This window comes from Thamnophis elegans, chromosome 6 (assembly GCF_009769535.1).
Source record: "Thamnophis elegans isolate rThaEle1 chromosome 6, rThaEle1.pri, whole genome shotgun sequence".
NCBI lineage: Eukaryota > Metazoa > Chordata > Lepidosauria > Squamata > Colubridae > Thamnophis > Thamnophis elegans.
The window spans coordinates 34487679-34631857 of record NC_045546.1 but is presented as its reverse complement, the minus strand read 5'-3'; the positions used below and the strand labels follow the sequence as shown (position 1 = coordinate 34631857).

Sequence of the window (144179 nt, the reverse complement as noted above, 5' to 3'; positions counted from 1 at the left end):
GGACTTTTCTGTAAATAGTCTTATTTATAATAAAAATCAGATCAACTCTGGAAGGACAGATCAAATGTCCTATCACCACATATAGTGAACATGGTCTTGAGGGATTATTTTTCACACAATGGTTCAGTCTGGGCAATAAGAAGTAGGGAGTATAAGAATTTGTGCAGTATATTATGCATAGTCGTATATCCAGAATCTTCCCAGGATCTGGAGGTCCAGAGTCTCTCCGGGATCTCACCTCGTCTATTTTTAAAAAGATGCCAGACAAATCTGATATGATTATGATTAAGTTCTTGGTTTCTAATCAAGATTCCAAGGTAACTCTTCAAACAGCCAAATTTTGGTAGTAGTTATTAAACTAAAAATGAAATTAGTGAATTAGTTAGGAATGGAACCTGGAAGCCTTTTTCTGATAACCATATGTACAGTAAACCCTTTAATTTCTCCTTCAACCTACACATTGTAAGTCTTCTGTGGAAGAGACTTTCTAAATCTGTTATAGGAAAAGTAGATTAGAATTAGAATATGACAAATGTCAGACACAATCATTAAAAATAAACAACCCCCTTTCCTACTACAATGAATTTATGTGTAGTTGTGAGTAATCATTCTTTCATTTTAATCCATTTTCTCTAATATTATCTATGATTGATTGTCTTATGGTTTTCCTATATACTTATGGTTAAAAGCCCTTTTTATAGAGACATACTCCTTAATCATTTGTTGATTAACTTCTTCCTCGTCTCTTAATACTACTTAGTCCTTCTATTTGCTTCTCTGAGTTGTTATTGCACTGAATTATTCTCAGTAAAGGAAATTCTCTGCTCCATCCAAAATTGTTTGCTTTTTCTTAATTGCTCAGTCAAGCATCAATAGGATTTTCTAGAGGAGTTTGCAGTGTCTTAATGGTTAGGTTTGGCTGTATTATGTTTTGTGCTATTTTTATAAATATACATTATTTGTAAATATTTGCAAATGAAATAATATATAAATTATATGCCTCTGGAATTTTAACACTTGTTATCTGTTGTAAAATTTTGTGTACAGGTTTGATTTTATCAAAATTAGGTATTCAGAAAAAAATTGCAAGGCTGTTCAGATAAGTATTGTTTTAACCACTCAAAAGAATACTAAAAAAAAACATGTTTAATCCTTATATACTACCTTCCAATCCAATTTCCAGTCATACTATCAACTATCCCTTGTCAAGTTTTAAGAGAGTTTGCCTCAGGGCTCCTATTTTGGGAGCTTAAGTTACAAAAATATTGGCAAGATTTTAGGTGTCTGACAAAAAAAAAGTGTTTTTCATCATGTCTGTGATCAAGGAAATACTGATTTAGTGTTTGTACATATTGCCATGTTACCCTGTTGTCAAAATAGCACAGCAACTATATATGGAGAAGAGAAATTTATGATATTGCCTTCTATTATTTTCCTACTTACCATCATAGATAGATAGGACTGGAAGCAGAGGTGGGTTCCAACTGGTTTGGACTGGTTTGGTTGAACCAGTAATAGTATGCCAGCCTAGGTCGCAGAACAGCAGTGACCCAGGCTGGCCACACACCTGAACTGGTTCCCCAGTTGCCACCGCCGTTGCCACCATCTTTTTTCCATTGAACTGTGCATGTCAGGGACGTACAGTCACTAGAGGCAAGGGAGGCAGGGCCTCACCAGTCTCCTCAGAGAAAGGAAAGGATTTTAAATAATTTTCTTAAAATAATTAAAGCCAGGGTAGTTGCTACCAGATTTCAAGTCACAGTGGCTTGGTGTCTGCTCTCAGTATTAACTAGGAGGAGGCCAGAGAACTAGGGGCCTCTTTTGCATAAGGATTTTTTTGCCTTTTAAGAGTTAAGCAAGGGTTAACAAGCAAAGAATTTCTTATGCAAATGAGGCACGTATTCTCTCGCCTCATGTAGAGGGCATTTTTAGAGGCTTTTTAGAGTTTTCTGGGAGCAACTAGCTCAGTCTGACTTCAGAGCTCTGGCTTTTCAAGAGGGGAGGGCAGGGCAGGGAGAAGCAGAGTTGAAATTGTCTCTGAAACAGCTGGAAAAGGTGCGTGTGTGGGGAGGGGGGAGGAATTCCAAAAGTTTGATCGGAAGGCAGCAGGGAAAGGGGGGGTATGGCAGAGGAGCTGCTTTCAAGCCTTTGGAAAATATATCCAATCCAACTTCTGTGTTTGTGTTTGAGAGTGAGTGAATGAGGGAAGGATCGAAGTTCTCTGTGTGCGTGTGTCTGTTTGAGAGAGGGGGAGGGAGGGAGAGAGGGAGGAGGGAGGGGGAGGGAGAAGAAAAAGAATGGGAAAACTTATTTTGCAAGGGGGAAAATGCTGTCGCTTTAAATCGGAACTGAGCATGCCTGGCTGTGGAATTCTGGGAGTTGAAGTCCACAAGTCTAAAAACAGCTTCACCGGGGCTAAAGCTGACCGCACGTCACTGGTGCATATGCATGCACAAGCGGACCTGTAGTAACTCCGGATAGAATCCACTCCTGACCGGAAGAGATGTTGGGTGTCTTCTAATCTAACCCCCTGCCCAAGGCAGGAGTCTTTATACTATCCTGGACAAATCGTTGTCCAAATGATGCCCATATACATAGAAAAGGGAAAACTGGACTAATAAAGGAATTAGGAAGCAATCTCACCAACTTTTCTTCACACCAGCCCTTTTGTGAATAGTTAATTCCCCCCTCTCACCATGGAATCCCTTTTTGTGAATAAACTCACAACATGCTGTTAAAAAAACTAAGCTCACCAACTCAAATCCAACTTGTTTTCCAATCAATCCTTCCCACTATTCCCACAACTATTATTTTTCTTTTCTATATGACAGTGTCTTCATTCATGATCCTTTTCCAAATTTTTGTTTGCAGCTGCACAAAATGTTTGTAATCCTGTTTCTATTGGTGGCATAGACTTATTTCTGCAACCACAGATATCATGGCTCATTATTATTATTATAACTTCAGGCTCATGGTTTAAATGAAATTTGAGCATTTTAAAACAATGGAGAATCAGCACGGGCAGTTATGGAAAGGAGAAAGGTGACCATAGAAGTTGAAATTGTTAAATGTTATAAAAGACTGAGGAGAACGCCAAAGCTCTAAACTTTGCATGACCTTGCCTGCCTGCCACAAGAGTAGCTATTAGAAGAAATAACATTAATCTCACTATATCTATGGAGATTCTCCATCAACCCAAAGGTACTTCTCAAAGGCAACTGGACTTTGTTTCCATGTTCATTCTCATCGTGGGGATGAATTTCACTAATAAAATTGAATCATCCTAGATCAGTTTTTTTCCCAATCATGACAGTTTGAAGATGTATGACTTTAACTCCAAATTCCCCAGTCAGCTTCCTAGTCATGATTCCTCCATCCAGATAGTTAGGACTACTGGCGTTTATAGACATGGGTTATTGAAATGGATAGATTTGATTCAGTTTTCCAGTGTATCTTGAGAAAGTGACCTCAAGGTTTGTTTTTCTACTCCTCCTTGGAAATATATCTTTCTATGTTACTTAGCCTGGAGGAGCTGTCGGGGACTGCAAGTGCCGCAGGCTGAACTGAACCTGGAGGTGACGCCCTCTCCGGCCAGGTAAGGCAGGCTGCCCTCCCTGCCTCTCCTACCCCCTTCCCTCTCTTCACTCAAACAAACTCTCTGTCAAACAAACAAACAAACACACACACACACACACACAAAGTTGCACCAGGAGGATGAAGTTTGAATTCCTCCCCCTCCCTCCGACCCGCATGTACCTTTTCCAAGTGTTTCAGAGAGGATTTCAACTCTGCTCTTGCCTGTCATCATGAAAAGAAAAAAAACGTAAAAGGAAAAAGGCAAGAGCTGAGGTCAGGCTGAGCTAGTTGCTGCCAGAGTCACCATGGATGACTCTGTTTAACTGTTTAAAAAAGCCTCTAAAACCGCCCTCTACAGGAGGAGGCAGGAGAACGATGTGCCTCACCTATGTCAGGAATGTTTCGGCTTTTAACCTTGCTTAACTCTGCTTGAGTGATCATAAAACACCTAAAGTCAGACTAGATGAGGCACGTCATTCTCCTGCCTCGTCCTGTAGAGGGCGCTTTTTAGAGGCTTTTTTAAACAGTTAAGCAGAGTCATCCACGGTGACTCTGGCAGCAACTAGTTCAGCCTGACCTCAGCTCTTGCCTTTTTCCTTTTACATTTTTTTTCTTTTCATGATGGCAGTGGTGAGGGTCTGCCTCCCCTGCCTCCCCTGACTGCACATCCCTGATGCAAGACTATAGTATCCTTTTGACTGTTATTCAATTACCTCAGTTCAGACAAGATTTTCATAAACTATCACAGAGTCAAATCAACATAAGGTTTGGATAGGAACAGCTTAAACAATAAATGAAGATATTAGAAAATGCATTTATAACTCCATGTTGAACTTACCTTTTACAGATATTTTCAAGATACCTTAAGGTTGTACAGGAAATTATTATTTTACTGAAAAAAGTTAAGTCATATGATTTTCCAATATTAATGCTAACAAGTCTAAGCTACATTGACCATGTTTCTAGATTTTTTAAAACAAATCAAACTCAAAATGTCAGTCAATAAAGTTTATTACATTCACAGTATCATGTCAAAGATTTCTCACACTGCTTTGAATAGTAAAAGATCTACAAGCTACAGTATATAACCTTTTGTGAAATCAATAAAAATACAATAATATACAGTTGTAAAAAGGAAGATGATTACCTTTTATTTGCTTGTGCTTTGTTCATTTCTTTGTGCAGCACTGGCAAGCTGCAAACCAAATCTTGTTCATTTTACAAAATTCGAATACACACACAAAATAATGTATCAGATCAATATTTATTTATTTACAATCAGAATTAAAAAGGGAATCAAATAAATGCAGGAGTAATATAGCTAATAGAAGTTTATTTTAAAAAAATCTAATCAAGATAAGATATCAACCCTTGTTTGTATAAAGGTTTTCCTGTGAGAAACAAATACAATATGGAAATTTTTAAGAGGATTGTTTGTTCATTAGTCTATATTACAATTTCTCAGTCTTTAAATTCATCTCTCTGCAAATACAAATAAAGGACATTGTTTGGTTTCTATAACCTTTTCTATAATGGGCAAAGTATATCAGCGATTCAGTTGAAAGGCCACAATAGGCTAAACTCCTGATTATATCTTTTTTCTCTGAATAGGGGAAACTATAGAGGAACTGAACAAGAATTACACCCAAAAGACTGTCTTAATCCAACATTTTAAATAGCAAATTCTCATACAAACCCAGCTGTAAAACTGGGCTTCAAAGGAATAAATGCATTAGGCATAGAGTGAGGATACTGAGAAAGTTCTCAAGTTTCTTTAAAATTTTAACAAATTGCTTCAAGTGCAATCAAGTCTTCATAAAAATAATTCTCCCCCACTCATTCTCTCTCTCTCTCCTCTCTCTCTCTCTCTCTCTCTCTCTCTCTCTCTCTACAGCTTGATGCAGCTGATCAAAATTATTGACGCTACTTCTAGCAAAACTAATTATAGCATTTTAAGTCTTCTGGCACAAACTGAGAGGTCACAACTAATATTCCAATATAGTAGAGAACTGAAAGCAAATTCCTAAGTATTTAAATAATGCTCTGTTGTTTTTGCATGCTATTGATGTTCTGCTGACAATGGCAATCAACACAATGATTAATAAACGAACTATTTTTGTTTTGCATGTTTTTATTCTAGACTGGGGGAGGGATGAAGCACAATATATCTGGGATTAGCACCCTTCAGAATGGAAATGGAACCAGAGAGCCTTCCATCAGCAACACATCTAACCTACAAATAGATGTTCCCATGCAGCATCATGATCAACCTTAATAAACACTGATCTATAAATGAGGCTATACAATACAATAGAAGAATTGGAAGGGACCTTGGAGGTCTTCAACCCCCTGCCTAGGCAGGAAACCCTATACCATATCAGACCAATGGCTATCTAACATCTTCTTAAAGACTTCCAGTGTTGGGACACTCACAACCTCTGGAAACTGCCACCTTTCTCTGCAGCATCACTCTAGAGATTGAGTTTAAATAAAAAAAAATAGCATCAAGAATTTCTCTTGGGCGACTAGAATATTTTTCTGTCAAGAGGTGCAATTTGATCAAAGTCCATTGATTAAATGAGATCTGTCTTGCTTGAAAGCCATATTGTTGGTGACTCTGACTTCCTCACTGTCTTTGCTTGCCAGAAGTTTGTAAAAGTGATCACATGACTCTGGGACATTGAACCTGTCATAAATATGAGTCAGTTATCAATCATCTAAAGTTTGATCATGTGACCATGGGGATGCTGCAACAATCGTAAGTGTGTAAAACAGTCATAAGTTACTTTTTAAAGTGCTGTTGTGATTTTGACTGGTCACTAAATGAATTGTTGTAAGTCGAGGACTACCTGTAGTTAGATAACCACTTTGGTCTGAAGAAAATTGCTTTCTATTTGCACTTTTAAATGGAAGCATCCTGTATGAATTGGTGGCAATTGTCCTTTTTCTTTTTGCATTTTACCTGACTAAGCCTATCCACTAAAGGTCACAATAACAGTATAATTTTTTTCTAGATACTGGTATTTATTATTTTTATGTCTTCCTTTGGCAATGACATCTCTGACTTCTTTGACAAAACCCTTGAGATGTTTTTTACCTGTCTTCCTATATTGCTATATTTAGAGCACAGAGATGGTTGATTGAAAGACTGAAGGACAACAATTCAGATTCTGATGAGGGCTAATTATCTGAGATTGCTGTAAAACTAGCTATTTCAAAAGTTAGAACAACACTTTAGGGCTTGGGAAGGACATGCATCTGGTAATTTAAAAGAGGCTTGATTTTTTGTTTTGCTACGTGGTTTTACAATAAATTCAATATTTTACCTTAAAAAAAAGGCTGCTTTCTATCCATGGCAAAAATAAGAAATCAAAATAAGAAATCAAAATAAGAAATCAAAATAAGAAATCAAAATAAGAAATCAAAATAAGAAATCAAAATAAGAAATCAAAATTGTTTATTTAAAATATTTATCACACTTTTCTACTAACAAAAAATAATTTTAAAGACTAAAATAGAATTAACTTCTGCTAAAATCTAGTTTTCAGAGATACAATATATACATTTAAAAAGCAAATTCTGAGATGCAGAATGAGAAATCAGATTAAATGAAAAGAGAAAAAGAAACGGAAAGTCAGATCTATACATCATCCCTAGAACTAGAAAACTAGAAAAAAGGGGGGATTGAATGTCTAAAAAAAAGTGACAGTTCTATATTTCATAATAGGTGGTTGATTATTGCTGCTTTTATGCTGCTTCAGCCAATAAAATAAAGCATGACATATAACATTATCAATAATTATAATAATAAATAGCATCAAAATATATAATCAATAATAAATATTCAATGAGCAGCCTAGTGGTGAAGAAACCCATCTTCCACTTGGAAAGTTGAGAATTCAATCCTAGGCAGTGGCAGATGTCTCTCTCAGGGCACAAAGACAAAATATCCACTATGATAAGTGTCAGCAAGGGTGTCTGGGCAATAAACTGTCAACTCCACTCAGTTGCCCTGACTCTATCCTGAATTAAGAGATTACTGGGTCATAAAAAGAAAAAAAATATTAATAGTACTAATAGGATTTCTACTCCTCAAAATTTAAAACCTATTCAGAATATCTTTACAAGTGTTAACAAGCTTTCTAAACGTAAGTATTAAGGACAAAGTTGCTACTTTGGTGTCTTTTCCACAGAAGAGGAAATCATAAAATCATAGGGATGGAAGGGACCTTGGACGTTTTCTAGATGAACCACCTGTCCAAAGCAGGAAACATTATTGTATCCCAGAAAAATGGTTGTCCAATCTTTTTTTGAAGACCTCCAGCAATAGAGCACTACAATTATGGGAAGCAACTGTTCCATTGATTAATTGTTCTCACTATTAAGAAATTTCTCCTTTGTTCCAGGGTGGATCTCTATTCAATGAGGTTCCACCCATTGTTTCTTCTCCTACCTTTTAGGTGCTTTGGAGAATAAGTTAGTCCCCTCTTCTCTGTGACAGTCCCTCAAGTACCAGAAGACAGCTGTCATGTCACCCTTTTATTAGGTTAGACATACTTCGTTCCCTTAACTGTTCATCACAATTTAACCTCCAAAGCCTTTATCATCTTTCTTGCTCTTCTATGCACTTTTTCTAGGTCTCAGTTTTATATATGTTTGTGAGGGAAAGACGCAGGAGCCATGGAATCAGAGAGTAGATGTTTATTGCGAGATGACAGCGATTCAGAATGTGTTACAACTGTCACAGTATTTATACTCTCAGGTACCAACTGTCATTTAACTGTCATTACAACCACCAATCACAGGCTGTGCTTCGCCCGACCAATTAGAACGCAGCACAGGCTGTTGCTGGGCTATAACACTCCTTCCCCCCAGTTATTTGCATAATAACCATTTATTTGTGTGATATCCATTTACCTTTTTGTGTTGTCAATTTGCATGTTATTTGTTTGCATTTTTTGTATTATCTATTTATTTATTGCATTTACAATTTATTTGCATTTTTGTGTTCCTGTTCAACATTTACATTGCATTTACAATTTATTTGCATTTTTTTTTCTTTTGTTCATGTTCAACATCTACAAATTGTGTTCTCTCCTTCCCCCCAGTTAACCAGACACTCACATTCTCATATTCCTATTTGCATATACATTTGCATATATACACCATTTACATATACACATTTGCATTCCCCCCCACCAGTTCTGCGCATGCGTCGTTTCTGCGCCCCTCAAACTGGTTCAGGACCTTCAATCAAGTCTTTTTGGCTCGCTCCTGAATTTGACAGCGGCCAGCAGCGGCAGGGAGGCAGTATAACTTGTAAGTTTGTGTATGAAGAGGTAGGCAGCTTTGTAAGGCAGGTGGCCTTGCTCGATCGGCATGCTGGCAGGGTTCTGCTGTTGCTGGAAGGTTTGGGATTTCTGCTGACTTTTTCTGCAGAGAATGGTAGGCTTCTGAAACGGCTGTGGAGGCTTCTGTTAGCAGCAGGCAGGCTTCTTAGGCAACAGTAACCATTTATTGCAGGCAGGCTTCTTAGGCAACAGTATCTGTTTATTGCAACAATACCGTTTATAACAGTAGCAAACAGTAGACCAGACAGTCTCTAAAGTTGTGTCTGGTAGATCTTCTCGGCAGAGAGGCAGGCAGACAGGCAGCTTCAGCCACGGTTGAGCCAACGTGATTCGTAGCTCGTCCCTGAGCAGAGGCGACGGCTCCAGCCAAGGTTAAGCATAGGTTGCCCGTCCTTTTGACTGAAGGAGTCCGTGCCTGTGGATCTACTTAGGTTGGCTTGATCGGAGGCGAAACCTGAGGCGGTGGCAACTGCTGCTGCAGCTCTGACAGGTCTTCAAAGTATTTTCTGTTCGTGTTTGCTTGGTTGCGTTGCGACTGGCTTATTGTTTAGTTTTATTCTTATTCCAGGCTCTGCGGAATCGCGATCCCACCCTCGTCGCCAGTTTTATATATGTTTGTGAGGGAAAGAGACGCAGGAGCCATGGAATCAGAGAGTAGATGTTTATTGCGAGATGACAGCGATTCAGAATGTGTTACAACTGTCACAGTATTTATACTCTCAGGTACCAACTGTCATTTAACTGTCATTACAACCACCAATCACAGGCTGTGCTTCGCCCGACCAATTAGAACGCAGCACAGGCTGTTGCTGGGCTATAACACTCAGTATCTTTTTTGTATCATGGTAACCAGAACTAGATGCAATGTTCTAAGTGTGGGCTCACTAATGCACTACAGTGCAGTGCTATTACTTCCTGTGATTTTGATGATATCCATCTGTTGATGCAGCCTAGGATTGCATTTGCTTTTTTGGCAGCTACGAACATTACTGGTTCACACTTAAGTGATGGTTCATTAAGACACCAAGATTCCTCTCACAGATACTAATGTTGAGCCAAGCATTGCCTTTTCTCTACCTGTGCTTTTGATTTTTCTTCCTGCATAGAATTCTTGCCTGCCTTTCCTTCTGCTACTTGTAAGATGATGAGACTCAGTAGAGTCTCTCTGCTGGCACACATTGGGAAGGCAAATTCTATTTACTGCAACAGATTAGTGGGATTCCCCCAAAATATCCAAATAAGCATTATCTGAGTACCTAAGAAAGGAAATTGAAAAAAAAACCAGAGTGCCTCTAAATCAAAGGTGGGTTTTTGCCGGTTCACCCTGGATTGGACAAACTGGTAGTGGTAGCAGTGGGAGGCTCCGCCCACCTGCCTAGACACTTCTGCACATGCACAGAAGCATCGCACAAGTGCACACATGCACAGGTGAACTGATAATAAAATAAATTGAAACCCACCACTGCTCTAAAACCACTTTCCAGAAAAGAAGAAAAAGGCAAAAAAGATGACAAAGAATTTAGATTGATTAAGAGCAAGTTTGTGCAGTGCTTCAAAATCCAAGTCAGAAAGGTGACTTTGGAGCATGTGAAGCTGCAGATATAAAATATCATTAAACCAGCCTCAGAAAAACCAGAACTGTAACCTTTTCGTAAATTAAGCATCATCATGGTTTTTATTGTTGTCTTCTTAACTGCCTTTGATTTGAAAAACCTCTATCCTTTCATGCATAAACTGGGTATAGTATTTGTAAAGCTTTGCAAATATTTACTAATACAATCTACTAAAAATAGCTATAAATAAATGCTCTCCAATTCATTTGTATGTAAACAGAGATTATTATTTGGGGCACTTCAGTAATCAGTTGCCACTTCATTACAAATATGTTCAGTCATCAAAGTATTATTAACAAGAATTCTCATTCTTTGTTTTTCACTTAAATTAAGAGGAAACTGCAGCAGTATAAATTCTTTGTGCAACATATGGGAGTACAGAAATTCATTTTAAGATGGGAAAAAAGCAGAAAGAATGAAAGTATATTTTGCATAGAAACCTAGTGTTGGATAGGCAGCTCAGGTCAACAATTCAACCCTTCTCTCTGAGTAGAAATCCAAATTAAAGAAACCTTGACAGATGGCTGATAAATTGTACCCATCCAGATGGCTTCTGTTAGTTTTGTCCTGTTCCATAGTTGTTGTTATTCCATTTCTGCTGATTTACTAGTTCTGTGATTATATTACAAGTTAATTCCTGGTTAAAAAAAAAGTTATCTGAGCCAATGGAAAATTGTTTTGCAAAGAATGGGATTGTGCATGCTTACTCCAATTGTCACATTTTCAACAAGATATCCAAGAAGAACTGTACTTGTATTTTCAGGAAGATGAACACTGCTTTCCACATTATCAGCAACCCAGCTTATTAGTTTGGGACTCATATAGTTTGCACCAATGAACTCACCCCAATTATTTTAGAAGCTACTTCCAATGGAATGGTTTAACTCACCACAATATATATCAGTTCATTACTGGCACCAAACTAGACATTGGGATACTATAAATTCTTGTTCCACCTTAGAAACAAAGCTAGCTGAATGGCCTTGGACCAGCCACTATTTTACAGCCCTAGGAAAGAGACAATGGTACAGCTCTTCTGAAAAACCTTGCTAAAAAAAACTGCAAAGAATTGACTTTAGGCAATTACTAGGAGTCAAAAACTGACTTGAAGGCAAAGAAAAGAATTATGTCACAGAGCCAGCATTCTGAAGAAAGCAGTATTTTCTTCTCCATAAATTTCAGTACAGTGCAAACAGTTGTTTTACATTAGTTATTCCCCTTTTGACCTGTTTGCAATGCAGATCTGTTTTCAAGATGGGTCACAGTTGTGGCTGGATTGTAAACTTCAGTAACTTTCAGCCTCTCACTGAGCACATATTTAGACTAAATAGACTAAGCATGTGCATGTGTATGCATGCTATTCCAATATTTTCCAATATTTTCAGGTTTCAATTGTTGACGCATTATGTATTCTTTGAAAGATTGTGAAAATCATACATTTGTCATACATTTACAAACATTCTTCACTTTCAGGCTGACCCCAGAATAGTCATACAATTATTACAGTGCACTATTATCATCAAAGTGTGTCTACCTGTTAAATTCTGTTCTACTGGTACAGTATAAATTTAGGAGCAACACCAATAGATATATAGTTAGGTGGAGCTGCCTCTCTACAATATAGATTTTGCTTTTTTGCTATTGCTGTTCTGTACTAATAACCATGTAAAGAATCCTACTCATGTGCAAATAAATCTGAAGAAATTATTGGCAAACTTTCAGGTGCAGATGCACAGAACCACCCTCTTATATACATTTCTTGCTATATTATGTTGCAATCTTAAAACTAATCATTTCCAATATGTTTTATTAGAGGAACCATATGTTCACCTTATGATTCTTTGATGAGTTTTGGAAGAGGTTGTTTATATCACATGTACCGTATATGTTTTGAACATACTGTATACCTATGAATGTTCTGAGAACAGGATTCATGACCATATGTTGAGCCATTGTATGCCCAGAAAAACATGTTGAGGCAGTCTGTTTATAGAGGTAGGTAACAGTATATTTCTTTTCATCTTAACATGCATGTCCAACAGACAAACATACAGCAGTCACATTTAATTTAAAGCATTTTCCATATGGCCTGCCTAGCATCCATGGGACCTCACATCTGGTTCCCATCTAAAACACCTACACAATGAGAAGAATTAAGAATGTAGTCATGTAACCTCATTCTAAGAATGCACATTTTGTGCAGTGATGACTCACTACATTAATCTGTTGTCTGCGTTAATCCCTTTTGTTTGTTTTGACAGCACTGTCTGTCAAATCACTTACTGAAACTTTTAAACTACTTTCTGAACTTACTGAGAAAATTGGTTTGTTTGCAAATGGTGAGAAGTGCTGTCTCTGTGTATTATTGAGTGTTTGTGATATGTTCATTGAATAGTTGTAAATCAGCTTTCAGATGACTACAATTATGTATATACCGATAATCCTTGATTTACAACTGAAATGGAACCTGATATTATAAGAAGTCACGACAGTCATTAAGCGATGCACTCATATGATCAACTTGCTGAATTACCCCAATCCCTGCTCTTCTTATTGTGGTTATTAAGCAACTAGGTGAATTGTTAAGCGGAGCATAGGCTGCCTCAGGAGTAGACAAGGCCCTGGAAGGCCTATCCTAGATCACACTGCAACACCACCCCAGCTCACACAAGGCTATGAGTCTTCCAGGGCCTCTTCCAAGTCTTGAGACACCCTGTGCTCTGTTTCCCACCACACTGGATTCCCACAGGCTTTCAGATATTTCCTACATCACTGGATCCCCACTGGCCTTGGGCCTACTTCCCACCCCTCTGGATCCCATGTGCTCCTGCCCACTTGTTATCACAGCCCAGTCACTTTTCTTTTTAGTAGATCTCTTTGGAACACAGCAATTCCACACAAAGGTACATAGTACTGTCTTGGCAGTAGGTGCTATTCTGGAAACAGCTGCAATGAACTGTGGTAAATGCATTTGTTTGCAATAACAAACAGTAGTAGTAAGAATGAGTCTCCTTGAAAGATTCCTGTCTTGAAATTAACCTCTCCCACTCTATCATTAACCAGGAACTATGTCTTCCATTATGCCATTGATCTTTATACAAAGTTCAGATGTTTCTACTAGCTTCTGTTACTTCTAGGCACTTGATTATCTAATCATGTGGCAGAGAAATATACCTTCTTAAAATCAATCCAAGCTATATTCAAGGTGGTCTTCCATCTCTGGCAATTTTCAAAATCATCTTGTCAATTAGATGATCTTTAGTTTCATTGCTGTTCGGCAGTTTCCTTTCTGGTCAGGTGGACTGAATTTATCTTCAACTAAACCAGAGTTCTCTAACCTTTCTGGCTACGTGGCCCAGCAGATGGTGAGAGAGGATGGTTCTGTGTGAACAGCGGGCAAGCATGCATGTGCAGCTCCATGTACGTGAGCCGTGTGCCTACCTCTTCAATGGCCTGATAGTGATTTTTATCCCAGGTATTCAATTATAACTGTGAAGTTGTGCTGCAGATTAGTTAGTTTGATTCTTTTAGTGAGTTGGTGCTTATAATTAATGTTACAGTATTGGCACCTTTTAATAATAATTGTGATACCTGTTTCTTTTGAATAAACTTCTGTGTAGAGCATCATATTCTATTGTTTTTGTGCTGCTCTAGATATTCAGTTATTTTTTATCCCAATTCTTCTTTTAGTTAATTAATTTTATTTGTTTGTTTGTTTTATTAAATGTGTTTGCCATCCATCTTGCTTTGTAAAATTGGATGGCTTACAACATTAAAAGCAGTAAAACCATAAAATATGAATACTTCTAAAAACAATAAAAATAGAATTACAATCCAAAGCAAAAGTTATAGTCAAAAGAGAGGGAGGGAGAGAGCAGGAGAACGTAGAGCTTTGTTCTTTTTGAAGAGAAGTTAGAAGAGACATTGTCTGGCTTGGGAATTATTATTGTTTATTAACTTTATGTAACTCAATTCTACAAAAATTCTGTATGTAGCTTTATTTTTCAAGTTCTGATTCCTGTGAAAACAATTCAAACATTAAATAAAAATCACTTTGCACATTAGATCAGTATGTAATGAAACTTATCACACTATTAAATTTATATATCATTTGACTCCCAGCAAAGTCTGGGTGGATTTACAAATTATTAAAATATTTAAAAACAAATAACAAGCAGTAGTCAATATTGTTAATATTATATTGCTATAGAAATCCCACTGACAGAAACAATTATTCAGTCCAGCTTCCCAAACTCATGTGTTACTTTAACCCTAGGTTAGATAATATGATCTACCAATCTAAAATTCTTTCACTCCTTCAATGAAAGTCCAATACCCATGATATTTTAATAGGCCAGAACCATTTATTTGGAAAGAGGTAAAGACTTCCAAGCCAAATCTGTTAGGGAGCTGTCAGACCCTTCGACCAATGAGATTAAACCTCTGTTCCCGCCTGAACAGAAGACCTTGGTGGAAACCACTATAGCTGAAGCTAGTATCTTACACAACTCCCCTCTTAGATGGAATAATCCTACTGGTTAAGTAGTCATGCAGGTAGGCAGGCTTTTGGGTAGCTCTGCCTGACCTGCGCAGTTCAGTCGGAGAGTGTTCTTTGGGCAGGTCGGATGGACCTGTTTGCCCCGCAGCTCCACTTGGTGGAAGCTCCTGGAACCTTCCACATGCCTTGTCAGGATCAAATTCCAGGCTATGGGCAGAGTTAGCCTACAATACTGCATTCTAACCACTGAATTCTTCATTACATTACATAACGTTGATAAATCAGCTGGGTGACCTTGGGGCAGTCACTCTCTTTTAGACCAACCTACCTCATAGGGTTGTTGTGGAGAAAATAGGAGGAAGAAGTATTATATATGTTCACTGCCTTAGGTTCCTTATGAAGTAATAAAGATGGGATAAAATTTAATAAATAATATTTACATGAACATTAAGACTGAACATAAGGTTAGACCTTGAATTTTAGCATTATCTTTAATAGATATTATTCCTCATCAGATTTCAAGGGAATATTCAGACTCATAGCTCCAGATTTCCAGTTTCTACCTGTTTTTTTTACACTTTGTTATAGGCCTATTATTTATTCTGTCCTTATCTGACTGTTTAGGGAAACGAGAGAAAGGAATTTAGCTGAGTCACTTAATCCTGATCTTCCTGGATACGTCTTGACAAGCTGTGGCTGAACCAATGTTTCATCTTAAGTGATTCACTAATGGGGTCACTAGATTATGATATCTCTGAAAAAGCATTGAAACAACCCATTTATTTATTCAATTTATGTCAAAATAATAAGTTTCACTTCCAATAATGATCACTGAATACTAAGTCTCTCAACAATCCTACATCCAAATATGTGAGTCTGAATACCTAAGATGATTTTAATACGTAAGAGATATTTTGGCACATTCAACCAAGATTGACCAATTTTTATTTTACTATAGCAGTGTGCGGATACTTCCTCATGTTGTTGAAAAACATTCTGTCTTGCCCAGGTCTGCCAAAGAAGAACAATATGTCCCATACAGAAGAATATATCCTTTCTGTGCCAGTGGTGTCAGTCTTTTTATCTCCTTGTGCCAGACAGTTCTGGGTGGTAAAAAGAACTGTTTCTGGGGGAAAAAAGCTTTGCCACTTTTGATGTAGTATTCTTCAAAAGAAAAAAGAAAAAAATAGAGCAACAGCCAATAATTCCTTCAGTTTCCAGAAACAAAATTCTTACATCTTTTACAATAAATTTAAGAATTTACAAGAATTAAATTTACAATAAGTTTAATAAATTTGGTTTCCAGCTAGAGTGGGAAAGGATTGCTGCAATCTCTGGCAATCAGTTCAATGGGCCATTTAAAGATTTAGCGGTATACGTTTTTAAGATGAGTAGCGCACCATGTATTAAACAACAGATTTAGTCAAGCTTTGCACACCAATACAGGTAGTCATCGATTTACAACAGTTTGTTTAGTGACCCTTCAAAGTTATAATGGCACCGAAAAAAGTGACTTATAACTGTTTTTCACACTTACGACCAATACAGCATTCCCATTGTCACATGATCAAAATTCAAATGCTTAGCATCTGACTGACATTTATGTTCATTGCAGTGTAATTACAGTCATGTAATTACTTTCTGTTACCCTCTGACGAGCAAATTCACTTAACAACCGTGTTACTAACTTAACAACTGCAGTGATTCACTTAACAACTATGGCAAGAAATGTCATAAAATAGGGCAAAACTCAGTTAACAAATGTCTCACTTAATAACAGAAATTTTAGGCTCAATTGTAGTCGTAAATAGAAGGCCACCTGTATGTATGGCTGAAATAAAGAAAAAACCAAGCCATATATAATAGATACACTGGATACAAAGTACAAAACAGACAAAAACAATCAATACAAAAACCCTTGGGCTGAACTTTAGCTTGTGTTTCTAATCGAACCATAGACCAATCCTTTGAGGTGCAACCGTATATCACTATCGCTCTGTATTCCACAATTATGCACATATAAAGTGTTCCAGAAAATAGTAGAAAAGGTAGATGCATTTCTGCTTATTGGCGGAAAGTTTACTAAGAGTGGGGAAATGGATAGAGAAAGTTAGACATGGAAATATTGATAGAAAGTTTACCATGTGGCTTCTTGCATGGAATGAATATTTGTCAAAAGAAAATGGTTGTATGCAAGGATGTGCATCTATCCAGTTTATTCTGAAAGTGAGAGGTGAATACATCAGGAAAATATAACCTGCATGTGGTGAGAATGGGATATTTAAACCCAGCGTGTGGCCTAAGGAAAGACAGCGTCAAGAATAAATAAATCTGCACTGAGTGCAAAAGTGAATGCCCAGTTAAAAGTGCTTTGACTATACAATGAGAACATATGAAGACTGAATTGCAGAAGAAATACATGAAAGAAGAAAGAATGAGTTCAGAAGAAATAGAAGACTAATAAAGTCATTGCTTTCTGTTATAGATAAAATCCTCAAAAAAAAAAAAAGAAGTGGTAAGTTTAAACAACACAATCGATGAAAGTAAGGATGGTTGGTAAGGACAGAAAAGGTTGTGGAGGTACCATGAATAGTATAGTTATAAACTGGATATGTTTAATTTTCTTTTTCATTTCATTTGTATCATGCCTTTAACTTCTTTTACTCATGTCTTTTCTTTTTCATATACTCATACTTACAACAAAAAGGGCTAGGATATGTTAATATCTATATTAGGTGATGGTCTCTAGGGCTTTCATTATGCTATTGCTCTATTTTATTCATGGGATTGAGGGAAAATAATTGTTCGGCCTGGTCAGAGCCTGTTTGGAAAACTGTATGTAGTGGGACATGACCATTCAAAAAGAACAATGGCAAATAGGAACAAGTTAATGGCTGGACTAATGAGAAGATAAAACATCTAAAACCCAAGCCTTATAAGGAATGATTAAAATATTTGAGAAGGTTTAGCCTACAAAAAAGAAAGCTGAGGAAAGGTATATAATAGCTGTTTTAAAATAAAGGAATGATTGGCACCAGTTGTGGGTTTCAAAAATTTTGGGAACCTCTTCTGTAGGTGTGGCTGTTTTCTGGGTCTACTGGTGGAACCTCTTCTAACCAGTTCGGTAGATTTGATGAACCAGTTCTACCGAGTAGGTGCAAACTGGTAGGAACCCACCTCTGATTGGCACACTAAAGATGACATGAATAATTTTCTATTGCCCAAGAGGATTTGCAGAACCACTGAATTAAAATCCAAGGTGGTTCAGGCTAAATATTAGGAGAAACTACCAGACTCTATGAAATATCAGCCATTGGAAAACACTGCTACATGAAATTATGTACTCTTCACCAAAGGTCTTCAAAGAGATGTTTTTAAATAGAATTTGCACATAAGAAGGAGTTGGATGAAATAATCTCCAAGGTCATTCCCAATTCTTTAATTGCATGAATTTAAAGCAAATACATCACAGTTCTCCATTTATAAAATCCCAACCTCATTTCTTCTCTGTTTTCTACCTCTATTAATGAAGGAAATATCTTGCCATAATCATTTTAAAGGGTAATATGATATTTGTGGTCTAATGTTGCGAGCTATTATTATCAATACATACTTGGGTCTCAGAATCCACTTCAGAAATAAAGATGTGAAACAGCAGATACTGTGATTGGCTGAGAGTGTGAAGCATCAGCTTGGTTTTGAATCTTTGCCAAGTCTGCACAATAGGGTAAGTCATTGATGTCAGAGACCCTGGGCTGGAAAGTGATCTTTAGCCTGGTACTTCAGAATATCAATTGACTTTCTCTCTCTGAATAGTCACATATGGTGTGTGTGTGTGTGTGTGTTTGCGTGTGTGTGTGTTGTGTTGTGTTTCTAATGTCTAGAGCAGGAAGCCAGTGGGCATGTATATTTCCTATGAACATTATAACATCATATAGACTGAGGAAAAAATACTGGCAACAATATGGTGAACATGATTTGTACTTTAAGCAGCATAATTTTACACAAGGAGAGTACATTCCTTGATTTCTCACTACATGCAGAGACAAACACACATCCCATGCTTCCCCCACACACAGAGACTCACATACATAGACACACACACTCATTTGTGAGTCATGTCTCTAGCTGAGCCTCTTAGTGCTTGAGGTTCTGCCTTGCCAAAAACTGTGGTTTTTAAAAGCTCTCTAGAGAGCATTAGGCATAAAAGGTTGAGCAACCCATGCCTAGTCATGCTTCTCATTAAATGCATTTTTTAAATGGGTCATTCAAAAACAAAGCAGCTCTGTTTGTTGGGGAAATCACCACTTGGAGGTCATCACAGATACAGGAATTTTTAAATTGCTTCTGTTTGTTTATGGGAATGAAGTGTTTAGGAAGCATAGATAAACATTTAACCAATAATAGTGGATCCACAAAAGCCTGTATACATTGCAAATTATTATTAAAATTTTGTAATAATATTTTTAAAAATATGGATTAAGTTTTGAGATCACAGGCTGTTAAATGGGCTATGGAATCAGCAGCATTATGGTTATTTATTTGAATAGTTCTTCAATGCACTATGGTTTTGGTTGAGATTGTCTTCCATTATATAGATAAAGAAAAATAAATTTTTGAACCACGTTTTGCTTCATCCAGAGATCTATGTCAAAAAAAGGACATGAATTAACAGAGGAGGCAACCTTCTACTCACCTTCTGGTTTCCGTTACAGTTTCCATCAGCATAATCCTGTACATTCAATTACCAGGAATGATGGGAACTGTCAACTCTAAAAATTTAAAGGTGCGAAGTTAACAGAAAAAAATCTTGAAGATCGGTCAGAAACACATTCCAAACTGATTGTATGTTTTTTGAAACCAGCAAGAAATATTTTTCAGTAAGGGACAACAGTTTGAACATGAATTTCATGAAAACTTCGACTGTCTTTTTTGTAGTCTTATAAGGCCCCAAATCAATAATTTAATGAATTTGAAATAATTTAAGAAATAAACAAATTCACAAACAAATATCTTCCTACAAGCTAATAAAAATACATTAATTATCAAATACATTAACTACAGCTTACTACCACTAAACTTGGCCATTTTCTCTTTGCTCATACTATATATTAGACAAACTGTGAGACTTTTTTAGGTATTTCCCATACCGAGAAACAGAAGCACATTTGGAAGAATGACCATGGGCAAGAGGGGGGGGGAACCAGTGGGAGTGACTTCTGACTTCTAGCTTCCCCATTGAGTTTCCTTGTGGGAAACTGGCAGGGACAATCAGAAATCTTCCTTCCTTCCCTTCCCTGGTGACCTACTCCACTTTTCCTCAACAAGAAAACTTTATGGATCAACTCAATGATGTAGAAGATATGGTACCAAGTAGTGAGTCCCCCTGTCTCACACCACACCTCTCTCACTCTGTGTAAAATGTGAGTCTGATCAGGCAGCCACTGTAAGAACAGAATATGGAGACACAAAATGGCTCAGAATTGAAAAAGGCATTTGGCAACCTCTCACCTATGCTATTCAACATGCACACAGAAATATTTATGAGAAATGCACATTTGGAGGAATCTACCTATGGGGTCAACATCTGTGGTAGGAATATGAACAACCTCCAATATGAAGATGCAGTGACGTGCAGTCAGGGGAGGCAGGGGAGGCAGGGCCTCACCAGTGTCATGATGAAAAGAAAAACAAAATTAAAAGGAAAACAGCAGAGGTAGTTGCTACCAGAGTCACAGTGGATGACTCTGGTTAATGCTTAACTGCAGGGGGAGGCGAGAGAATCACGGGCCTCCTTTACTCTAGCTTTATGATTACTTGAGCAGAGTTAAGCAAGGGTTAAAAGGCGAAAAATTCCTTATGCAAAGGAGGCACGTGATTCTCTCGCCTCCTCCTGCAGGGGACACTTTGTTTAGAGGCTTTTTTTAAACAGTTAAGCAGAGTCATCCATGTGGTGACTCTAGCAGCAACTATCCCAGCCTGGCTAGCCTAGAGTAGCTCTTGCCTTTTTCTTTTTACATTTTCATCGTGGCAGACAAGAGGAGAGTTGAAATCCTCTGACACAGCTGGAAAGATATGTGGGTCGGAGGGAGAGGGCAGAGGGGAGGAATTCAAAATTTGTATTAATTTGTTTTATTATAAGTAATTTGTGTGTGTGTTTTACCCGCCTCTGCTGGCGCGCGGGCTGGCACTTTTTTATTTTTTAAAGCCATGCCGCCGCGTAGAGCGGGACACGCCGGCTTCCAGCATTCAGCAGGACCCGCTGTATGGCCGGGGTGGTGGCATGCACTTTAAAGTGCATGCCGCCTCACTCCGCCATAGAGTGAAACATGTCCTGCTTTATGGCTGGGAGGCATGCTGGTACTTTAAAGTGCATGCCGCTGCCCCAGGCCCAGCCATACTCATGAGCATGGCTCGGAACGGCGAGCTCTCCGGTGGTGGTGGTGCTGGCGGTGGCAGCAGCAGCAGTAGCAGCAGCAATGGCAATAGCCCTGCCGCTCAGTCAGATTCACCAAAAGCAGCACCAGCAGCAATGGGACATGTTTGGGGAAGGGAGAGCCAGAGCCGACTGCCCGGATTTGCACTTCAGCCGCCGCCGCCGCCACTTCTGCTGCTCCTGCAGCCACCAGAGACTCCTTCCCCTCCCCTGCCTGCACAGGATGGGAAGTGAGCAAGCGAAAGCAGGAAAAGGAAAGGGCAACAGCTCCAGGACCCAGCGACCCACGGGAGCACCGGAAGAACCAGCCAGAGGTTGGGGTGGAAAGGCTTAAAGGGGCAAGACCCAGTTACCAGGCAGCCAGTGCTGCGGTGGCAACCACGTTTACCACAGGCTTTGTTACATACGCACTTGGGCTCGGCCCGAGAAGCGACGCCTCCAAAGGGCTGTCACCTGAGGCCGCCTCACCTAATTTCCTCTGCCCCACCAGGAAAAATGAGCAGCTCAATTCTTCACTCTCATTTTCCTCAGCCTCCGAGCTATTGGTGTGTGTGTGGGGGGGGGGGTTGCTGGTTTGCTCCAGAATTGATAGGAAATAAAAGGCTGAATTGTTTTTAGCCTACTTACCTCCCCAATATGTAAAAGATCACTTGGAGTTAAGTAAGACGTTTAAATGATATTTGCTTCAAAACGCTTAAGAAACTTGGTTTCCCTACCTTTCAAGGAAGGCTTGGCGTTTAACTAGTTCTAATCCATCTCAGTAACAGATTATATTTCTTCAGGCAACCGGCAAACTATGATTTAGGTTTAAGGATTGGATTGTGAAACGTTTTGCTAAAATGGCATATCTGCCAAATCAAGGAACAAAATCATGCCCCCTCCCCCAAACAATTTTGTCCTGTTTAGTTTTGTTGTGTTCTTGGTTATTTTCTGTGAGTATGTATTTTATCCCTTGAATAAAAAAAATGGAAAAAATATGTGAAGTTACTTAGCCTAATATACTAATGTAACACATCTTGTTTACACATCATGATCAGTTCTAAACTATGGATTTATAGATCACAATTGCTGTGTTCATACAATAGGTTAAGCCAAAAACAAATCATAGATTAGTTGATTGAGCCAAACCAATATGTCCCTTGATTTATACTTTATAACAAAATGAAGCCTCTTTGCCATAATACATGTTCATACATCTTATTCAACCCTAGCCAAATGAAAGATTATTTCACTACTTGATATATGGAAAAGAGGAAGTCGCCATGAAGTTTTAAGACACAGTAACGACGCCTCCAAAGGGCTGTCAGGAATCTTTCCAATATCCCACAAAGAAGACATGGATTTTTGGTTAATTTGTTTAAGCAAATAGTTGAAGTTCCTTCAAATGTTTTGAAATAGATTCTTCTACATATAGCTCACATTTCTTATTCAGCTGATGATACTTCTGTTAACATTAACCCATTGTAAAAATAACAGCAATTGAATGTTTTACCACAATCAACACATTACATGACTGGAGTAAAGTTAGCGGCAGGGTGGCTTTTGCCTGCTTTCAAGAGGCAAAAGCCGTCCTGCTGCCCCAGCGCTATGTCCGACATAGAGGTGGGATGCCTCTATGTTGGACATGGCGTCCTGCCTCTAGGTCGGACATAGTGCTGGGGCAGCAGGGCAGCTTTTGCGCTTGCCTCACCAGCCATAAACCTCACCACATGTCACTGTGAAGATGATACAACTTTGCTCACATAAATTAAGAAGGATCTGGAGTGGCTAATCCAGACAATCAAAGATGAAAGTGAAAAATTTAGACTGCACCTTAACAGCAAGAAAAGAAAGATAATGAAAGTCACAGAGAACACACAGGTCAGAGTGCAGATCTACAATGAGATCATTGAAACAGTAAAAGAATTCATTGTCCTCGGCTTTAAAATCAACCAAAGTAGTGACTGCAGCCCTGAGATTAAAAGAAGTATGTATAGCCCTTGGAAGAACTGCAATGTCTGACATGAATAACATCTGGAAAACTAAAGACATGAGCCTCACAACCAAATGCAGATTAGTAATGCAATATTTTTTCCAATTGCTACTTATGGCTGAGAAACCTGGTCTCTGAAAAAGACAGATAAAAGAAGGTGGATGCCTTTGAAGAATGGTTGCAGGAACTAGGTATGTCTAGTTTAAGAGAAAGAAGGACTAGGGGAGACATGATAGCAGTGTTCCAATATCTCAGGGGTTGCCACAAAGAAGAGGGTGTCAAACTATTCTCCAAGGCACCTGAGGGTAGAACAAGAAGCAATGGGTGGAAATTAATCAAGGAGAGAAGCAGCTTAGAACTGAGGAGAAATTTCCTGACAGTTAGAACAATTAATCAGTGGAACAGCTTGCCTCCAGAAGTTGTGAATGCCCCAACACTTGACTCTTTAAGAAGATGTTGGATAGCCATCTGTCTGAAACAGTATAGGGTTTCCTGCCTAGGCAGGGGGGTGGACTAGAAGATCTCCAAAGTCCTTTCCAACTTTGCTATTGTATTATTGAACTCTGGTATTGGTGGCAACTATTACATATCCATGGGCTGCAAAAATAACAAACAAGTAATTCCTAGACCAAACTTCACCAAAAATATCACTTGAAGCCACATAACCAAACAGAGGGTCTCATATCATGAGAGTTGATTCACTTGAAAAGTCAATCATACCAGGAGTGATTAATGGAGAAAGGAGATAGAGCTGCTCTAATCTCATAGCTGGAAAGTACAAAGGATTACACCAGGATAACCATGGTGGATCTGAAGGAGGTAGTGCAAGATAGAGGGGCATAGAGAATGCTGATACATAGAGTGGTGGAAGATTAGCCATAAATGAATGGTTGATGACTTTCCTCCCTCCTTCATTTCCTGGCATAATTCTAGGAACTACATTCAGTTTACTTGATAATAGTAGGAGGGGTTTGTCCAGTGGTGGGTTTCAAAAATTGTTCGAACCTACTCTGTGAGTGTGGCCTCCTTTGTGGGAGTGGCTTGCTGCCCATGTGACCGGATATGAAGATGCCGACGACACTTGTCAGAACCACCTTAAATTACCTCACACACAGCACTGGCAGACATAAGAATATGATGTAAACTTGTTTTTTAAAAGGCATCTTTGGTTTGTGTTAAAACAACTTCAACACACGCAATGTTCTGATTGCACCACAAACGCAGTAGTCATCCTTACCTTTCACAGAGGCACTGAGTTTTATAAATATGAGCATGATAGTGTAGAATAATCATATCCAAGGACCAGTGGTGGGTTTCAAAAAATTTTTGAACCTCTTCTGTAGGTGTGGCCTGCTTTCCGGGTCCTCTGGTGGAACCTCTTCTAACCGGTTCGGTAGATTTGACGAACCGGTTCTACTGAATAGGTGCGAACTGGTAGGAACCCACCTCTGGGTTTGTCATAGCATCTTTCTGGACTGTTATTCACTTTTTAAATGTAACCTACAGATCTAAAATTCTGTGGTACTTTCCTATCTAGGTACTAATGAGATCCAAGGCTGCTTATTTCTAACCCAGACAATGTGAGACAGGTATGGGTAATACAAAACTTTTATTACTGCTCAAACTTCTGTCCAATTTATTTATTTAACCTCTGTTATCTATGATTGTATCCCTTCTATCAGAGACACAAAATCTTGTCTGCCTCTTGTTCTCCATGCTTCATGAATCAAGTGTTAGAGAGGTGAGTAAGGACATGAAGAAAGAAATGACACAATCATCTATTCATATCCCATTAGCATATGTTGTAATTTATGACACTAATATAATTTAAATAGATCCAGCTCCAAATTGCATGCAAATCGTATCAAGAGGTTATGGGAAAAACAAAATACAAAAAAGAAAAACAGAGTGAAGAAGATTTTATTTATTTATTCATTGAGTCATTTAAAATATTTGTATGGTCACCCATCCTACAACATAACTCTGGATGACTCGCAATGATAAAGCAAATACAAATAATAAAAACTAAAACCAAGAACTAAACAAAAACATTGAAAGGAGATGAAAGAATTTCACTAGGCTTTATTTTTGCTATGGTAAAAACTGCAATTTGAAGCTTATAGAAGGACCAAGGTACAGATTATTGGCAAAAACATGCTTCTAAGCTGTTAATAAAGACTAGTGTCAGCATTCTGCATGCCTGAAACCCAGCTGCTTGTATGACATTCAGTTTCTATACAAGAATGCCTTCAGGAGAATCACGTGGCATATTTGGTATTTAGAAGTCACCTAGTGAACATTATATAAAGGACACATAATTTAACTTGCAGGCTTTCTTTGCTTACTTTTGAAGAGATCCTCGAAGCTGTTCGAGTCCAAGAAATACTGTGATTATTTAATATGCACATTGTGAAAAGCAGAATAAAATCACTACTATCACCATTTTCATTTGTTTATTAACTCAGTTAAAAATCTAACCCCAGCCAAATGGTGGCATTGATTACCAAAATATATTCAGATCTGTTACTAAAATAATAAGTAATTTTAAAAACATATTACATACTAACAATATTAAAACATATACTTAATATTCAGATTAACAGTTGGATTGTATGCAGAAGACAAGTAGAATACATGAATTTTTATTCATTTGTTTATTCAATTTCTATGGCCACCCAACTCAACCAAGTGTCTCTGGGCAGTTTACAATGCCATTCATGCAGTGAATATCATTACCTGCTGTAGACAGTGAATAAATTATAGATTTGGATCAAAGAAACCAGGTCAGGTCCTTGCTCAGCCATGAAGTTTGCTGAATAGTATTCCATTGGATTGAATGACCTCATTTTTTTCCGTTTGATTGTGAATTTGTGATGGTTTTTACTAATATGAAGCTATTTGCCTTGAATTAGGCATCAGCCATGACGGAAAGTTGTAGATCTGACAAGCATAAATCATTTAATAATGATGCAATGAAACCTCAATATTTGGCAAAAAAGTGCTATAATAATATAAATAAATCTATTTAATAAAAACTAATTAGAGAGATATGCTAATGTCAGAATATTTGGAGAAAAAAAAAACATACTTTTTTCACAAGCATCTTAACATGAAAACACAGCTGCTAGGACTTTCACCTGAAATCTCTCAAATTTGATTTTACAAATCAAATGTATCATTTAGGGGTTAAATAAACATGCTAATCTTTTAAATTGAATCACTGGCTTTTTAATACTATCAGAATTAATTCTTCCTCATTGCTTCTGACTGTTGGTACGTGTTGAACTAACAGTTTCCAATCTGTACATTATTGTTCATTCCCTCCTAATTAGTTAATAAAAAGAGGTATTCATTTTAAATACTACTGCATATTGTATCTCAGTTAAAAGGCACTTCATTCTGGCTTCTTCTACAAGCACCCATTGACAGCTGGAAGACGTTTAGATTAACATTTACAAAAGGAAGGAACACCCCCCCCCCAAATATCCTATTATTTATAGGCATGATGCATATCTTTTCAGTATTATCTTTCATTTGTAGAATTTCATCTATGGTTGAGCATTTGTTTGCTAATTTTCAGGAAGTGTCTTCCAGTCCTACTAAATTTTTGGCTGACTTTAATAAAGGTGGATTATTCAGTATGTATGATGAGATTCATTTTTATCTAGTAGCTATCCTGAATATATCATTTGTTTGTATTATTATTGTGCGTGGTTACTATTTTATATTTATATCAATGGGTTATGCTACTTGCCATATTTATTTTTCTGTTGTACAATGTCCAGACTCTGTTTAAATTGGGTCACCATGTAAACCTACAAAATAAGTAAATAAATTTGACTTTATATATTTAGAATTATAAATGTTAATGGTTAGTAATACTGCTGCTTTTTAATTTCATTTTGTTTTAATTTTTGCTTATAGTAAGAAACTTTTAAAAAATAACATTGAAAAGTGACCAAGGTCTTATCAGTAATAAATAAGTATGAATAATCAATCAATATTTAAATACTGTTTTCAGATCAGTTGCATAACTCAGAGGAAATAGAAATACTAAGTTCAGAATCTTGAATTGTCTAACTACTGTGTCTTACATCTTATACCACATGACAGTTGTCAGAGAAGGAAATCATTCTACATTCTAAACCATGCAAGATACATAAATAATTGGCAATTAGTATAAATCTCCTGGCCAACCAATATATATTGAATAAATCGGAAAACTGGTACATATGCACATAAGATTATTATATAGTCTTATTATAAACGTCTATGACATTGACAAGATGGAAGATGCAAGATAAAAAGATGTTGTAGATTTAATAACAAAATGCATAACTTTTACAGTGGTGTACTGCTATTCTACCAATTTATAAAGTCTTATAAATTCCAATTCCTCAAACCACTGCTATCTTTCTGATTCACTGACCTCAGAAAAACATCTCTACCATACTTTTTCCTGAAATAACAAAACTGCATTCTTTGTCATAACCTATGTTTGTCTATTCTCTCCTTAAATTTCAGGATCCTTATGCCAATCTTCTTGCAATGTTCATATTCCTATAAAAATGGTAAGATTTTATTAGGGATAGTGAATTCAAATGATTTTCACCAATAAACTGATCAAGTAATATATTTTAACATTAGGTTCTTTTTTATTAAAACTATTTTTTTAATATTAGTACTTTTAAATCATAAAGTAGTTTATCCAGAATCATGATTAAATTGTTTCAAAAATAATATTGCACAGGAAAAGTTTTTGAACAGCAGGACATGGTTGACATTGGATGGGTACAATCCTATTAAATTTATTGGTTATTACCATATACCCAATATATTTTTCTATCAGTTTTTGTCAGAGTTTGTTGCAGAAATCATATCCAGAAAGCACACACAGATAATTGACTCAGCAGGATTAATTAACTTCTTTATATACATAATGACACGTGAGTAAATGTACAATACCAGTGGTGAATTCTGCAATGTGGTAGTAGTTACAGGCAAAACAAAGGCAGGGGAGAGATTAGTTTCAGTTCATAGTTCAGAGCTTAATACAGACAAGATTAGTTCTCTTGCACAGACTCAGAGCTACATAGGTAAGCCACACCTAGGCTCTGAGCTATCTGGCATGGCCCAGTCACCAAATAGTTCCTATTGGCTGACCTAGTTCCCATGCCTATACATTGGCCGACCTTGTTACCATGTCCTATTCCAGCCAGTCCCCAATGGCTGACCTATTGCTATGTCCTATTCCAGTTCATGAGTATTCTGACAGTTTGTTAGATGTTTTTGTCCAGATATCTATATAAATGATCAAAAAACACAGCACAACTTTTAAAAGCCTCTGTGTCATGCTGATACTCTCTTTAATGATTAATAGTAGCAAAAAATGCCCACTGAGCAAGTGATTTATCTAAGTGCCTTCTTATAATTATACGATTGTGGATATCTGTGGCTTAACTGTAGTTTAATAAATACATATTTTTTTTACCACAATGTGATTTAAATACATTTCAGATATTTTGGGCAAACATGACCTACAATACTTGCATAACACATATGCGACACTGCATATTTGCATAACACATAGTGATATTCCATTGATTGAATTATTTGCCTATTTTGTAAACATTTTAGAAACAATTGTAAAATACATAATTAAATCCCCAGTTAGAAGCTGTAGGCGTCAAATCCCTTATTTTCTATTTTATAAATGTCAGGCCCAGCAGTTACTGTAGTCAGTTTATTGCTGTTATGAGGGAAGGCGAAGGCAAAAAATGAAATTGAAGTGTATGCCTTAAGACATTTTAGTTTTAGATACAAATAGATCTTCAAAGCAAAACAGTTATCATCACATTGACATCCATTACAGCCTTATCAATTTTTTATCCTCTCACAATCCACTGTCTGGATCCACTTCTTATTTTATCGTTTGGTATTTTAATGTGCTACAAGGGCTATTGCTGCACCATGTAAACAAAAAAAAATGGGGGGAAAGTATTCAGAATTTATATAAAATTTTCTGGTTGGGGAACAAGTGAGAAAGACTGTAGAAACCAGTGTTTATCAGATGGGAAAAATCCTTGTGCTTAGGTCATATCCATTGCCTAAATCACAGTACCTTGTAGAAATGGAAAGCTCTTTCGTATTAAAAGAACTCTTACTCAACCCAGTTTCTTGTCCTAAGTGGATTTGTGATATTGTAATATTTGGAATTTTTTACATTAGCTAGCAGATATGACTTATTTATTTGTGAATTAAATCTTGTACTTCCATTTTAATGCTGAACACCAGCCCTACACATTTAGAAAATAGTATTATTATTGCTTACACGCATCCTTTCCCTTTGTACAAAATTCCTGTAACATGTCTGTCTGAACTATGGCACAATGTTACACAACCTTACAGAGTTGTGGGTATTTTTTAAAAAAAAACTACAGATTTTAAATAAAATACTATGATCTATGAAATTGAACAGGTTTCATCCCTTCTTCATAACAGCCTAATATGTCTGCCGATTTTATTCCACTGGATTGAAAAATACATAAGAGATATATGACATTATGGGAAAACAAGAATTCATTCTTCTGAATCTGTAACCAGGATTCAAATTAGATTAGATTAGCATCAAAACAACCCAGATTAGATTAACATGGAACTTTCAATCAGACCTCTTAACCAAACTAGATGGTGGTCTTCACTCACCACTTGTAAAACATTTTAGCCAGTAACTATCTACAACTCAAACAATTATATATTGGTAGAAGAAATAAAGGAAGGGAATGAAAGAAGAGGTAAGATTAAATAGTACAATTCCTCTCCTTCTTTCCACTGTCCCTCTCTTCCAATGTCAGATTTCAAAATCAAAGGTCCATAGGTTCTGCTCCTTTTTAAAGTTTATTCTTACACAGTGATAACATTCTATTATATGTTAAGTGGTTTTGAATCCTCTGGCAATATTTAGCTCTTTTCATCTCTTTCTTTCCTCTCAATTTAAACCAGTCTATTTTCCATAAGTTGTGTGTTCAGAATCATTGGCCCCTGGGAAAAAACATTTCATTCATAGTCTTTTATTGCGTAGAGCAGTGGTGGGTTGCAGGCAGTATTCCCCAGTACGGGCGTATCGGTGACTGCTGGGAGCACCAGGTACCATTCCGGTACAGTGCTCCGGAGGGCCCACCCGCCCGCCTGCTCTCCTTACCGGTATTTGAGCTGTTCGGGGCTTCTGCATAGGCACATGGAGTCTACGGCTCCTGTGCAACACTCCGCCAAGTAGCTGGAGCACCACGGAGGCGTCATGGAACGTCGCGGGCAGTAAGTACGCTTGCACATGCTGCCCATGTTCATGTGGTGGATGCCCAGCCCCATTGCACCGTACCAGTTGCACCAGGATACGGAACCCACCACTGCCGTAGAGGTACATTCCCTATTCATTTCCATTAATAGCTGTGTTGGAATTGTTCTATAGAAATGATTCCATATCAGTTGCCCCTATTAAATATATGAAACAAACAAAACTTGATGCAGTACTTGATCATTTAACTGGACTATTGTAACATTATATAAACTTCTGTTTCTTTATAACGTCTTTATTTTATAGTCTATAGTTAAAAAAATAAGAAATAATTTCGAATCTGTGTTACATTAAAACTAGAAAAATAACATGTATTAACATAACATACAGCATATATAAGAGATGGTTACTTGTACATTCTACTCAATCTGCTAAAAGCATTTAAATATATTTTCCTCTACTATTTAAAAACATGCTTTTCAAAAGTTACACACACTATATGTTCATCTAGATCTGAAAAGTACAATATTATTTCCCTGCCATAATATCATTAGATGCATGAACTAGGCACAGAGCAATTGTTTACTGGTCCAATAGACATCAAATAATGTGTAGCATTTTGTTACTGTTTAAGATATAAACAAATCTTAGATGGCATTTTTCTCCAAGGGTGGGAGAGCAGCTGCAAAGCTGATATATTAGCTTAGTTTACAAATAAAAAAAAACCCTTACTGGCATTCTAGTGGGCCCTTCTAACAGACATTGGACTCTTTCTGCACAATTTGGTAATCATAATTCAGAGATAACCAGCTAAGAGTTTTTAGAGAAGACATGCTTAGGGCACAACTTTTGACTCATCTTCATCTTATTAAGGAGGCAGGCAAAAATTGTCTATAGCCATTCCAATCTTAAAATAGTATTTTTTTTTTTTTGTTCTTCTCCATTTATAGAAAGAATGGAGGATTTTCAATTATCTGTTCATATTTACAGTGGAAAATATATAAATTCTTGTCTCTGCTGAGGAAAAGGTAGCAGTTACAATTAATGTTGAAGAAGACAGAACATGCAGATACACTTCAGAATCACAACAGTTATGGACAATTTTCTAAATATGCATCACTATAATTCTTATGTGGCAAATAAAAAAAGAATCAATGCTTTCATTATTCCTTCTTGTTAGACATGCTAATGTTATTTTGAATGATATTCATAAATTGCAGAATATTTTAGAAATATTTAGGTCCAAGGTAATTATGTTAAGAGACTGGAAAAATACTAATAACCTAGATAGAAAAGATTGGTACAAGAACTCTGCAACTAATCAATTTCGGAAAAGATTATTAATGTAAAAATGTCATAAGTTGTTCCTTTGGCACGGACTTCATAACATTTTACACTTTGGTAAGTGGATTTTTATAGAGTATTGTTTATTTGTTTATTTTATTTTATTTTTATTATGTTTGGAATTACAGTTTGATTAACTAATGGATTTGTTGGACGTTATTTTCTTTTGATTTGTTGTACATTGTTTTATTTTTTTTAATATTTGTTTTTTATTTTTTATTAACAAACATGTAAAATACACACACACAAAACTTAGACGTACACCACATTTACACAATACAATATGAACAGGAGCTTCCTGTTCTTTCTAATAGCAATTATCAATCGATACCACTCACCTTATATTATTTCCCCTTCTATTGTATTTCATTTGGATTTGGATTTTACCATTCTTAACCCTCTTATTTTACTCATAACTATTATTTTTTGAGTTTTGTTATATTCCTTCATTGATTCTTGTTTCTTTCCTCCATCCACCTATACCATTTATCCCATATCTGGTAGAATTCTGATTCTTCTTTTCCCTGGATTTCTTTAGTTAGTTTGTCCATTTCAGCACAATCCATAATCTTTCTTATTATTTCATCTTCACTTGGAATTAATTTGTTTTTCCATTTCTGGGCAAAGGCAATCCTTGCCTTATATGTAGTATTAAATACTGGATTTCTTTTTTGTATTTCACAGACATTATTCCTAATAAAAAAAACCTTCAGGTTTCCATTCTATTTTAACTCCAGTTATTGCCTCCAGCCAATTTTTGATTCTTTTCCAAAAAAAATTAGCCTCCTCACAGGTTCACCATAAATGGTAATATGTTCCGTGTATTGATTCACATTTCCAACATTTTGGGGAGGTATTTGTTAAGATTTTAGCTAACCTTGTTGGTGCCAGGTGCCATCTGTAAAACATTTTGTACTGGTTTTCCTTGTATGCAACTGACAGTGTCATTTTTAACTTTGCTCCCCCAAACTTTTCCCATTTGTCCAATTCAATATTATAGCCAAAGTTCTGCACCCATTTTATCATTTTGTTGTAATTGTTTTCATTGTATTCCTTTTTCATGAATTGCAATTTTTTTAATGCTACAATTTCCTTTCTCAACTTACAAATGAATGTTCACAGATCTATATAATCCTTCATAGTATAATATATCTATGTTTTATTTGTTAAAAAGATAACTTCCACAGTTTACATCATTTTAAAAAACCCATAAAACATATTAAAAACATAACATTAAGTTAAAAATAAATACAAATCTGTAATAATATAGTTGGAATAGTGAAAATTGATTTGAAAATTGATATGAACAGTAATCACCATAAGCCATTAAATCTTTTTCCCTAGAATAAAGTGATTTAGAAAAAAGGCAGCCTAAAGAAAAAGCCCTCAGAAAACTCTTGCCCCATATATCCCTTTTATGGTTTTTTTAAAAAATTGGATGACAAGCCTTGTTTTGCATGAAATTAATTAATTAATTCAACATTTTGGCAGTGCATCTCCATTGGAATCTGTGAGGTGCACAAAGCTAAAATACAACTAAAAATATATCAACAGACAGCCTGGACTAACATGCTCTAGTAACAAAATCCACAAAACAAAACAAGGGCCATTTAACAAATAACAAACATCAAGCCCAGGTCTGGGACTATTGCCAGGTTTTTGAACTTTTCCGGAATGCTAGAAGAGAGGGTGCTGTCTTTACATCTGGGAGGATGCTGTTCCAGAAATGGAAATACAACCATATTTAAAGAGTTTTTGCTTGTCTGTTCCTTTTTAGATGGCAATATTTCTTTAGCTTCCCTTTTTCATTTAATAACAGATGTTTTCCACAAGTATACTTGGCCTTGAAAAGGGCTATGACTGCTTTAACTTCCTTTTGCAAAGGTATTTAAAGCTCTTAGAAGTGATAGTTCTGGAACAGCTTAAGAACAGAATGTTCCCCTGACTGCCTTCACCCCACTTCACTGAATGATTTAACTAGCCCATTAGCACTGTATACTACAGGGATAACATTGGCTGAAATACATGTGAAAAGCTTGGTTTTCCTGAAAATGAAGAGAAATTAAAATAATTACTTCTATTGGTTGTTGGGGTGTATGGGGTGTTCAGAGAGGGGTAGGGGCATGTTGTGCCCTTTTAGGGCAGCTCATTTTAGGGCAGTTTGTCCATAGTTGGTCCCCACCTGTCACTCAGCTCTCATATGTGGCTCCTAGTAGCTGTAGCATGTGCAGCAGCCACACCCCGGGCAACAGCTTTGACAGGCTGGCCAAACCAGGTTGGGTCATTGATCTTCATCTATCTATCCTGAGCATGTGAAGACAGATTCTGGTGGTTTGAGCGGATGAAACCTACTGTAATAGGACAACAGTCATGAAGGTGGTCTCTGCAAGCGATGTGGTATGCTAAGAGCACGGCAAGACACAAAAGACACCCTGGTCAACCACTGTGCCAAGCCCATCTCCAACCGTCTTGACTCTTGTCCTGCTATTGGAGCAAGATGGAATCTGGAAGAGAGAGTGAGGCTATGTGCACCTTTCCCTCACTTTAATCCAATTCACGCATAAGTCTTGACATCCCCCCAATTCCCGTGAAACTTCAAGCCCACAACCTGTTAGATGTCAAGGTCCTCTTCGAACATGATGGATGGACATCATCATCTATTGAATGTAATTTAATTCATATATCCACGGATAAATTAATACAATGCAGGCATTGTTTTATACTTTGGATATGGAGTTGGCGTAGTATTTATAATACAGAATTAAGAAGTCATATGCATAAATGAATAGAAGCTCATTTATAGATTATAGTATTATGACAGTCTCTATGTAATTATTGATTTTCCATCCCTACCTTGAGCATATTTATTAGTGAAAAGAAAATCAGATCTCTTGCAGACAAGTTTATCAGGAGTTAAATCCTGACTGGAGTAGACTAGCAATATGATATGTTTTGTATTCAGGTCTGAAACACGGTGGCTCAGGGGTTAAGAGGCTGAGCTTGTCAATCAGAAAGGTTGGCAGTTCGGTGGTTCGAATCCCTAGCGCTGCGAAATGGAGTGAGTTCCCATTACTTATCCCAGCTTCTGCCAACCTAGCAGTTCGAAAGCATGTAAAAATGCAAGTAGAAAAATAGGGATCACCTTTGGTGGAAAGGTAACAGTATTCCATATGCCTTCAGTGTTTAGTCCTGCTGGCCGCATGGCTCTTTGGCTTTCAACCGGAGATGAGCACTGCCCCCTAGAGTTGGGAATGACTGTATGTGTGAGGGGAACCTTTACCTTTACCTTACTATAACTCTTCAATAAAGGAACAGTATCAAAAAAAAATATGACAGTAGCAACATAGCATTTTTTATGAATTCACATAAATATGGTAAACCAAACTAAAATTACTCATTATGTAAAGTAAGAAAGACTTTCCTTAAAATCAATCCATATTTGGGGAAAACCCCTGTTAAGTCCTTAAGAATGTTTGAATTTTTTTTTAGTGACAAGCCAAGTCTTGCTCCTCCTCCACTATCCACATGCATGCCCATATAATGCCTAATTTACTATTTGTACATTCCATTCCATTCATAAGTGGCTGGCTGAGAACTCTGGTTCCAATACCCAAATTATTTCAAGAAGAAGGAGGGGACAGAGCAACAGGAAGAGGGCTTTCTAATTTAATTCTTCCCTATTTTAAAACATTTAAAAAACTGTTGAAAACATTTATTTGTAGATGCTCAACACCCTCCCCCCCCCCAATAAACTTTCACATCAGTGAAGAACCATTTCAGTGGGACATGTTCATTGGTCACTGTAGAATAAACATTTTAATCCAGAAATCTGTATAGCATGAGGCTAACCTATCTCCCATTTATACAGTTCATCTTAGATAGATAAGTGTTGCTGTTGCAACAATTACCACTGGCATGGAGATAAAATCAAACTGTCATTTCAGGAAGATACATCAAAATAATTCTTGAATGTTTTTGAAGGGGCAATCTTTGCCATCTTATAAATGTATTGCCTGAGGCAGTTCAGTGGAATCCAAAGCTGGAATCCAAAGCTCAGCTGTCCTCTGGCTTTCAAAAGTAAACACACAATCCTCAGCAGCAAGTCTCTTTCAATGTACAATTAAAGAAATTCATGTACATCAACATAAAGCACTGTTTACTGCATGGATTCTAAAATCAAGTGGGACTTGCGGAAAAAAATACTTAGCCTTGATCCTATCTACAGTAAATTCGAGGTTCGAGGTTCATTTTATTTATATGCCGCCCTATTCCCTGAGGGACTCAGGGTGGCTCACAAACCCAAAGGGAGGGGGGGAAGTAAACACAAAGAAATTACAACAGAAAAGGTACTGGGGAATTTAAAAAACAGCCAACAGTCACACGATTCGAGAGGGGGAAGAGAACTCATCAACCCCAGGCCTGCCGACACAGCCAGGTTTTAACGGCTTTTCGGAAAGCCTGGAGAGAGGTGAGGGTCTGAATCTCTGCAGGGAGCTCGTTCCAAAGGGCCGGAGCAGCCACAGATAAGGCCTTCCCCCAGGTAGTAGCCAGATGACATTGGCCAGTAGATGGAACCTGGAGGAGGCCTAATCTGTGGGATCTAATGGGCCTTTGGGAGGTAATTGGCAGCAGGCGGTATCTCAAGTACCCAGGTCCAATACCATGAAGGGCTTTATAAGTGACGACTAGCACCTTGAAGCGTATCCGGAGACCAATCGGTAACCAGTGCAGCTCACGGAGGATAGGTGTAACGTGGGTGTACCGAGTTGCACCCACAATCGCTCGCGCGGCTGCATTCTGGATGAGCTGAAGTCTCCGAATGCTCTTCAAGGGCTGCCCCATGTAGAGCGCATTGCAGTAGTCCAGTCTTGAGGTCACAAGGGCATGAGTGACTGTTGCGAGTGCCTCCCGATTCAGGTAGGGACGCAATTGGTGCACCAGGCGAACCTGGGCAAATGCCCCCCTGGTCACAGCCAACAAATGATGTTCTAAGGTCAGCTGTGGGTCCAGGAGGACACCCAAATTGCGAACCCTGTCTGAGAGGCGTAAATTTTCACCCCCCAGCCTGAGTGATGGAATGCTTAGCCAATTTTTGGGAGGGAAACACAACAGCCACTCAGTCTTGTCTGGATTGAGCGCAAGCTTGTTTACCCCCATCCAGACCTTGACAGCCTCCAGGCACTGGCACATCACGTCAACCGCTTCACTGAGTTGGCACGGGGCGGACAGATACAGCTGGGTATCGTCCGCATACTGGTGGTATTTTATCCCGTGCCACCGAATGATCTCGCCCAACGGCTTCATGTAGATGTTAAACAGGAGGGGGGATAGGACCCTGCAGAACCCCATATTTCAGGGGCCTAGGGGTCGATCTCTGTTCCCCAACCAACACCTACTGTGACCTGTCCGAGAGGTAGGAGGAGAACCACCGAAGGATGGTGCCTCCCACCCCCACCTCTCGTAACCGCCCAGAAGGATACCATGGTCGATGGTATCGAAGGCCGCTGAGAGGTCAAGAAGCACTAGGACGGAGGCATGACCTCCGTCCCTGGCTCTCCAGAGATCATCGGTCAGTGCAACCAAAGCAGTTTCCGTGCTGTAGCCAGGCCTGAATCCAGACTGAAAGGGATCCAAATAATCCTTCATCCAAGGACCATCGGAGCTGAAAGGCCACCACTTTCTCAACAACCTTCCCAACGAAGGGAAGGTTGGAGACTGGACGGTAGTTATTCAAAATGGCTGGATCTAGAGATGGCTTCTTCAGGAGGGGTCTCACCACCGCTGCCTTCAATGGCGGGGGAAAGAAGCCCTCCTGAAGGGAGGCATTCACTATCACCTGGAACCAGCCCCACGTCACCTCCTTGCTGTTCGCGACCAGCCAGGCGGGGCACAGGTCCAGTGCACACATGGTGGCACTCACCGCTCCCATGGCCTTGTCCACTTCATCAGGAGTAACAAGTTGAAAATCAATCCAGAGATGTCGCTCAAGACCCTCCCCCGGTACCTCGGCTGGCTCTGCGCAATTGGAGTCCAGGTCTGTCCGAAGTCGAGCAACTTTGTCCACGAGGAACTGGACAAACTCCTCCGCTCTACCTCGTAAGGGATTATCCGCAACCCTTCCATTCAGGAGGGAGCGGGTTACCCTAAACAAGGCGGCAGGGCGCGACTCAGCGGACGCAATCAGAGCGGCAATATAGGTGTTCTTAGCTGTCCGGATTGCCAGAAGGTATGCTCCAATGCAAGTTTTAATAGTGCTCGGTCTGACTCAGATTTACTGGACCTCCAGCGGTGCTCTAGACGTCTCTTTTGGCGCTTCATCTCCCGGAGGTCCTCGGTAAACCAAGGAGCCCTCCTGGATCCACTGCCTCGGATCAGCCATAAAGGCGCAATCCAGTGGAGAGCCTCAGACGCTGCTGAGTTCCAAGCAGCAACTAAGGTCTCCACCGGACTGTGGGCGAGAGTATCAGGCACAACACCAAGCGCCGTCTGGAAACCCAGAGGATCCATAAGACGCCTGGGGTGGAACCACCTAATCGGCTCCTCCTCCCTACAGTGGGGGATTGGTCTCCGAAAGTCGAGCCTCACTAGGAAGTGGTCCGACCATGACAGGGGCAAGATCTCACTACCCTTCAAACCAAGATCACAACTCCACTGCTCCAAGAGAAATACGAGGTCGAGCGTGTGACCCGCTGAGTGAGTCAGGCCCCGAATTACTTGAGTCAACCCATGGCTGTCATGGAAGCCATGAACTCCTGTGCTCCATCAGAGTGCTCGCCGAGCGAAGGCAGATTGAAGTCCCCCAGGATCATAAGTCTGGGGAACTCAACTGTCAGCTCAGCTACTGACTCGAGGAGCGAGGGGAGGGCTGTTGTCATGCTGTTGGGAGGCAGGTACATTAACAAGCCCACTTGACCCGCAAGGTCCAACTTCACCAGCAAGGACTCACACCCGACAAGCTCCGGAGCAGGGATCCTACGAGGAACTAAAGACTTTCGGATAACAATGGCCACTCCCCCACCCCTTCTCTGAGGTCGCGGTTGATGAAGCACCTGAAAACCCTCTGGGCACATTTCAGTGAGGGGGACTCCTCCCTCCGGGCCCAGCCAGGTTTCAGTAATACATGCCAGGTCTGCCCCCTTGTCTAAAATTAGATCCTGGACGAGGGGAGCTTTGTGAACTACAGACCTGGCATTTAGCAACAACAACCTGAGACCAGGGTCCTGACTACTCCCACCATCTGGCCTTGGAGTGGAACTAAATTTGTAACAACTTTAGAATTTTGAAAACAATAAAAGCGTTAGAGCAAAAAGAGCACTTACTAAAATCAGTATAGCTACAAATACAGAGAGAAATGTCACATTAATATGAAACCTGAAGAGGTTAGACACGATGTGTTAGATTTCAATGCAATGTGACTTCACATGTATACTGTTTTTCTTTAATTTTTCTTTAAAAATAGGATAAGCCAAGTACATTAACATATAGTGGAAATACACCAAGGGGAGGAGAAGTAGGGAAGAAGAAAGATGGGTAGAGAGGGATGGGAGAAAGGGTGGGGGGAAGGCGAAAAGGAAGGGGGGAGCGGATCTGGAGAGAGGAGTGGTAGAGGGCGGGGGAAGTAGGGTAGAGGGGGATGATGGAGGGAAGATAGAAAGTTGGAGGGTGGTCGAAGAAAGAGGTGTATGGAGAATGGAAGAGGTATATTGGGCTTTTATTTTCTGGGGCATTGTTGACAAGAGGAATTGATGCAATTATTGTTTAATACTGTATGGTGTATACATGTGAGTCTATGAAAATGAAAATAAAATATACTAAACAGAAAAAAAAATGAAACCTGAAGAGGAATGTTGAGTATTAGGCTCTCTGGAGGCTAACCCAAATGCATTTTAGGTATTTTACTTCCCTGAAGTTGCAATGATGTAGACCTCTTATACAGCCTCTCTTTCTATTTTTTAAAAACTTTATTTTAACCAGATATATGTTTCATCAGAGATACCTAACAGTCCTCTTTGTTAGAAAGCACCTTGTGATTAGGAGGAAAAAATCACAACAATTTTCTTTTCTGATTTTATTATTTTAGTGATGAGTTGGGGGCAGGAATTGTTTGTTTTTTGCATTTGTTTTTCTCTTTTTCACAAATCCGTACACTAATTTTTAATCAAATACATTGTTTACAAGAAGACTGGATAATTCTGGCATCTTGATAGAATTTTAAAGTCCCTTAGTATATATTTTCTTTATTTTTACATAGATTTAAGAGAGCACCCAAGTGCAATTGCCTCTGAGCACTTTTCATAGTATAAAGGACCTATTCTTCCCCTGGCATTCACATTTGATAGAGACAGACAAGGGGGGAAAAAAGCATTAGATAGCAGATAATGGCTTTACATAATGGAAAGACTGTATGCGAGATAAAGGCTTATAAAAGATACATTTTTAATTTAGTCTTTCTCTAGGCAGGTGCTTCTATGAAAGAAAACTAAAAATAATCTTTATTTTAAAGTGCTGTCTTCCATTATGAAACAAAAGTGGGTCACAAGAGATACCTGAAGTGCACAGGTCATAGCCAGAGCTGAACTCAGAGGGGAGGGAAGTGACCAGTATGAGAGAGTGAGAGCAATAAGACCAAATTTAACACACCTGCTCCCCCTTCACACCTAAGTCACATGGCACCAAGGAGGGAAAATGGCTACTTGGGCCCCATTTGGACAGTAACTCTTAGGGCTGTACTCACCTTTGTTGCCAGCAGTTTAGACATTAATGGCTGTGTTTTGCATTATTTTGAGGGGGCAGGACATTTACACTGTTATACAAGCTGTATACTCACTACTTTACATTGTAGCCATGTCATTTCTTCAGTGTTGTCACATGAAAATATATACTTACATATTTACAAAATGTGAGGGAGTGTACTAACTTCTGTGATCTACTGTAAGTAGCAATGCATAATTTCCATCCTTGAATTGACTGCAAAAGAGTTTAAGAGGTTTGGAATCAGAGTCAGTATCTTATGGCTTAGGGCAATGCAGCAGAAAACTGATCTGAGAAATACAAATAATTGAAAAGGAGTCAAAGATCATTTTATTATTTCTCAAGCTGCAAGCTATAATAAATCAATGGTCTCTTGCACACAGGCAAGTCAAAAGCAAGAGCCATAAAGTTACATAGAACTTGCATGTATATTGATCAAAGTGAGTATTCATTGCATATATTCTATGTAATGAAGTACTTTCTGAAAGGAAAAGGATGCAAGAAAACTAGAACAAAGACAAGAATATCATTTAAAATGTGAAGATTGTACAGTAACATTCTTTGAAATGCAATACTATAGCAGCTTTGATATACAAAGGTGTCAAGTCTAATTCTTACTCATAACAAGATGACTCTATCCTTAGCTGTAAGAGGAAAGAGAAGACATTGCTATCACCTTCCTGTGTCTGCTGCATTTCACTAAAGACATACATTCTATAAGTTTTTTGAGTGACAGATATATTATTTCAATCATGGTGTGTATGTATGTACGTAGAAGCAACCTAAAACTAGGGAGAAATTTCCTGACAGTTAGAACAATTAATTAGCGGAATGACTCTCTTACAGAAGTTATGGGTGCTCCAACAGTGTAGGTTTTTAAGAAGAGATTGGACCACCATTGTCTGAAATGATACAAGGTTTCATTCTTGAGCAGGGGCTTGGACAAGAAGACAATCAACTAATAAAATAGCTTGGCTTCAGAAGTTGTGGGAGCTTTGTCAGTGGGAGCTTTTAAGAAGAGACGGGCTGCCATCTGTCTGAAATGGTGTAGGGTCTGCTGTTTGGATGGAGGGTTGGACTAGATGACCTACAAGGTCCCTACCAACTCTGTCCTTCTGTTTTCTTAAAGGCCTCCAAGGTCCCTTCCAACTCTGTTGTTGTTATGCTGAATATTGAACTTCATTTCATTCATCTGCAGTCACATGTATCTCTTCCCTAATTTCAAAAGCTGTCTGTAATTACTCTATTGGACAATGGAATACCAGGAAGAGAGAAGAAAGAATCTATGCTCAGACTGTAGTAAGATCTATATAACTTTATGGGTTTTGCTTTTGATTTGTTTGGGTGCAGAACACCATAGATCCACTGTAGTCTTCAGTGACATGTACAAATGTGTGTGTGTGTGTGTGTATTTGACATTGGGTTTCCTTGCCTCTGACTTTTGTCCCTCCCATTCTAGATGATGATGATAATGATGATGATGATTATGATATTGCAGCTTTTCAACCAAGCACTTAAGGCATCTTTTATCAGTGTCTCCATTTAATTTCCAGTAAATTTAGTTATTTAATGATTAACATTAATTAATTTCAGTTATTTAATAATTAACATTAATTAAATTTAATAATTTAATAATTTTAGTCAAGTGTAAACCTTGTTTGGAGTTCATGTATTATTATACATTCTTCATTTTATTGTTTAACGTGTTAAGTATGACCAATTCTAACGCACCATATTCCAGGCAGATGTTACAAAAAAATTTGTCCAAGCTAAGCCCATTTTGACCTAAAGGCCTGGATTGCAAACAAACCTTGACATATCATATGTTTATAAAATATGTTAGGTACAATTTGAATAAGTTAAATTGATGACATAAGAGATATTAAACTGCATTTTCCTAAGGAATCTGTTCTTATGATGCATGAAATAAGGAATAGTAACCTTTAATATTCATCCATACTGATCAGTTTCTTCAGGTTGTCAAGATAAAATGGCAACAAAAAATTATGTGCTGACCTTCTAAAACAATCCATTCTCAAATATAAGTTCAAAGTCTCTCTTTTCACATTTGGATGGATGTTTAAGTTTTCCTTTGATTTTTATACAAAGCTGAACCATCTGTATAAAACATTTTCCAGCTTCAAAGCCCATTTGGGGAAGTGGAGAGAAAAGACCAAAACCATGAAAATGTTTAATTTTTTCCCCAGAATAGCTGATAGCTTCTGAAAAGAGGCAGTTTTGAAACTTCAACAGTTCCCTGAGAATTGGAAAGGGGAGGAAAGTCATTACTATAGATGACTTTTATACATTTTTTAAAAATCATCTGATTAGTTCACAGATTCTGGAAATAATTAAACATTGCCTTTGCACATAAAGGGTTTGTCAAGGGTTACAAAAAGTAGGACTACACCAGGAGTAGTGAGATAGCCCCAAAGTTACATGCAGTGCAATCCTATGGACACTAACTCAGAAGTGCAAAAGTTTTATTGCATATAAAACTGCAGAATTTATCTCTCCATCCCATTAATCTCAAAATTGAGCCATTTGAAGAAGAGCAAAAGTATTTTATTGTAAATATTGCTCTCCAGAAATAATAAATATCCTCTGTGAATTTAGGAGTGGCTGGAAAGATTAAAAATGGCTAATGAATTATTGACCAGATATCTTGCATCATGTGCTGCCTGTACATAAAAATGAATTTATAGACTAGGGAGAGGATGCCTGGGTCATTTGTGTTGTGCTTCAAATGTGCTTTCTTGTAAAATGCTGCTCTGAACAAAGATCCATTCATTTCAAAAGAAAAAAAAAACTACAGTGAGCATATTCCCAAACTGGTCACTATGTTTTCATATTCAAGTGAATTTCTAATGTTTTGGCTTCCTGCTTTGTTTATGAAAGCGTTTGCTTTGTGTGATTGCTTTCTACTCCTTCACTGAAGCCAAATGAATAAACAAATGACATCTCACTCCCACTTCCTGGTCTCCCACTGACAATCCTACTTCATTCTTATGTGGGATGTAGCATTTAGCAGAGCAAGCAATTTCTGATGTGGCAAGATATGTGGCAAATATTCTAAGGTAATCCAATGGCTGTTTCTTTACAGCAGTCTGAATGAGCAAACTTGAATTAGTTTGCTATATTTAAGATGTAAATATATATCTCTAAATGCACTTAAAAAATCTGTACAATTAGGCTGCCTTTGCTTAACTAAGAAAGGATTTTGAGGTTTTATTGCCTCAGCAGCAGTTTCTATATTTGTTTTATACAAAGATACTGGAAAAGGTTTTTTTTTTAACTTCCGTAATTATAGTTTTGTCACTATATCCTAAGGGCAATTTTTAAAAATTATCTTTTGAGTCTTGAAACAGATTGAATCAAATTGGGCTTTTTCAGATGGTGATTCACAATCTTAAATTGAATTAGACCTCTTTCAGCCATAAATCTCCAGTTTAGTTTAGGGCTGATCCACGTAGGCCTACAGACTATTGTATATTGGTTAATGCATTAAAAGTCAATAAAAAGTGTGTCCATGTGACAGGTTTGACCTATGTTAAAGAACAGCAGGGCTTTAACTGATTTGTTAATCTAGAATATATCTCTATCAACTATTTTAAAGTTTTGGAAATTAAATAAATGAAATGGGCCTACCAGGACAGGACTCTCAACAATTTTGCTGGAGCTGTAATAGAACTTTGTTTTTCTGAGGGCATCAGGGAAAGAGGATTATTTCCCCACTAAGCCCTTTTTCTGTTTGTACAAGAGACTGGACAGGAGGTAGTTAAAAATAGCTCTGAACAGGTCTGTGGTTGTTTAAGGTTAAAGCTATTCTCTTTACTGCTGACTGGGGTTATAGAGTTCATGTGATACATTAACTCTGACCCCAATAGGATGTCAGGTGAAAAGAGCCATTAGGATGTTTTGAGAAGCTTTATTTGTTTAGACTCCCCCCACCACCCCATTTCTGAAAACCTTTTGTTTTTTGGAGAATTCATTTTAATTCTCTATTGTAATTGTAACCACAAAAGTATTTTTATTAGAAGAGTTAGATATAACAATGCCACTGGACTCATTATTTATTTCAAATAATAATTTGAAGCCACTTTCATTGGATAATTTGTAAGTGATATAGAGAATAAAACAGAAAAAAATCTATTACAATTTTTTTATGAATAAACCATTCATACAACATATTAATAAAAGTACATTAAATTTCAGAAAAAGACCTGAGTTTATATGTATGTATGTATGTATGTATGTATGTATGTATGTGTATGTGTGTATGTATATATATATATATATATATATATATATATATATATATATATATATATATATATATATATATATATATATATATATATATATATATATTTGTTATATTTATGCTGATAAATAAATAAAGGGAGACTAGTATAGATCTATTTCAAGCTATTTAGCTCTCATCAGCTAGCCATACCCAAGTTTTTGGGAATCGAACCTGTGCTCCATTGCCTCCCAGGCAGGGAGTTAACCATTTGAGCTACAGAGAACGACTCCTTATCAGCCAGCCAGGGTGGGAGGTATATACTTAAAGTCACAACCCCTGGTATGCCCAAGTATGGGAGGAAGGTCACACTTCCACTCTCTGTCATTAGGCTCGTCACAAGAGTCCATCCCAGGTTTGAATCCCAGTAAGGGTATGGCTAGCTGATGAGAGCTAAATAGCTTGAAATAGATCTATACTAGTCTCCCTTTATTTATTTATCAGCACAAATAAAACATATATATATTATTAAACATATATATTATTTATCAGCATAAATATAACAAATGTAACAAAAAGGCAACAGTAAAAAAATATTGGGTTTCTGTCTGGATGGTCTCTTGTGACGAGCCTAATGACAGAGAGTGGAAGTGTGACCTTCCTCCCATACTTGGGCATACCAGGGGTTGTGACTTTAAGTATATACCTCCCACCCTGGCTGGCTGATAAGGAGTCGTTCTCTGTAGCTCAAATGGTTAACTCCCTGCCTGGGAGGCAATGGAGCACAGGTTCGATTCCCAAAAACTTGGGTATGGCTAGCTGATGAGAGCTAAATAGCTTGAAATAGATCTATACTAGTCTCCCTTTATTTATTTATCAGCATAAATATAACAAATGTAACAAAAAGGCAACAGTAAAAAATATTGGGTTTCTGTCTGGATGGTCTCTTGTGACGAGCCTAATGACAGAGAGTGGAAGTGTGACCTTCCTCCCATACTTGGGCATACCAGGGGTTGTGACTTTAAGTATATATATATATATATATATATATATATATACACACACACACACACACACACACACATACATACATATATATACATATACCATATACATATACCATATACCATATACATATACATATACATATACATACATACATACATACATACATATATATATATATATAGTCACAACCCCTGGTATGCCCAAATATGGGAGGAAGATCACTACTTCCATTCTCTGTTCTTCAGCTCGTCACAAGAGACCATCCAGACAGAAACCCAATATTTTTTACTGTTGCCTTTTTGTTACATTTGTTATATTTGTGCTGATAAATAAATAAAGGGAGACTAGTATAGATCTATTTCAAGCTATTTAGCTCTCATCAGCTAGCCATACCCTTACTGGGAATCGAACCTGTATTGTATTGCCTCTTAGGCAGATGTGTTAACCACTGAGCTACAGAGCTCGACTTTCTTATCAGCCAAGCCAGGGTGAAAGATATATATTTAAAGTCACAACCCCTGGTATGCCCAAATATGGGAGGAAGATCACTACTTCCATTCTCTGTCCTTCGGCTCGTCACAAGAGACCATCCAGACAAAAACCCAAAATTTTTTATTGTTGCCTTTTTGTTACATTTGTTATATTTGTGCTGATAAATAATATATATGTTTAATAATATATATATGTTTTATTTGTGCTGATAAATAAATAAAGGGAGACTAGTATAGATCTATTTCAAGCTATTTAGCTCTCATCAGCTAGCCATACCCTTACTGGGATTCAAACCTGGGATGGACTCTTGTGACGAGCTGATTGACAGAGAATGGAAGCAGTTAGTTTCCTCCCATAATTGGGGCATACCAGGGGTTGTGACTTTAAATATATACCTTTCTCCCTGGCTCAGCTGATAACGGATCAGAGCCTGTGGCTTAATGGCTAAGACGTCTGCCTAATATGTAATATAGCCCAGGTTCGAATCCCAGTAAGGGTATTGCTAGCTGATGAGAGCTAAATAGCTTGAAATAGATCTATACTAGTCTCCCTTTATTTATTTATCAGCACAAATAAAACACAAATATAACAAAGGCAACAGTAAAAATATTGGGTTTCTGTCATGATGGACTCCTGTGACAAGCCGATTGACAGAGAATGGAAGCAGTTAGCTTCCTCCCATAATTGGGGCATACCAGGGGTTGTGACTTTAAATATATATAAAGTATATTTATATATATTATAAAAATATAAAATATATTTAAAGACTGGGGAAGGATACTGCGAAATCTCCATTTCCGCCCCACTCCAGAGAAAGGATATATAAAATCCTCATTCCCACCCCCACTCCTGGGGGAAGGATATTGCAAAATCTCCATTTGTACCCCACTCTGGGGTCAGCCAGAGGTAGTATTTACCAGTTCTCCAAAATACTCAAAATTTCCGCTACCGGTTCTCCAGAACCTGTCAGAACATGCTGAATTTCACCCCTGCTTTAACCCCAAGAATGCCTAGAGAGAGGAATGATTTAAGGTACCTTCTTTTGGCCTGATCATTAATAATCCCTCTACCCAGTGGTGGGTTTCAAAAAAATTTAGAGTAGCTTTGTAGGAGTAGCTTGCCGGCCATGTGTCCGGATGAGAGTGGCTTGCCAGCCATATGATTGGGTAGGCGTGGCCAACTTGTAAAATGTGGCAAAACTCACTTAACAATGCTCTTGTATAGTAACCAAAATGTTAGCTCAGAAACTCTGGCATTTGAAGCACGCAAATCTTAAAGCTGTCAAGTTAGAAGACCCTTGCACCCCTAACCCTTTAGAAAAAAAAAACCAAGGATGTTCAAGCCTGACAGCTTTAAGACTTGTGGACTTCAACTCCCAGAATTTCTCCTCTTGCTCTTCATCTTGATGATGTGCAGACAGGCAGGGGGAGGAAGCTGGAATGGCACTGTAGATTTGTGGAACCTCTTCTATAGAAGAGGTTAGAACTGGCAGGAACCCATCCCTGCGTCTACCAAACCACCTGGTTTTAACCTGCCTTGATCTGTGTGGATGAAATTGAACAAAATTAGGTGTGATACTGGAAGAAGTGCCTCTGCCTTGTATCAGTGGGGATGGAAAGATTCTCCTTGTTGTGCTTGTGTTCCTAATATGCAAGATTGCCCAAAAGTGCATTCTTTGGTTTCCTAGAAGATCTACACAAAGAAACGTCAGAGGTGAACACCTGAACATCTGAATTGAACATCCAGTTATGAGGCCATTGCTGTACCACCATAGAAATTTTGTATAAATGTACATGGATTGTGTTTATTTCTCTTCTGTCATGTTCATCATCATATGCTAAAATAATCTATGTATGATGAAAATTTAATTCTGAGGATGGTCAGGGTTAGTAGCTAAAATTGATTTTTTTTGTAAGTGAGTGCCCTATTTGCAGTATGTAGTATCATATAACAAAATTCCCCTATTGACTGTAGCAATCTAACAGGTCTAACAGGCAGCATTTCAAGTAATGTAGGCCAAGTTATTCAAGACTCATAAGTTAACAACATGATACTGAGGTTTAGAATCTGACTTTCATCTCAGCAATAATTTATTATAGACAAGTATGTTAGAAGAATATAATCTGCATTAAAAAAAAAATTGCCAGACTTGAGAATTATTTATTTTAACAGTCAGTAATTCACAGCAATTGCATATTCCTTTTTTTATATTTAATGATCTGAACTGTTCACATGTACAATCATAAGGCACAACCATTAGTCAGACTTCTACCAAGTTCAGTGAACCAGAACAATAGAGTCACTGCTCTTCAGTATATGATTAAGTGAAATATTCAGCTTTGAACTTGCAGCACATAAATAATTAAAAGTGGAAGGGAAATGAATTAAAAAAGAGAGAGAACCACCCTAAAATATAAGACTAATGTAATGCTAGTGTTTCTGAAGGTCGATTATAGGAAGAAAACAAATGCAATGTCAAAATCATTCCGATCTTCGTTTTCCTAATAAAGTGTGTTCAGGGCAATAAGAATTCTCTCTCTCAAAGTGTGTGAATATATGTAAGTGTGTGTGTGTGTGTGTGTGTGTGTGTTAAGTGCAATACTTCCTGAGATCCATTGATAGGCCACCTCTGTTTCTGGACAAACAAGGTAACCTGAAAGAGAAAGGAGTGGAATGTTTGGAATGTTTGTTTGGAATGTTTATTATAATTTATAGGCCGCCCTTTTCCCTGAGGGGACTCAGGGCGGCTTACAAAACACGGGGAAGGGGGTACAAAGACAAAAAAACATAAGACAATACATAATATTAAAAATAGAGCACAACATTCATTCATCTTTCGGGAGGGGACGAACTAAGATTTTTTATCCCCAGGCCTGACGGGATAGCCAGATCTTAAGGGCCGTGCGGAAGGCCTGGGCGGTGGTGAGGGTGCGGATCTCCACGGGGAGATTGTTCCATAGCGTCGGAGCTGCAACTGAGAAGGCTCTCCTCCGCGTAGTCGCCAGTCGGCACTGACTGGCGGATGGAATTCGGAGGAGGCCTACCCTGTGCGATCTGATGGGACGCAGGGAGGTAATTGGCAGAAGGCGGTCTCTCAAATAGCCAGATCCACTACCATGGAGCGCTTTGTGAGTGGTAAGTAGGACCTTGAAGTGTACCCGGAGATCAACAGGTAGCCAGCGCAGCTCACGGAGGATCGGTGTTATGTGGGCGAACCGTGGTGCGCCCACGATCACTCGCGCGGCCGCATTCTGGACTAGCTGAAGTCGCCGGATGCTCTTCAAGGGCAGCCCCATGTAGAGCACGTTGCAGTATTCCAGCCTGGAGATCACAAGGGCTCGAGTGACTGTTGTGAGGGCCTCCCGGTTCAGGTAGGGCCGCAACTGGCGCATCAGGCGAACCTGAGCAAATGCCCCCCTGGTCACAGCTGACAAATGATGGTCGAAACTCAGCTGTGGGTCCAGGAGGACTCCCAAGTTGCGGACCCTGTCTGAGGGGTATAAATTTTGTCCCCCCAGCCTGATTGATGGAACATTAGCCAAATTATTGGGAGGAAAACACAACAGCCACTCGGTCTTTTCCGGGTTGAGCACCAGTTTGTTAGCTCTCATCCAGTCTTTGACAGCCTCAAGGCCCCGGTTCATCACTTCCACCGCTTCATTGAGTTGGCACGGGGCGGACAGATACAACTGTGTATCGTCCGCATACTGATGGTATTTTATCCCGTGCCTCCGAATGATCTCGCCCAGCGGTTTCATGTATATGTTAAATAGTAGGGGGGATAAGACCGAACCCTGCGGCACCCCACAAGTAAGGGGCCTCGGGGACGATCTCTGCCCCCCCCAACACCGACTGCGACCTGTCCGAGAGGTAGGAGGAGAACCACTGCAAAACAGTGCCGCCCACCCCCACCTCCCGCAGTCGTCGCAGAAGGATACCATGGTCGATGGTATCGAAAGCCGCTGAGAGGTCAAGGAGAACCAGGATGGACGCATGGCCTCCATCTCTGGCTCTCCAGAGATCATCGGTCAATGCGACCAAAGCGGTTTCTGTGCTGACTTACAAGATTTAAAACTATTAAAAAAGTCTAGCCCCAGAAGACTCCAGAATCCAAAAACATATTGAATATTCTAGGAAAGTTCAAATGACTAAAGCCAATAGCCTTGTCAAGACAATAAGTCTTCCTGTGGTCCTTAAATCTTTCCAGTGCCAAAGAGTGTGAGATTTTTGTTGTTGTTTGTTTTTAATAATAAGAGACTATTCTACAGCTGGTGACTAAAATGGCACACAAGTTGTGGTGGAACTAAATGTACAGTTGAGTAAATAGTCATACCCCCTGTGAATCAGCAAAGGCCTTCCAGTTTTGTGATCTATCAGTTACAGAAGTCTGAGAATATAGACAACATCTTGTAGCTATATGACCTAAGTCAGGGGTCTCCAACCTCAGCAACTTTAAGCCTGGCAGACTTAAAGTTATTGAGATTGGAGACCCCTGACCTAGAGTGTGTTATCTTGACTTATATCCTCCAGCTTTCTAAAGTCAGGGATAATTTTATTTTTACAAATCCATTTTATTCTGGCTTCAGATTTATTTTGCTATTGTAGATGACCACTTTTGGAAGAGATATATCATATACCGTATATACTCGAGTATAGGCCGACCCGAATATAAGCCGAGGCACCTAATTTTACCACAAAAAACTGGAAAAGTTATTGACTCGAGTATAAGCCTAGGGTGGGAAATGCAGCAGCTACCGGTAAATTTCAAAAATAAAAATAGATACCAATAATGTTTTTGAATATTTATTTCAAAGAAAAACAGTAAACTAGCGGTGTATTCAATGAAATACTTCACTCACCTCATGATGCTGATGTCCCACTGTGATGATGATGTCCCGTGCAGCCGCGGGAGTGATGTCCCGCCTCCTATGACACACGGCACAGTGATTCCTATCATTGGATCACTGTACCAGAGGAGGTGGGACATCGCTATGTGGCTGCTTGCCATAACAAGGAGGAGGTGGGGCATCGTTGCAGAGCGGCACGAGGGGGAGGAAGGGGAATCGTAAGACAGCCCTGCATTACATTAGAACGTGAGGAGGGGGGATGGTGCGGTGCGCGCTGCGCAGCAAACTGACACAGAGGGAGGGGAAACTCATAGGGGCGCCGGGCCATTCACGAGCATCACTCAGCGGCATGGCCCCACCCCTTTTTCTCCTCCATTTCGGGCAAATTTTTCAGTGACTCAAGTATAAGCCGAGGCGGCTTTTTTCAGCCCAAAATGTGGGCTGAAAAACTCGGCTTATACTTGAGTATATACGGTACTCTAGCTATGCTTACATGAAATCCATAACTAAGTTAGGGAATTGGATTAATATATCATGTGTGATATAGCCTAATGGGTTAATTATCTTCCAGAACTAATCCAAAAAGATTTGTTAGACTTCAAATAATCCTTGAGCTAAATGATTTCCCTCCTAACAACTATGTATGAATAGACGATTTACATCAACAGTAAAAGAACAAGCAATAATAAAATATGCTGTAGACTACACTTGGTTCAACAGACATAAAGGCCTTGATAAAGATATTCAGATGACATGGTGTGCCCATTACCTGCAATGATCAAAATAGTATAAGCAACACGATTTCCTGTGATACTCCATGGAAGCAAAAATTGGACTTTGAAGATGCACTATAAAGAAGAGTATTGATGTATCCATTTGGTGGTGAAGAGGATTTCTGAGAATAACATGTCTAAGAAAAAGAACCAAAATCAACTGTTGAATAAATCAATCCAGATGAGGCACAAGTGAACAGCTCAAATTAACCTATTTTGGACACATTATTTTAAAACCTGGCTTTCTGGACAGGGCCCTGATTGCTTAGAATGGGAAAACAAAACAGAAGGTTGTTCAAGAGCAAGGTAGATGGAGTCAGATATAGTGACAATGAGTCAGTGGTGGGTTTCAAAAATTTTTAGAACCTCTTCTGTAAGTGTGGCTTGCTTTGTAGGAATTGCTTGCCAGCCATGTGACTGGGTGGAAGTGGCTTGTCAGCCATGTGGCTGGGTGGGTGTAGTCAACTTGTAAAATGTAGTGAAACTCTCTTTAACAACGCTCTTGCTTAGCAACCAAAATGTTGGCTCTGGCATTGAAGTGTGCAAGTCTTAAAGCTGTCAAGTTACAAGACCCTTGCACCCCTAACCCTTTAGAAAAAAACCCAGGGGTGTTCAAACTTGACATCTTTAAGACTTGTGGACTTCAACTCCCAGCATTCCTCCTCTTGCTCTTCATCTTGATGATGTGCGGACAGGCGGGTGGAAGGAGCTGGAACCGGTTCTAAATGGCACTGTAGATTTTTGGAACCTCTTCGATAAAAGACGTTAGAACTGGCAGGAACCCACCCCTGCAATGCACTTTGAGATGACGTGAAGAACAAGGTTAGAGCTATAGGCAAATGATAGATGGAAAAGAGATAGAAAATAGGAGATTGATTGTGTCTCCTTAGACTACCTTACGTAGGAATGTTCTTTTAGAAGCTACAAGGATCAAACTTCAGACCCTCTATTGAGAGAATTTGAGATGTGATCCTTTGGCATTATAATTTATTCTTTATTGTGTATATATCTTTTGTTTTAATATTGTTACCATTGGTTTGAGACTTTTGAGTTATTCAAGATTCTGGTACTGGGGAAGGGTTGTAGAACAACTCTTAAACTATATTCCTCCTTATTAGGTTTTCTTATTGTGTTTTTATTTATTTTTCTTACTCTGTTTAAGTTGCTAGGAATCATAATATTCAGCCGCTTACAAACTTAATAAACAAGAGAAATACTGCAATTGCTTACTGGATTAGTTTTTCTGAAGTCATTAATCTTTAAAGCTCTAAATTAGGTGTGTCAAACTTATGTCATCACGGTATCATGTGACATATTGGCACTTTCCCCTCTTCGCTAAACTGGCATGGGCATGGCCAGCACATGATGCATCTGGACCACGGGCTGGAAGTTTGACAGCCCTGCTCTAAATGGTCCCAGGTCTCTTAAAATTTGCCTTTATCCATATGTATCTATTCCAGTACATGTGTAATTTCCTCTCTGCTGTGTGAGGCAGAGAAGATCTGCATCTTGTAGGTTATGGAGTGTCTCCTAAGACTTAATTGATGGTTATTAATGGCTTCTGAGTCCACATGTTGAACCTTTGCACTCTTTAGGTAGTATTGTTTAGCATTTTTCCTTTAAAAAAGAGCATAAGTTATCAACACTGTATGTTGCTCTTTTCATTTACCCACTTAACTTTAAATATTGGTTTGTCAAGCATCAAATTTTGTCAAAATTACAAGTCAAATGTTCTCAGGATCTCTTCCAAAGATATTTCAACCTTATCACAACATGTAAAGAAGTGAAAACATCTTGCCTAACATTATCAGTTTTCACTTATACTCACAGAAAATTATTAGGTGTGTTCCAGAAAGCATTCTGAACTGACAGTAACAGGACTGAAATTTCTGAACTAAATCTGCACCCAAAAACATGTCCTTGAATCTGGGAATTCACAGAGATTATGTGGCAGGAAGGTTTTATTTAGTAGATATTGTCAAGTAATATTTTTCCTTGACCATTCAATGTTGGGGTACAGCAAGGAATTCAAATTCTAGTAAGATTAAGCTTCTAGTGTGTAACCATTTCATTTTAGATAATTATATCTCAGAAATGTTAAACTGCAATTTCTTTTTACTTCACCAATTCAGCAGAGTATTAAATTACCCAATTCATTTATTGGATAAATGAAACTACCAATCAAATACCTTTTTAAAAAAAATATTTGTATATATCAGGGGTGTCAAACTCGCGTCGTCATGGTGGCGTCACATGATGTATTACAACTTTTTCCCCTTTGCTAAACCAGGCGTGGGCGTCGCCAGTACATGACGCATCAGGCCCATGGGCCACGAGTTTGACAGCCCTGGTATGTATCGTCAAAATACTGCATTAAATTCAGATTTTTACCAATTTTAGCAATATTTGAAATTGTTGTCAGAGAACAGGGAATCTATATACTGCAAGTCTCTGAAGTATTGTTAAAAGCATCTGCTTGTTTGGGTAGAATGTGCCAGTATTTTTGCTTCAGACAGAAATAACATTCCATAGACGAAACGGCTGCTCAATCCAAAGCCCTCATGTCCTTATAAGGCTACTGGAAGTGTTGAATGAAGGTAAAACTTTTTCTTCAGTTTTAGATTCCCAACTAGTGGAATAATGATTAAGTTTCCAAATGACATAGCTAAATTTGTGGTTGGGAATCCTGTCTAATGGCGGGGGGGGGGGGAGGGGGGAGAGACCAAGCCTAGATTAGTAACATCAACATTTCCTTTTCCTGCAAACAGTCAACAGGGAGTATGTGCAGTTATTCACAAAAATGCAGCAGAAATACATACCACATGGGAATGAAGCATTACTGGAGAGTCACAAATAGTTGGAAAGGTCTGCTCTTATGCAATTCCTTACGTCAATAAAATTTTATTTTATTTTTTTTCCTTTTCAAATCCCATGAAGCATTAAAACTGGAAAAGGAAAATGTAACAGATAAATAATATTTCTCCACCAGAGCTAAGATAAGCAGGACAATTGGTAGATCCAAGTGTTAAAATATTTTACAGATTCCTTTTATAAGATTGAAAATTGGTTTATACTTCTAAAAATAAATTAACATATTTAGACACAAAATAGAATTGGAAGGCTTCACTTCCAAATAACGCAAATGTTATATATCCATGATTGCTGCCAGTATTCCAAGATGTCTCTTGGTGCACAAACATTTTCTGTGTGAAAAAAATAAGACAAAACTAGAGATCTGGCTTGCTGCAAAGTACTTGCCCATACCTCATTTATTGGTAGAAAGTTTGGACCCCACCAAATAGAGCATGTAAGAGAGTGAGCTGGTTTTCTGTTAAATAGGTATTTTATAGGGGTGTTAGAATAGTTTGTCTCAAATGGTGGTTTGCACTACAGAAACAATATAAATTGACTTATTGGGGCTCAGAGGCAACACCATTTATTGCTATCATATTACCTCAAAGCCTCAATTGTCAATTCCATTATGCAGAGCAGGTTTCTGACCTTGCATTGTACATTTACAGAAGTCATTTTGTATATTAGCAGTAACTGACACAGGTTGGCCACTTAATTTTTAAATCACGTTACCATGTATTTTTGGAAAACAGACAAAATTCCACAGGTCTACTATTTTGTGATCATTGACTCTTATGAAGCTCTTACATCTTCCACGGTAGCTATTTTGTGAATGAATCTACTATGTGCTTTCAGAATTTAAATATGTCTTGGGCCAAAAGATTATCTATCCTAATGCTGCATCATAGCTTTGAATCAGTTAACATCTAGTAACAGTGTGCTATAGTGCCAAAAATGTAGGGATACTTGCACTGAGTACTATTTTTCTAGTAATATATATAATAGTTTTACGAAAGTCTATAGGGCATAGTGAAGAAAGAAGGATCTAAAAGTATGAAATGACCTTTTTGTTTAATACTCATCAGAATTCTTGCTATAAATAGATTTTGTACAGAAAATCCAAAGGTGATGTGAAGATTTATAAACTAAAGAAAGTATTTATAAAGTAAATTTGGCTGTTGTTTTTAAGCTTCTACTCTGCTTAAAAATGGAAAAATAAAATATTACAACAAAATACATTAAACCTTGAAAAACATTTTGTCTAACCCACTATATTAGCTTTTCAAACAGATGGTCATCCAGCTTCTGTTTAAACATTTCCTGCAGTAAGTTCATAGTTTCTCCTGTTGTCCAACAAAAATCTATTTACTTGTAATTTATCATTTCAGTCACTCTTCTTTGCACATCATTTGTCAATGTCTTCTTCAATATGGCACTGCCCAGAATTCGACCTTAAGGTTGGGTGTCAACCTTACCAGGTACATCTGACCATGTGACCTAGTCCGCAAGAAAACAATCAAGCTCAAAGAGCACGAAAGACTCCACTTACCATATAGACCTGTTGTGGCCCAGCAGGAGCTGTTGGAGCTGTCACCAGACTCCGACAGCGAGGGCCCCTTTGAGTCAGCTCTGGAGGATGTGGAGGACCCTGGACAGGGTTCCGACTCCAAGTAGGGCGCAGAGAGACTGGTTGGCCACCAGGTGGCACCTGAGCCTTGGACCAGTGGAGAGGAGACAAGGAAGAGTGATCCAGAAGCCAGCAATGAGTTGTTCCTGGCTGCACACCATCGAAGAGCTACTCGCCGTCAGGAACAATTACGCAATTACAGAGGTAATTGCACTCAGCTGGTGGTCATTAGGCTCCTCTCCAGACTATAAAAAAGACTGCTTGTGACACGCCCCTCTTGCAGAAGTCAACACATTGACTAAAGAGAACGTAACTAACTTGGCAGGTTGGATTGCTGCCAAGGATTGTCTGAATTGCTGCCGAGGTTTGTCTGACTTGCTGCCAAGGTCCTTATCTGTTTGTTTGCTTAGCTTTCAGCCACTGAGATTTTGGCTTCTTGCTATTAAAAGTACATTCTAGTTTAGCTTGTCTCAGCTTTTGTTACTGGATGGAAGAGGGGGTCAGAACATAGACCTTATTGTAAACATGACTACATAAACTCATTCTATTTTATTGTAAAGCCATATTAACATAGTATTGAAAGTCTGAAAGTATAATTGTCACAGAGTCACCTTTACAGCCCAAGGACGTAGGGAGAGTCGCTTCTGAGACTTTTGCTCTACTCCTTATATCTACAGGCTATGCTGTGTCTAATCTGACCATTCCCTAGGCAAGGTGGCGCAGTGGTTAAATGCAGCACTGCAGGCTACTGCTAGATCAGCAGTTCAGCGGTTCAAATCTCACCGGCTCAGGGTTGACTCAGCCTTCCATCCTTCCGAGGTGGGTAAAATGAGGACCCAGATTGTTGGGGGCAATATGCTGACTCTCTGTAAACCGCTTAGAGAGGGCTGAAAGCCCTATGAAGCGGTATATAAGTCTACTGCTATTGCTATTGCTAATACCATCTCTCATGGTCTATCCCACATACAATTACACTGGAAGCTTTACAGTGTGATATCCAAACCACACCTAACAAGGAATTTCCTGGCCACGACAGTTATTAAGCAATGAAACAACGAGTTCCCTAAAGTTGTGGGTGTTCCATCACTGGAAGTTTTCAAGAAAAACTAGACAACCATTTATCCAGAACAGTATGAAGAGTTTTGGCATTGGGCAAAGGATTGGACAAAAAGACTTACAAGACCTTTTCAACCCCATGAACCCAGAGGATGCCATAGTCACACCCACATGATGAGCAACAAATAAATGCTTTTTCAATGATTTCTTTTTGATGTCTTCTGAAGTTGCCTCAGTTGAATAAGCAGCAAGCAATATTTTCAGGCATATTTTGATAAGCACATTTCTGAGAATAACATAATAGAAGTAACATCAATTAATATGATTATGCATGCATCAGACTTTTGGGGGGATGGGAAGCGAGCAACAAGAGTGTCATGTCAAATAAAGATTTTATCAAAATACTGAAACTTCCATTGTGATAGAGCCAAGGTGGCGCAGTGGTTAAATGCAGCACTGCAGGCTACTGCTAGATCAGCAGGTCAGCGGTTCAAATCTCACCGGCTCAGGGTTGACTCAGCCTTCCATCCTTCCGAGGTGGGTAAAATGAGGACCCAGATTGTTGGGGGCAATATGCTGACTCTCTGTAAACCGCTTAGAGAGGCCTGAAAGGCCTATGAAACGGTATATAAGTCTACTGCTATTGCTATCACAGTGTAAAATCTGTCCCTTGTGTAAGTCTTTATGAGGTAAAGGCAAAGGTAGCAATTGCTGCTCCTTCATCCTCACCAGAGATATTCCTTGTACCCAATGCTTTTCAATTTGTTAAACATAACTACAAAGAAGCAAGAAAGAAGCAAAGATTTCGGAAAAGCATTTCTATTATTAGTCAGGAGAAAAAAAAAACATAATCTTGGAAACTGTAAGAGTAAATTCCCAGGTAGACTTATAGCGAGTTAATTAAGGCACTCTCTCTGAAATGCTTTCTTTTGCATGGTACCCATACCTAGGCTGTATTGCTTCTGCTCATATAAATTGACTTCCCTTCTCCCACTTTCTCTCACAAACTCTCACTCAGCTGAAGATAATGTTTATTTTAGAATGTTATAACTTGGCCTTTTAGTAGCGTTATAAAAACACTGTTCCAATAAGTGGGGAGGGCAAGGGCAAAGGTGTGGGTGGAACCAGGAAAGAATAAAATTTGATTTAATGTATATTGATTTAATTTATATGTATTTAATTCCTATATTTAATATAATTTAATATATAAATATTATGACTATCCATATAGTAACTGTGAAATATAAATCTGACTATATTGCATTAAAGAACAAACAATAGGCAGCATGTCAGCTATGCTTCTTGCTTTAAATAAAATGTTCATTGAAGAATTGAAAGAATAAGGAATAAAGCAAAAAATAGAAAGAACTTTCATCATTGAATGATAACTTGGCATCAAATTTTAAATACTACTTACATAAACTAGTACAATGAAAGTCCCTTGGTTTTAATAATTTTAAACTGTAAATAATGTAGGTCCTCTGTGTTGTTCTTTGTAAATAGAATATCATATAATAAAATACACGAGATATCTGCAAATACAGTGGATATACTGCAGAAAGTATAGCCATGTTGAAATGCCAAGTTTTTGAGATGTAAAAATAAAAATCAGATCAAGATAAATTACTTCAGAATTTTTTCCATGCTTAGTATAACTATAAGTGGTACAATTCAATTGAAAAACAAACTGAAATCTTTTGAGGGAGGGGTAGTAAGAACAGCAAAAAGAACCTTACAATGAAAACTAGGAGCCTATGAGTCTAGTCCTATCTAAGGCATGAAAAATGACTAGGTCACTTTGGGCAGTCACACTGTCTGATCCCAGCCTGCCTTATAGGATTGTTGTTGTGGGGAAAATAGCAGGAGAAAGAAGTATTAGATATGTTTGCCATCTTGAGTTATTTATAAAAATAATAAATATGGAAAATAAAAACAACATTAGTAAACCCTTGTAAAGAACACTGAACATTTTATCTCTCATTAATTCACACTGAATATTTATCTAGTTTGAGATTTTAAGATTTATTGCTATGGAGAGCAATAGAAATCTGAGTCATTTCTACTGACTTGCTTATACTGGAAGCCCTTGGATATGATGAAATCTGGATATATTCACAACTGACTTCATTCATATGATGTAACGTGATAAAAGCACAATCAGCTACATTTTTATGTTGTAGCTAACCAAATTACCAAATTTTATGAGTTCATTGTACTGAGATTGTAGACAGAAATTACAAAAGTAGCCCATCGATTATTGCTAATACTGGTTTATTTCAGTTTCTCTGAAAATTTATCCAAAGCCTCTCTGAAATGAACAGATGTTAACAGTACTTGGATTTTCAAAATAAAATAATAAATGGTGACTGTCTTGAGGACATTGAGTAATCTAATCAGAAAAACAAAAATGGGTGCAGCAATTTTTTTTATTTTTATTTTTAAGTGACCCTCCTACCAACAGAATAAAATTTCATGATTTTTTTTTGTACTAATGCAAGTTAATTGCTTATTTCTGAGCATTTGATAATTTTATGTTGTGCTAACTGGTTAAATAAGATTCTGATGCTTCCTGAGAATATATGGTGCATAAATATAAAAATGTGTGATAGAAATATTGGAATAAGGAACAATTCTTAAAAGGTTATAAGTTTCATATTTGCAGAATTAAGAAAAGGGAGATTTGACAACTGCAAAGACACATTGCCTGTGGTTACAGTTCTCACTTCCGTTGACATTAACAAGGCTAATTCAACTGAAAAGGGGAAAGCCCCTTAGCTAAAGATCATGGACACTTACTGTTAAGAATTTAAATTTACCCGTTCATAGTCCAACGTTATAAGAGTTATGCGGTGTTTGAAACTGTGAGGTGTAAATATATCAGTCCAAAATATACTTGCAGAAGTAGTTAGTCTAATCTGTTTTTCCCAATTTTGATTTTTAGATAAATCAAGTATAGCAGTGTGAAACCCAACACTCACAATATTATCACAAAGAAAATAGTTAATGCAAGACCACACATGCTTAAATGAACAGTGTTTTTTCCTCCTATCAAAATGTCTTAAAGGAATGATACTAAATGTCAAATGCATGTTAATTTTTTGAAACATTGCTTCACCTTTTACCCCTCCTAATGGTTTATCTTATATATTGGAAACAGAGATCAAATTGCTTCCTAAATTCTCTATAGAGGACCTACTTGTTATCGGTTATTTATCTATATTTTGCTGAAAAATAAAATATATTAATCACATCACCTTTATGTTATTTACTTTCCAGAGTAATGGCAATAGTAATGGCACTTGTCTTGCAGTATAGTATAAATTGGGTCACATAAAACAATCTGCCTTAGCAACGAATTTCTTAAAAATTCAATGATTGTAATCTGAATTTTGAATTGAACTTCAAATTCCACAGGACTGTTTTACAGGATACCTTATCAGCTAATCAAAAGATTTTCCTGAACTTTTAAAAACTATATATAAAAGAATTTGTTATGGTACAAAGCAAGCCAAGCCTTTAGCATCATATTTATGCAGGAATGCTTTGGGGCACTACAAATTTACTATTAAATGGAATTTATTCACACTTGCTATAGGAAACATTTTGTAAATAGGTAGATATCTAGAGCAGTCATTTTTACAATCCATCCCGATGCTTTCAAAATTGCTTAAACAGTCCTGATTTGAAAAGGTTGCCAATTATTTGAATTAATAAACTTATATGTGATAAGTTGGAAGTGCTCCTTAATTGGCTTACTAATTAATAAATGCAAGACAGAACCCTGATATCAGTTTCACATTCAAAAATATATTATTTATTTATTTTTAAAAATTATATAGCTGCCCAACTCATTCTTGGTATTCCAGGCAGCCGTATTTTTAGGCAGAATGAATAAGTAACAGTAACAGTGAGTAACAGAGGCAGAAGTAAAAGGGAAGAACAATAGCAATGTCTCAGCTGTTAGTATTCAGCCCAGAAAACTATTCTTCTGTCCCAGAAGACAAAAATTAGTCATTCACCTTCAGATTTGGCAAAAAATAAATGCTTCACTGCTTGTATTTAAATAATAGTCAATTTCAAGCCAGGAAGCCTTCCAAATGTGAAATGCCTCTTGTCCTTGAAATGCCTAGCCAAACTTTCACTTATGTTGTGATAATGTAACATAGGATTGCTGGTCTTACAACCCAAGGCCATGGCTTTCTAAACTCTGTTGGCTTTTTGTTATTCTCATGTCTACATTGGAGATTCAAGGACTCAGATGATATCACCAAAGCATGTGGTTCTGCTGCTTTTTCTTATAGAGCAATGTGCATTTTTACACATAACTGAATACTGAAAACCACAGATGTCCTTTGGAGCATGGCAATATGTGGATGGATGGATGGATGGACAGACACAGATACTTAGTCCAGTATAAACAACCTGTATGCTCAGGGGAACGTGCAATTCACAGTGATCTTTGGAATACCTTTGATTTTGATTGCTAAAATTTTTGGGCAGTTTCCATGGGAAAATTAAAGTGAAAATTGTAATATACATTTTGAAAGAGGCATGTATTCAAAAGAAAGCTATCCCATCCACATGTATGATGTAGTCCACCGCTCTGTATCTTTTAACCATCTTCAAAATGTAAAATACAATCAGTGGTCATACAAAAATTACCAGGTTTCAAATCTTTAATTTAAAATGTATACATTGGTTACTTATTCCCAGCATATTTATTATCTTTACTAGAAAATCTATAAATAATAGTTTAGTGCATTCAATCAAAAGACACTACACACACAGTCTACAAACTTCTCAACTACTTCATTTTCCAAGAAATGTAAATGATATACTTATAAGGGTGAGAATTATGATTGTACTCTTGCTATTTTGATGTAAAGGTTTTGCCAGATTTATCTTAAAAACTATGTTTTCATATATATTGTTACAAACCATCTGAAGTTAAACATACGTCTAACTGTGGGGTCCTTGGTATTGTCTGAGCTTGTGGTTTTCTTGCAGATGTTTTTGCAAAATGCACTGCACTGATGATGTTACCTAGTTTGGTAATGAAACATCTGCAAGCAAACTCCCAAGCTCAGAGACCACCAAGGATCCCAAAATTTAATCCAGAGCTACAAATATTCTTTTATTGATACTTCCTACTGTTCAATAAACATCATAGTCTAGATAAACAATAAATTCTGAAAACTAGATTGCCAAACAACCATTAATACAAATAATTAATGCAACAGCACCTACATTTCCATGTATCTTACAACTTTGCAAGATCACCCTTATAGGGTAACTCCGAACCATTAAAAATAATCATTATAGCAATTTTTTTAAATAATGGGAAAGAAAATAGAAAAAGTTCTTGGTATTTATACTCATACCCATTTTGGTAAATAAGTAGAGAAGTTCACTTTTTCTTCTATTGATTCCTGAGCTACTACAGGTATGACAACGGAAAGACAGAAACATCTTTTAATAGAGAAAGCAGAACTGAAAGAGACCAACCCTATTAAGAGACATGGCGAGACTCAAATTTCATTCTAAGGAAAAAGAGTGGACAGAATTATTTCTGGCAGTTATTTTACTGTAAGTGAAGAAGCCATCTCGATTTCTGTCTCAAAATATAAATGTCTTGCTTGCGCCAGATCTAAGTATTAGACAGATACCAATGCATGTTCAGAATTTTGACCTTAACCTTGTAATAGTTTACAAACTATTTTTGCTGAATCAAATCTAACACAGCAGGATTTCTTTTTCCACAGCAAAATTATTGTTAATACCTTAAAAGGGTTAGTATAAAAATACAAAGTATTAGTTTTCCATATAATTTTTTGCACAATTTAGTAGGTAGTAACATCTGGCTGTCTTTGTTTGATTTAGAAACTATGCATGATTATGCTAAGCTGGTAGTACAGGATTGTAGACAATACTAGAAGTCACAAACTGATCCATGATGAAGATAGTGCCAATTATTTCTGTCCTACTAGCAAAAATGCTACATCGATGCATTCATACAGGGTCAAGCTCAACCTGAACCATTTATTTTTTTTACCTTCCACAAGTGACATCTTAGTGCTTTTATCTTTGCCATTCTTCAGAAACAAGCTGAAGACATAATACTGTAGAATGTTCAACTTTTTATAGCTCTCCCAAATCAAGCTAAAAAAAATGGAAAAAAGAATGTTAGGAATTGGTTTTTATATGTTTTTTATTTTGCAATGCTATTTTAATAGAATTAGCAGATGCAATGCTGCTTTGAATTGCAGAGAGTGTGACATTACTTATTTAAATTAAATCATTTATTGATTATCAAAGATGGTCAATAGATTACCACCAGATAAAATTAAACAGTTAAAAGAAAGGATTGTCAAGCTACATTTGAAGTGAGTTGTCACCTTGTTTTAACTGCTGTAACTATACATTTGGCTACTATGTGATTTTGTCATTTTACTCTCAGAATAGGTGTAAAAATTATCTGTTCTCCCAGGTGCCTTAGTAAAAGACAGGTCATAATGTCCTTTTTGAGGTGTGTATAAAGCTTCTGGTTTTAAAAAAAGAAGAGATGTTGAATTGTATCAATTTCCCCAGCCTCATAAATCTAACTGTATTGAACTAGATAAATATTGGCAATACTTGCCAGATAGAGGGATGTTATATGTGGTGTTAAAACACCCTTTTAGTATCTTGCAGGTTCATAACATTCGATATCTAGCATATTTCTGGGATTCTGAGACCATGAGTTGACTTCAGACTGATATTCAATATCATCCAATTTTTGCATCACTAGTTTTTTGGCCTGAACTAAGTCAACAGTTAATAAGAATATACAGGCACTCCAGATAGTCTTAATTTTCTGCTCTACTGCTTTTGTTCAAAATGAGAGATAATTGTCAGCTAAGACTAGCAGTAGCAACTCTATAGGATAAAATCTGATGTTTAACCAATGATAGTCTCTATGCCACATTCAGTTTTGGATATCCCAGCCAGCAGGTGTTTAATGTGGTAAAATCTGGGGCCTCAGTGTTATTTGCCTCACTGAGTTCTATGTATAGAGCTTTAAATGTTCCTCTTATATTTGTTCAGACACTTGATTATGAAAGTTCTTAACAGTTCCCCAAGGTCTTCAATGATAAGCTGCCAGTACCTGCCTGCTTGTCTGGATCAGGAAGTCCCACAGGATCCTAGCTGTGTTATTTTCCATGGAATGTTATTTTCCATGTGGAATCTGGACTTGGCAGTTTAGTCCATACATACACAATGCCAGATATTTGGTCATGCCATTCAACCTATACTGTTTCTACCTGAATATTACACCTTGACACAGTGCGTTGGACTATCTCTGAATTCTCTCTGCATAGTCTGCACCTTGGATCCTGTCTAGTGTGGTAGATCCCTGACTCTATGGATCTGGTGCTTAGTGTCTGTTCTTGTGCTCTTATGCTCAGAGTCTCGGTGATATCTTTAGTCCAGCTCTTTCCAACCATTGGTAGGTTTTCCTAATGTAGCTAACTCAGCTCTCTGTTGACAATACTTCCATTCAGGGTCTTGCCTTGGCACAGTACTTCCTCTGCTTGATCTTTTTGCAATGTTTCTTGCTGCCTCAGGCATTCTCTCAGAACTCATAGCATCTTAGTGATGAACTTGTGGGTGTTCTGGGGATGAATCAGGTCAGTGGCTTTGACAATAGACTCTGCCCATCTTCTTTCCAGCTAATGTACACCCTATGGGTATTGGACTTAGGGTGGAAATATCTGTAGATTGTGAAGAGGTTTTGGGTCTTTACATAGGTAGTCTACATGTCTTCCTTTGGACAGCTCACAATACTAGCAGGATATCTGACAGGCAGGGTTGATAGTATGGATTCTATAAAGAATAATATTTGTAGCTCAGGAGTGAAATGAGGGGTGCTTGGTGCTCTTTGAGCTTGGTTGTTTTCTTGCAGAGGTTTCATTACCCAAACTAGGTAACATCATCAGTTGTAGTCACTATGGATCTTGTTTTTCCCATTGAGCTGGCTCTTTGGGACCTGTATTGTTCTGTTAATGTTTTCCTTACATTATGATTATCATGTGAGTGTGGGATACCAAGATTTGTAGTGTGCTGTATTGTCTATTGGGAGTTCCATTCTATGAGTCTTAAATACCTTCCCTCTTTTAACTATCATCCATCTACATTTTTCCAATCTAAGTGACATGCCAATGTCCTCATTGTAGATCCATCTCAGGTGGAGCAAATGAATATCTTGTTCACTTAACACACAGTTTGATCTGATCCATGAACACAATGTGGCTGATGGTAGTTATATACTCAAACCTTGTAATTATTTGCATGCGGAGGTTCAAGCCTTTGCTGAACAACTGCGGAGATAGCATATCACCTTGTTGTATACCAGTGATGGCGAACCTTTTTTGGCTTCCGTAAGAAAAGTGGGGGGAGCACAGGGGGTCATGCGCAGGTGTGCCAGGAAGCTTCCCTGAAGGCTCCGGAGGGCGAAAAATGGGCCTACGGACAAACCTGAAGTCACTTCCAGTTTGCTTGTATGCCCAGTTTTTGCCCCCCCCCCCCCCCGGAGCCTTCAGAGAAGCCTCTTAAAGCCTCTGGAGGGCGAAAAACGGACCTACTGACAAACCAGAAGTTACTTCCAGTTTGCTTGTATGCCTGTTTTTTGCCCTCCGGAGCCTTCAGAGAAGCCTCCGGAAGGCGAAAAATGGACCTATGGGAAACCCAGAAGTTCGGGAATTGTGACTTCTGGTTTGGCCATTTTTCACCAGTCGGAGCCTTCAGGGGTCTTTAGAAGGCTTCCCTGAAGGCTCCAAGGGCAAAAACCAGCCCTATGAGCAAACCGCACGTGACTTCTGGGTTCACCATAGGGCCAGGAGGCTTCCCTGAAGGTTCCAGAGGGTGAAAAACGGCCTTATGGCCAAACCAGAAGTCCGTTCCTGAACTTCCAGTTTGCCCGTAGGACTGGTTTTTCATGCTCCAGAGGCTTTAAGGAACCCCCCGGAAGGCAAAAAACGGCCTCAAAAGAAGGCCGAAGTTAGCTTGCTAGCACGTGCATGCACGCTGGCCAGCAAACAGGGCAACACCTCGTGTGCCCTGACAAATGGCTCCGCGTGCCACCTGTGGCATGCGTGCCATAGGTTCGCCATCACGGTTCTATACCATACTTGATAGCCACTTGTGTAAGCTGTCTTGAGTTGACTTAAGTTGATTGCCAGTGTTCCACAGTCCCACTGAATTCTTGAGAAAGGGCATTGGTACTTAACTGATATGCCTCTTCTAATAGGGTGGAGATAGCATCCATACATACATGGGTGGAGATTGTCCACCTTCTGATTGAATATAGTTAAGACACACCCTTTGTTGCTAGCCTTACCCAGCTTTTCAGCGAAGAAGAACTTAGACAGACTCAAGGTGTCATCGAACAACAGTTTAGTAAACAGAAATCCTTCAGGCAAGAAAATGAACAACTGTATGTACAATAATACACTGAACGCAGAACCCTGCTTGTAATTTACAACATGGAAGCAATAAACTTACAAGACATAAAAACAGATCAAAGAAGGGAGGGGATGGATGCTATGTCCACCCTATTAGAAGAGGCTCACCTCAGCTCGTCCAGGAGGTCCCCAGCGGCTACCAGAGCCGAGTGCAGACATCGCTGCAAGGAAACTGTCACAGCACGAGAATTTCAAAGCCTCAGTGCAGGAGCTGTCAGGCTCTATCCTGAGGAAAGCCACAGCAACGACACGATTGTTATGAGAAGCGGGGTCCGGGACACATTAAGTGACCTTCCAAAGAGTGCTGCGCTTTCTTCCGCCCTGACCATGCCACTGGCCAGGTGATGTCTTCCAGGGCAAGCTGAGGGCCCAAGCCCAGTCGCTCCAGCCTTCACTCACAGACCAGACTAAGATGTCAGTCCCAATATAATTAATATATGGAAAGTCCAATATACTCAATTCTTTCAAGGAGTCAGAAACAAATATCTCAAGGAGATAGCGATGACATGACCGTCCTCGAAGTGATCTGAGTCGAAAAGCTGGGTAAGGCTAGCAACAAGGGGCATGTCTTAACTATCTTTAATCAGGCTCAGTCCAATCAGAAGGCATATATGTCAATCCATGTATGGATGCTATCTCCACCTCTATTGAGAATGGTCCTTAGTGTCCTGTTGACTTTGTATAGTGCCAAGTATTCATGTGTGCGGGATTGAGTTATAGGCTTTCCTGTAGCTAATCTGAACTGGGCTCAGATTGGTCTGTCTAGACTTTGAATCTCTGGTGACTGTCATATATTAGAAACTGGTGTTTTAATCTCTAATGCTGTTCCTAAATTCCTTCTTAGCTCAGCTTAATGTCACAATAAAAGAGTTTAAATATATATAGTATGATTTGAGATCCTACTTGAGATCCAGTGACACTCTAATTCAGAAAACTATCAACTATCAAACGACAACCCGGCCTTCACGTGGTGCCCCCCGTTCCCACCAATCGGGCTCTGTCGACCTTTGGGACTGGCGTCCCCTTGGGTATATCCAGCCGAAACAGCTTCCATGGATCGCCGTTGGCGTCAAATCTCCATGGAAGTCGCCTATACCCACGATGGGTGAAGAGGCGTCAAGTACAAGCAAGTACAAGTAATTCAGAAAATTCCTGAGTTCTTCGACACACTAAAGACAATTACCACAAATACATATGCTATTGAAATCAGTGAATTCAGTGTCCTAAATTCCTACATCTGTGTTCATAGCTATCATAGTTATTCATATTCATTCTCTTTGCAATTTTTAGAATGATTCATGAGTTTGAAAAGTGCTTCATGATCTTCATCTTCCTATTAGTCAGAAAATATTCTGTGAAAGATGCAGATAAATGTTCCAAAGTGCAAGCAGTTGCTTCTTGTCTATCCAGCAGATTCTTCTTCCTCCAGTAATAAAAGACCCAAGACATTTTATCAATATTTCAGCCTCCAAATTATTCTAAATTATGGAAGCCTTCTTAATTTTTCTGACTGTGTCCTATTTCAATGTATATAGTGTAAAAAGTAATTTATAAGTGTAAAAAGGAAAGTAAATCCTAGCGATTTTCAATACTATATTTGTGGTTTTCATTCTTCCTAATTTCAGGAAATGCTTTCTACACTGAATTGTCTTTCTGGAAGCACTTAAAAATCAGCTTTTCAAATTTAATATTTTACACATTAATGTAATGTTCTAGTGTGTACATGTTTCTGAAGGGTATTAGACAGCTTAGAGCAGGGTGTCAAACTCAATGCTTAGATCTGGCCCACAGGGCCAGCCTGGAAATATCAAAGGACTGGCCTGCAGTGCCTCTGCCGGTGGCCAGGAGAATGCTGGCCATGCGGAGTGCTGCAGGAGGATTGGCTTGGACTGGATTACAATTATATTTCTGTCTGGAAAAGCAATTTACTATTAAACAATGGGGTATAAGTTTAGAAATAAAAAGTTAATGGAATATGAAGAGTAAGTAATAAATGTTTGCCATTAATATCTGGTAGAAGAGATAGGAAAATGGTTATAGTAAAGAACAGTGGAAAGAAAGAAGGGGGGGGGGAATGCATCTTGCGCCTATGTCAAATGCCCTCTATGGTCACGCTCAACTCTGGCCACCACCACCCCAGCCCTCCAAAATCAAACAGATCCCTGACATGGCCCTCAATGAAATCAATTTTGACACTCTTGAAGCCTCCGGAGGGCGAAAAACGGACCTACTGACAAACCAGAAGTCACTTCCAGTTTGCTTGTATGCCTGGTTTTTGCCCTCCAGAGCCTTCAGAGAAGCTTCCTGAAGGCCCTTGAAGGCTCAGGAAGGTGAAAAATGGACCTAGTATTACTTCACTGGCATTCATTCATTAAAAAAAATCTTTCTTGAACTACACCAATGCCTGCACATTACAAAGTGATAGGAACAAAATTTATTACTTGTGTTTTCCCTAGGCAATTCTTAAAAATGTAAGGCCGCAAAAATATCCATAAATAATCTTATCTTCTAAAGATAAAGCCCTTTGTAAAATTTAATTATGAATGCAACAGGTTTGTCTAAAATCTACTGTACTGTGCCAAAAGCACTATGCCTATTATATAATTTAATTGGCTAAAGTACATATTCTCTCAGTTTAATTTTTGACAGCCAGATCCATTTATATATTTTATATTCCTCACAATAATAATAATTTCAAGTATGTCATCTTTATTCTATATTACTGCCCTCTAAAGCAATACAAATCACTTTGCTGAGATGAGAAGTCTACTAAAAGACTAAATACATCTGTAGTTTTAGAGTCTCAGACATGAGAAAGTAGCTTGCACATTTATTATAAATGCTTCTATTGTAAATACAATTACTACACATATTAACACTCTCAAATACATTTTGGTTAGAATAATCTTAATTTCAAATCATATCACTGGAAGTAATATTAGGAAGAATTCTCCCAGAATTTTATTACATAGGTACAGTGATAGGATTCAGCCAGTTCGCACTTATTTGGGAGAACCGGTTGTTAACTTTCTAAGCAGTTCGGAGAACTGGTTGTTGGAAGAAATCTCATTTTATTTTTCTCTACTTTACAGGGCTAATCCTGTAGGGAAAGCAGGAAGGAAACATTCTGGTGTTGTTTGTAGTCTAATCTTTATTGCCCTGCTTACAGAAACTGCCTCTCCAGTTAACCCTTCTTACGTTGTAACAGCTAAAGCGAAGCGCCCATCAACATGAGTGACGTTGATTTGGACATGCTCACCCAGTCACATGACCACCAAGCCACGCCTACTCAGCTAGTCATTAGGGCAAAGAACAGGTTGTTAAATTATTTGAATCTCATCATTACATGGGTAGCCTGTAATCTCAAGATCATGGAGTCAACTGGATAGCTTTCTCTGAGACTGGAGAATCAGCTTCAATTTAGATGCATCAGTTCTCCCCCTATCTTCCTGCCACACTTTTTTCTTCTGAGATGGCTGAATTTGGTCTAGCATGGGATGAACAAGACTATACTGGTAATACCTGTACAGCTGGAATAACAAAAAAGGAACCTTTTTTCCCCCTGTCTGTCAAGACCTTCTTCTGCTCTTGAAGAAGGAGCTTTACTGGCAGTAGACAGTAAGGATGAAACAAGCAATGAGTGGCTGCAAAGCAATCTATTCTGACACTTTTTGTCTAGCAAGCTACAATATTTACTTATTTGTAGGATATTGTATAAGGAAAATAACACTTTTACTAATAGTAAGAATTCTTCACAGAAACCTTCTTGTGCCCTATGTCTAACAGGGCTACTCGAGGCCTAATTTGTCTATCTTAAATTAAAAACAAAATAACTCTCCTCAACTGTCAAACAATTAAACAACCTTCAACTTCAACTGGGCAAATAAATAGTCAAAAGCTTGTAGCAAGGGCAGGCCTTATCCTAATAATTCTTCCAAAAGAAAGCTAAAGATTATTTGAGCTCCTCTTTCTTAAAAGTGAAAATGATAAATTGGAAGACCACACAATTTTACTATTTTTAAAAATTCAGTATGATTGGAAGTCCCATTTCCTAATGTGGAAAAAAAACCCACTTTGAAAGAAAAACTGAAAAAAACATATTTCAATGAGTTTTGAATAAAATCAGAATGATTTAATGTTCTGTAATATTATAAAGTAGATTTAAGAAATAAGAGAAGTAGTTTTAAGGCATTAGAATATCGTTACATTTTAATTAGAGCCTACAGCACCTGTTTTAGCAGCTGGAATAAAATTATTTAAAAAGTGACATGGAAATGAAAACAAATTAATTTCCTCAGGGGAAAAGTGGTTTTGAGCCTAAACGTATGCATTTTTATAATGTGATAAATTAAACTTAAACCCTGCATTAAAGTTTAGCCGAACAGTTGTTCAACTAACTGTTCTTTATGGTCTGGTCCCAGTATGAGAAAACAACTTTTGTCTGTAATACTGATGAAATCTAAGAGAAATAATAAACTAAAACTTAATCAGTAATTACTTTAATGCAAGGAAGAATACCTATACAGTATAAGGGGAATTAATTTTGAAATAAATTATATATGTACATGAAAATTGGATAGAAAGTCTTTATGTCCACCTAAACTTACAGTGAAATCTATCAACTTTTAGCAGTGCCATACAAGGTATTTTAATACTAGAAACAACTACTGCCTTTATTTATTCCACAGTGCTTCCTGAAGTGGGTTATTTCTACTGTCTTCAGTATTTATTATACATACTTTATACAAGTAGTCTTTGGTTTATTATCACTCTTTTATTGATCACTCAAAGTTACAATGGTTCTAAATGAAGGGGATTTAAGATTAGACCTAGGCATTGCGGCTGTTGCAGGATCCCTGTGATTATATGATTGCATTCTGAGCACTTGGTGTCCAACTCACAATAGCAATGGCAGTCTTATATACTGCTTCAGTGCTTTACAGCCCTCTCTAATCGGTGTAAAGAGTCAGCATATTGACCACAATAATCTAGGTCCTCCTTGAAAGGATGGAAGGCTGAGTCAACCTTGAGCCACTCAGAATTGAACTGGAGTGAACAGTGAGTTAGCCCTGCAGTACTGCATTCTAATCACCGCACCACCACGGCTCTAGCTGCAATCATGTAATTGTGATTTCTGCTGGGTTCCCATATGCAAAGTCAATGGGGAAATTGGCAGAAGTTGGAAGACCTGATTATAAGAGATGCTAGAGAACTACCTGTAAATGGTGAAAGCTACAAAAATAATTTTTTCTCTTTATTCTACTGGAGAAAGGAAAGGGGAAGGGAAAGCCTGTTAAGGTTAAGGTTCAGGAGACTGTTGGCACACTATTTTTTGGCATTTTCAATGTTATCTTAATGTTCAAGCCAGACAGATAACCAGAAATAAAGATGGGGAACAGCAAATATAGATGGTAAATATGACTATCTAGCAGTAAAAGAATATGATATCAGGCAGCGTTTTAGCTGCTTGAATACCATAAGTCACACATTGAAGCTAGGTATGCTGCTTTCATTTACATAAGATTCTAGAAACCCAGATTTATAATTGTAAACACATTTATTCACAGAAGTAGAAAGTACTGACTTAAAGCTTAAACATCAGATAATATGATCAAGAATACTACTTATTTTTAATTAGTATAAAATTCCAGATCTGGATGAATTACATGCAAGATCCCAGAATAGGACAAACCTCCCAGATTTTTTTTGTCCATTTTTATCAGGATTTGAATTTTAAGGCCACATTCATTTTCCAAACCACCTCTTACTGTTTTCATAACACTTTCCCTATCTCAGGGCATATCCTCTTTGGCTAGCTCATTTTCCTAACTGAAGTAGTACATGGTTGGGGAATTTGTACACTAATCACATAATATTCCCTTAGTAATAAATGTTTATTGAAATAAACAACTTCTGGAATGAATTGCTTTTTTTCCATTTGGTTGAACCGCAGTGCATAAAGCTGTTGTGTGAACTCTATATAAGGTGGAAAAAACATGTGCAACCTACCTCTGCAACAAAGCATATATTCAGGAAAATTCATGCACACATAGGACATGTGTCAACTGCCTACAAGAGCCGTGGTGGCACAATGACTAGAATCCAGTAAAGTAAAGGTAAAGGTTCCCCTGGCACATATATGCTAGTCGTTTCCAACTCTAGGGGGCGGTGTTCATCTCCGTTTCAAAGCCAAAAAACCAGCGCTGTCCAAAGACATCTCCGTGGTCATGTGGCCGGCATGACTAAACGCCAAAGGCGCTCAGAATGCTGTTATCTTCCCACCAAAGTGGTCTCCATTTTTCTACTTGCATTTTTTTTACATGCTTTCAAACTGCTAGTTTGGCAGAAGTAGAATACAGTACTGCAGGGCTAATTAATGATCACTCCAGAAGTTTGATTCTGAGTTACTCAGCTTCCATCCTTCCGAGATCAATAAAATGAGGACCTAGATTGTTGGGGGCAATAAGCTGACTTTTTACACCGCTTAGAGAGGGCTGTAAAGCACTGAAGCAGTATATAAGTCTGCCATTGCTATTGGGAACTGGGCACCAAGTGCTCAGAATGCAATCATATAATCACAGGGATCCTATTTGCTATTTATGGCAATATAGAAATTTAAACTACATGGATTAAAATACTTACCTTTGTGTGGTGCCAAATTCTATATGAGGGAGAAAAAAAACTGTATTGTGCAGACATAATTCTCAAAGTTCATACAATCTTCTTTAGATCTATTCACAATTTAAGTGCTGTGGAGTTCAAAAATATCTTGTCTCCAGTGTTATCGGATTACCAGTTCGGTAGACAATATGACACATTATTCTAAATATTGGTTGACAAGCCCATGCACGCACGGGCGGGGGAGTGAGGCAATGTAGGACTTAAAACACATCAAGGTTAGGACTACGAATACCATTTCCTCTAATGACTATATAAGCATTTCCCTACCGCCGTAATAAATGGCTTATTTACTAATGCAAGTCATCTCGACTCCTGCTCCAAAAAAGCCGTTTCAGTCTCTTTTCCGTAAGGGTAATTTCTGGCCCCTTTACAGATGTTCTGCAGAAGTCCCGAAGTCGCCCACCGCTTCACCTTTCCAACTGATTCATGAATCACAGTCAGAGTAGGAGGAGAGCGCAGAGCCGGAAGTCCTTCCTCACGCTCCCATTGGTCCTTCACTTTATCAATCAGGCCCTGGAGGACCAACACACTTGCAATACTGCCCCGCATTTTCTTTTAAGTAGGGAGGACTAAGAAAAGGAGCTTTGTGCCTCTCTTGCCCTTTCCCTTTGCCAAGTCTCGGTTCTTTGTGGTCTGTGAATGTGAGTCCTTTCAGCGCCTCTGTTTCAATTCAGTTCTCCCTCTTCCCCGCCGCGCGCTCGCGTTTGATTGGGCAACATCTGGGAACGGAACCTTAATACCGTTAGAACGGGGTGGGTAGGGAGTGGAGGAGCCGGCGCGAGCCGTTTCCAGCGCGCAGGCGGCGTGCCGGTTTTCTTATCCCAAGATTCCGAACGGCGAGGAACCATCCGAGGCAACTCGTCCGCCGTTTGGATTGCAGCGGGTCTCGCCGCCGCCTGTCCCTGCCTTTCTTTAGCTCCGCCCCCGCAGCCCGCCTCCACACGCCCCTTACCCTCGCGCCGCCGAACCAGGAGCAAGAGCGGGCGAGAACAGCGCTGCCGCTGCTGCTTTTGCTGCCGCCGCCGTCGTCGCAACGGGCCCGCGGTGGCGAAGTAACTACCCATGTTTCCTTCTGGAACCCCAGCAACCGCGACGACTTGGGGGAGAGGCGTCCCATCGCTCTTGGCTCGGCCGGCCTCGCTGCGGAGGCTTAAGGCGTGCCGTGTGGTGCTGCTGGCTGCAAGGGCTGCAACGAGGGACGGAGAGCGCTTACCAAGAAACCGGAACCAGGAAAACTGCTGGGATTTAATAACACGGGCTGCGCTTCGGGCTGTTGTGTGCCCGGAGGGGAGGCAGGGAAAAGAGAAAACAAGAGGTCGCAGTGAGGCGGCAGAAAAGCTCACCAGGCGGCACTTCTTGGGGACACAGTTGCCTAACCTTCGACCTCACCAAAGCTGGCCAGGCAAAGGCAAAGGAGGCTGATGGTTGTTTGAAACTCATCTTGGATACTGTGGATTTAACAAAAAAGCAACTTTACCTTTCCATTCTGGGATTTATTTTCTTTCCTCGGTACTTTTAAAAAACTATAACGGTACCCACAGACAAGTATCGCGTGTAGTTCGCCAACTTGTACGTATTTTTAATGTCTCTGTCCCATATATATGGTGTGTAAGAGAAGAGATGTTATTTTTCCCCCTCTTTCTCTGCTACCAGATGCTGGTTGGGGGAGGGAGGTTGGTAATATGGCTGTTAAAACCTTTGTTACTCGACAGATGTATTTGTCCCTTGTGAACCATATTTGAATTATTTGTGAGAAAGTATGTTTTAACATGGAAAAGTGGGCATAAAAACAGTGGACTGATAACATTTTTAAAGATATAAAAAGAGCTAGAAGGAAAAACAGTTGATCAAATTTATTTCTGGATAAAGATTACCAGGTTTTTCTGCTGCTTCTTCACCATCAAAAGTTAAAACTCCCAGTATAGCTTACGTACATTTTTCCTTACAGTGACTGTGTGAAGTCAGTATTGATATATTTTATGTCTGGGCAAGAGACATCAACAATATCACTGCATTACATCTTTTTTTTCTTTTCTTTTCCAAATTTAAGATCCCAGATGGCCAATTCCCTCAATGGCCGGAACCCAGGTGGCCGAGGAGGAAACCCCCGCAAAGGGCGTATTCTGGGATTCATTGATGCTATTCAGGATGCAGTTGGCCCCCCCAAGCAGGCAGCTGCTGATCGCAGGACTGTGGAAAAAACTTGGAAATTAATGGATAAAGTGGTGAGTCTGTAAATTATATTTGTAACAAAAACATATGTACCCAGAAATTATTGATGGATTAGACAAAACAATGTGTGTTTCAGGTTCATAATAGATATTATATGCTTATTCAGCCTTTAACTATGTTTACTCTCAGTATAAAATTATATTAAATATACTTTAAATATACAGTTCTTCAGTTGTAAGATTGTTAATATGTTTCATTTATACCACTTTGGCTTATGTTGTTGTACTGTTTCCTTGAAAATGAAACCAATTCAGGCAATCAGATTGAGATCTACTCTTACATTAATTGTATGCATGCAATCAAATCTGCTGAAAAAAAAGTAGTTTTATTATTTTGACCAGATGAACAACAGTTTCATTATCCTCAGTTGTAATGTCACAATAAAATTATATTATGTAATCAAATCTTGGAAAATTATTCATCATTGGAGGATAAAGTAATGTACTAAAATATCATCTGTTTTAAACTAGAGTTACTTATTTTGTAGATTATTTAGTAGGAGCATGTATTATGAAATACAGATAGAAGGAAATCAGTATTTTTTCTGAACAAAAATGTATTGTAATGGAGGTAGGATGTTCTTAAAATTATATATGCAGCATTTGTGATAAGCTTAGTATAATGGCCCATTTTCAGTCCTTGCAAATTACATTTTATACATAGATTTGTGTGGGTGATTTCATTGTAGTGTTCATAAAACATCACAATTGTAAGTAGAAAATGCTAAATGCATAGAACTGTAATATTTTTACACGTAGCATATAAAACATTTTAAAGAGGCCACCAGTCTGTCTAATAGTTGTCTAAAAAGTTCATAGATTCTTTATGAGGAATAGACCTGATATAAAACAGTTTAAAGCATTTGCATTGATCATCAAGGCACATAAGTGTCTTACAGGGTTTTATGCATTATATTATTCCCACTACTGTTATATGGCAAGGTAGTTACAATTTTTCCCAGGAATTCTGATGTACTATCAACTTTGGATGCCTCGTGAAAGTTATTTAAAGATAGTGAGCACTACCAAAATTGTGGCAATAACTCAGATTAAAACATATGTCTGTAACAACCTATTTTCTTAGAATCAGTTCAGAATTTAAAATATCCATAGAAATGTATTGTTGACTCAAACCTATGGTAGACTTGTACGTTTTTTATTTAGTTGCTAAGTCATTGTCAGTTCCAAATCTGTGTTTTTAAAATTACACTTTTACGTTTAATTCATATTCGTTTAGTACAATTTTAAAGGAACAAACTTTTATTTAAGGTTAAAAATGTTAAGTGTGAAAACAATTACCTGCTGAAGTTATGGGTTATACTTTTCTTGGCTAAATAAACTTTTGTTGGATTCCAACATTAACCTGGAAGTTGGACATGATGACCTCAGTTACTCTTCCTACTCTGTAATTCTGTGATATGCTATAACGTGAAATGTTGGAAAATTACAGGACATAAGTATGCAATTCTAGTTATATTACATTGAATGTAACAAAATAAGATAACTATACCAGCTCAAAATGTTTTACAGTTTGACTTTACCTATTAAAGCCTGAATCTCTTACATCATTTTCTATTCTGATGTTTTTTACCAGAAATGCCAAAAATTGAATGTGGGTCATTTTACATAACCCTTGACTGCTGATTATAGTTTTACTTCCCAAAGTAAAAATATTATAAAAAGAGTTGACTATGGTTTACTCGGTGATTGATCCAGATTCAATATTGCAATATTACCCTGGGACAAGTTACATTTGCCTTCATTCATGAGACTTGGCTATTCTCTAAATACACAATATAACTCTTAGCTTTTCAGTTTTAGTTTTTATTTAAAACATTTATTCCTTGCCTGTTTACTTGATATTTCAAGACATATTACAATAATTAAATATTACTGCTGCAAAATTTCTTCTAAAGAACTGGTTTAGAAGAGCTTGGTACTATAAATGAACTCAGTATTTTCAAATGGTTGAAGCAGTCATGTCATTTTTTAGGCTCATATGGTTGTCTCATGGGTGCTATATCACTATAGTCACTACATCTATGTGTGAGTGCATGCATATATCTGGAAATAGTTGAGCAGTTCCCAAAACAGCTGCATGAGTCTGGAAAAAGTTTACTCTTAACAGTTGGGACCATATTTTTAAATGGATTTCGGATTTGAAAATAATTTGAATTAACTTTCTTGGTTGTTTTAATTTTGAAAGAAGAGGTAGCCTGAAATCCCAAATTCATAGAATAGTTGGCTATCTTTTTCTGAGCTACAAAAAAACTTCATATGATGTACCTTAACATCAATTCTTGATCTCCTTGCCACATTTTTTCTGCCAAAGTTATCTCAGTTGAGAAGGGTTTTTTTGGGGATGATTTGCACAATGTTATTACATAGTAATATTTAAACTTTTAAAACACAAATCAGCAACAGGAATATTAAAATTTATAATTGATACTATTTTGATGAGTTAGAATGGTATATGGAATCATGGACTTAATCTAAATAACTGTGATGTCAACAAAATTAAGTGGGATTTGTATTCATTTGATGTCCAAAATGTCTTCTTCTCATGGTCCATTTATGTGAGAAAAAACCCAATGTTATTTAGTTTAAAGTTTTAAAAATCCTCGTTTTTATCATTTTTCTGATAAAATGAAAATTAGGTGTTTTGTTTTTACATTTTTCTAAAGTAATGGTCAGTGAAACATGTATTTAATATACCAGTTTTGTTCTTTAAAATTGATATCCTTTGGGATTTTAAAAGAATTTCATGTTATAAATTCATCTTAATTTTCTTCATCCTATGAATTAAACTTATATACATGTAGTTTTTGACTTAACAACAGTTCATTTAGTGACAAGTTACAACAGCATTGAAAAAAGTGACTTGGGACTGTTAATTTTTTTATTTGTCACGAAAGTGACTGAAGGTTCCTAGATTGGGGCTGAAAGGCAGAAGTGGAAGCAATATCCTCCATCCCATATTTGGGTAGACCAGGTTGCCCTGATTAAAAAAACACTTGACTTGGGACTGTTTTTCACAATTACAACTGTTGCAGCATTCCCATTATCAAAATTCAGATGCTTGGCAACTAACTCATATTTATGCAGTGCCCCAGAGTCATGTCATCATCCTTTGCCACCTTCTGACAAGCAAAATCAATGGGGGAAGCCAGATTCATTTAACAACCTTATTGCTAACTTAACTTAAGGGATTCAGTTAAGAAATGTGGCAAGAAAAGTTGTAAAATGAGGCAAAATTCACTTAACAAATGCCTCACTTAGCAACAAAACTTAGGGCTCAATTGTGGTTGTAAGTCGAGGACTACTTGTGCTAATGATAATCTTTATCTAATTTGAGAGAAATTTCCAATGAGATATGCCTTTAGGATTAAACCTCTGCCACATGCAATCTGCTGAGATATTTTGGCACATCTTAAATTTTGTAGCACATGGTTTTAAGTTACTTCTTGGATACCAGTTGATCTGGGATAATAACCAACTAAGATATGTGCTGCTACATAAAATTTGAGAGTACATGAAATTGCTTTGCAGAAATGTGTTGTCCCATTCCCCCCACCCCCCAATACAAAATGGCAGTATATATATTGATTAAGCCTAGGTTTTGAAAATTGTGCATTTAAATTTTAAGTGTTTAATTAAATATAGATCAGATGATCTATATTTAATCAAGCACTTATCATTCTTGGGATCAAGCTTTGAGAAGCTTTTCAATGATATTTTAATATAACTGATACCGAAACTGTATGAAAATACTTAGTTTTCCTGTTTAGATAAATAAACATAGACTGTGTTTCATCATCGTTATAATTTTAAGAGCTTTCATATAATGGGCAAAGTTCTAAAATATGGAAGTTCAGAAACAACTTCCACTCTCCTGTTTGCCCCTTTCTCACTGCAATTCAGTGTGCTCTCCTGAATAACAGATTGTTCTGACATTTGAATTTGTTTCCCAAAATAGTGTTCCTCTCCATCTAATTTATAATATTTATTTCAAACCTATGATAACTTATGTAGCAATCACTCATTCTGATGTATATCATGATTGTCAGAAAAATCTTTTGAAAGCTGAATGCAAGAGAGATGTATTTTTTTGATATAAAACTTCCATATTTGAAGCAATATTTCCATTCATCTTAATATTTTTAAACAGAAACATCTGATATATAAGCATAAGTAAAAGCTTTTAAAATCTCTTCTATAAATAAGCAATGTATAATTTTGTACGCAGTGGAACCTCGGGTCACGAATGCTTCTAACCACGACTAAATTGGATGTCGACCAAAAAATCTGCTAAATGTTTCATTCTGTTTACGAACACATCCTTGGGTGGCTATAAATCACAGCCGCAGCGATGACCCCTTCCACATTTTTGTGTGTGCGCGTATGCACAGTCAGTCTTGCGTCCAGTCACGACCAAATCGGGTGTTGACCGAAGTCCTGGAACAGTTTACGGTTGTGGCCAGAGGTCCCACTGTATTGCTGTTTCTTAATAAATAGCAATTCACAACAAAATGTAGTTATTGTTATCCCGCAATTATTTCTGTGATACCATTCTAGTTTTACATCATTGATATTTCTCTGATTGTCTCCTTTCCAAATTCAAATTAGTAGTTCTGATTTTTCTGATTATTTGTTACATCTTGTGACAGCAAATTCTGTATCTTGACTATGACTGAATTTATATTAATTTATATTAAGAAATAATGTGGGTTGGGAAATGGGGCCTGATATGTACTCGTCTTATTTGACTGACCCAATTTTATTCTGGCCAAATTTTTAGCACCTGAAAGTCATTAACTTTGCACAAGAGGAAGTGGTGTAATGGGTGTGAGGCCATTCTGATTTCCTGTGCTAAGGAAACCTGCTTCATTTACCATGTAAACATATATTTTTATTAGCATCCTTTGGTATTGAATAGAATGATAATAAGAAAAATTCTCAGCTGTGATAAAGTATATGTTTACTGAATTTTAATGTAATATCTTTGCTACTAAGTCTGGCCAATTTGCTTTTTACTTGTACAGCTTCATATAAACATCTAATTTATAGTTTTCATGCTTTAAAAATTGTTTAGAGAGACCCCTTTATTGTCATTGTACAAAATAAATATAACAAAATTGGTTTTAGCCCAATGGTGCAATCCATGACAACATATACAAACAACATAAATAGTATAAAGAATAAAATGCAAGTAATTAGGGGAAAAGAAGAAAAAGGACAACTAGTCATACGTTTCCGTGTGTGCTTTAAAAATTGGTGATTGTGATTGTGTTTAAGAGTCTGACAGCCCAAGGATAGAAACAATTTTTAAACCTATTTGTTCGGCTGGCTATGCTTTGATGTCTTCTGCCCGATGGTAGAAGTGTGAAGAGACCAGGGTGTGAATCATCTCTGAGTATCTTCCTTACTCTGCTAAAGCAGCAAGACCTGGCAATGTCATCCATTGGTGTTAGAGGGCAACCAATGGTTTCTTATAGTGCCTTCCTGTCCCCAGCTGTTAAATCAGATACCATACTATAATGCAGTATGTGAGGACACTTTCTATGGTGGACTGATAGAAAGAGGTCATCAGCTGTTGTTCCACCGATTTTTTCGCAGGACTCTAAGGAAATATCCTTTGATATTCTTATAAAAGTATGCAGGTAATGATTTGATGTGTAGAATTCCTTTTTCTTTTCCTTGAAAAACCTAAAAAAGTTGTCTTTTCATGAATAGAAATCTTGGCCTTTTAAAAATGGAGCAATGATACTTTCTCTGTTTGTTACTAGCTAAATGTGACCTATTGCTTAATTGTATACTGTACTATTGTACGTATACCAAAATAGGTGCTCAGTCTTTAGACTGAAAAGTTCTTGAACAGTTATTGTAACTTCAGAAAATAATCAAGTGCACATATTTTAATAGTGGATTAAAATTCCAATGACAAATTCAATTTGTAAAAAAATGTATGTTATTACATCTTGTTATTACAAAATGAATGTCCTTTCAGGTATCTTCTTCATAAAAACTATAAAATACAAAAATGCAAAGTTCTAATACAACTATATGAAAGTTGAATTAGAAAATCTCAGAAATCCCAAATATGATCCTTGGACTGATTCCTTTCAGCTGAAATATTGTAATAGTTTATTTATTAAAACATTTAAAGAAACAGACAAAATAACTACACCATAGCTGAAATGTAGCCCTAACTGAGAAGGAAACTTGGTACGGATGGTCTTCAACTTATGGCCATAATTGAAACCTGAATTTCTATTACCAAGCAAGGGAGTTATTAAGTGATTTCGTGTCCTTTTATCATGGTTTTTAAGTGAATCACTGCAATTGTTAAGTGAATCACGTGGTTGTTAAACAACTCTAGCTTCCCCCATTGACTTTGCTTGTTGGAAGCTGGCTGAGAAGGTCCCAAATGGTGATTGTATGACCTGGGCATGCTACAACCGTCGTAAGTACATATTATAATACATATATTCCTGCAAGGAATATGAATCCTTCCATTCCCCACTATCCTGTCAGAGCTGAAGAAGCTTCTTGGATGAGAAGCAAAACGGCTTCAAAGAAAAACAAAACAAAGCAAGAAAGTCCAGTTGCCTCCTGAGAAAGCATCTATGGGATAAGTCTCTGTATCTGAACAGTTAAGTTCTAGGTAATGTTATAACTTAGGTGTAAGCTTCTCACCACTGTCTTACTCATCTACAATAAATTTTGAGAGAAGTAAACTTAATTATTAAATTTATGTACATTATTCTTTAATTTTAGGTCAGACTGTGTCAGAATCCCAAACTTCAATTGAAAAACAGTCCACCTTACATACTTGACATTTTACCGGATACGTACCAACACTTGCGACTTATTTTGGGCAAATATGATGAAAACCAGAAACTTGCGCAGCTCAGTGAAAATGAATATTTTAAAATCTATATTGATAGTCTCATGAAAAAGTCAAAACGAGCTATAAGACTTTTTAAGGAGGGAAAAGAAAGAATGTACGAAGAACAGTCACAGGACAGGTAAGAGAATGTACATATCTATCCAAACTGTTTAATTCTTTTAATGTATATTTATATATTTTTCTCTTTTGGAACATTGTGATGGTGAACCTTTTCGGCACCATGTGCCAAAAAGGAGTGTGTGTGTATGCATGCTTCACGTCTGGGCTTGTCGGTGATATTACCCAGAAGAGTGGCCCGGGGACATGCGCACACCGGAAAATGCACTTCTGGTTTCCGGAAGGCTCATGCACACCAGCCAGCTAGACGTCTGGTTACTGGCGTGCATGCGGCGCAATGATCAGCTGCCGGCGTGAATGCTCATTCCAGAAAATGGAAGAAAAGCTCTTCCAATTTCTTGCACTGCTGCATGTACAAAGGATAGCTGATTGCATGTCAGAAACTGGGAAGAGGAATGGGCACTGCCACCCGTGCCAGGCAACATGGCTCTGTGTGCCACTTTGGGCATGCATGCCATAGGTTCGTCATCATGATTCTATATACTTTCTGAACAAAATTCATCAGACTTTTTGTTGCTATTCAGAGTGAAAATACATAACATTTTAATGTATGTGCAAGTTTGTATTGTTCAAATTGATAGCCTTTTTATGTGTTTTCCTAGACAGTCACATTTGAGGTTTGATTTTGAATCCTTAGACTGTTTATAACAAATAAAGATTAATTTGTTGAAAATACCAGTTTGTAATAGAATTAATTTCATTTATTTCTAAAATAGTTTTGCATCTTCTATTAGACTAGTTGCAGTTTAGTTGTATGTTTGGGAAGGCTTCTAAATGTCACTGTTGATGCTTGTTTCCCCCTGAGCTAATAGTGTTAAATGAAGTTTTTGAAGTCTGTTATGGAACTACTTGTATTTCTTCTATATATATGAAATAATAATTATACTCTAAACTTATATACTCTTTAGTTAATATTCCAGGTTTTAATGTTAATCATTAGTGACTAAGAATGCAAGCTATATTTTAATAATGGTAATGTCTTAGTATTTTTAACGGCAATTTTAAATGCCATCTTTTTTTGTCTGCTAGAGATATTTCATAATTTAAAATGAGTACCAAGCATATTTTTTATTTAAAATTAAGCATTTTTGTGATACAAGAACAAAGGTACTCACCTATTTGATATATTAACTTCATTTATAGAAAGCATTTTTTTTCCCATTCTAACATTCTTAACTTAGCTGTTAACTTTTGGATAAAGTTAATAGCTAAGTAGATAATTAGAAGTGTTGATTTGAGAAAGAAATGCTGAAAAATGAGGAAAACCTTCTGACTTTGAGACAGGAAAGTGGGTGGAAAGCATGAAGAAGTGGAAGAACTCAGTGGAAGAACTTAGTACTTCTATCCTGTCATTGCCTGAAAGGTTTTATTGATTTCTGACTTTAAAGTGGCCTAATCATCATTTCATATTTGAAACAGCTTAGATCGTCGCCCCCCCCCCCCAAATACAAGTAGACTAAAAGATCAAATGTATGTACACAGAAACAGTTTTATATTTAAAGTTAAGTCACTTGTTACTAATTGGCTACACTTCAGGTAGCAAGCTAAGTAAATTTAAGTTTTCTGCTTTGCATTTTTAATTGTTTTGCATCATTTATAAAGCTAGTTACATTTTGCCTATGTATAAGTGTTGTGTCATGAGAAATGAAAATGGCCATTCAAAGCACAGGTGAAGATGTATTAATGCCTGAGATGCTACACTGAGCTCCATACATAGCACATGAGTGTTATTGAATAACTAGACAATCTGATTAATTGGGTTATCATTTCAGAGACATTTCCTTACCAGATTCCTCACTGCCTTCAACAATGGCAAAAATTCTAATGTACATGAAAAATTCTTATAAATTCAGGAAGAATCTGCCTTGAAAGTAGCTCATGTTGAACTACACACTCAAAAATCAGGTATTAACCACAGGAGACTTTTTACGACATTTTATATTGTCATAAAATTCTTTATGATAATTTTTGTATCATAAAGTATTTTATAATTGCTAAATTTCAGTTCCATGGAAATCATGTGTCCCAGATTTTGGGGGCACACTGTCAGTCCTTTTGAGGTAACTGATACAGATATAGAAATATGGCATCTGAATACCTTTTCCAGGGCCTTCAAGGCCTACTCTACCAACGGCTAGTTTGTGATATATTTTATGATTGCTTGTTCCTTTATTGTTGATGATAGTTCCTAAAAAATAGAAACCATGAGCCATTTGTATATCTTTATTAGCAATTCTAAATTGGTATAAATTAGTCTGAGATTTAAAATTGCTTTCCAAATCAAATATCTTATGATATATGCTCCTGGGTTCAGAAGTAGTCTGGTGGAGTTACAAGGGCAATGCAAATCAACAGAACAGTATATTGGAGAGAAGTTTAGATTTTCTTTTTTAAAGTACCCAAAGTAAGATCATGTGGGAATATATTAACAGAAACGTGATGATAATATTATTGCCATCAATAGAGGGAAGAATATTTTTGTCTTCTCAAACACGAATAAAGAATTTTCTTTCTTTCAAATATCATTTAAAGGAATTTTATCCCAATAAAACTGATATAGTAATGTTTTAGTAACTTAAATATATTAATTAATTAGGAATCCAACTTATTAACAAAATTGAAAGTCCATAAAATAGATATTTCTGTTTATTTCTCTTTAATATAGAAATATTTATAAAATCAAGAAACCATCTTAGTATAACTTAGTATTGTAATCATCTATGTTAATAGTTTCTGTGAAACTGATGAATATATGGTTTGTTGAAATGGTAATGGAACACTATCATTAGAAACATGAACAAGGAAAAATCTTTGTTAAGATTAAAGCTTTTCTACTTTATATATCAATAAACTGACTGGCTCATTATCACTTAGCTCAGTCTCTGAGCTTCAGACTTCCTTTTCTGTAAGATCATTTTTCTGTTAAGACTAATAGAACTGTAAATATTTTGCAGTAGAACCTATCGTTTGCCAGTAGATATATATACCCAATCATTTAAGACCAAAATAATTGGTGCCTAAGCATTGTCAGATTTTGAGCAAATGAAGCTAACCTCATTGAATAACTTACTAGCAATATGTTGTTAGTTTAGCTTTAATTTTAAATATGAAAGGGTAGCTATTTATGTAAGATGAAAGTAGATGAAATAAACAAATATGTATGGCAATCACTTTGAAGTGGCACATTGTCTAGTTCTGAAAGATTTTATATGGTAGTATGTTTTTTTAATGTCTCTGTATGTGCACAAGAAAATTAATTATAATTGCTTAAGAATCTTTATGTTGATTCTGTCATTAAACATCTTAATTTTCAAGTTTTTCACAATAGGATTTGTGCAGTAATATTTTTACAATTTTTCTTTCATCTGGAAACATATGTTAGTTCAATTATATAACAAAATGGAAAGAATTATATGATCATTCTTTAATTAAAAATCATGAAAACCTTATATAACAAAAGTATATTGGCTGATTATTTCGCTTATACCTGTAGTTAGGATGAAAAATATGGGATGTAATTTTAGAAAAATGTTATACAGCTGTGCCATTAACATTTTACTTTTAACAAATACTTTTAAGTATTTCAACAACAGATATTTGATTTTCATTTTAATAATATTAATATTAATAGATAGGGGATATAATATAATAAATATGTACTTTTACATTGGTATTCTATTGCATAATTTAAATACACATATACACAGATTTTGCATATGGAAAAAGTAAATACACCCTTACATTTATCACTACTCAAAATATATAAAATCAGAATCAGATGCAAAAGATTGGAAACTAATGATAAAACATCGTTAGAGAAGATCTAGAAAGAACCAGTCTTATTTAAACATGAGACGTTTAGTTTGATTTGCACTTTGTTGTTGTGTGTGGTATCACCATTCTTAGATTGAGCCCTTCTGAAGGAAAGTTAAAGATGCCTATGAGCCTCAAAAGGGATTTTAAAAGATTGCTAAACAACTGGGTATCAGTCATTCCACTATCTGAAAGATCAAGTACAAGTGGAAAAGATTTAAAACTAGTTTAGCTTGTCTCAGCAAGTTCACCCTAAAAATAGAATTCTGGATATTGAAAAAAGTATCTAAAAATCCCAGGCTTTTCTTATTTGACATAGAAATAACTGTCATCATTATTAATGTAAAAAAATACATATGAGTCTACTATTGGAAAGAATCCAACAAATTAGATCTAGTCAAATACCACAATACTACCTTCAATATTATTCCAGATAATTACTGGAATACTATTACTACCATAATATTATTCCAAATGCTTCCTTCTGGAATAATGTGCTTTGGTTATACAAGGCAAAATCATATTATTTGGCCAACTTACTAGAAGATATGTTTAATGAAAACCAATTATATCATTTTTCCAGAAGAACCTCTTACCGACTGTGAAGTATGATGGAGGAAATATTATGTTTGAAGCTACTGTATCAGGGCCTGGATGGCACACCATCCTTGAATCCATCATAGAATTCTTCATTGTACTCAAGAGTGATTGCAGATAACATGTTACATCTGTCAAAATCAATCAAAAGCTGAGTCATTCTTGCCATATGACCATATCACTAAACAGTTCAGGAAATGAAGGTTTTTGAAATAGTCAAATTAAAGCCCAGGTTTAAATCAGATTGAGATTCTGTGGGTGTTTTGAAATGGACTGTGCATGTAAGGAATTTATCAAGCATTGCACACCTGGAAAAAAAGATATAGCGAAAAGTTCCTCTCAGTTAATGTCAGAGGCTGGAAAACAGTTATAAGAATACCTATTTGAAGTTTCTGCTAAAGGAAACAGTGCCTGACATTAGAGCAAAAATACTATTTCATACAATACGATTTCATACAAGAGTTTGTATTATTTTAATCATTAATAATCATGCAGAGGTCAAATGAATTGAAAACCATGAACGTAAATCATGCAGGTGAAGTGGGGTGAGAAAAAAGGGTGCAAAATTTCAGAAGGGTGGATAGGCTGAATGGGAAGATGTAATCCATATTGTGATTGGCTGTTATTTGGGATTTAAAAATGTTGATTACCATCTCAAATTTCATTTAATTCTTTTAAAATTGGTACAATGAGCCTAAATTCTTGGACTATTAGTTTACTTTAAGGACAGTCACATGCAAAAACATTGTAACAATTCATAAGAATAACTAATATTTTATCTAGTCTTTTATATTTGCATAATTTCCTTCTCTGCACCAAATTGCTTGTTCAGTATGCATTCTTCCAAGTGATGGATAATGTGTGCTGAACAAAAACCCAAGTGGCTTCTCTAGCACATTTTTCCCCACTAGGTATGTTGTCAAAATAACAGAGAGACAGATAAATTTTAAGAGATGGGATCTTCCTTAAGACTTCATTTCATAGTTTCATCTGAAGGATCCTTATCCTTGGAAGAAGGACATGAAGAAGAAAAGTTTCCTACAAATTTTATTTTTCTTCATATTCATATAAGAACAATATAGAAGTGGTTTGCATTCCCTTGCAAGATGTTTATATGCTTTCCAGCTGTGTCCACAGAACACCAACAGTTTTGTCAGGGAAATGAAGCAAGAATTGTGATCCGTGCTTTGCACACTTGGTGAGTGTGCAATTGAGGTTGTGATACACATACAAAAGGGGAGGAAGGTGTGTTGCATGTTGTAACATTTGTTGCATAATTTACCTCTTATGTGGAAAGTTACAATTCTTTCAAGCACAATACTATAGGTAGTCCTTGAATGATGATCATTTATTCAGCGAAAGTTAGAAATTGAGTTTTGCCCTATATTACAACCTTTCTTGCATCGTTAAAAGAATCACTGCAGTTAAGTTAGTTACATGGTTGTTAAGTGAATCTGGATTCTCCATTGACTTTGCTTGTCAAAGCGTCACAAAAGGGATCACATGATCTGGGACACTGCAACTGTCATAAATATGAGCCATGTGAATTGTGATCACATGGCCATGGGGATCATGCAGTAGTCCTAAATGTGAAAAAAACATGTCATTTTTCAGTGGTGTAACTTCAGACTGTCATTAAGTGAATTGTTATAAGTCAATAACTACCGGTATTTCCTGATTTGGTCAGTCTGTAAATAACAGATTGATTGGGAGGTCTTCGGTTGTAATAATCAGTTTTCTCATAGAAAAATGTGAAATATACATATAATAATAAATATAATATCATGAAAGGAAGATCACTAACATGAAAATTTCTTTTAGATTGTCTGTTAACGTTAGGGTACAGCAAGAACAATTTTATTGGAAAATTAATAAAAAAAATCTTCCTGATAATTAGCAGCTTTTTTACTTTTCATATAATAATCTGCATGGAATTAATTAGCTTCAAAAGTTTAATAGCAGTGAGAAAGAAAGCTGATGCTGAAGGCAATTAGCAGTATGGTTAATCATTGCCAGTTTATAGCCAGATGATATCTAGTAAATATGCAACATTCCTTTATTTCATATGTCTAACAAACCTATTTTTTTTAAAAAAGTTTGTAAGTTCTAATACCATATGATGCATTATCAGATTATGGTTCAGATTCATGCACCCTTTTATAGTAGTAAGATCCATAAAATAGAGCTAATAGTGAATTAAATATATATATCATGCACCTCTATTATTATAATTCTTGTTACAGTTATGAAAAAGAAGGTAATAAGTAGAATATAGATTTTACTGCAGTTTTAAAAATAAAAAATGGATACCACTATAAAAATCATTAGCTGTTGTGAAAAGGAAACATTGGGAATAAGTGTGAGTATTTTCAAACTTAGTCTCGGAAGAGCTGCCTGTAAAGAGCTTTCAAAGAGTGAAGAAAAGAAAAATGAAGGAGACAGTGAGTACACATACAGATACACACACCCTGTTATTGGGTTCTCTTATTGTTATTGGCCTGTAAAACTTCTTCAACCTTTCAAAGAGACTTGGATTTGAAACAGCTTATTTTTCTACCAGCAAATTAGTTGGTCTCTCAAAGAAGGCTACCAGAAAGGAGGTAATTATTGTCAAGAAAAAGGATCTCTAAATTTTGTCAGCTGAGGCTGGTCTTCCAGTCTTGTTTCTTGAGGAGAGGATTGAACGGGTTTGTTGTTGGACACAGAAATAGAAATGTCTGCTTTTTTTGTTTTTCTTTTATTAACTAATGCAAAAAATACAAAAGAAAAATATATTTAAAAATAACTTCATTTTACAACCAAGTTGTCAGTCACAATTGTGGTCACTAAGAACTTATAACATTTAACATGTGCAAACAAACAAAAACTATACACACACACACACACAAACAAATATTTTGAGAAATAAATTAAAAAGCAACTCACCCACCCCCACCAAAAAATAAGCATAAGAATTGCGCTCTGGTAGCATCTCTCCTCCCCCTCTTTCTCCAATTTAAGTGCTATACATTTTTTATATATTTTTTATAGTTTACTTTGGACGTTTTTGTTTGGATCATTTTGAAGCATCTCTAGTTAGGAGTTATATTTGTTAAGACCATAGCTTCAAAAAATACTGTATCTATATACTTCAAAAGCTCTTTTTAAAGCCTTTAACTGGAAGAGATGTTATATAATAAGGGAAAACCTTTTGAACTAAGGAACCTAGAATGGGTCTAAAATCCGGGGCCTCTAAATTCCTGTAGAATTGAAATCTGGAAATTTTTATAAAATATTTTGTGACATCAAAATTATGATAAGGAATTTTAGGACATAATACAAAATACTATAAAGCATTTCCTGCTATCAATTCCTGATATTTGATTGCTACGTAGGTCAGTATGGGCTAAATATCCCTGATTTCTAAAGAAGTTCTCAAGTACTTTAGAAGCCTTCCATTGTTGAATATATTGGAGAATCTGATAAAGAAATATCTCTGAAATGACAAGCCAAGGCATCACAAGTTGTTTAGTTTGTTTTAAAGCTATGTTGCTGAGACCTTGAAGAGACCCTCCCCCAAAGGAAACAAACAAAATGTTAAAAAGTTATGATATATGTAGTTACTTACCAAGGACATCTAAATTATATTAAAGTAACCAAACCATCTTTACAATCCCCAAGGTATGTCACAACGTTTGAGTACCCCTAATGTTTGGAAATTGATTTTTAAAAATTTGACATGTCCTACAAGTCCCCTATGCCTTTCATGTATCGAGTGTTTGCTTCTCTGTTACTCCTGTCCCTATGTGAAGAGGTCACTGCCACATTAGCCATTATAATTCGTATTGCCATTGGTAGAAACGTAAATATTTCAGATTTCTGCAGATAAAAAACTTTATAATTTCAAATGTTAATGCCTTTAATGGTTCAATAAAATGATCATATCTTGCCTTTTGAGTATATGCACATCCCCTTTTCATCAGGGACCAAACCCAGGAAGCTCTCTCTGAAAATCCAGAAAGTTTTCATTTCATTTGAACCAAGCAGAGTGGTTAATAGGTTACTAGAACAAGGCAGCCTAAAAAGAGAGAAATTGAAATTGATTTATTGTCCTAGTTGTTCCAAAACCTTTAATCTTAGTTTAAATGAAACAAGAAATTATATAGGTAATGGAAGATATCGTGCTGTATTATTTCCGATGAAATGAAGGGACTGTTTCAACCAGTCTAGAGAATTATATCACATTGCAATCAAGTTAATTCAAGTTTTAATTTTAACTAAAGCATGGCTATTTAACAGATTCTTACTTATATGTTTAAAGGCTTTTTTATTATATAACACTTTACCTTAATATAAGTTGCCTTGAGACCTTAAAAGCAGACATTAAAACTCAAATATAGATGTATTATTTATAGTTCACCCAGTTTGCATATTTTTAAATAATTTTCTTTCAATAAATCTTATAATTTATGTCTATAAACATTTAAAGTTCAATCTTTCCCTGCTTATTAAGAATTACATTTTTATTATTTTATAGTATTTATGTATAGGATTTTGTGAAAGGAAGTGGCTATGAATTGTCTCAGCAAAGTATTTCTTTTTAATGTCTGGACCTGATGTTTAATTGTGAAAAATGAGATGATAGAGAAGAAACATAATTTTTGGACTTTGATTAAATCTACGACCAGTTTTTGGAGATTTTTATGTTACATGCATTGCAACTTACAAATCTTAAATAATTAAAATTTGTTGCCACTGTGAAAATAGCAAACATATGTATAAAAATGTATATAGTGTAACATACTGAGAACAGATTTCCTGTTTATATATTTTGTGGTTAATTAAAAAGCAGGTAAGAACAGCAGACCCATGTTTCTGTTTCTTTTGCCAAATTAACACTTGAATGTATTAACAGACTAGATAACTAGCAATCCCTAAGTGCTGTTTTTGACATTCCCTTTCCATAAAAACATAATGGTATCAATTGCATTTTAAAGATTTTTAATCTGTAAATCATTATTTGAGGTTCAATAACATTGTTGCTATAAAAGTCTCCCGTTTTCTGAACATGAAAATGTCTGTTTTTAAAAGAATTTTTGGTTAACCTTGCATTTGATTTAGTCCTTCATAAGATAATTAGATTCTTATAAAATGTGGGTTGTTTTGATGGCTAAGAAGCTTTAAGCAACCAAAATGGGATTAAAATATAAAAGGAAGAATTAAAGTTTTTCCTTCCAATTTTATGAAATGGCAACAATCACTCCTGTTTCCATTGCCAGAAATATACTGCTAAGGAACAGTGCAGTCCCCAAGATACTTATGAAGTAAGAACAAATAATTGTAAATTTATGCTTTTGAAGTCCTCAGAATATGTGAAAATGGGAAATAGAGATTAACAATGTTATTTAAAAATTGAGTTTTAATCTTAGGATATAGCTTTATTAGATACATGCATTTTATATTGTAACATTAAAAACTCTCTTAACTTCAGTGTCGATGAAATTTCTAAGAAGTTATGCATAATATATATTTTAATTTGTTTTTATTGCTTATTGATTAATAGCACAGATAATAATGAGGCAGATCTTGCAGAAGGTCAGAAGGGTAGGAGCAATCTCACCTCGGGGTAAGATATTCCAAATGACAGGAGCGGTGCAGAAAAGGCTCTTCTTTCTTCTCGACCCCACCAACCAAAATTTCTTGACTGATGGGATCCGCAATATGCCCCTCTGCCCATGTAGGTGGGGCAGGCCAGTCCCATCATGGTGAGACAGTTCCTCAAGTAATGTGGACCCATGCCATTCAGGACTTTAAAGGCAATAATTAACACCTTGAAGTGCACCCAGAAGCAAATCTGTAATCAGTGCAGTTCACAGAGCATGGTATAACATGGGCCACTCTAGAGGCCCTAAGAACTGCCTATGCTGCTGCACTCTGTACCAGTTGTAGCTTCCAAATGGATAAACTCATGTAGAGTGCATTGCAGTAATCCAAATATGCAATAACTAGGGCTTGAGTGACTGAGTACAGGGACACCTTATCCAGGAAAGGCTGGAACTGGTGCACAAGACAAAGTTGTGCAAAGGCTCTCCTGGCTGCGACTGCCACCTGTTGCAGATTGAACCCCTAAGTTGCAAATTGGTTATGTTTGGAGTTGTGCTATCCCACCCCGAACTAAGGATATTAAAGTCTCAGATCTTAAAGTTCCTTGCACCTGGAACCTCTTGGTCTTGCAGGGTTCAACTGAAGCCTGCAGTCCCCCATCCAGTCCCCCTTGGCGTCTAGGCACTGCAAGAGGGCAGCCACAATGTCACTTGGCTCACCAGAGGTGGAGTTATAAAATTCAGTATCATCATAGTATTGATGATATCTCAATCCATAGTGATGAATGATCTCACCTAATAGAGATGTTAAAAAGGAATAGAGAGAAGACGAAGCTCTGCGACATGCCACAAAGGAGAAGCTGTGGGCTGGACCTCTCACTCCCATTCAACACCAGCCTTAGAGAAAGCAGTCAAACCAGTACAAAAATGCACTATCCAGCCCCAAATCCCTTAGCCAGCCAAAATGATACCATCAAAGATTGTTGAAAGGTCAAGGTGGGCAAAGATGATTGCACTATTCCCATCCCACTTTCACCAGAGATTATCAGCATGTGCGACCAATATTATTTCTGTCCCATAACTAGTCTTGAATCCTGACTGAAAGGGGTCCAGGTAATCTGTTTCATCCAGGACCCTCTGAAGCTACCAAACAACCATTTTATTTCTCTACATTCCCTAAAAAAAGAGGATGGGAAAATTGCCCAAGAGGAGGAATCAAGTAATGTTTTTTTAAGGAGGGGGAGAACTAGGGCTAACTCTAACGCTAACCCTTACAAGGCCTTGGAAGTGGCCTCCCCTGCAGTAAAGAGTTTATCACTACCTATTTTCTGGTCACCATCCTGGAGGCTTTCACCAACTAGACGGGACAAGCAACTAATTGGCAGATGGTTACACTGACAACATTGTAGATCCTATCCACTTTTTCAGGTCCAACAGGATCAAACTGATCTCAGATAACTGCAAGACTTCTCCCCAGGCACCTCACATGATTTACACCATGCATGGGTTCAAACAGAGAATGAATCCGAACAATTTTGTGTGTGAGATGTTGAATTTGTTCTTAAGGCTTGGTCTTGTGCAGCCAGAATTAGCCCCTTAGTCTCTTCAACTTTCCTGCTGTTAGCCCTTACCTGCTTTAATTGCCCTTTTTTAATATACTGGCCATGTATATTTTGCCTTCCCATGTCACTTTTCTGGCTCTTGTAAGCCAGTTTGGTCTCTCCAGTAATCAGTAGCCCTTCCTGGTATACTAGTTTCAGTGGATCTTTACTGTCCTTCAAATTTTCTTCCAATGCCCTTTTTTCTTCTTCAATCATCTTATATGTTTGCAACATTCCACATCCACCTATTTTCCTTGTTAAGTAGAATCTGTCAATATTGCTGCAAGGATGAACGACATTATTCCTTGTCATTTTTCTGGTCTTCCTATTGACGGCTTTAGTTTTGCTTGAGTCCATTCCAGTATTCCAGTTGTGTATCTAATAACTGGAAATGCCTAGTTGTTAATTGCCTGCATGGCATTTTTTCCACTGAGTTTTGACTTTAAGATCTTTTTCAATCTCTTAGTGTATCTACTTCTAACCTTTTTCTTGACTTCAGTGTGCTTGATGTTGTCAGCTTGAATGATGCCCGGGTATTTGTAGTAATCCAGGCTCGATTTTATTTCTCATAGAGCATCTTGATTGCTTCAGTTTTCACTATTTCTTCCCGTTTGATGGTGAGCGTGGCACATTTCTCCAGTCCAAACTTCATTGCAATATCTTGGCTGTATAGATTAACAGTATTGAGCACTGATTCTATTTCAGATGGTATTTTTCCATACATGTTCAGGTAAATAATGTGGAAAAGTCTGGCAGATGTTGTTGATGTTTGAAAGCCATGGTCTATTATTCAGTATTGTTGACAAAGTAATCAGTGCAATGACAGATAGTCCTGGTGAAAGTGAATCTTCTTGAAAGATTCCTTGCTTGAAAATTAACTTCTCCGAATCTATCATCATTGACCAGCAACCACATCTTTCATTGTGCATTGAAATTTGCACAAAACTTCTGATGTTTCTGATGCTGTGACTCCTTTTGTTTCTAGACCCTTGATTATCCAGTCATGTTTTAGAGAGTCAAATGTCTTGTATTTAATCCATGCTACATTCAAGTTGGTCTTCTGTCATCAGGGAAGGACAAGGAAGGCAAGTGACATCACGTGTATTATGTGATTATTGCACAAAATATGTGAAGTATGTAGTTTTTGTACTTAACTATTTAAATATAAATAAGTCTACCTCTGGAAAGAGATGGACCAGGTATAACTGGAATTTGGGCAGGGGACATATAAAACAGGTAAAATTCTATCTATATCTAAGAATTGCTTTCACAATTCCTTGCTCCCACATTTTAAGAGTATTACACATACTCTTAAAGTACTTTGCTCTAACTCGGATAACATGCCATATAAATATGAGGAAGAATCAGTGTGTCTCTAAGATTCTGGAATACAAACTGGGAGAGTCGAGTTCTAATTTTCTCTTAGTTGTGGAAGTTGATTAGGTGACTTTAGACTAGTCATTCTCTCTCAGTCTAAGCAAGCTCACAGGATTGTGGTTGGGAAAACAGGAGCAAGGAACATTATAACAATGCTACATTTTGTACACTACTTATTTAATATTCAGTAGCAAATGATTACTTAAGAATCATGCACATAACTTGCTTGGCAAAATACCTTTCTATATTTAAAATGCTTAAATAAATAAACAAATTAATAGTTCAAATTTGGGCAAATAAATTTTACAATTCGTAAGAGCATAAATAGAAGGTTGCGCCAAGGTTTAGCAGTCTAATCAACATTGAACGTTTTATAATTTTAACTGCATTCTGAATTTTCCACAAATAAAAAAGAATAAAACAGAACACAACACAAAGTGCAAGGATAAATGAAAAGTGCCACATTTCAAATCTTCCAAGTCAACCATCCAAAATAGACAGAATTCAACTTTTGAAAAAGGTAAATAAAGTGAAAGCTAAACCATTATATCAATGGCTTGCTGACTTTAATTAAGCATGTATACTCGATACTTGCTCTTGATTCCTCTTATTGTAAACTTTTAGAGTGCCTTTGAAAGTAAAGACACTGTAGCAAAGATCAGAAAAGATCATTGTCTCCTTCCTTTTTGCATCGCACAGTGTGACAAGCTTTATGCTTGCCCAGAACTCAATAGCTATGGCCACTGTCTAGCTTAATAAATGGGAATGCCAAAACTCAGCTGTCATTAAGACCAAGCTCTCCGGAGTGCATCCAAAGTCTTTTCTCAGAAAAGAATCTTGTCAGGTCTTAACCGCAGGCACAACTGAAAATGCTTAGATAAGCTCATAAGAAAATCCAAGTACAATAATATTTACTGGAGAAAGTTGAAGACACTACCAAAATAATTCTAGCAACTGCAGATAATCATACCTTTCCTTTAAAAACAATATTTTTTTTACGGTATGTTCTTTCTTATTCTGTTCTCTTATTTCAGCAAACTAACTAGTTTCCTTCTGTTTTGTTTTTACAAGGCTTGTTTTTTGCAAAAAAAAAAAAAAAAAAGTTGTTATGAGTCTCCAAAATTAAGAGGAGGATAATTTGGAATTGGTCTTATGGTCTTCATCCATAAAAGCTGTACTATTTGAGAGGATACCAATGCTGATTAATATAATCCTGCACAAACAGACCCAGTCAGTTGACAGTGCTGCTGAATGCCAATAAATAGGCCCAGCAGATTCAGTTATGCAGTTTATGACAATGCTACTATGCATTCATTATTTCAGCTACTATGTGAACTACATTTAGCAACTTGCTATGGAGGAACAGCCATGTCTGCTCAGGTCTAGAGTTATCTGTGACATGGTGGTCCCAGGTCTACAGCACATCCAATATGTGTCCTGGACTTCGATTCAGAAGGAAGCAGCTCCTCTTCCTTCCCTACACCTCCTAGATTGCTAATGGAGGTGAGCATCAATATTTTCCACTTGTCTGAAGCGTGGAGCATCAGAATGGAGAGGAAACAGTACTAAAGTTTCTTCCTCCCTTGGCTAGCAGATCTTGCTCTGATCCTCCTGACTAATCACTTAGGTAAGGTTTGTTCAGTGGGATTTTACAGAGGAGATTTACCCGTAGCTAGAAGCAGTATACATCTGGTTGAAACAGAAAAAAAATGGTTCCTAGTTACATGTGTCCATGCATCTAGCAAACAGCAATGCTATTTGGGTAGGAAGGTTTTTGGAGAGAAGATTATTTTTTTTAGGTCAAAAGGTAGCTATTTTGAAAAGCAAGAGAATGGAAGTGAATAGGATAATTATTCTTTTTTTAAATCTAAGTAAAAACATTGTTCCTTCCACTACATTGAATTGGAACTGAAACTTTAAAAATAAAACAGTATTATGGCCGTGGAGCTTCAGCAAGGTAATCAAATTGTTTACTACTATATACCAGCAGAAAGAACCAGTTTAATACTGAATGCTTGGTACTTCCTTTGTAGCAATGGCCCAGAATTTAAAAGGGAACAAGGTTATACTCTCCCAAATTGTAAGATACGTGACCATACAATCACAAGTTTCAGAGTTATTATTTATAAGATGTATGCTTTCAAACATGAAACCTTCCTGTTTTCCCCTTCCAACCTTGACTTCAAAACAGAAATTTGAAAATTGCCACATGATAAAGATTCTAAAAGATGAACTAATGTACAAGTGAAACATCTTTAAGGGAAACTATTTCATTTTTCCAGTAATTGAGATTTCATAAGCTGCAGAAAGAAATTGAAATGTACCAATAGATAAAAACAGAAAGATCAGGAGAAACAGAATAGGGAATAAATAAATCAGGGATTTATAAATGCTAAATAATACATCACAGTCACAGTTGATGAGTCCATTCTGGAAGGGCTTCTAAATTACTCATTAATGTACTTTCTCAAGAGAGAAAAATCTCATCTGAAGGTTTGCTTCAAATGTAAATATAGATATGATAATTGTATTACATTATTTCTTAAATGTTTGTCTTATTTTTCCACAAACTACAAAATAGTTAAAAGCATTAATGCAAATAATAAAACACAGTAAATAGTTTCACAGTAACAGAAAGCAAATTAAAAACATAAAAATAAAACATAAAACTATCTGTTAAAAGCTATTTATAGCATATTGAAGATACACAACTTTAAAACTGGGTGAATATGTTAATCATATAAGGTGTATTGCTAATTAAAACAGAATAAGTGTGAAATATAGCTGCACTCATTTTTATGTGATATTAATGCCTCCTTTTCTTTAAGGCCTCTTAAAGAAAGCAGAACATATTTGGAGAGTAGGGGAAATAAACAAAATCTATTTCAGCATTATGTATCAATTCACAATGATTAGAGTTTTAAAGCATCACATTTCTAAAACACAATAATATAAATTTGCTCAAGTGATATGAATTGGCTTTTTTTATTGATTTCCTGAAGTGGCAGTATTGGATAGTTTATTTAAACTCCTTTTTTAATATCCTGTCCATCTGCTGCTAAAACACTGTTCCATTTAGCTTTTAATGCTTAAAATTTCACAAATACAATATTTTAAAAAAAGTTAGAATCAGAAATGAAAATGAAAGCCCAGAAGTATAGCTGGTCAACAAAAGTCTTCTGGAAAAAATATTTGTCAAATAAAAAACTAAAAACCCAACCCGAACAGATGTTCTACTATCAGGGTTCAGACAATGAAAATTTTCTTCATTAACTGAAAATGATTCCATTCTCTAGGAAGAAGATGGATTAGATTTTATTTTTTGTGATGTGTTTTTGGCTGTTCAGTCAGCAGAGATTAAGCCAACAGGAAAAGGTTATGTTTACCTCATCTAGATGAAGATAAACATAAGACCTCTTTCTGTCTCTTAAAAAAAGCCCTCTTCAATCTTCTTCCAGGAAGAAGAAAGAGTAAATGGGTGTATTTGTGTGGGGTAGGGGTGGTGTACACCATTTGGAACAAGTCTTGGAGAGAGAATAGAAAAAATGAAAGGGAAGAATAGTACTGTGAGCCACATGTGACTGAGCAATTTTGTATGCCAAAAACAGGTCAAACTAAATGGAATGGAAAGTACCCACAAAGTTACTGCAGCAAAATGAAACAATCAAGCTGCAGCATCAACATCAAACATTTCTATCACAGCAACCTGAAGGGACGTAGTAGCTCAGTGACTAAGACACTGAGCTTGTTTATCAGAAAGATCGGCACTTCGAATCCCTAGCACTGCGTAACGGAGTGAGCTTCCATTACTTGTCCCAGCTTCTGCCAACCTATCAGTTTGAAAGCATGTACAAATACAAGTAGAAAAACAGGAACCACCTTTGGTGGGAAGGTAACAGTGTTCCATGCACCTTCGGTGTTTAGTCATGCCGGCAACATGACCATGGAGACATCTTCGGACAGCGCTGGCTCTTTGGCTTTGAAACAGAGATGAGCACCATCCCCTAGAGTCGGGAATGACTAGCACATATGTGCGAGGGGAACCTTTACCTTAGTTCTCAACCTATGATCTGCGGACCTCTGGAGGGTGAAGAAACAGTTGAGAAACATGCTCTATCATACTGTTGGCCTAGATACCAGCTACAGCCTATTGTGATAATCCTTTCCCTGAGAGGAGACCAAGTAATGTCACCTGAGATTGTGTTCCTATGCTGAGCTTTTCTCAGACGGTTAAAGAAGAGCACAGTACACTCCTGATTTTTATAATAAAATTAATGGAAAGAGGGAGAAAAATACTCATAAATCCAACAAAATAAGACATATGGAATGATGAAGCAAGCTCATGAACCAGTAGTATTGGGAATCAGCTACAGCTGTCTTTAAATATCAATGATATGCACACCTAATTTCCAATCAGAAGTCTCAATAGAAGTCCATCGCTTAAAATAAGGCATTAATAAATTAAGTAGAACAGCAGAATTCACATAACCCATCATGAATTTTTTATAATTCATAGTCATCTCCGAGGCCTTTGAAGGGCAATATATTGGAGTTAGTGATTCATGGCTCCACTAAACAAGCCAACTTTGCAACAAAGTTCTTCTTGAAGAAGCAGCTATTTGGGAGTAAAGGTCAACTCTACTGTAGTGGAAACTGATAATAAAAATAAATTCTGACCTGAGTCCCATCAGGCTTAGGAAGTTTAAATGAGGCTAATGCTTGTGATGATAATTGAGGCTCTGGGTTTAGTATCAAAGTCTACTTCTATTCCAGTTTACTTGAGTGGCAGCTGCTTCCTGCTCCAGTGGTTGTACCTTCTCCCATCCCAGGATCAATGGATCCTTCCTAAGCATAGTGTTGCCAAGCTAGATAATTGCAGTGGTTGTTAATCTTAGCAAATCTGGGATAGATCTGATGGAATAGAAGCCTGCCTCAAAAGCAGATGAGTGCGGGATCGTGGTTCCATCAAGAATTAATAATGCCTTTCAGTCAACTGGAGCTCAAGGTCATTTAGCTGGCTAAGAAGATGTTGAAAGATCAGGTGAACAGGCAGCACTAATTTGCACAATTGTAGTGTATAATAGCTAAAGCCTGTAAAAATGTCAGTGAGGCTCAAGATCAGAAAGGCCTTCAAAAAGAACTCACCAAGTGACATCATCTGTCTCCACAGAGTACATCAGCTGCATTTGCCATTTCCAATGGGATAAAACAAGTTTGAATGCTAGTCCCAGTCCTATTCAATCAGTTTTTCACTTGTATATCGTCATATGCTACCGATAGTCTGAAGGAGGTACCAATTGGGCAACATTCTTTGACCTTTGATGATTAAACACATAGACAAAATGACTTCCTACAGTCATTTAAGAAACCCACTTTGCTGATAACTCTTATTTAAGCATACAAAAACAGTGATCTACAATTGATACTGAACAAATAATCAGTTCTGCTGTGCTCTTCAGCCTGAATATCAGCCTAAACAACTGAAGTACCAATTAAAGAGAATGTAGAGAGAAGTTCCCTGAAAATGGGCACCAACATGAGTCAAAAAATTTGAAAGATGAAACCTCTGGTCCTGATGATCAACCCAGATTGGATCCTGCAACATTATCCATGAATATTCACCTTCATTTGAGAGAATATTTGTAATTCAGGACTGAATTGGTTGTTGAGATGGTTGTGTGGCAACTCCAGAGTTTCCTGGATGAAATGGATTATCTAGACCCTTTCCAGTCATCGTTCAGGCTTAGTATGGGATGGAAATGTGCATTGCTTGTGCTTTTTGATGATCTCTGGTGAGAGCAGGATGGAGGTAGTGTATCCATCCTTGCTCTGCTTGACCATTCTGCGCCTTTAAGTACTATCAACCAAAGTGTCTTTCTGGAATGGCTTCAAGGGTTGGGAATAGGGTCTCCATGTTGTCCTGGTTCACTTCCTTTCTCTGGTTGCTTTCAGGCAGTGTTGATAGAAAGCAAGTGATCCAGTCCTTGTCTCCTACTTTGCAGAATGCCACAGAGCTTGCTACTTTTCCTGCTTTTGTTTAACAGCTATATGAAACTGGTCAGGTTATCCACCACTGTGGGCTGAGTTAACATCAATATGCTGGTGACAGCTATTTGTTTCAGTCCATGGTGAGTTAATTGATGTTGTGACCTCCCTTTCACAGTACTTGGAGGCTGTTATGGAATAGATGGGGAACAATGGGCTGAAACTAAACCTGGCTCTGGATTTGAGCTTTGTTGGTCCATGGAGAATTGCCATCCCTTGTTTTGGATGAGGTGTTAATGCCCAGACAGATCCAATATATTCTCAGAGAGTTCTCTTGGATTCAGGACTCCTGTTCACAGTCACTCACCAGGAGGGACTTCATGCACTGTGGTTTATGTGCCAGTTATGCCCTTTCCCGGAGCAACAATTCCTCTCACAGTCACTCATACCCTAGTCCCTTCCTGTCTTGACTCCCTTGAACCACTCACACTCTAGTCATTTCCCTTCTTGCAGTGTGCTTTCCATGGGGCTACCCTTGAAAACTATCTAGAAGCTTAAATTAGTTTTAAACACAGAATCCTGCATAGTTTTGTGCAAGCCTTGATGCTCACCTATGTCATTTCTCCAGGGGAGCTGCATTGACTGCCAATTTGCTTCCAGGTGACCTTTAAAGCTCCACATGGCTTGGGATTGGGTTACTTGAAGGGCTATCTTTTCCTAGTCACATCTACCTAACCCCTTAGAACAGGAAGGCACAAAATGCTATGAATTCCCTCACTTAAGGTGGTTCATGTGGCAGGACCAAGGAGAAGGGCTTTCTCTGTGGTGGCTCTTTGCTTATCAGCAATGATTTAAGCTGTTTTATTTTCAGGTTACTCTGCTGCCTTTACATTTCTTGTTTATATTGAGGTGTATTTTCCCCAATTATGAGTCACTGCTAGTTCCTAATCTTAGGAAGGGGAATTCCTATTGTATGATGTAGCTCTTCTTTTTATATGTTCCATGAAATATCTTTGTTCAGATTTTATTTTTTTCTTGTTTTTCTTTTTTGTATTGGCAGGCGAAATCTTACAAAATTGTCCCTCATCTTCAGTCATATGCTTGCAGAAATAAAAGCAATCTTCCCTAACGCTCAATTCCAGGGTGACAACTTTCGTATCACAAAAGCAGATGCTGCAGAATTCTGGAAGAAGTTCTTTGGAGAAAAGTAAGTATCAAAGGTAGAGTTGCTAGTGATTATTTCACTTGAGTGTCTTTTTATTACTTTTTATTTCATTTACATTTATCCATGTAAATTGTATAATATTATCACAAACAACAAATTATTTGCAGTGAGCTACAAATTAAATAAATAAATGCAAACAATAAACAAAGAAAATACAAAAAGAATTCAGTGGTATACTTTCACATTTAATAGAGATTCCTTTAAAAAATGACATTTTCTCTCCCCCCCCCCCAATTTAAATGGACCTTTTTGGTAATAGAATGATTGATGCAAGCATACTTCTCAAAAATTGCTAATATGAAGCAGACTGTAAAAGTCTATGGAATTGTTTTAGAACCACAGGGTTATTGCTTGTCTAAAGAAGCACCTGAAACCTACTGCTCATGAAAGCTCCTTTAATCAACAAGTCTAATTGCCTTAAATTATATATTTGAATCTATAGTTTTATAAAAAGTTAGTTTGAAAATGCTTGCTTCTTTTTTCTTTTTTAACTTGGGCATAGGTATACTCCAAACCAAATTCTCAAGACATTATGGTAATCAGACTAAAAACATACAAAGTATTAAATGGTTCTAATCCAATCAACAGTCTATATTTCATTGTACTTGAAAATGGCCTCTAGTATTCAAGCTTATTTCAACTGTTTTATCTTATTAGTATATTTTATCAAATGATAGTTCTTTATAGAAACTTGTGATACGTTCTTTGTAGAAACTTGTGATAAGTTCTTCATAGAAACTTGTGATAGACAATAGGAAATAAACTTTTAAATTATTACTAAATATAGAAGATTTTATGAAGAACACATAATTGAATTGGTTTGTTGTATATATCACAAATCTTTACATATCGTGTATAATTTTCCAAAGATTTACCTGGCTATGTTGCAAATGTTGAAGATATAATAACTTTGTAATAGGTAGTAAAAATCACAATGTGTATGAATTAAGTGAAAAATTCAAAAGAAGCTATTGCCATTAGCAATAGAATCTTGATTAACCACTGTAATGTGGCATCAGTGTTATACTAGTTTTACATTTATAAATGATACAGGTTATTTGGGGCCAGTCACTTTCTCTCAACCCAACTCACCTCATACGTGGTTGTGGGAAAATAGGGAAAGGAAGGCATATTACGTGTGTTTACCATTTTGAGCTATCTATAAAAATAATAAAGGCGGGGTAAAAAAAATCTAAAATAAATGAATAAATAAATATTTAGAAGCAAACACGTATTAGGAAGATTTTCAGAAAGAAAGGCAGAAGGCAGTATTAATGATTAATACTGAAATAAAAACATGATTAACAAAAATAATAGGTAGAAGCAACAAAAGACTGGCTCAAAGCAACATAAAATAAAAAACAATCAATAGTAACAAGAATATAGTCAAAAAAGTAAAAGGAGCAGTTAATACGAAATTACAACCATGCTTTAATGAGATAATGAAGCAAACATACCTCTTTAGGGCTTTCTGAATGATAATGAGTTAGTATAATGATAAGCTACAAACGTGTACACAGTAGTCCTCAACTTAGAATCACATTTGGGACTAGAATTTGGTTGTAAGTTGTGACAGTTGTAAGACAACTACCTGACCAGACCTGAATTTTACATCTCTTGTTATGGTGGTCATTAAGCAAGTTGCACAGTGGTAAGTCTAAATCACACAATCATTAAGCAAATCACACAAAGCAAATCAGTGTAAATCCATGCTTCTAAATGGGTGTTTTTTGCCAGAAACTGGCAAAAAATAGGAAATCAGCAAAAAACCATTGCAGATCACAGTCTCATGACCACAGGATCTGCAACCAATTGTAAATGTGACCGAATTGGCAAGCACTCAAAATGCGATCATGTGACCACAGAGAAGGGCAGCATAACATTGTACGTTGTCTGAAAGAGTTTATGGGCCGTGAAGCATCCTTTCTAAGGCTGTGGTAACTGAACAGTTGTTAAATGACCATTTGTAAATCAAAGACTATCTGTAATTAAAATAAATAATTTATAGTTAAATGTCATGCTAACACAAATATTAAATGTTGTAGTACATACAGCAAGCTCTTACTGTACAAATCTTCTCATTTTGAATATTCTTTTGGTTGTGGATATTGAAGATGTAGGCAGGCTGCATTTGTTTACTTGGTTTTTGCTTAACTTGGCTGATATCTTATCATGTTGGATTTGGCCCCATTCAGGGAGATATTTAATATCTTTTTTGAGGCAGACTACTTGTCTTCCAGTTTAAATAAGTAGGCTAAAAGGCCTTTTAGAGAAAAGAGTAACAACATTCTTTGATAAGGAAGACCTGGTCTTAAATTTTATACATTTGCCTAAGATATGTGAAAAGGCAATGGCTTTGTAAATCTAGGCACATTTGGAAGAAAAATATAGAACTACTTTTAACAGGCATTCCAATCAGGAAATTGGAATAAAATTGCTTTGGTCTGTTGATAACTTCTGCCAGGAATTGGATATGAAATATACATTTTTGCTAACTTGCTTGAACTTCCTAATGGCTTTTAAAAACATTGGCTGTGCTAGTCTCCTAAATAAATCTAGGGTTGGGCCCTGAGAGCACAGTTTTGCAATAATTCTATTCCCTTCTACAGTTGTTTCCAGAAAGTAATGCTATATACAACTCTTCGACACCCTAGCTATTTATCCATGATATCCTACAAGTTTCCATCTTCTCTATTGTGCTATAGAGGTATTCCCTTTTTTTTTTGACAAGGAACTGCCCACTTCCTAGTACTCTCCAAATATACTGTTCCTTGCTATCTCAGTTCCAAGTTGATTTCTTGATTCCTGAATACTTTCATTAATGCGCTTGAGAAGAGTGAATAAGGTAAAATTCAGGTAAAATAGAAATGTTGTTGTTAGATAGGCAAATAAATAAGCAAAATCTTATTGCATTCTTTGACAATGTGACAAAATTAGTGGACTAGCAAAATGCTGTGGATATAATTTACTTGTGCTTCTGTAAAGGATTTGATACAATAGACCATAACTTATTACTTGATAAGATAGAAAAATGTGGGTTAAACAACATTATCACCAGATGGACTGGCTGATCAACTGCACTCAGTGTGTAATCCTTAATGAAGGGAAGTATGCAGTGGGGCTCCTCAATGCTCTGTCTTAGGCCCAGTACTCTTCAATAGTTAAATAAATGATTTAAATGAGGGGATAGAAGAGGAACTCATCAAATTTGCAGATGACACTAAGCTGGCAGAAATAGCCAACACTTTAGAAAATAGGCTAAACGTAGAGAAAAATCTTGGCAGACTTGAATATTGGGCCCTATCTAACAAAATGGCATTCAATGGTGAGAAAAGTAAAATTCTATATTTAAGGAAGAAAAACCAAATGCGCAGGTATGGAGTAGGTGATACCTGGCTCAATAGTAGTAACTGTGAGAAGGATGTTGGAATCCTTCTGGACAATCACTTAAATATGAGCCAGCAGTATGCTGCAGCTGCCAAAAAATCACCACGGTCCTAGGCTTCATTAACAGTGGATAGAGTAAAAATCACATGAAATGTTAATACTTTTTCTAAAGTTAGTATTGTTTTGTAATGTCTTGGTAATACCACACTTGGAATATTGCATCCAGTTTTGCCATTATAAAAAAGATGTTGAGACTGTAGAAAGAGTGCAGAGAAGAGCAATAAAGATGATTAGGGGATATGTATAGATGTATAGTTTAATGGAATGAAGGACTGGGGTGACATGATAGTAGTGTTCCAATATCTAAGGGGCTGCCACAAAGAAGAATGGATCAATCTATTCTCCCAAGCACCTGAAGGCAGTACAAGAAGAAATGGATGGAAAATAATCAAAGAAAGAACCAGCCTAGAACTAATGAGAAAATTTCTGTCAGAAGGCAGCAGTGAAAGTTGCAAATGGCAATCATACAACTGCAGGATCCTGCCATGTCATAATTGTGAGCCAATTGCAAAGCACCCAAATCATAATCAACATGATCTTGGGGACACTGCGATGGTGATGATTTTGGGAATCTTCCTTAACACCTCCTCATTCAGTGTTGTTTTAACTTTGAATGGTCATTGAACAAGTGGTTATTAAAGACAGTTATTTCTAATTAAAAATGGTGTCTTATCTAACACACATATATATTATTTCCTTATTATAGGACCATAGTGCCTTGGAAAGTATTCCGACAATGTCTTCATGAGGTGCATCAGATTAGTTCTGGTCTGGAAGCAATGGCTTTGAAGTCTACTATTGATCTAACATGCAATGACTATATTTCAGTTTTTGAATTTGATATCTTCACAAGATTATTTCAGGTAATTTAGCTAAACTGAAATAATACTGAACATGCTTTTCTCTATTATTGGAACATAGCTGGATTTTGCAATTTTAGACAAATGGGATTTTATATATTTTTTTCTGTCCATTTTTCCTGCTAGGAGATGTTTTAATTCAGGATACCATTTCTTTTTAGCAAATTTGATATATTTTTATGTTTTTCATAGCAGAGGTAATACAATTAACATTATATTACTAGTTCTGTGGGTAACATAAAACTTTAAAAGGTACACATGCATTTTTTTTTTTAAATTACTGTTTGGAATAATGAATTCACATGAAAACATGAACTGATCTGGCATAATTATCTTGGTTTAGTAAACCATGAGTTAAGTTACCAATTAAATCCCATTTCCCTTCTCTTCATGTGCTGCTTTCATTTCTTATTTTTAATTACTCTAAATTTTTATTCAGAACATGAAATTGGTTTAATCTAGGCATGATACAAATGTTAAGAGGCGAATGGCAGACTTATGAAAGCAGCAGATTACAGAAGCCCTGCTCCTTTTCACAAAATAGTCCAAAGGGTTTGCAGTGTGGTACTGCTTTCATCATTTTAATAAAAGCTTATATATTTCATTAGTTTTGGATCTGAAATGGGATTGTTTCAGCCTTGAATTATTTCCATTAATTTATACTATTCAGATTCTTAATTCTTTGTTCACTTTTAAGCTATTTTTTAATCTGAACTTTACATTGCCTTATTTTTCACTGTAAGTAACTTTAAATGGCTGTTATCTTTGATGGGTAAGTAGCAAGTATTACAGAAAATGTTTTATTTATTGTTGGAGGAAATTCAGATAAAAATGCAACATATTAAGTATATATATATATAAATACATATTTTATATATTTCACTTAGCCTTGGGGTTCAATATTAAGAAACTGGAACTTCTTAGCTGTGACGCATCCTGGATATATGGCATTTCTGACATATGATGAAGTTAAAGCACGGTTACAGAAATATAGCACCAAACCAGGAAGGTAATGAACTCAATATTTTTGCCAATTTACTTCAGTAGATTATGGAAGATTGCCACTAGTTAGTCATGTTTCTGGATGGCTGGGAAATTTCATAATTTAATGACATTGGACTATAACCAGAAACTTCGCAGTAAGAGATGATTTGGTTCAGGGGGATTGGGAGGAAGTAATTCAAAATCATAATAATTATCCTCATGAACAATACGTTGAAACAGGACAACTTGAACATATTTAGCTAGGGGTCTGTTGAGAACAACTAGATTTTCTATAAAAAGAAAATTATTTGTGTTGTTGTCATTTCCAAAGAGTGGTGATAGGAAAACTAGTGACATGGTGAGCCATATATTTAAAAAAAGCAGTTACAATAATGGCCATTATAGATAGGAATTGAGGGAGCAACCACATAGTATGTAGAACTATTTGACAGTAAAGAAACTGTTTTTAATCTTTATAATACACTGTTAGTCAAACAATTACGTTTATCTACTTTTTAAAGTGAAAAATATTGGTAAATTTAGATTACACAAATATTCTAATTTCTCTTTTTTAATTTTTAATTTATTTTATCAATTGATAGCCTTTATCAATTCTTTCATTCACTATAGCATTGTCCTTTGTTTTACAGCTACATTTTCAGATTAAGTTGCACTCGACTTGGACAATGGGCTATTGGTTATGTTACTGGTGATGGAAATATTTTACAGACCATACCACATAATAAGCCTTTATTTCAAGCTCTAATTGATGGCAGTCGGGAAGGATTGTGAGTATAAATTATTTATATATATGGAAGGTATGGGTTGCTAATACAACAGGCACAAATTAAAGCAGGGGTGTCAAACACGTGACCCGCGGACCACATATGGCCCATGCAGGCCATGCACATCTTGGTTCCGCAAGCGCAAAAATAATCCTGATACGTCATGACACGGCCTTCAATGCAATTGGGTTTGATACCCCTAATTTAAAGTATTCTTGATCTGATTTGATTATCATAATTGCAAAATCTAGTTTATCTTAAAACGTTCAACTGAGAATTTTTCTTGTATCCCCAATTAGGGCAAACAGGACTAGAATGATGATCACTTCAACTGTGAAGTGAAATCAGCAGTGGAAAGTTGGGTGCAGTTAGCAGAGTCTTTTATGTGGAAGACAGTAAGAATATAGATCATTCAATGAAAAACATTGAAGTATTTCTGGATGGGAATTTTTAGCGGAGGATACTTATATAGAAGGTCTTTCAATATCATTCAATCAGCGATGGTTCAAATTTGTGACATTGTTGAACAAATAGTCCAACAATGTTGCAACTGGCCATCAAAATTCTGCCAAATACAACTTCCCAGTTCCATGATCATGAGCCAGGCACTTAGCAACCAGCCCAGATTTCCAACAATTGCAATAATCTGCAGTCATAATTGCAATTTGTGACTTCCTACTGGCTTTCCACAAGCAAAGCCAATGGGCAGGCTGGCACTAAGTCATGGCCATGTGAAATCATTGCTTAAAAACCCATGTAGTTCTTACTTAATGTTGGCAACTGGATTACTGCAACTGTCATTACTAAGTTGTGCTACATGACATCAAGTTTTACAATCATATCACTTAGCAATGGAAATTCTTATCTCCATTACCATAGTTAACTGAAGACTATTTGTAATAGAAAAACCAAAACTGTTCACTCATCATCTTAAGTATTTAATAGCTATATAAATGAAGCCAAATATTTATTTCCATTTCAGCTATCTTTATCCAGATGGACGAAGTTATAATCCTGATCTGACAGGACTATGTGAACCTATTCCACATGATCATATAAAAGTTACACAGGTATATTGTATGTTATTCACTTGGAGTGTGTTATTCATTCATATCCATTAAGAACTTTATATATAGAGATATTTTTTAAACAGCTTATGTATTGTGTCCCCTAATGATGATAACTGATATTAGGCTGATAGCAGTCAGAAAGACTGTAGTGATGAAGGGTTTGGGGGCAGCAGTTCAACATATCTCAAGGACCATGAAAATTCTGAGTATGAGTTTAAAATCCAGTTTTGACTGGGCTAACCATACTAAGAAAAGATTTGCCAAGATACTTCAGATATCTTTTAAGTATGTATCACTATAGGCATGTTAGTTTAATGAATTTGTTATTCTTATCGGGGGAAAATGAACCCAGACTTTAATTTTCTAAAAAATGATCATGACAAAGTGACAGGTAGATTTTTAAAATTGTTTTTATCATTTTATTTAAGTGTTACTCCATTCTTTTTCCTGTTGTTCATCATCACATTGAAGTTTTTAGATTGTTCTGTTTAACTTTTTTACAATTTTGGGGGATTTTTACCCATATTTTGTATTTTCCCCTAACCTTAAATGTATTTATTTCAACAATGACTAGGAGACGGCAACAAATCTTTGTTTAAAATTCTAAAAGAAAAATATACTTTAAGCGCAGTTTCTGCTGCTGGTCGAGGCTTTGTATTACCACCAATATAACAATTGTATTAGCAAAATTTGGTATTATTAAATAATATCAAATCCAATAAATATCAGAAAAATATTCCTTTCTAAAAGGCTTGATGTGTTTAGATCAGTGGTACCCAATGTGGGGCAATTTGATTTTAATGGGGGCAATATGAACCTTATTTAAACCAAGTTAATGGCCTTTTAGGCTTCCTCTGTGTGAGTAGAGTTCACTTTTTGAGTAAAGTAAGAATTATATGTCAACCGGGGGGGGTGGGGAATCAAGATTTTAAAGATGTTTAGATGGGGCATGGCCAAAAATGGTTGGGAACCACTGGTTTAAATAAACTACAAAATGTATTTGGACTTTCTGAAACCTGAACAAATCTATTAGGCCAAATTTTAATGAACTACTGATTACCATTAACTGATGCAATTGATGGTAGGCTTTGGGATGGGATTCAAAAGACTATTTTTTCTCTGACTCTCTGCTTAAAAATTCTGTCTCTACTGGTAATGTTTGAATTAAACCAAATCATACTTTATTTCTCTGAAGAAGTAGATTCTTGTGCAACAAATTTGAGTCAGAATAACTTCTTTTAGATAAGATGCTACAAGGCTGTGGTGGTTTGTTATGGTTGTTTATGAGCAATAGATTTTGTGTATAAATAGATTCACATTTTTTGAAAAAGCAATAACATATATAAATATTATATGAATATCTTCAGTAACAATTTGTCTTACTAGTATTTGCTATGATGTAAAAGTTGCAACCTGAATGGTAAGCCAAGTAGCTCTTATATATCATTTTCAGAGGCTCTTCATTGCAGTCATTCCTTTTCAGGAACAATATGAATTATATTGTGAAATGGGTTCCACATTCCAGCTTTGTAAAATTTGTGCTGAAAATGACAAAGATGTGAAGATTGAACCTTGTGGACATTTGATGTGTACATCTTGCCTGACCGCATGGCAGGTAGCTTATATTTCTGTAATCAAATTCATACATGTCTTTTTTCTACTTCCCATTCTTTTTTCTATTGATACATTAACAAATGTTTTAGTTGTAGGAATAAATCTTGAAATGATAGTTTATTCATATGTAGGGAAATAGCATAACTTCTTTCAAAATACTGTAAGCATAGAACAGTTTTATATTCTTTATCAGGAAAATGCAGTGTATCGGCAGGTAGTTAGGAAGAAGATTTAAAAAAAATGGGGTATTAACAAACCTGGGTATTGAACTTAACATTTCCAAATTTTAAGTAACTTAATTCTATTCTCCTTTCTAGTTAAATCTATTTAAAGAATGCTCTGAATTTTTGTTTGTAAGTAACTGTTAAAGGTTTGATACTTGTAATAGCAAGGGGCATAACTGAGCATGGAAAGAAAAATATTCTCAAATAAATGAAACAAAAATCAACCAACAATATAATTCTCCCACCTAAGATGAATATTCAGTCAGTAAGAATATTTTATCTGCAACATTGATTTGTAACTTCTGAAATCACTTAATCAGAAAAATTAGCTAATATTAAGAGGCTGAATAAATTATAGGAATCCTCTTTTAGAAAAAATATCTTCCCATTTATTCATTGATAGGGATGTTCTCTTGGGAGCAGTTCTGAAAACAATATAGAATTAGAAGCACAATATCATAGAATTTTTCTGGGTCATAACATCAGTGGGAATGTAGGTTTTTAATAAAATAAAAACATTTAATAAATACTCAAGCTGTAACTTTAGCAAGTGACATCCAAGTAAATGGAGTATTAGGTTTTCCTTCATTAACAGTCATTTCGTTTTAAATAAATTTCACTGCACATTTAACTTCTGTATAATTAACAAGCTGATGAAGGGAATATACTGCAGCAGTTCAGTTTCTACTTGCCAATGGTTAGTGTTTAATTGCCGTCATAATGGCTCGTTAGAGATGCCTAAGGAGAGAGTTCTGGTACTTTTTTATCATAATAAAGCATCTGTTTTACTTAATAAAACTCCCAGCTCCTTAGTGAATACAAAATCACATTTGAATGATATTTTATGCCGAAGGTCGATCAGTCTCTGTGCATGTTGGGTATCCTTTGTTTTAATGGTACTGAAATAAAAATACAACTAAAATAAGGTAAAATGGGATGGGTTTTTTCGGTAAATGAAGGTTTCTAATTGATTTCTGTGTATATATTACTATAGCCATATTTTGCTTTTTTATTGTTATATAATTTTGCATAGATCCATATCTTACCTTAAAGCATAAAGCAGAGGTTCCTGAATAAATTGGCACCTTTTTCTGTAGCAAACATTTAAAAATCTGACAAGTATCTGCCCAAAACCCAAACTGAATTATATAGGTTGGAGCATATGTGTATTTTTTTATTTTGATTTTAGATACTTTTGTAGTTCAGTTCAACAGAACAGACAAAAATAACTAATTTGTATAAGCTTATATTAGTTATAGCAGGGCTACTGATATCCACCAATTTTTCAGCTGACCAGGTCCAATTAATGTTTAAGTCTCAGTAAAAAGAATTTTGGAAATTTTGCTTTGCATTATAATGTTTAAAAAGGCTTTGGTAAATTAAATGCCCAATTTATGTATTAAAAAATTTAAAGTATATAATTTACATATTTATAAGAAATGGTACAGTATAGGTGGTACCTTGCTCAATAGTAGTAACTGTGAAAGGGATCTGTCTGAAAGGGATCTGAAAGGGATGATGTCCTAGTGGACAATCATTTAAAAATGAGCCAGCAGTGTGCAGCAGCTGCCAAAAAAGCCAACACAGTTCTAGGCTACATAAACAGAGAGATAGAATCAAGATCACATGAAGCGTTAGTACCACTTTTTAATGTCTTGGTAAGGCCACACTTGGAATACTGCATTCAGTTTTGGTTGCCACGATATAAAAAAGATGTGGAGACTCTAGAAAGAGTGCAAAGAAGAGCAACAAAGTTGTGAATGCCCCAACACTGGAAGTTTTAAAGAAGATGTTGGATAGCCATTTGTCTTAAACGGTATAGGGTTCCCTTCCTAGGCAGGGGGTTGGACTAGAAGACCTCCAAGGTCCCATCCAACTCTGCTATTGTATTGTATTGTATGAATGCCTAAGAAAGATTGTTAATGGTAGTTGGCTCTTCTGATCTGAGACTTTAGAATTTGACATCAGTTTAGTTCTTAGTAATCTAAAAGATTATATTCCTCAACCCTAAACTTTTTACTATGTAAGTTACAGCTCCACTGTTCAGAAAATCAAATATGAGTTCAATGATATATAAGAAGTATTGGTTATAAAGCCACTGCAATGTGATGATTGGACTAAGCAGATCCATATTTGCATACCCTCACAGCCATAAAATTATGTTGGTAACTTTTGATGAGTTGCTACAATCTGTTTCACGGAATTGTGGTAAAACTTAAAAGGGAAAACGTCTTAAACGTCTTAATGAAATATTTGATATAAGTGCATTGAATATAGATTTCTTAAAAGAATCCTGCATTAATAGGTTTCTGATCATTATCTTATTGCACTACTTTCTCACAGCTAAAATATATGATTGCTAAGAGTCGACACCAACATGATGGTAATTTAATCAATCAGATAAAAACCAATGTTTCACAAATAGCAGCATGTATCTTTTCAACTTGTGTCAACAATACAATATATTAAAATATTATGCAATATTACCAAAGGAGAAAATTATATATATATAAATTCCATTATATGAGGAATAATATTATTTTTTCCAATCTCTAAATATGTTTGAGATATGTTGAGATTTACAGAAAGGCATGAATGTATCTTATTTATGTAAAAAAAAAAGAGTGTGATAGTCTGTCCAATTGCCATTGATTTTTCCCAACATCATATGTAATAGAAAATTGCTGGTGCTGCTATTCATTTGAAGTTCCCCCCACCCTCTCTCTCTATCTCCATATTTGCATCTGTGACTTTAAAAATACTATTAATATGCTTTTCATTGCCTTAAGAATTATCTATGAAGTAAAATAATTCTAAACAGTTATCAGCATTTTGGCGTTTTTGTTTTTCATAATTCAGGAATCAGATGGTCAAGGATGTCCCTTTTGTCGTTGTGAAATCAAAGGAACTGAACCCATAATTGTAGATCCCTTTGATCCAAGAGATGAAAACATAAGATGTTGCAGTATTTTGGACAGCTTTGGTATTCCTATGCTTGACTATGATGATGATGATGACAGAGAAGAGTGTTTGATGATGAATCGATTAGCTTCTGTGAGAAAGGTGCTTCTCTTTTTCCTGAAATATGCAATGACTTTGTAATTTGCAATTACAATTTACACATTGATTAAAGCAGGAATTTCATTGAGAGCCACATAAGAGTTGTGTTTGATCTTGGGTGGCCAGGGTGGGCGTGGTCAGCTCGACATCACTTGTGTGGGGGTGTCTGTGGTGACTCGAGGGCTCTGCCATCAAAAATGAGTTCCCAATCTCTGTTTTCGGCTGCAATGGCATCTTGCAATCCTCTGACAGTGAAAATGGAGCTCAAGAGAGCTCCTCATGACCCTCCCAAACTCTATTTTCTCTGGCAGAGGCACCACGGGCTGGTCCTTTGCTGTTTCCAAGTTGGTCCCATGGGCCATATCTAACCAACCTGTGGGCCAGATTCAGCCCCCAGGCCTTGAGTTTGACATCCCTAGATTAACTAATTTGCAATAGTTATTAGTGTGAAAACCAGTCATAAGTCATTTTTTCAGTGCTGTTGTTACTTTGAACACTGACTAAATAAACTGTTGCAAATTGAGGACTATCTGTAAAAATATGAACTAATAGACTAAATTACATCATTGTATATTCCCTGGCTGTAAACTGATGCATTCTCTTTTTTATTTGGTGGAGAGTGTTGGAAAATAAGAAGAATCCTTTTGTATTATTATAAGGAACCATTTAGCTCAGCAGCTTATTTCTAATAGTAGAAATCTAAGTACTTCCATGAGAAAGGTATGGGTACATGAGTATTTCCTATGTTTTCTATCTAAAACCAGGTATCAAAGACAGATTCACTCTGATATTCCATTAATTATAGTAGCTAATCACAGTTGAAGATTAGTTTCTACAATAGAACTCTGATCTGTATCAATCCAAATGTTGCTGAACTACAGTTGCTAGTATCTATGATATTGTAGGTTTTTGGGTTTTGCCAACCTATTTTGTTACTACTTCATGTATGTACAGTGATAGGTTGTCTCTGTTGAGGGAGCAGGATTTCCACTTGTTTACAAGTTCCAGTCAAACCTTTGGCTTCATATAACGAAATATTTTAGGAGAGAATGAGGGTATCTAACAATTCTAACAGCAAATTTATTAGTTATTTATGAAGCTCTCATCCAAATCTAACAGAACTATAGGTACTCCTCATTTAGCAGCATTGAAGTGATTTCATAAATGCAATGGTAATGATAAATTTAAAAACAAAAAATCAAAACACATGCATTTTCTACCAAATTTTATTGGCATGACACAAAAAGTTTTCAGTGTGAAATTGAATAAGGTTCTGGTCAGTTTCAGGCAGCAATGGATGGATCAATTAAAGTCACAGAGATGAGCTTGTTAAGCACTTTTTAGGAAAGGACTGCTCTGCAGAAAAGCAGGTCAGGAATAAATAACTTTCTAAAGCAAACAGGTCTGGCATAGGACACTGTATGGGAGAGGTTATTTGAATGAGAGAGCAGCAACCAGTGATTTTTGTAACATCTCTCTTTCAGTCACCTGTTTACTTAATGACCATTTCTGTTCTGATTTAAGGAACAGATTGTAGTTGCTAAATGAGCAAAGGGTGTGATTTATGAATAAAATTGTGAAGAGAAAGAAGAGCTGAGTTTTGCGAAGTGCTTCTTTAAAAGTGAGATATAATATTAATAAAGTAAATAATAAAATAGAATGACCGGCAAATAGAAATAGAATGTCTGGCAAAAAGAAAGCAAATGTAGTACTTAACAAATAGTCATATGTTCCTTGGGTGCAATCCCAAAGCAAACTAGAGTACCACTTGAACATTATTGGCATTGACAAATTCACCATCAGTCAATTGAAAAAGCAGCTTTACCCAAAACAGTTTGCATCCTTAGATAATACCTCTAACACCACCAAACATCCACATCTGCCTGTCCTAGGTCCTTGGGAAAGAGTCCATAGAGTGAGTCTTTCCCAAAAAATGCCAAATCCAGTCTGAATATCTTATATAGTTATAATTGACAGGTGTTTAGTAAGAACTTACAAGTTGGTGCTTTCTTTGAATGGTGAATATGACATACTTCATAACGTCTTCTGTTGCAGTGTAATGAAAGACAGAATTCCCCAGTGACATCTCCAGGATCATCTCCTCTTGCTCAAAGAAGGAAACCATTTCCTGATCCCATACAAGGATCCCATCTTACTCTTCCACCAGTCCCCCCTCGATTGGACCTAATACAGAAAGGAGTTTCCCGATCCCCTTGTGCCAGCCCAACAAACTCACCAAAGGTAAAAGTACAATTTAGTAATAGAACTTTAGGAATTTAACATTATTTTTCTTAGAAGCTTAATGAGGATCTCTTTAGTTGCTGTTCTCAGGGTTTTTCTGCTTTTATTCAAATCCACTGAAATCAATTAACTTGTGACCATTCCTGCACCTAAGCTTTTGCTTCTCTTTTCGCTAAGTCAATATTTTATGTATTTGGAAAAGCAAACAATAATTAGAACAAGTAAAGCATACTATATAAACTCATGTGTGTCTTCACTCTGAGCTCTCCTTCCTGTTGAAATGTGCAAACGTTTTGTCACCATTCGAGGAGACATCATCAGTGCGTTTTGAACTGATGATGTCTCTCCGAATGGTGATGAAACGTTTGCAACCAAATTGCCAAGCTCAGAGCTCAAACTAACAGCCTAATCTACTTTCTGTGTTAATACTTTGATATTTTATGTGACTTTTTAGGATTATTATATATACAAACCATTCTATGTCTCTATATAGTGGGATGCTCTAGTCAGTGGGATAGTCTGTGTTCTTTTCACAAATCACAAGTTACCTTATAAAGTTAATTATTTTACTTATATATTCTACACTTACTTTCACAGATACTAGAACAAATAAAATTATGTGGGACACTCAAGACTACTATCTACAATTAGTTGAAAGAAAATTACAGAGACTACTTCTAATTTCAATAAAGATAGTATTTTATGGGAAGGGAAATAATTATTTTATGTTTTATCCAGATTTGGATTATAGCTGGAACACTAAACAGATTTTTAAACCAACGTTTGGTGCATAATAAAAGAAAAAGAAGTTATTAAGAATATGTGCTTCCATATGTATGCAAACATCTTGGTTATGTACTGCATTAGTATTTTATTTTTCTGATTTGATGAGTTTTTTAAAATGGTTGATTATGGTTAGATATTGATTTATTGAACTTTGCAAATTGTTATTTGATATTTTAATTAAGGTTATCATTTTAACTGAAGAATTTGGCTTCTAGATTTAATTTATAACATGGGTTTGCTTTTACATTTGGGTGTGTTTATATTGATTCATTCAAATAATTTTGCAATATTAATTTTTAATTTCATGTTGATCATTTTAGCCAGTGATATTAATTAAAGTGACTTAAAATATTGTATTTGTTGCTAAGTATAGATTAGATACTTAATGAAGCATTTCATTTTGTGTTATGTCACAGTCTTCTCCAGGTATGCTGAGGAAACAAGACAAGCCTCTTCCAGCACCACCACCACCAATACGAGATCCACCTCCACCTCCACCAGAAAGGCCTCCACCCATTCCTCCAGATAATAGGTTAAGTAGACATTTGCATCATCCTGAAAGTGTATCTGCCAGAGAACAACCAATGCCACTTGAAGCCTGGTGCCCCAGAGAAGTGTGTGGGAATAATCAAATTGTGGGATGTCGTATAGTAGGAAATGATAATTGTCCCAAACCTGGACTTACTGCAAGCTCAAATATGAATGGAAGACATTGTCGTATGGGTTCTGATCCATTATTTCTACGAAAGCACAGATTCCCTGAATTACCTTTAGAAGGTACCAAGGTAAGAGCCAGATGGCATGATGCATGAAGTTTAGTTTTAGTTAGGAATATTGAACTTGAAGTCTGATACTGTTGAGAAGTATGTAAAATAATTAAGTAATAGGAAGACATTTATAGGAAATGATAATTGGACTTACTGCAAATTCAGATATCAGTAGAAAACATTATTGCATGATACAAGATTTCTGCAACAATTCTTATGTCATGAATTACCAATAGAAGATACATGATGCAATATATGAAGTTTAATGAACATGAATGCTTAAATAATAATACAGTATAACGTAAATGTAATATAAAATTTAGTGGCATATTTAATTATAATTTCTTTGAAAATTGTATAGTAAAATAACTAAAAACAAAAAATTCTATGTTAGACATTTTAAGGAATATTCTATTAAAGTGTGTGAGGGAACCCTAGCTGAATTATTTAGGTAACAAAATACAAAATGGAATATCAGTTGGAAGGAAACTTGGAAGTCTTCTAATCTAACCCCCTGCACAAGCAGGAGACCTTATACTGTTTTGGACAAATGGCTTTCCAATTTCTTCTTAAAAACCTCTAGTGAAGGAGCATCCACAACTTCTAAAAGCTGTTCTACTAGTTAATTGTTTTCACTGTCAGGAAAATTTTTAGCTCGAGCTGCTTCTCTCCTAGATATATGTTATATTTGTTACATGTTCTGTTCTGTTAAAAATGTGTGAGGAAACCTTAGATGAATTATTTATAGTGTGAACACATGAAATTTATATTGATTACAGGTGGAATGGAACATAAAATTAAAGATGAGAATGGGTTCAAAATGTTGTAAATGAGCATTTTACTTGCATGTAGTTTGCAAATTACCATCCTGAGAAATCATCTCTTGCAGATATTTTCAAATGGCCATCTAGGTAATGAAGAATATGATGTTCCACCTCGCATTTCACCTCCCCCACCAGTTGTTTCAGCCATGCCAAATATGAAGTAAGTTTTTAAGAACATTAATTATACAAATTATGAGGATGCAGATTTTTTATTTTTATGAATTAGAATTATGTATTGAGCAGAATATGTTCACAAATTTGGGACTTTTCAGATCGTCATTTATCTCAAAGTGTTGTGCAAAGATGAATTTTTAAAATATATTTAAAAGTGTTTTATAAGAGCATTAAAGAAGACTGTGAATAAATATTGAGTTACCATATCATAGTTCCTTCAGATTCTGTTAATAGGCATTTCATAATGATAATCACAAAACTTAGATTTGAAGTCTTAAAGATGCAGAATTTGTGATGCATACAAAACTCTGAAAAATCAGAGTTAATAAGGCAATAATAATATTGTGTCAATATGGGATTCACTAAAGTGAAGTTTCTAGAATTAACCAGTCATCTTCTCGTTCATCTCTGTTTGTTGAAACAATAAGTTCTTTGCCAGGAGAAATAAAGTCTGTTTTAGGAGTCATTAGGTTGATCTAGTGTTTCATTTTTAAACAATGATAAAAAACACTTTGTAAAATGAGGAAAGAGTAGATTTACCTCCCGAAAAACTCTCTTCAGAACTTTTCATAAATCCTGCCACCTCCTAGGAGACTTATAAGTTCTATTTCTGCCTTGACATGAAGCTTCTGGGTAACCTCTTGGAGCCATAGGGAGGAGACAGTGGCAAAACAATTCCAAAATCTTGCCAAGGGAACTATAAAGAGTTTTCCAGGCTCTCACCAGGCATCAACACTTATTTGAAGGCACATATTCACACAAATAATGCTTACTTATAGAAGTCATTCAAAGAATTTTGATGAAAATGTTTCAAAAACAATTTAAAAAAAGTTTTAGCAGTTCTAGTGTCCAGATTTGAGGAAAGTGGGTTACGATGGACACCAACCTACCATCATAAAAATGGAAAAGAGTAAAAAAAAAAACTATTTACATTTCCTAAAAATTCAAACTAAAAATTCAGAAATCGAAATTAGCTTCTCTAAGGGACATAGAATAGTCAATTTTCAGTCACCATTCTTTCCTTCAAGTCTCCCACATGTTAGACATATATCTGGAAGAATAAATATAGAATTATGTATAGTGCTGATAAAAGGACTTGTAATAAAGTTTTTTCTTTTTTTCCTCTATGGGACATTGTTTCATAAATGCTGTTTTTCACCACTAGATATAATCCCTTTTCCCCATATCTTTCAATTTTTATGAATCTGGTGATATGATAAGTATCTCTCATACCACCTCTTTTATAGATTTCCATCAACTCTGTTTATTCTAGGCAAAGTATAAAGGCAAGACTGTTCTTTCTAGTAAAAAAAAACCTGTAAACATTAAGTAGCAGATGCAAGACCATCTGAGTGGATCTTGAGGAAATTGTTTATTTTTATTAAAGCTGGCATTTAATAGAATCCTCATGATATGCACTGCAGTTGATAAAACATGAAACCATTAAGTTTTTTTTAAAAAAAAATGTGGCAAAACATCAGACCTGTATTTTATTTTTGAAAATGTATATGCCTGCCCAACTCACTGTCAGTAAATCTGGACAGCTGAAAACCCAATATAAAAACAGTAACAAGCAGTAACACCCCCCCCCCCATGACAACTATCAATTAAATAAACTACTTGATAGGCTCTATCCCGATCTGGAATCCCTGAGCTCATTGACATGTCTTTAGGGCCTTTTGAAAGTTGTATTGGGGGCTAATCGTATCTCCACAGGCTGATTTTCCACTGGGAGGGAGCCATCATGGAGAAGGCCTTTTTTCTTGGTCCTGCTAGATGAACCTCCTTAGGAGAAGGGACCAGTAGCATTCCCTGCCCACTCCACTCTGGTGGGTCAGGTAAATGTAACTAGGAAAAGATGATCATTCAAATAACCTGGTCCCAAGTCATATAGGGCTTTAAAGGTGACAACCAGCATCTTTAATTGGATCTGGGAGTGCATCAGCAGTCAATGCAGTCTCCGCAGGAGAGATGACACATGTGTATATCTAGGCCTGCATAAAGCCATGTGGAGTGCTACATTTGGAACCAATTGAAACTTTTGGATACTTTTTAAGGGCAGTCCCATGTCATTCTTTATTTATAAATAATATATTTATAAATAAATAATCCACTTATAATAATATAAAATTATTTATTTATTTAGTATTTATTCATTTATTATATACTGCATATTTCATACAACTCCAGGTGATTTAAAACAAGTTTTAAAATATAGAAATGAATAAAGCCAAACTAAAATAGCAAAACAAGAAAAAAAAACTAATAACATATGTTGTAAACTAAGAACATATACTGTGTATTATGGCGAGTCAAATTTTTCAGCTTTCAATTTACAAACATTAAGGGTGCTCAAAAGTAGTGACAAGCCTTGGGGATTGTAAAGACAATTTGGTTACTTGGTTTGTTTCATTATACTGTATACTATTAAAAACATATTGTAAAAAAATAAATTTCTGTACAAATTCAATTCAATAGGTCAATTAAGTTACATAATCAAAAATAGTATCTCATATGAATATAGTATCATTTGCTCACAAAGTTATGCTGAAACAGGCCAAAATCCAGTTTTGATCTTGCCAACATAAAGCTTATTAGAGTAAATCTAACTTGCCAGGGCTTATCATCTTTTCATTAGATAGATCATAAGATGATATGTCAGATGTATAAAGTATGTCATAAAAGCACTATGCTTGACAATTGAATTTGAGATCAGTGGTGTCATTTGGTATGGTTCTTATAGTTGAAAAAGAGCTTATAAATGTTATCTCTGAAATGATCATTGCTAGATGTCAAATTAATAGTTTCAGTTCAAATATAATCTTGAATTACATATATCTTCGTTAATACAATTAATTCAGTTTCTATAGTTTTATATAACATTCCTGCTGGCAAATGAAATACTCATTTGGGATACCGGTTAAAAAAGCTGTATGTTTTTTCTTGTTTCAAAGACTTTACAGAAAGTAATATTTTATCTTTATAAGCCTTAAATTTCATTGAATGTTATTAAATAAATTAATCTAAAAAGCCACTTTTTGTTATATTTTATATAGCTTAAACTGCTTTGAAACACAGTTTGCATAGTACAAAATGTCTAATAGTGAAAATGAATATTTCAAACCCTGTTTTGGAAGGAAAATATTCCCTTTCTCATGAATCTCCCCCTAAATTATAGCTTGAAGCTAGTTATCTCTTTTACTTCCTCACATCACATTGGGTATTTTTTCCCCATTGTTTCAATTTTTAATTGTCCTAAAGCTAACCAAAATGGACACTAACAAGCCATAACTTCACCCTGACACTTTAGGGTGTTTACATGTATAATCAGAATCTTTTGAGTTCTATAATACTATATAAATGTCTTAAATGCCTGCTTTTAAAACATCCGTACATAATTAATGACAGTTCCTAAAATTACCTTTGGAGATTGAACTCTCAGAGTTGGGAAGACTTTGGAGCTTATGGAAATAGATTCATAGCATCTTGCATTTTGATATATGCTTTAGTGATAATTTGCATTATAAATTATCAATGAATTGTTAATTTGTTGAATTATTTCCATGGAACAATTGTTTTTTTGACATGTAGAGCATTTCAAATTTTATTTAAAGAAAATACAGCTATGATTCCTTAATTTTATGTTCAGTTCTTCTAGTTTTTTAAAACGAACATAGTATGGCTTAAACTTCTTAAGTTTTGCTTTGTGTGTCTCTGTGTTTTGAGACATCTGAATTTGTTTTGCAAAGAAAGCTGCAGTTAATCAAAGCTGGAAATTTCTGAGTGTTTCCTTGGCTTGTGGAAAAAGAGAGAAGAGAGCAAAGTGCACAACCTCCATAAGGAAGTGGAACACATTTGTATCTCATTAAATGCACATACCTACTCTATTTTTGGCTTTGTTGTGGCAATAAAATAGAAAAAAATGTAATTAAATCCATTTGTAAATGCAGTGATTGATATATTTATTTTCTGTACCAACAAAACTCATCTGGATTTGGTGTACTTTTCTCTTGAGGTCTTCTGTTGCTGTTATAAATTCCTTTTCTGAAAAATCAAGAGACCATGTAGAAGATGAGTACAAGATTCCTTCATCTCATCCTGTTTCTTTGCCTTCACAATCACTTCATTGCCATAATATGAAGTCTCATACTCGGTAAGGTTATTTTAAGTTGATGGTAGAGAACCATTTGACATGACATTCAGTTTAGTTTTATATTTGATTGATGTTAATTATAATATTACTTTTAAGATTACATCTTTACGCAGAATTTAAAATATTTTGGTATAAGGTTTCAGCACCTCTCTGCTCAATTTTTAGGCCTTGTTCTTAGTTTTTTTTTCCATACAAAGAATAGACTTTTTGCCAACATATATTCTCAGAATATAATTCACAGCTTTTAATACTTAATAGAATATCACCTTTTTAACATATATTTCAGCAAGTACACGCATGCATGTACACAAAAAAGAAAAACAATTGGGTCTGAGCAGTAATTAATACCCTTGAGGGTGGAGGTGATTCCGTCAGCTCTTAAGGAGGCATTAGAGCACTGTGTCCTAAAGGAGTCATCTGACTCAACCAGTCTGACTTTTGTCCAGTCTCCAACCTTCCCTTTTTTTAGGATGTTTATAAATATGGTGGTTATGCAGCAGCTGCAGAGAACACTGGATGAAACAGATTATCTGGACCTTTTTCAGTCAAGGGTTCTGACTGCGTACAGATCTGAGACAGCATTGACTGCTCTTAGATGACCTCTGGCAGTAGTGAGATGGGAATTGTGCGACTGTCCTTGTTCTTCTTGATCTCTTAGTGACCTTTGATTCCATTGATCACAGTTTTTTCTGGACCATCTTTGAGAATTGGTGGTGAGCAACATTGCTCTGATTCTCCTTTTTTCTCCAGGCTCCATTCCAGTTAGTGTTGATGGGGATAGAGTTCCAACATGTGGGGATAGAGTTCCAACCCTACTTTGTGGGGTACCTCGGGGCTCAGTATCAATATGCTGATGCTATCCAGCTTTGTATCTCCACCCTGGACTACCTGTCCCATGTCAGTGCCTGGAGGCTGTAAGAATCTTGATGGCATACATTGGTTTTCAACTCAACCCACGGAAGACAGAACAGAGTTTGCATATTTGGGGCTTATGATGATAAGGTTTTGCCACCACTAGTTTTGGATGGAGTGGCACTGCCCCAGATGGACCCAGTGCACAATCTAAGCATCCTCTTGGAGTCATGGTTTTTGCTAGAAGATTGGATGCAAGAGGTGGCTAGAAGGGCTTTGCACAACTTAGGATAGTATGCCAGTTTATTGATATATAGATTAAACTTTATACCACTCATCTCCCCTATAAGATGACTGTTGTTGTACCCATTTCTGGATAGGGAGGATTTGCTGACTCATGCCTTGTGACTTTTTTTCTGAACTACAGCAATGCATTCTACATGAGACTGCCCTTAAAAAGCACTCAGAAGCTTCAACTGATACAGACTGTAGCTATATGTGTTTGATACATGTAACATCACTGTTTTGTGGATTACCAATATTCCTGTGTCGTTGTGGGTGCAATTCAAGGAGCTGGTTATTGCTTGAAAAGCCTTTTATGATCTGCAATCAGGTTACTAAGGGATAGTCTTCTCCCAGTTATTTCTATCTGTCCAGTTCGGTCAGGCAGATTGGGCAAGCTGCAGATCCCATCAGTCAAGGAGTGTTGACTAACAGAAATCATGAAATCAGCTCTGTCTGCTGGAATATCGTTTGTCAGATACGAGGATGATCCTAACTCTGTTGCCCTTTTGCAAGGCCATGAAGACTTGGTTTTGTGCCCAGGCTTGGGGCCTTAAGTGTGTTGAGGGCCCTATGTCCAAGCTGTATTAATATACATAGTAAATTTTACTTGGTTTCATATATATTTATTTTGTACTGTTAATTCTTTTCAGTCACTTGTTGAGATGGGTGGTTATAGAAATTAAATCAACCTCCCTCCCTCCCCCCCTCTCATTATTTTATTTTACTTAACTTAGAATTCATGTATGTATTTCCCTTTATAGAAACCTTGTGAAATGAATTATAATTGTCAGTCGTTTCATCAAACTTTGTTTGGTTTGAGTTCTGATCTGCCTCTATTGAATTCATGTGCAGTTGGTGCTAGAAAACAATGATGTTGTCTTTTATTAAAGATTAAGATTGGTGATAGTCCTTAAAATGGGGGCAAAGGGAAAGAGTTGAAGTTGTTTGAAGTTAAATTTTCTTAGTACTAGTTTAAGTATCTTCATTTTGCATTTCATTTTTGCATCTAATTCCATGTAACTTCTATGTGATTAAAACTACAGGTTTTATGTTTGCTTTCAGTGTATTTGAGAATGGTCAGTGCTCTGGAATAAGTAGTGAAATGCACAATACTTCATCTGAGATGAAAAAATTGAAGCAACCTGATATAGGTATGAGTAGTACATGTTTAGAGGGAAAAATTAATATGCTGCTTTTGAAAGCTTAAAAATTAAGGTATTTTAAATGTTTGGTATTTAGGAGAAGCCTTTGAGTCTACTATTCCAATACCTCTGCCACCTCTGCGACCTCCATTGAGGGAAAATTTGAAACATGCATCTGTACTCAATAGAACGTCCTCTGATTATGACTTGCTTGTGCATCCTCCAGGTTATATATTTCTCTTTTTCTTTCCAATATAGCAAGCTCCTTATAATCAATCTTTCAAACACAGCTATATGTAGACTAAATCTGAGATCCTACACTAAGTATTGAGTAAATGATGCCTCATTGATTTTTATGACTGTACAGGTAGTCCTCAACTTAGAACATCTCATTTAGTGACTGTTCAAAGTTACAACGGCACTGAAAAAGTGACATGACCAGTTTTCACACATATGGTTGTACTATATACTTGGCAATTGACTCATATTATGATGGTTGCAGTGTCCCAGGATCATGTGATCCCCTTTTGTGACATTCTGACAGGCAAAGTCAATGGGGAAGCCAGATTCACTTAACAACAGTTTGACTAATTTAACAACTATAGTGATTAACTTAAAAACTGTGGCAAGAAAGATCGTAAAATGGGCAAAGTTTGGGCTCAATTGTGGTATTAATTTGAGGCATACCAGTATTCTACAGTCAATTTAAAATAATAATACATTTTTCTGCAAATGATAATATATTTGATGTAATATTTAGTAGTATTAGATTAAGATTTGTCCAGGTTTATGTATTTGTCTTCCACATGTAAATTTAGCTAGATGTGAACATTTTATTCAAAATCAAAATGAATTGAATTCCATCTCAAATTATCATAAATATAACAACATAATTTATAATACTATAGAATAATACTGTATTCTGTTTTAATGTATTTCCTAAATTGGGAGTGGGGAACATTTAATTGTTTTTTTAAAAAAATAAACTAGATTAACAAGTTTCATCTAGGCATGTTTTCTCAAATTACCTCGATTTGCCTGGCTGTTATTCGTCAAGCAGGTCCCAAATTCTTTTTAACTTTAGTGTCTTTATTTTGGTGAAAAAGACTAGAATATTATGTAATATGTTTCAATGTGTAGCAACCTAAAACAGGGGTCAGCAATTTCTCTAGCAGAAACTTTACTTTCATTTTATATAATGGCTTCAAAGACTGATATTACTGATATTGGGATATCACCAGAATGTGGACTGTATCTTGGGTCAGCTATGGAAGAGCCTGAATAGTTTTATAACCCTGAATCAAGGAAAACAAGCATTAATATAGTATTGGCTGTAGGCCCCCACAGTGATGATTGATTTGGACCAAGGAAGGCGATATCTTACAAATGAAGAAATATGGCTTTCTACTAACAGAAAGGTTGAGTCTGGACTCAGATTCAAAGGGCCTACTTATCATAAAAGTTTACATTTCATAAAGAAAATTCTGAGCTAAAGTATTTGAAAATCCCCCCCCCCCCCAAGACTAAAAGTTCTTTATTCTGACTTTTTAGCTAAAGATATTTTTTACTTATACAGTATTAATCAGAATAGGCTTGGAGTTTAACTGAAGACTGATTCAATAGAAATTTGTTCCCTCCAAATTCATTTATCTACTAACCAGTTTGGCTCCTAAAATAGACAAGTCTAGACTGGAAGTGTTGGTCACAAATAACTGAACTGAGATAGCGCCGATTATCTTTCCTCCCAAAAAGAATTGTTGTGGTGACCCACTTAACACAATTTATGACCAAAATTCCAGGCTCCATTGTAATGACCTGTATTAAAATCCCTGTATTACTAGATCAAGTTTTGGAAAATGATCTAATAATGGGTTTATATAATTTCTCTGTCAATGCAGGTGAAGATTTGTCCGACAATCTACCACCTTCCCTTCCTCCACCTCCACCACCTCCTGCACGCCATAGCTTCATTGAGCAAACAAGACCACTTGTTGCAGGAAACAGACCCCTGTCTGGACATGAACTATACCACCCTCCCGCTGGTAAGAGATGGTGGTGGTAATAATTATTTTATTTTACTATAGAGATTTAGTTATAAAAATGTTCTTAAATATTTAACTGCCTGTCAACATAGATCTAACCATGCATTTGGAGAAGTACACTATAAAATCGGAGTTATGAGGTTATGTAGAAAAATAAGCAAGCTAATTTCTCACATTTCTGAAATATACACTATTAATGGTATAGTGATCTGCAAATTAAGAGGTAGTTTGTGTTTGGAGTTTTGCCATTTGGAAGAATGGCAGATTAAAGACAACTCTGCAAAATCCAGAGCTGACAATCACAGAGGAATGAAGAGCTGGCCAGATAAGGAGAGGAATTGATATCACCCACAAGTGCCCCAGACAGCTGCTCCTTGTGAAAAGATCACAAATGTCTCCAGGGGGTTTAGCACTCTGGGAAATGTGGGAATAGCCATCTTGCTCAAACTGTGCTTGATGCCTTTGAAAGGATGCTAAGTTTGCATACTTCCTTTTCTAATCACATTAAGAAATTTCTTGTTAACTGCCTTTCGACCAGTAGAAACTTTTGAATCTGGAGGATTTACAGCACTGGGTGAGTTTACTTCAATCCTCAGCAAAGGAAAATTTAAATACAAGTCTCAGGACTTTTTTAAAATGTGGGGAATAAACAGCAAAATGGCAATAAAAATTTGGAACTATCTAAAATACATTCATGGAGGTGAGAGGCAAGGAGCAAAGTTGGCAATTCAAAATGGGAAAGATTCATAGCTTCTGCTCTGCTGTGACCTCTAGGCTGGAATACTGCAATGTGCTCTACATGGGGCTGCCCTTGAAGAGCATCTGGCGACTTCAGCTAGTCCAGAACGCGGCCACGCGAGTGATCGTGGGTGCACCTCGGTTCACCCACATAACACCTATCCTCCGCGAGCTGCGCTGGCTACCTGTCGATCTCCGGGTGCGCTTCAAGGTGCTACTAGTCACCCATAAAGCCCTTCATGGTAGTGGATCTGCGTACTTGAGAGACCGCCTTCTGCCAATTACCTCCCTGCGACCAATTAGATCTCATAGATTGGGCCTCCTCCGAATTCCATCTGCCAGCCAGTGCCGGCTGGCAACTACAAGGAGGAGAGCCTTTTCGGTAGTAGCTCCGACCCTTTGGAACGAGCTCCCCGTGGAGATTCGTACCCTCACCACCGTCCAGGCCTTCCGCATAGCCCTTAAGACCTGGCTAGCCCGTCAGGCCTGGGGACAAAGATAATCGCCCCTCCCGAATGATGAATGAATGTTGCTCATTATTTTACTCTATGTTTGTCTACGTCACTGTTTGTATTTCCCTCCCCTGATCCTATGTAAGCCGCCCTGAGTCCCCTCAGGGAAAAGGGCGGCCTATAAATGTTAATAAACCTCTAAACCTCTAAACCTCTCAACTGTAGATTTTTACTGTAGCTGGCTAAAGGATCTATAACTGTTAGAGCTATTGACTCTGCATTGCTGATGGAGATACCATTTATAAAATGGTAATAGCACAGTCTAATTTTGCATAATTTATACATTTTATCAATTTCACTGCCGTCTTAATTTTTTAATGCTTCTCTCATTGAATATTGCTAATACTTGTTTCTCTAACTTTTTATATGAGGCTTTAAAAAGTCTTTAGCGATGGTCTTCAGAGGCTTTTAAAGGTTCTCAAATTACAAAGGGCATGAAAGAAAAAATACAAACACGATTAGAGAGTAATCATAGTAACTGTATTTAATATTAACTAAATGCAAAACTAAATGAAGCGAAATCAAATTTAGCTACTGTTCTGATTCTAGTAATTATTTTAGGGAATGAAGCTCCCAGCATGCCATTGAAAACAAAGTGCAGCACTTGGTCTGGAAATGTTCTAAAGCCCTACCTTGCACAATAATTCATTTTTATATGATTTCCTTTTGAAACAGTTATTAATTGGGTAATTGTAAAAAGTTTATTTTTTATTTTTTTAAATTTGTTAAATATAACTCTTCTCCTTTGATGAACATATGTGTGTTTACTAATGCTTTGCCAATAATGTTTGGTTTAAAGCACTCTTCATGAAAGGTATCTTCACCTAGGGAGTCTTTTTTCTTTCCTCTGAGGGAAAGATATGCCACACATTCTCTAATTCTTTTCAGAGGCCACAAGAAAACTCTGAGAAGCTTTGTTGCATGGGTGGCTCTACTGTGAATCTATGTTAAAAGTTTATAAAATTCAGTTGAAGCAAAGCAGTAGCAAACAGTGGGGAACAAAGCTGCAAACGAGTGGATAGAAAGATTTCATGACAACTAAAAGAGTGCATAGTCTTAACATTATACTTCAGGTTGTCTGTGAATTCTTTATGGCATATCTCAATAGTTGATTAAAATTAACCACATTTTTTCTGATTAGCAAAGTAAACCGTTAAAAAGAAGGTGAAATCCACATTAGAAGGGAGTCCTTTTCATGAAGAGGACCTTACAATTCAACTCAATTAAATTAAAATTTAACATATTACACCATTCATTTCTTGTGTATTTTTTATCTTTGAATTACCTTTTTGTCACTGTATGTCCTATGAATAGAAATACACAAAATGATCTTTATTTTTCCTTTTACAGATCTTTTTTTTGACCCTACAAATGGCTCAGTTCCTTTACCACCCGTTAGAAGATTAACTGGTGAAAACATAAAGGCCCACAGAATATCCCAGGATTATGACCAATTGCCATCTTCTTCAGGTAATTAAAGTCCAATATATAGGAATAAAATTACAGAACTGTTTATATTCTGCATAATTTCTCAAAAAGATACATTTGTTACTTTAATCTTTCAGATTAAATCTTTCAGAAAATATATTGAAATTGAAAATGGAGAATATGTGATTTAGGATATCAATCCCTTCCCCCTTTCTATAGATCTTCAGTTTGTATTAACCCTTTAATCTGTTTGTAAGGCAGTGAAACTAGAGCTTTTCCATATCACTTTCAAAGAGCGTTACCATTGTCCTTGGTTTTGGCATCAGGGTTATGTGCTGCTGTTTTCATTCCTGGTTTTTATTCTGTGTTTCTGTTTTTGTGTTGTAAACTGCTGGGAGTCAGTCTTGGTTATGGTGGTTTATAATAAACAAAACTGCTGTGTGGTGTTAGCATCTACAAATTCCCTATTAGCATAAAAAGAGAACATCACAATCACTATCAGAAAAAATCCATAATTAAATGTGCTGAAATATTATGCAAACTCAAGATGCATTATTAATGTTTCTATAGTGCTTTTCATACAGTCAAATACTGGACTTGTTTACAATCAGAAGGATTAAACACAATAATAAAAACAAAGTAAAGATATGTTAAACAAAAGCAAAACTAGCCATCAAACATTGATAGAAGGAAATCCTGGCAGAAGGTACCTAAAAGATGTAACAGTAGGTACCTCATGAATTTCAGGTGGCCGAACATTCCAGGGTACAGGCATCATTACAGAAAAGGCTTGTCTGTGAGTAACCGCAAGATGACAATCAGTCAGTCTCAGCACACGCAGCAGAACCTCCTAGGATGATCTTACCAATCAGGTCTGTAACAGCATAATTGATCTGTTAGGTATCCTAGTGCCACATTATTTAGGATCTTCTAATATAAAGAGCAGAATCTTCAACCTGGCATAATACTGAATTTGAAACGAACAGAAACATATAACATGTGCATGATCATGCGCCACACTTAGCAACCTGCTATGCCACATTTTGTGTGCACTTCTCTTTCCAGATCGGCACAAAGCTACCCTTGTAGCATATATTATAATAATCTAAATATAAAGTTGCCCTTTCCTGAACAAATACAGCTAAACTGTTCCCATCCATGTAAAGATATAACTGCTACACTTACAAAAACTAGAAATATGTCACTTAGGTTCCAGTTAGAGCAAGCAAATTTCTGAAATTCTTATGTGGAAACCACCCATTCCAAAATTTTATTAAGATAAAGTCTCTATTTATTGGCTGTTATCTACCCCATTGCTGTGTCCTGGTTTGGAATATGCCTCTCTTAATTCAGAGGTTACAGAGAATTTTATCATCAACATACTGATTGTTATTAGCCCTCAAACTCCAGATAATCTTCCCCTAGCAATTTTTATGGTTATTGTGTATCACTGAGGACAAAATAATGTCTTGAGGTACCCCATGGTATTGTTTTCAGGATAGAGAGATGGTCACTCAACTCTGTGCAAGTAGGAGTGAAATTATTGTAACAGGGCACCGTCAACTCACAGAGACAAGCCAAGGAAATACTGTGGTTGACAGTATTAAGCTACATGGACATCAAACATCAATAGAATTGCATTGTATTTAACTCTGTCCTTCAGAAGAGTATCTGATATGCTAATTTGCAAACCCAGGCCTAATCCCAGGAAAGAGTTAAAATTATGTCATTTCAAAATATCTGCAGCTAGCCAGTTGCTACATTATTAGGCACATTGCCAACACAAAACCTGGACAACTCATTTTTATTGGATGTTTTAAATTGTATTCTTGATGACAATACTTAAACTTGATGACTCAAAATACACTTTTTACAAGTTTGATTCAGTGATCTATGTTTCTAGTAACAAAGAGGTACTTGTAATTGGATGGTAATTGATTTAACTTTAGGAGCCCATGGAGAACTTTTCAATTACATCTCCTTTAAGATTTGTGGTGGAAAGGTACAGTTATAATTGGCTTGGAGTCCCCAAGTACAAGGCTATGTAAGTAAAGGGTCTTGTCTGCCATCTGAGCATTCCCATATTTTAACCATTAGACTGGACACTTGAGTAAAGTATGCCAAAAGTATGTTTGTTGCCAATAAACAAAATTGAATTACACTATTAGATACAGTGACGCTATTAGATAGCTATAGGCTGAAAGTCTTTTAAGATGTGGTAACTGTTTTTTAAAAAAGACAACAGGTAATCCCGAGTGCATTAGTTGTAACAGTAGAAACTTCTTATGTACCTATACCGTAAGTGTATGAGTTTAAATTTAACTTCAACATAACTTGCTTTGTAATAAACTCCGCCCAATGGGTTTGAACTTCTAATCTAATAGAAGGTGTGAAAAAATATTTTCAAGCTCTTATTATAATATATTGCTTTAGTGTGTATAGTAATGTAATTAGTTTACACAGATCTTTTCCAAAATTCAATTTCAACAATTTTATGTAATGTGTTTCCAGGTGCATTATGTACAAGTTAAATCACTTGGATCTTTTTAATGTGGATGTTGGTATACTTGATATAAGCTATAATAGCTATGTATAAGTTATATGCATTATTTATTCCAATAGACGATAATATATATAGCTCAGGATTGAATGATATGAAGAGTCTTTGGCAAACAACTAAGCTCAGGAAGCACCAAGAACTCCTCATTGTTTACTAATTCTATCCAATAACATAATTGTCCAATATCCATAATTTGGCATGTATTATAAATAATTCCTATCTATTAATTGTGGTGTTTTGGATACTAGTAAATAAATTAATGTTGCCACTGGAAGATTCTCATTGCTGACAATTTCAAACATATTTTTTTTAAAAAAATAAGGATATTCAAATATTAAGATCTATTTGAAATAACATGTTTCTAAATATCCATCCCCTTAGTCATATTGCAAGCAATACAATACAGAATGTATCAATAATTTACATTGAAGCCAAATTAAGAGGAAATTTGTGTACTAGTTGAAAATATTTTTTTAAAATAGATTTAGATTCTATAGTTTATGTTCATAGTGTTTTACCCAAATCAAATAAAATATTGTGAACAATACTTATATTCTTGAATAAAAATAAGGCATATGTTATATTTATTTCAGCCCATTTTATGATCAGAATTGATGTAGCCATTTGATGGAATAAAGACTTGTTAAAATCAATTTCATATGAATTATTATTACTGTGACCACAGCTGATAATAACTAAATAATCCCATTCATATGTATGATTAAGATAAAAATCCTTACTGTGTTTCATTGTAATTAATTTATTGGAATGCGTTGAATTAAAAACCTTAAGAATGGAAGGCCGTCGGATATGTAATTACAGGTAGTCCTCGATTTACAACAGTTCATTTAGTGACCATTCAAAATTGCAACAGCAGTGAAAAAGTGACTTACGATTACTTTTTAAACACTTATGACCATTGTAGTATCCCCATGATCATGTGATCAAAATTCAGACACTTGGCAACTGATTCATATTTATGATGGTGGTTGCAGTGTCCTGGGGTGATCACCTTTTGCAACCTTCTGACAAGCAAAGTCAATGGGGAAGGCAGATTCACTTAACAGCTGTCTAACCAACTTAATAAATGCAATGATTCACTTAACAAATGTGGCAAAAAAGGTCAAAAAATGGGGCAAGAAATGTCTCGTATAGCAATAGAAATGTTGGATTCAATTGTCATAAATCAAGGTAATTTCTGAGATAATTTATTTGCATTTGTATTTATTAAATTATGCTTTAAAATGTCATCCCTGATTTTCATTAATTCCAAGAACACTTTATAGTTTGCAACTGTACGTCATAGAGATAAATATTGTGATAACAGAGGAATCATAAATGTGAAGGTCTTAGATTCATAGAAAATATTAGAGAAAATCAGTTAAAGTTAAAATGAAGTAGTTTTAATTATATCTTTCTTGCATGGTTTGGTAACATCTAATAGCAATAGCATAGACCAGTGGTTTCCAATGTGGGGCTCATGCCCATAGGGGGACAATTTGATTTTTAATGGGGGCAATTTGAACCTTGTTTAAACCAAGTTAATTGCCTTTTAGGCTTCGCATAAGTAGAGTTCACTTTTTGAATAAAATAAAAATTATATGTCATGTGGGGGCATCAGAATTTTATAGATGTTTAGGTGGGGCATAACCAAAAAATGGTTGGGAACCACTGACTCAGGCCTATATACCACTTCACAGTGTTTTACAGCCTCTCAGAGGTTTTTAGAGTCAGCATGTTGCCCCCAGCAATCTGGGTCCTCTTTTTATCCACCTCAGAAGAATGGAAGGCTTGTTCTTGAACCAAACAAAACAAGTAATAATTCTTTTGCTCCTATCTGTGCAAAGATTAAATATGTATAAATACACAGTGCAGTTCAAATTCAGAAATTACCTTTGATAGTTAGACAATTGAATAGAATCAATGACTTTGTATTAGCCAGGAATATCTTTTTTTTTCTCCATAAAAAATTATCATTCTTTTTTTCCCCTTTTTATGTAGATTGTTTGCAAGCACCAGCCAGACCTCCAAAACCACTTCCTCGTAGGACTGCTCCAGAAATACACCATAGGAAGGCACATAATACATCTATAGAAAATGTTGACGCAAAGATTGCAAAACTTATGGGAGAAGGTTATTCTTTTGAAGAAGTGAAGAGGGCCCTTGAAATAGCCCAGAATAATCTTGATGTAGCACGGAGCATTCTAAGAGAATTTGCTTGCTTTCCTCCATCAGTTTCTCCACGACTCAATCTATAGTATGGAAAACCTTGCAGCAAGCCTAATTCTCTCTCTCTCTGTATGTGTGTGTGTAAACATGAGAAATATTGTACAATTGTGAGATGGGATTCAAGTGAGATTTTTTTCCCTGGATGTATCTTCAAAGAATGAGTTGGAACAATTTTTCAAAATAAGATCAACTGCTCACTTTAAGATATAAGTGAATTAAATCTGTATTTTTGCTAGCCATATTTTTGAATCAGGGTTGAACTGACAAATAATTTAAAGACGTTTACTTCCCATGAACTTTTAATCTGTGAAATGCTTTTTTCATGTTTACAAGATGGTAAATGATAATTTTAAAGCTGATAGTCCTCCTGTGTTCTTGTTCATATTTTCTACTGTGAGGCATTTCCAGTTGTCTTTATACTGATTTGCCCCACTTACTAAGTCAGTTACTTTTTATACATATATAAGTGCACTCTCCATTTTTATTTTTCAAGAAGCTTTGAAAGCTTTTTGCATTTCTGCTCAAATAAAATGCAAGAAAAATGAGGCCTTCACTACTGATTTTATTTTTCTGATAAGACCGTTGCTATTTACACAAAGCAAAAATAATGAATGTGTAATATGTTACTTTGTTACTGGTCTATTTTAAAAGGTATTTTGACCAGCAACACTGGGTAGCTTTTCTTTGACATGTGGTTGTTAAGCTTCAAGATCAGTATGGTTATCTTACAAAATTAAAATATACAGAATTGCATGATAATGACCTGAAAACATAAATCCTTTTTGATATAGTTATTCAAAATGCGAAAGGTATGGGATTGAAATTAGACTTTAGTTCCTTGACAAGCTTAATGAAAGGCTGTGCGTGCCTTAATATTGGCTGATATATGAAATCCATCAGAGTGAATTATATTATCAGTGTCCAGGTAAATTATTATCTTGTCTTATGGAAAGAAGTATTTGGTTAATTTCCTGTGTAGATAATTATTTCATCACAGCTTTGGGGACAGAATCATTTTAAGAACACTTTAAATTTGCTATGCTGTTGCTGAATTCTATTCTGTATCAACCAATTTTACAAGGATTTTAATTAAGTTACATTATACCTTAAATGTTTACTTAGTCCCCAGACCAACTTATTGTGTTGTGTCTGTTTTCTTGAACATAACTTTCTGCCTTGAGTGACTAGTAATTTTTTGAAGCACAAGCCAAATCAAATTTTTCAATGAATTTCATTTTCCCCTAGATCAGTGTTTCTCAACCTTGGCAACTTTAAGATGTGTGGGCTTCAGAATGCTGGGTGGGGATTTCTAGGAATTGAAGCCCACATTTTAAAGTTAGATCTTCCAATTCCTATTTTTTTTAAAAAAAAATATATAAGTTGTTGATTTGAAATGGGGTAATCTGAATACAAATGTAATCTTGAAATGCCTATTTTCCCTATCTTTTCTTAAATCTATGAAATCCGTTCCTGCTGGATGAAATTGGCATTTATATTACACTTTGGGCATGGTTCACCATCACTGACCTGTTTAAGTTATATATTACATAGTGTAAGAATAGAGACACACAAATGTGTAGGTTGACCCTCCAGTCTTCTCTGATCCCATATAATTGAGGGAGGAAGACGCAACATATAGAATAGGATATGGTTTGATAATATTTCAGCATCTGGTGATGCCTTTGACAGGCCAAAGCTATAGTAAACATTCCACAAAGATTGGACTTGGTTTAGTGGAATTTGCAAGTAATATAAAAAGCCAGGTATGCCTGTAATCTGTAACGCCAGTGTTACATCTTTTATCCTTGGTCATTTGGAAAATTATAAATGTGTATTAATAGAACTATAGAATCAACATCATTTATAGTGATTGTTTAAAAATAGAATTTTCACTGACACATCATCCCTACTACTCCCTGTGAAAAATAAACATGAAATATGACTACATTTAAATCTAAATGTATCAAGAAGAGTAGATAGAGTCTTTCTCTTGTTACCTTGAAGTCAAAGTTAAAAAAAATGATTTTTAATACTCCCAACTTAAGTATGTATTAAAAAGTTAATATGCTGCTAAATTAAAGGATGTAATGTCATTCTTAGAATAAAATTTCCCAATTGTAGTTCAGAAAAATGGATTGTATATGTGTGTGTTGGCACATATATGTCTGCGGTTTAGGGTAATTAGAGGATCATGTCCTGTATATTTTTTTTTAAAATCCTATGAATAGTAATATTTATAATTATTACATTGATTGTGCCAACATAGTAGTAAAGCATATACAGGACTTGTCTAACAAGATAGATTATGATATCATGTCCCAATGAAAAATACTCCTACAAATCTCTTCACCATTACAGAAGTCTTTTGCCCTCAAGTGCAGCTTTTGAAGAGAGTCAAAAGAAATAGAAAGCCAGTGTAATATAATTGTGATGAACTAAGACTTGGGCCAGATTCAAGTCTATCCTCAGCCAAAGAAACTTATTGAATAGTTTGGGGTTGGTCACTGTTAATATAACCTTTTTTTTTAGAGTGCTGTGTATGATATAATTGGTTCCTCAAGGAAAAGCAGGATTTAAATTTAACAAAATATAAACATTCTTTTATAAATTAATGTGCACATGTTAGCAGCCAGAAGAATAAATAGCAAATTATCTTTGCAAGATTTCTGTGTTTTCAGAGGAAAAGGGCACATAACTTACAAGTATACAAACATATTTACAATAATACAATAGCAGAGTTGGAAGGAACCTTGGAGGTCTTTAGTCCAACCCCCTGGCTAGGCAGGAAACCCTATACTGTTTCAGACAAATGGCTATCCAACATCTTAAAGACTTCCAGTGTTGGGGCATTCACAACTTCACAACTTTAAGCAATCATATTGTGCTATATGACCACTTCCTAAATCAGGGCTGTCAAACTCCTGGCCCATGGGCAGGATATGTCATGCACTGGCCATGCCATGTCTGGTTTAGCAAAGGATAAAAAAGTCCCGATATGTCACGTGATGATGCTAGTTTGATACCCCTGTCCTAAATGAATCAGGTTTGGAGTCTAATCCATAAGCTACTTGCTAGGTTGGAAGTATGACCATGTTTCTGCAATGGAGAGTTATTCAAAAACTTAAATAATTTTATCATACTTCAACTTTTATTTTACATTCTTTATCTGGATTGAAAGTGTTGATGGGGGGGGGATCATCAGTCTGCTGGCTTTGAATGAGTTTCTATACAAGATCTAAATTGATTTAAATAAAACAAATGATTACTTGATGCATATTTAATATTTTCTTTTTCTGATTTTTTAAAAATTTACATCTAGATGGCTATTTCAGAATGACTTTGGGCTCACATACAAAAGTCTTCAGGAGAAGGGAGGGCAGTTTATGCATCCTTGCCTTACAGCCAAACAATTTTAAATAGTTTAAACAGATAGTGATGCGTTCCAGTAATGTTGATGATATCTCACATTATAGAGCACAAATAGATACTCGGCATCTAAATAACAAGCATCTGTTTTAACATTCTTTCCAGTACTCTAATGCCAGTTTCCTTCTATCCTGAGCACATAACCTAATGACTTTTCATAATGTGAATTCATTTTGGACCGAAACATTGTTCTGTTTCTCCTGTTTCCAGCTTGAAGCTTTACTTTGCACTGACCTGGTAAATGTTTTAATTTGTGTCTTAAAGCTTGATACATTTGGAAGCAGACAAGTGAGTTCTAAATCAGGCACAGCCTTTTGACCTGGAACTGTAATGCTTCTCAGACTGATTTCTTGAAAGGACTTCAATAGTTTTTATTTTGAAGATTTTTCTTCTAAATAACTATTTTATCTGAAAGAAAAAATACTTTTTATAAACTTGTTTAATGTGGTAAAAATAGTGATGTGATCAATTTATATTTTGTTCAGCTTTTTTTTCAATTCTAAATATTATGTAACCTGAAGTTACTATATTGTTCTTGTAAGGTATTTTATAAAAATTAATGTTAACAAAATGACTTCTCTTTGTTTTCTATCAAACATCAACTAGGTTTTGATACATCAGTTCCACATGATGAGGAATGCAGGCTTCAGAATGTATAGATGTGTGTTTGCAAAATAGTTTTTCATAGCTTTTAGCTACTATCCTAAATACCAGTTGAGTTGTTGGGATGCAAAGAGTTCATTTGAGTTTATTCAAGAGCTGTCTATGAAAAATTTGTCTTCTCATAAACAACAGCCCTCAAGAATATGTTTATCAACCATATTTGTTTTATAGGGATGCATATTTTAAAGGCTTGGTGTCAATGATAGTAGTAGCATGTTGTCTTATAGGACTAGTTTGTGTGATGCATAAAGCATTACCAAGTATTAACAGCCAGTGAACATGTTCTGATCATACCAGATCTCAAGAGCTGATGTAGTCAGCAAACTATGGGAGAGCCTACTTAGGATTGACACAGTCCTTTAACAAATTAACGTTTTGTTATCAATGCCAAAATCCCTCTCTGCAATGGTTATCATTTAAAGCACTGTCTTGATTGTCTATTAAGTTTCTTTTATTAGTACATAAGGGATGATATATGTATACTTCTACAAAAATTTTTAGAAATGTTACAATTTGTGAATTGTGAATTTTAATGACTCAATATAGGGCAAAATTATTCTTACAATACAGAATCATCTTACTAGCTCCTGTTTTTCTTATGAGACATTTGTGACTAGTTTTAAAATTTCTGCAATTTTTATTTCTTATTCACGGAACCATTGTATAAATCCATTTCATTATGCCAGGAAATTGGGAATTTTGGGAGAATGTTGTGCTGTTAATAATTATAATCTCAAAAAACATAAAACAGAAAAACTGGAAGTTTTTAAAAACAACTGAAAGAATTGTGAGGGGATAGTATTAGCCTTGCTATTTGAATCTGACCTTCTAAATTAAAGAGAGTGTATGTATTCTATATATCTGTAACTAGGAAGTTCTGTAGAAGCCAACTGTCCCTTCACCATCAATTCATTATTAAGCTGATGGTTGCTCCATTCCCTCGGCTGCAAATGCTACCTTTCTTATTTCCCCCACAACATAAAACTTCCTCCAAACACACACACCCATACTGGTGGTTTCAGCTTTTTCCTTTTATGATTGAAATTCAGATGTAGTACAGTGTTCTTTAGGCTTTTCTTGAACCTTTCTGTGCTGCCTTTCTCTCAGGGAAGTAAACCAAGGGAAGGAAAAACACATGCTGGCTACTGCAAAGCTTTCCTTCCACAGCTGTCCACTCCAATAGACTCTGGGCTGTAATATTGCAATGAGAGATTAATGCTTATTTCAGTCAATGTTCTGTAGAGAGAATCTTATATACAGTATGTCCATGGCCTATGTAAAAGGATAGATAGATTTATTTATTCTATTCAAATAGAAGCTGAATAATCTTGGATACAGATTAATAATTTAATAGAAAATGAATTGGAATTTTTATCACCCGTGTATACTCTTGCTCTATCATAAACAATTATCTGAAGAAAAATAGTTTCCCCCTGTTTAAAATATACATTTTTATACCCTTGGAATACAGGACAATTATATTCTCAAGGAATTCTAATTCCTTCTAAGTATGGAAAATGTGGAGAACTAGTGTAATAAGGGAGATGCACTGTAATATATATTTGTTTTATAACCAGTTATAATTATTTGTACATCATACTTAACAATGATAAAATAGCTAGATTTGCTTAGGAAAAAGTAAACCATGATGTATCATTCACAATGGCTATGTTTCATCAATAACAAATTGTATAATGGCTTAGCTTGACATGTGAATCATTAGGATAATAGGTGACAGATTGAAATCAAAGCAGCTGGGAAAAGTGGGGCATTCAAGACAATAATTAACAGCCAAGTTTTTAGCTGGACACATTTTAGCTCAAAATCAAGTTGGATATATATTTGGGACCACTTCTATGCACCTGTAACTTGCATATGGAGCTAGCTCAGAACCATAAAAAAGCTAAGGCAGATATTTACTTGTGAATAGTTTTAAAGTTGCAGGGATATATTCCCTATTTTTAATGTGAAAACCCTTTTTAGAAGTGTTTCTGAAGTGGGGTAGATTTTTTTTTTTGAGGCTGCAGGATCACATAGTCAATATGTGCACTTCATGACCATAGGTTTTTTTTTAAAAAAATCACAGGTAAGTATATGTGTTTACCTGCTCAGTCCCTTGATCCTCTAGTTGTTCTCAGAAGTTCCTAAATGTTTTAACAAAAATCAGTATTTTAACCTTCAAATAGTTTATCACTCCAGAGCAGTGTATTAAGTTGTTAAAGAAATAATAGCTGTATTTTCTGCATAAAGTAACTGCAGAAGACTCATATTTGCAATTGTGGGCAGATGAATATTTGGGTCTGAAAGTTCCTTAGCCAATAAGCATATGCATAGATTAAGAGGAATCTTAAAAAGAAGGCATTTTTGCTAACTCCCTGATGTATAGGAATTAGCTTTAATAGTAATCCCTGTGGATCAAAACATTCTGATCCTAGTCATTATACAGACTCTGGATAAGAAAATAATTTCCAAACAATGCTGGGATTCTTGCATTTCATCCATAGGAGTGATCTTGAAATAAAATTAAATGCTGATTTAATGTCAGCAAAGACCTCATAAAGCAGTGGTTCTCAACCTGTGGGTTGGGACCCCTTTGGGGGGGTCAAACGACCCTTTCACAGGGGTCGCTTAAGACCATCGGAAAACACATATTTTCGATGGTCTTAGGAACTGAGATACCAATTTTATGGTTGGGGGTCACCACAACATGAGGAACTGTATTAAAGGGTCGCGGCATTGGGAAGGTTGAGAACCACTGTCAAAGGGAGTTCTGAATGTTTCCCTACACTTTTCCATAAACTACATAAATATGGACCACATAAAACAGGAACATTATCTAGATTAGACAGTGTGGGCCTAAACTCCACTTGTTTGCAATGAAGATAGTTACCTCTGCCAACCATTCTTGCAATTTCCATTCCAAATGGCATGAATTATGCTTGCTGGTGATGCTCAGCAAGCTAGTAAGTTAGTAGTTGGCAAGGTTAGCCTTATCTTTAAAAAAAAAATAGAATGATTAAGATCACTTGCAGGTCTGGAGATGAGGTTGTCACAGCCAGAGGCTTTATTAATCTTGAGAATGTAAATACGTTTTATGAGATCAGACACTGGAACTGGCAGTATGGAATGATCTCATCATTTGAGTGTGGAATCAAAGCTTCCTCTAGGAAAGATTGATATAAAATTTTAAATGAACTAGCCAGACCCTTGTACTGATTGGAGTTACTCTGCCACTGTGCATCAGAATACAGTGGGGGTTTTCTTTGGGGTTCCAGAATGAGAAAACTTTTTTAGGCTGATGGATCATTTTATTTATAATTAGGCAGACAATCACCCCATATTTCAGGAATTTCCAAGGAACAGTACTATTTGGTTCTTTCACAAAATAACCCTAGGATACAGACATAACAGTATGCCTTTCCAAACTCTGCTTATGTAAATTTTATTGATAAAGTAGAAACTGAAATATTTATGTCAGCTGTCATGATTGAACTTCTTTCCCTCATGATCAGTAAGTACAGAAGGCTTCCTATAGTTTGCATGCTTAGGATATTGTCTATTCTGCCTGTTTTAAATGTAATCTTGTACTTCTTAGTTTGCAATTGTTTTTGTGTTATTGATCCACTGGAGGAATGAAACTCTGGCAGTTCAATTTCCCATCAGTATTCCCCAGTGACATGATATTCTCCCTCTCTCTCCCTCTCCCTCTCCCTCTCCCTCTCCCTCTCTCTCTCTCTCTCTCTCTCTCTCTCTCCCCTCCCCCTCCCTCCCTCTATGCTGCTTTAATGCCATCAGTACTGCCAGATAGTGTATGTTGTTCCACCTGCTATTCCTCACTCTGTCCCCAGTAATTGGTAGCTTTTATCCATATGCATTTGGCATTTAATGTATCCTCACACTGAGCCTAATTGTCTGTGCCAATCACTTTGTATTTTTAACAGAAAGGCCCAGACTCTCTAA

At 36.4% G+C, this 144179-nt stretch overlaps 1 protein-coding gene across 3 annotated transcripts; it reads left to right on the top strand.

Moving 5' to 3' along the window:
* Positions 1–74868: 74868 nt before the first annotated feature.
* On the top strand, positions 74869–138853 carry CBLB (Cbl proto-oncogene B). 3 transcript variants are annotated; one of them, XM_032219589.1, is made up of 19 exons: positions 74870–75484; positions 75966–76140; positions 82924–83174; positions 103189–103335; positions 107507–107663; positions 108548–108669; positions 109295–109432; positions 110412–110499; positions 111983–112114; positions 115197–115400; positions 117453–117638; positions 118841–119209; positions 120081–120175; positions 124205–124342; positions 126542–126630; positions 126719–126847; positions 128520–128663; positions 131264–131383; positions 135903–138853. In XM_032219589.1, the coding sequence occupies exons 2-19, from the start codon at positions 75973–75975 to the stop codon at positions 136157–136159; spliced, it is 2934 nt and encodes a 977-aa protein (XP_032075480.1). In that variant the 5' UTR covers positions 74870–75484; positions 75966–75972; the 3' UTR covers positions 136160–138853. The 3 variants fall into 3 exon arrangements, with proteins under 3 accessions (XP_032075481.1, XP_032075480.1, XP_032075482.1); XM_032219590.1 differs by lacking the exon at positions 126719–126847 and having other exon boundaries at positions 74869–75484; XM_032219591.1 differs by lacking the exons at positions 74870–75484; positions 75966–76140 and adding an exon at positions 95752–95851 and having other exon boundaries at positions 83086–83174.
* Positions 138854–144179: the final 5326 nt, after the last annotated feature.

Coding starts and splice junctions, on each gene's coding strand:
- CBLB (XM_032219589.1), top strand. CDS start 75,973: ATGGCCAATTCCCTCAATGGCCGGAACCCAGGTGGCCGAGGAGGAAAC. Junction 115,401..117,452: donor GATTAGCTTCTGTGAGAAAG/GTGCTTCTCTTT, acceptor CTTCTGTTGCAG/TGTAATGAAAGACAGAATTC. Junction 126,848..128,519: donor CTTGCTTGTGCATCCTCCAG/GTTATATATTTC, acceptor CTGTCAATGCAG/GTGAAGATTTGTCCGACAAT.